Genomic DNA, 115563 nt, shown 5'->3' with positions numbered 1-115563 from the left:
GACACCTGTCCCTCAGTGGCCTCCCCAGCACACTCACTCGACAGGCACCACACACACACAGGTTTTTGTCTCAGCTACTTAACTGTTCTCAAAAGAAGGTCTAGAGGTCTCTGTGCACATGATTGCAGCCTGCTTTCCAAAATGGACCACGTGTGTCTCCAGCCGATTAACCTCAGGGTTATCTGTAGACAATCCTGTTTTAAGTATTATTTTGTAATTAGTTTTGGTTTGGTTTTTTGTTCTGTTTTTAATAGATCAGTTATTTCATTAGGTTTTTCAAAAGAAATTTAGAACTTCATTTTGTGAGGATAAAGCCCGTTTGCAAGAGCAAACACAGAGCGGAGGTAGCCCTGGAGCTGAGTAACAGCTTTGACTTTTGGCAGAATTTGCGAGTTCACGGTTTTCCGATCAACCTCGCCTCTCTCTGTAATCTCATATTTCTCCTTCTCGGTGTTGAAGATCTCTACCTCCTGACGTCTGGGCTTACGCAACTTCTGCTTCTTGAATTGAGCATCAGTGAGATGCTTGTAATTAGTTTTGTAAGTGAAGAACAAAGGAGAGAAATTGGTGTCTCTGCAGCTAAGCATGGGGTGAAGGGCAATGAAACTTTGTGCAGTTAAAGTTTTGGGGGCCAGAGAGTCAGCTCGCCTTGCGTCCTTGTCTCCTAGCACAGCCTCCCCACCCCCCAGCACCCCTCCACAAATCCTTGTTTTCATCACAGAAGGAGGAATAAAAGGCTAGCTGTGAACTCTTGAAGAATGTGGTCATTTCTTAGACCCCTGGCACTTCCCCATCACCCCCACTACCTAGATTGTAGACTTGGGACACTAACATCCTTTCTATCCCTCGGACACTGAAGATGTTTAATGCAGCTTTTAGCTGCAACATGTACAACTAGGTGACATCATATGGCACAAAAAATAATAATAATACATTTTACAGCATGAGATGAAACAAAAGTTTGGGAAAGATGTGCTTTATCATAAAATTGCCTTCAGTGCCAATGATGCCTCTGCCTCAGTACGCCAGTTGGCTAGAAACTTTCAGGTTCAGTCACTTCTGAAAAGCACTATTTCAGGGTGCTGCTGCTGACTGGGGAAGCCGTGTGACTACAGAAGTCAGTGTAAATGAGCCCCACTTTCAGTAGGCTCAGACTCACCCTAATTCTGGTCACCGAAACTAAAGAGTATGAGATGTCGTATCATAGCAGAACCAAAAAGCAAACTGGAAGCCAGAGCACTGTGGGTGAGCGTCTGTCCTCCCCCAGTGGGACCAGCGCGAGAAACCCACATCCTGACACATGCCACCTCTCAGACAAGTACGTGCAAAACTGGGCTTAAGAAGACAGATTTAGGAGTAGAAAGGCTCTCTGAACAAAAATAACAGTAACCGCCTTCCTCCCAAAAAAGCCTGCAAAAACAAACCCCAAGAAACAGAGTTTGGAGTAACCAGAGTCAGATTTACATAAAGACAAAAAGAAACCCCCTCAGATGACATGTAACGCCAAGTCACAGACACTTAACCACCCTAAGATGATGCTAAGCCCATCGTGACAATTAAAACAACTAATGAAATCCCTCATGTATTTATGTTTGGGTTGCACAGCTAAAGTTTTTTCATGCCTTGATACTAGAAAGTATCAATTTTTTTCAACTTAATAGGTTACATTATTTAACTACCCTTATAGAAGCTCTTGGCATGTCAAAATGATCCCCAAGGAAAGTTATCCTGGGAAACAACAAAACCAAAAGATCCTTACTCTGAGGTACAAAACTGTTTCAGTGTCTAAAGAGAGTTGTCATTGATTTGATAAGCAAGTATTTTCCTCAGGAACAATTAGATAACTTGAACATAAGACAGTGATAAAGGGGTGTTTATTAATTAATACTATGTTTAAACTATACAAACTTAGCCAGAGTTACACAATTTTTCATGAATTGCAAAAGCATCGAAGTAGACAGATTTCCCTCAGGAGTAGATTCTGGACCTAAGTCACCATCACCACCACCACCACTATCCTCAATCACCATCACCACCACCATCACTATCCTCAATCACCATCACCACCATCACTACCATCACCACCACCATCACTATCATCAATCACCACCACCATCATCACCACCATCACTACCACCATCACCACCACCATCACTGTCATCAATCACCACCACCACCATCACCACCACCATCATTTTCCTTCTCACATTTATTAAGCCATTACTATGTTCCAGTCACTCACAGCAATTCTACCTGGTAGACATTGTTATGGCTGTTATACAGATGAAGAAACAGGCTTAATGTGGTAAAATGACTTAATTTACATAGCCAGTAGGTGGCACTTCATTCTCATTTCCACACTCAGTTCATTCCCATCCAATTCCCACACCTACTCTGACCAACCAGGCCATCTCTGGTGTCCTCTGTCTTTTGAAGAGCTCAGATATTCTTCAACCTACATGTCTCTCATCAACCAGCAGAAGTTATCCCAGGTGGCAATAGGAACCCAGAGGTGAGGAAGAGAAGAGTCCTCAGGTTGCCAAACAATTAGATTCACAGACAGTTGGATCCTGCTTATGTAATGTAGCCAAAAAAACAAACAAACAAAACCAAAACCCTGACCACTGATGCTCAAGGGAGCTTCCCTGATTGCAGCGCTCCATAGACATTGTCACACATGGATGGCAGGGGGTAACACATCCTCAGGACAATGGGAGTTCCTCATTGGGAACTCTCCTAGACTCTGCCCCATGCATCTTTTCCTTTGGCTGATCTTAGTGTGGACCCTTCCCTGTAATGAATGAGTAAAGTAGCCTTCCATGAGTTCTGAGAGTCCTTTAAAAAATTATTGAACCTGGGTGTGGTTTTGGGAATCCACTCCCCCCAAACTTGAAGTTGGTGTCAGAAGTGAGGATAGTCTTGGGACCTGTGCCCTCATACTCACAGTTCAGCCAGCTCTGGGAGCCAGTTGTACCCATAATCTTCTTGGGAGACAGAGATAAGGACCCAGGCACCAAATGACAACCCAGGGCCACCTTGACCCCCAATTCGTTATGGAGCTGCCTGTGACCAAAGCCCTTTTCTCAGGGGAACAGATGCCCCCTGAGGATCAATAGGCCATTACTCTCTGTGCTTGGTCTAGAAAGAGACCCAAATAAGACCCCCTTGTGCACTCCTTAGTCAGGAAGGACGCAGGGAAAGAAACCATGGGCCATGGACTGGGCCCGGGAGCACGCCATGCGCATTTCTCACCCTGATTTCCTGAAACACCCTGTGTCCATGCCTTCTTAAGAAAGCAGCCTGATTTTTACGTGCTTATAGTAGAGAGAAGAGAAAAATCAAAATAACACTTTGTTGCTTCTATTCTTCAATTTCTCAAGGCAGCGCCACACTCCACCTTCCTAGGCTCTCACCCTGAGAGCGCCAGCATGGGCCAGGGGTCGGAACTACAGGGTTACTGTGCTGAGTGACACTTTCAGCATCACAGGCTGAGACTCGAGGCTCTCACTGCTTCAAGGAAGGTCCACTTTCCCTCTTAGCCTGCTTTTCTACGTTCTAAGTGTTTGATGTCCAGAGAGCAGGCTAGCAGCTACCGCCCACCTCACTAGCACCGCCCCCACCTGCCCCCCGCCACCCCCGCACTTAGAAGGGTCAGGGAACAGGCCTCTTAGTCAGGCTTCATACTCAACTCTGGGAAGAAATGATGGGCTTCTCCTAGGGGCCGTCCTTCTTCCTTCCCATCGTGGTTGGAAAGATCTTGATCCAGTCAGTCTGCGTGCTGCTCCTGGCCCCGAGGCCACCCTAGCAGCTAAGCCGTGCACAGACGACAGAGTCCATAAGCCGTGAGTGCAGTGCAGCCCTGGGCAAGGAGCAGGGCCACCTCTGCACCTGCTGCATGACCACGTGTGGGCCGAGGCAGGTCACCAGAACCGGGGCTCCCATGGGGCCTGGGGCTAACGGGCTCTGCCCGACTCTCCTGGGGGAAGACTTTTAAAGGAGGATATTAGAACTCAGAAGGCCTTTGAAACACGTCTGTCCTCATCCGCACTGCCAGCCATGTTGTGCTGATCTATCTCCCCCGAGGGTCACTGGGGTTCCTGAGGGGCATTCCCAGTCCCTTGGAGGGTATGGAGGCAAAGAAGAGCTGGAGAACCCCTGAGGACTGTCATTCAAGGTAGTGAGCACAGAGTCCATGCTCCCAGTGGCCCCCCAGTGCCTCTCTGGCCGAGACTGGCACCGAGCAGGGCATTCAACTTTCATCCACAGATTTATTCTTCAAGAAAATGAGTAACACTGCCAGGATCACAAAGAAAACATGCAGCAAAGCCCGGACTGGACACCGTCTGTTTGTCCCCAAAGACCTTCCCCCACGCAGCTTAGAATATGTGTATTGTCGTTTGGTTTAATTAAGCCAGGCAAGCATCTTCTTTCCCGTATGCTTTTCTGGGAGAACAGCCAGGCCGAGTCTAATAAAGCAGAGTACTTCCACATTTCTACCAAGCTGATTTAGCTGGTTTCCATTGTCATTTAATGGCCTCCTAGTCAAACACCTTCATCAACATGGCCTAGTCAGCAATGTCCCAAGAGGCATCTGGGAGCAGGACAGCCACCACTATCTCCTCAGCCAGCGAGAGCAGCTGATGGCAGCTCAGATTTCTGACTTCTAGGCAGACAGACTAAGGAGGTTGGTGGCAGCCCAGGTGTTCTTTGGACCTCCGCCAACTCCTGCTCGTCTCCAGGAACACAGCCCGGCCCCTGGGAATGACTTCTAGACATCTCAATTGTCCAGTGTGGGATGTTCAGCCACCCCCCATAACCCTAGGGCAAGAATCCCTCCCTTACCAATGAGGTAAGTAAGAGGCTATCAAAACAATGAAGGCAATCGGATTGCAGTAGATGGGGTGGTGGGGAGAAGAGCAGGGAGGAGGAAGTGTCATAAAAGCCGTTTTGGGCTTCAGCACCTGCATAGTGTTGGGGCCACGCACTCCATGGGGAAGCTGAAAAAGAAACAGTTAAGAAGGAAATCACGGGCCGCCTGGAAAACAGTATGGAGGTGCCTCAAAAAATGAAAAATAGAACTACTGTATGATCCAGCAATTCCACTTCTGGGTACTTAACCAAAGAAAATGAAAACACTAACTCAAAAAGGTTCATGCACTCCCATGCACATTGCAGCGTTATTTACAATTGCCAAGATCGGGAAACAATGGAAGTGTCCATCGATAGATGAATGGATAGAGAAGACGTGGTGTGTACATATACAATGAAATGTTACTCCACCATAGAAAGGAAATATTACCATTTGTAACATCGATGGATCTCAAGGGCATTATGCTAAGTGAAATAAGTCAGACAGAGAAAAGACAAGCCCAGTATGATCTACTGATATGTGGAATCTTAAAATTCCTAGATACAGAGAACAGATTTCTGGGTGATAGAGGTAGGGGGTGGATGGCGAGAGAAATGAGGTCAGAGGGTACAAAGTTCGAGTAATAAAATAATAAGTCATGGAGATACAATGTGCAGCATGGTGACTACAGCTAATAATACTGTCGTGTATATTTCAAAGTTACTAAGAGAGTAAATCTCAGAAGTTCTCATCACACAAAAAACTGTAACTCTGTGTGGTGATAGATGTTAAATGAACTTATTGGGGTGATCGTTTCACTATATATACAGCATCGAATCATGATTTTGTTCCCATGAAACCAGTATAATGTTTTATGTCAATTTTGAACAAAAGAGCTCTCTGGCACATGCTGGCTTTGCAGCACATACTCCACTCCCTGATGGAAATATGCACCACCTGCCTGATGGGAGCCTAGGCAGGGTCAGCAAGCTTTTTCTGCCAAGGGTCAGATAGCAACTATTTTAGGTTCTGTGGGCATACAGCCTCTGTCGCAACTACTGAACTGGGCCCTTGGAGAGCAGAAACCACCATAAACAATATGTCAATCAGTGAGCTCCAATATTACTATAGAAACAGGAAGTGTCTGGGTTCGAACTAGTGGGCTGCAGGCAACTGGCCTAGAGCTCATGGGCAGTCACGGCTGAATACCTAAATCGGTTCAACAACCTCTAGCTGGCATTTAAAGCCAGGGGCTACTGAGATGGCCCAGGCAAGGGTGCAAAAAGAAGAAAAAACTGCCTTCTAGCCTTCAGGGGTCAGGCAGAGGAGGGACTGGTAACGGCAGGGTGGCCAGCAGGTGGTAGAGTGCTGGAGAGTGAGCGTGAGGAAGAGGGCTATGGAAAATGTGGCCCAGCGCCCACTCGGAAAAGCCAGTGGGGAACGAGTTTCGGCCGGCAGGACCCACGCCCACGGACAGGTTCTCCCGTGGGGAATCAGGCCTGCATTGTACCCAGGCTGCTATGAGACTTGGTCTTGCTAAAACTCCCTCACCCTGGATTGAGGCAGCAAATGTTTACTGAGTATCTATCTTTAACTTCCTAAAATCTGAGCTAGACCTCCCAAGTATGGAGCATAACCAGTTTCAACCACTTCTCCCTTTACATTGCAAATGTCCTTCTTTGATGTATTTAGCAACATCCTCTCCTTTGTTGTCTGTAAAAGATAACCACCCAAAACAAACCTATGCATAGTAAATGAGGACCATCCTTGATGTAAGGTGCCTAGAAAAACAATAACAGCCTGTCCAGGCAGGGGTCCCCAGCTCCCTCTCTTGGGCTCTCTCTAGCCCTCTCGCCCTGTCACTTAGAGAGTGGCCACGCCTTCCCTTATGCCGTCCCTTTTTCTCCACAGGATTTCTGTAGTCCGTGTGTATTTGTCTATTGCCGCCCCAACACAGGATCCTGCGGGCCGGGATCCGCGTCAGAGGGCCCGGCGGGGTGCAGAGTTTAGGAAGCACGCACTCCTCAGCTCCCAGTGTTTCTGACTCAGCAGCCAGGGTGCTGTTGCAGGTTGAGTGTGTTCCTAAAGAGATATGTTGAAGTCCTAATCTAAGTCCCTCGTGAATGTGACTTCATTTGGAAATAGGTTCTTTGCACATGTAATTAAGACAAGTTCATACTGGGTTAGAGTGAGCACTAATTCTTATACAAAGAGAAAAGGTGGGCACAAACACACAGAGGGACGATGGCCCCATGGTGACGAAGGCAGACAGAGGCTGCCAAGAGCCAAGGGATGCTGGCAACCACCAGGAGCTGGGAGAGGTGAGGAAGGACCCTCCCTGGGGCCTTCAGAGGGAGCGTGGCTCTGCCCACGCCTGGATTCGGGCTTCTGGCCTCCAGAACCATGAGGGAGTACAAGTGTTTCCGTGGTTTGAAGCCATCCGAGTTTGAAGTGATTTGTTATAGCAATCACTGGAAACCAGCACAGGTGAGCCCTGAGCAGGTGTATTCCTGACGTTTTCCAGGTTGCTCAGGCAGGGGAAACACTGGCACCCTGAGAACCAGAGGTCTCTGTACCTGCAGAGGTTCATCTGTTGGCTTGAGGAGATTATGAAAGTTGCCACATTATCTCAAGGGCCTGAGTCCAGGACTTAAAATCAGAGTGTAGAATTAGAGAAACACAGGCTGGCGCTGGGGATGGGATGGGATGGGATGGTGGGCCCAGTGCCTGCACAGCAGTGGGAGGGAAAGAGGGAGGGTTGCTTTGCCACCCCCAACCTATTACCTCTCACCGCTCAAAGAGCATCATCACCCACTTCAACCAAGGGAGGAGGAGGAGAGGGGAGGCCCCTTCCTGTGGGGTTGGCCAGGAAGGAGGTCAAGTCTGCACCTTTCAACAAGCCCTCAGGACAGTTAGCAGATGAAAGTTGGTCCCTTCTGGGGTCAGCCCAGGGACAGGGGGTGAAAAGACAGTGGGAGGACTGCAGGCCCCAATCCAAGGGACTCCTTTGCCCAAGAGTGAGGACATTTTGCAACCTTTTGCACTGCCGGGTGACAACCTCCCCACCACAATCCAGGTCCCTTGAAACTTCCTGTTTCTGGTGACCCGGAGTGTGGCCCTACCCAGCTTCCCAGCTAGACTTGTGGTAGTAATAAAGCCCCTTTTCCACTAAGTTAATGAAAAGTTGAAATCATATCCTTACAGCTAACTGACTTCTTGATTTTCTTCTTTTTTAAGTGTTTTTGAAGTACCAAGAGAGACTTGAGTTCCAGTGTTCTATTTTATTATTTTATTTTATTTTATTTTAGCCAGGAAAACATCAGGGAGAGCAGTGATCCCTGAGACCTGTGATCTGGTGACTTTGCTGCAGGGACAGTGTGACCCTGGGCGGGATGGGATGCTGCAGGCAGCTGACAACTTACCTGAACAATTTGCACATCAGTGTGTGTTTTGTCAGCAGACTGGAGGTTGCCAGGCCACTTTCAGTGTCCCCACTGCTGGAAGCTAGCCCAATCACCATCAAGGGAGATAGCAGGAATGACCTGCCAGGAGCCAGTGACCGTGTGAAGAGCCGCAGTGAGGGGCAAGGGCTCCTGCAGAAGTCCTCAGGGTGACGTTCTTGGTCACATGATTGCCCAAGGGCAGACATTGTCTAGAGGCCCTCAGAGTGGAGGTGCCCCCAGGGCACAATTTAGGCCTCCCCCACCACACTCCTAGCTTCCATGGTAGGGAACTTGGAGTTTCAAGGTTGTGCAGTGTCAGTCAGGAAAATAAAGGAGACGGACCACCTTTGCCCTCCCCCACTCACTTTTCAGGTCCCAGTTCTCAGACATTTTGAACACGTCTATCCCTTGTATGTTACCTTCCTATTTACCAGCATTTCCACCCATCACATACACACATCCTTTGCTCTTTCACAAACAACAGGTACAAATAATCTCCAATAGCAATCTTGACCTGGAACAAAGTTTTATTTAAAATTTTACGTTTTATCTAGGACCTTCCTTAATGGTAATTATAATTTTTGATAAGTAGCATTATGATTTTTAATGCCTCAGACTTCAGATGCATAAGTAGAATTTTCCAAATAAATAGCTGTTTGTTTTCTGTCCCATCAAATAAAACCTAAATGATGAATTGTGCATGAATATAATTTTTAGAGCTACAAAGAGAAAAACAAAGTTCCTATAAATCAGAAGAAAATATAGAAGAAAAATTTGTTAATTTGGGGGTAGGAAAAAAGTCCTAAAAAAACACAAACTGCAAATATTTCTTAAAAATACTTTGACAAGGTTGACCAAATCATAATTTCAAACTTTTATATGAGATACCTGAAAAAGAAGTGGTAAAATGGGAGAAAATAAACACAATATTTGTCATAGAATGATGATACAACATTTGTAGCAAACTCTACAAATTAGTAAAAATGACACCAAAAAATAAAAGAAAAAAAGAAAAATTGAGAAACAGATATAAATTTGAAATTTTTATGGCAGGACATGTGAAAAGATGCTCAACTTTGCCAATGATTGGGAAAATACACATTAAAATGGGAGAGTTATTTAGCTCTCAGGTGGCGAACATTAGGAAGTCTGATGAACAGCGTGCTACTGCAGGGGCGAAATGACCTCCTTCGTCCGTGGCCTTCAGGCAAGTCCTCGGCAGCCTTTGAAAAGGTCGACAGAGCAGTGACTATTGAAATTAAACTGTCTTTCCTTCTACATGGCAAACCTCACTTTTGCACTCCTGTCTTAGAAAAAGAGTCAGTTGTGTATACAAATAGGTAAGTTTGAGGCTCTTCATTACTTGTAAGAGGTAAGAACCAAAAACACTGTAGTAGTCCAACGTGAAGCAACGGTCAAATGAAGCTTGGTGCTCCTCTACCGAGGACTACTACGCAGCAATCAGCAAGACCGACGGCCTAACTCATGCTCTCCCCAGCACGAGTGAAAGCAACCATACTTACAACAGGGCCTCGTTGATACGACACCTGAAGGGAAGAAACCATTAAAAATGTATTTCTAGGAGGATGCACAAGTAATTGGTCCCAGGGACTGCGCCTGGGGAGGGTAAGTCACTTTTCCCTTCAGACCTTATTATAGTGTTTGGTTGATTTATCCTGTGTTTGAGCATTATTATTTTAGCTGTTAAGAGAAGATAGTATTAATTTTTTAATTCTTTAAAAAGCTTTCCAGAGACAAGTTTTAAGTAAAGAAACTAAAGAACAACATTTGCATTGTACCGTCTCAGTAAAAGAATCCTCATAAAAAACAGAAGTACATTTTTGTTCCAACGGATGCATGTAAACACTTGGAACCAGGACGGGAGGCCGCCTGTCACCAGTGTGTACGTCTGAGAAGAGCCGGGCGGCAGAACGATTACTGGAATGTGTGAGAAAGTATTCATCGATAACTGGAAACATTTTTAAAATGTTACCTTTGGAAAATAAAGTGAAACTGTGTCAGAAGAAAGTGCATGTTTATTTCAATCAAAATAAGTAACATTAAAAAGATTGGCATATTTCATTGTTTCATTTTCTAATTTATACACTTAGTTTTATTCAAATATCACATTATTGTAGCATAAGAATGTTTATTTCACAAATGACTTTTAAGTTTATAGCCACAATTTCCCCACATGTTTACATGATCACCTCTTTTTCTCTACACTTTCTAAACATTAAGTACAGAATTTGTTAGAAGTTAAAAAAAGAAACCCATGTTCTTTCTGCTGAATAATATATCATTTTTCACTGAAAGATTATTAACCTTTTGGATATCAAAAACTGAAGCCGCTGGGGTCACATTTATTGGTAGGACCCAAAATAGCCCTGAGGTCTAAATAGGAAAATACCTCTTAGAAACTAAACAAAAAAACTCTCACTTTGAAATAAAGCATTATGATATTTACAGAATTGTATCTGGACTAACATTTTTACGATTTCCAGAAACCTGCCAGATTTTCAGAAATGACAATGAAAATAGCTTTACGTTCAGAAAACAGAGCTTAGATCACTGGAAGCCGGGTACCCCATGCAGACATGTGTTCACAGACACCCGACAAACGCCAGGCAGGATGATTCGAATGAAGAGAATTTTAATGAGATTAGCTCTTTCTGTTTATTTGAATGCGGCGTATTATTCAAATTCCATAGGAGGTTCCAAAGGCTCGCAGGGCTGCTGGTGGCGTTTATGGGTGTACAGCTTCCTTGTATGGTTTTCATCAAACTTGACGTAGCTGCGTGGTTCCAAACCAGCTTCCAGAACTTCTGCTCCCAAACTAGTGTTAAAGTGCTTCCATGCGAGTCCCCAGAACTTCGCCAACATCAGGTCAACAACTGCCAAGCTCCACCCTGGAGGGCGGCCTCAGTTTGGTTTCCCTTCTACATTGTCCTTAAAAAATATATAAAGGTGTCACATCATGATGAAACAATTTCTTCCCAAACTCAAACTATGTTATTACCTTTGATTAGAGTGTCTGACACTTAGGCAGACTTGGGAAAATCTTAGCACCTCTTAAGGGTAGATTCTATGGTTAACCTGATGCCAATCTTCAGGGGAGTTGGCCCCCAGCCAGCAGCCATGGCTGAATGCCTAGCAGGGCTCTCCCGGCAGAGTCCTCTCTGGCCTGGGGCCTCACCAGCTCAAGGATGTTCCTCAAGGGCAGAGAGACCCAGACCTGGCTACAGGACCTCACCAAGGGGCTCTGATATTAGTCACCCAGGCAAACACCACTCTCAAGAAAAAGGCCTGCATGACAACATGCTGGCTGTGTCATGTCACATTGGCCGGAGTGCTCACAGCAGCCTTGGGCTTGCAGTCCTCCTGAATACACACCATCTAAGCAAGTCACACCTGGCATTCGCTGGGAGCCACAGTGAAGGCACAGCAGCAGTCACCTTTGTGAGCAGAAAGCCAGGTCTCGTTTCAGGTCTTGAGTGGGCACGTGCGTGGGCACTCACCCTTACCACACACTGTCCACTTTGACACAGCTGGCGGCTGAGGGCCGCCATCACGCTGCAGGAGCCACGCCTTCCACACAGGTCTCATTTCAGGCTGGCACAGAGAAAGGGAGTTGTGTATGCAGCTCTGGCATTCGCCTGAGCCACTCAAAAATTAGTTCATCGATCCAGGTAGTGGTCGGGCTTTCTACTTCTTTCAAAAATCCTCCAGAGGTAGATCTTCAGCCACTCATTTTAAATGTTAATGAAGGAATGTGAATTCAAGGGCACAGAAGTGAGCAGCTGACTGAAGAGTTACACACAGGAGCCCAAAACAAGTTCTAGGTGCATCGGGGTGCGCGATCGAGAAGAGAGGAGTCTGCGTTTCAGGAAGAACCGTTGTTGTTAGTGCCTTGTGGCCGACAGCAGCGCAGCTGTGACGATTTTCTGCCCAAGTCCAGCTGTTGTCATAATTGTGACTTTGTTGTTCAATAAGGAGTGATTTTGCTCCACCTTCGTCCGTTCCTTCCCCTGGAGACCCTGGCCCTCCCAGCAGCTGCCCGGATGCGACGGGGCTAAGGCGAGCGGGCTGCAGGGGAAACCGAGGCCTGGGCCCAGGGGAACAGGCCCTGAGGGTTTCTGTGTGCAGAGTATCCACAGCTGGGCACAGAATCCGAACAGCTCCCCGCCACGGAACAGAAAGGGTCCTGAGCACTTGCCCAATACTGTAAACAAGACAAAGTGCTAGCATTTTATCACATAAAGGACTGGTTGTGACTCGGCGCTTCCAATAGTTTGTGATAAATCTTAATTCTGTCGGGAACAACCATACAGTATTAGAATGGAAAAATGAGCACGCATGAATCTCCAGGTGAGCCCGGAGGAAAAAATAACACCTGACTAACAGCAGGGCTGTAACTCCTTTCACAGAGCAAGCTTAGCAAAATTATGAAAAGATGGTCTTCTCTCTTCGTGTAGTGTGGACAGGGGAAACACAGTGCCCTTGCCAGAGGCGGCAAAAGACAAATCACAGCTCCTTCTTAGCCTTGGCTCATTTATTTACCTCTCAGGGATGCTTTTCTTCACAACTTGTCACCCATGCTTCTTCCGTGGGGACAGCAGGCTTCGCATCCTCTGGAAGACCAGGGTCTGGCCCCACCTCATGGGTTCAGTTTCACAGACAACGGCCTCGTCTCCACTCACACCGGACTTCCAGAGCCCTGGCCACGCACTGACAGCAGGAGAAAGTGGGCAGAGGCAGCCTGGAAGGGGCCTTCTGTACCCACAAGTCCCATTTTCCAGCTGACATCATGAAATCTATCCTTTTCTGCAAAGTGAGCCCCAAGTCTTAGGGGGGCCTGCAGTGGAGATGACAAAGGTATTGCAGTTTCCCATCCTCCTATTCCTGAGGTGGCTCATGCAGCCTATCGGGAGGACAGTCAGGAAAGCCAAGGTCCATTATGTCATGTGCCGCGTTTCCCTAGTGTAGCCCAAGACAGGACACCCAGGTCATTCCAGACGGGCTCTCCCAGTCTTCCCTCCTCCTTCCCAGCACTGAGCTTGGCGCTGGTCTGGCCTCGGCGCACGTGATCCACACGAGCACGTAGAGAACTGAGTCATTTCACACCACGCACTCCAGCATCAGATGGAAGGGCGGGACAAGCAGCGAATAGCCCACCTCGGTGATCACAAAGACCACTATCCCCAGAGGGGGCGAATTTTTAAAAATAAATACAAAGGTTCCCATCCACAAGAGGCAACTGAGAGGTACTGAAGCGACTCCGCATCCACCCCAGAGCCATTTCGGCTGCCAGGGTCCCTGGTGTCCGATAACCAAGAAATCTCAACTGAGGGGCGATTCCCAGACGTCTCCCTCCGAAATAGCAGCACTGATGTGGTCTTAGAAACAGTTCTTTCATCTAGTTTAATCATAATTCACACAAACACTAAAAAATATTAAAATATACTTCAACTTTCTCCTAACTACGTTTATATATAAATCCCTGAGAAGGTACCTGTCAACTTGAAATTTACTATTTATAGTTAATCAACATCAGGAGTACATGCAGACACCACACCCTCCGCTCTCTGTACATGGGGTTTGGGGTGTTGTCATCTGTCAGGAGAGAAACGTAGGACTCCCTGCCCAAAGGGTGGGGCGGGGGGGGGGACTAAATTCTAAAGCAACTGCACAGACGCTGGAGAATCTGCTCTTCATTTACTATGGGGTGTTTGGAGGTCACAACATGATCATTCAACAGGGACACCGTGTGCCTCTCATTCTGGCCTTGCTTTTCTGACCTTTTTAGACCTCAGAGTAGTAGGGCTAGGGATAAGCTAGGCACTTAGCCAAATCTGAAGAAAATGGGCAGAGGAAGAAAAGGCAAATGAGGAAAAAAAGAGGAGGCAGAGCGGGTAGCAGAGAAAAAATGTGACAAGGCCAGGAAAACATATGAAAATCAGAAGGGGCCCATCAGTGCCCCTGCCCCGATGGACACTGGAGGACAGGAGCAGGGAATGACCCTGAGTGAGACGAGGCAGCCAGCCATTCAAAGCAACAAAAATACATAAACACAAAAAAGTGGCCTTAAACAAAATGCCAGATAGGACCAGCAGGGAGACTGCTGATGCTTTCACCTTGGGGACCAGCCCTCATCTCATCCAAGGGGACTTGGCCAATCCTACTCGTAGCCACCAGAATCACCTGCAGCCAACTACTACCAGCGATGCCCAAAGGAGGTCCAGACCTCTGTGCCATTCTTCTTGTGCCTTTCTGGGACGAGGGAGGAACTCACTACAATCTGGGTTTAAAAGCTGAATTATCACCACAACTATTTCCCACCAGTTCAGGTGCACTATGCGATATTGAGGGTTTGGGGGAGGTAATATGAGACCCCTGATGGCCCATTGACTGATGGTGCTGAGTGGGAAGGGACAGAGAGAGGCCAGTGCCCCTCACACTCACAGCATGAGACATCCAGGCATGGGCCCCAGAGTAGCAGGGAGCACAGTTTGACCTGCAAATCCGGGATTATTATGAAGGCCTTCTAAATCCGTCTGTAATGTTTTAAATCTAGAGCTTCCAGGCAGGATACTATTTAAATAAAGTGCTGTCAGTAGTGCATATGTGACATACTCTACAACCCACATGGCCAGTAGAATTTTTCAGTGCTTTATAGATTCAGGGAAAAGAAGTATGGACAGGAAACTCCCATTGAGAGCTAGGGGCCCAGGGCAAATCAGCTCCATGCTCTGCCAAAGTCCCCACACCTTGGAAACCCCACAAAGTCAGCGTGAGGATAACCTGAACCTCGGGACAGTTATCAAAGGAAAAATAAAAGTCCGCACCAGCAAATCTTTGGAACTGCGTCTGGAGGAGGGAGCCACCCGGCCCACTCGAGGACAGTTTGCTAAAACAAGTCTGCTCACAGTCAACGCTCATCCCTGTTCCTCTACAAGTTACTGCTCTCCACTTCCGTGGTTTTCAGGCTGGGTCCCTTATTCTTTTTGTATTGTTTCATATTTTAAGAACATCTGAATTCAATTTATCAAAGAGCACATGACTTAATTTTGTATTCCTAATAATAACTTACTAGATTTGTCCCCATTTTGTTAAGAAATGTTTCCTCTTAGTCTGTTCTTGAATATGGCAAAGATTTAGTATCCAGCTTATCTAAAATCCCTTGCTTAAAATGAGTTTAGTTCTAGCAATAAATACATTTCTCTATGCACCATTTCATGCTTTGGCAATAGCTTTTTCTTCATTATTATTAGCGTATAAATAAGAGAGCTTGAAAAATAAGATACAAGGCAATCTGATTCCTGTCTTGCGTGATCGTTTTGCTGTAGAAATGCCTCCATCAAATAGAAACAAACATTTGGCATCACTTAATGAAATTAACAAGAACATACAGGGCTATGTGTACCCAGAATGAAATGGGGAGATCAAAAACAAAGAGCAAAATGGGGGAGAATTTCACAAATTCCGTGTGGAATCATAGTGATATCACAAATAATTATTGCTAGAAACAGTCTTCACAAAAATGCATTAAAACTGTCTTAAATACAAACAGTCCCACCACTAGTAAAATGCTGCAAATTTTATCGTGATTTAAAATACAAAATTATACAGAAAATGCCCTTTGATAAATTGATTTGAAAATTTTTTCTTGAGGTTCTCAATGTAGACTCTTAGGCAAATTGCCCACTAGGTATATTGATTGCTAGGGGAACTGGTTCTAGGCAAAGCAATTTGTGCTGTGCCACCTCACTCTCAGATGCAGCCTGAACAAACATGGACAGCTTTGTGGCCCCGCAGAGGATACTGTCCTGGAGGGCCCTGAGCAGCGAGGGTGGGTGGGAGGCGCACCCTTGCTAGCGCTGAGCCACGCAGCCTCCCCACTGCCCCCTATCGGGGCTCTGGGTGGCGCTGCATCCAGACTCAGCTCCCCTCACGTCCTTTTCCTCCAGGGCACCACCCGCCTTTCCTTCTCTGCTGCTGCCACCCGCTGTTTCTCTGCCTCTTCCGCCTTCCTCCTTTCCTCTTTGGCCTCCTTGTACCGCCATTTGGGGAGCTGCAGGTGGGAGCTGTCCTTGGTGCTGCCCTTCACGGGCACCCGCTCGGGCTGGAAGGTGGGCGCTGGCGCCTTGGTGATGCGCACCCTGGGGATGACCATGCCCGGCCGCATGCTGCTCCTCCTCAGCAGCTGTAGGGGTAGGAGACTGGCCTTCCGTGGGGCACCTGGCTGCTGCAGAGACCGGAGGCTGGCTCTCTGGGCCGCCTCTCTGGAGACGCCCCCAGCGTGGGAGGTCCGGATTCGCTCCTCGGTGCCCCCTGCCTTGTCCCTCTCCTGGGCATATGTGTCCAGGGCCCCAGGAGCCTCCAGGATTTCTTGCACTGCTAGCCGCCGTTTTCCCACACAGGGGGGGTTCTCGGGGCACACAGTCTGGCAGGCGATCACCACAGCTGGACTGTAGAGACTTGTGGTCATCCTGACCATGTGGTCCAGTACCCCTCCATCCTCCAGGCCCTGGCGTGAGCGGGGGCTTAGCGTGGACCGCACAAACTTGGTGAGCCTCTGCAAGCAGTTTTTGGAGTCTGCAGACTTCGAAGACCCCTCGAGGGGCAGTGGCAGCTCTGGTTTGTACCTTTCCCCAAACTGCTCCGGGAAGGGTCGCTCCAGCAGCCTCTGGATGAGGCGCACTGCCTCCACCCGCCCCGTGTACGTAGCCCACTCCTGAGGCGACATCCCGCGGCGGGGGTCCCTGGCGTGGACATCTGCCCCTGAAAAACACAAAACACGACCTGTTATGAGTGGAGGCAACAAGGGCTTTTCTCTTCCACAGGCAAGAAAAAAAAATCACTGGAATGAAAACAAAGGTCAAACTTCCAAATAACAGAATCTACCCCTAGCCAGGTGGATGAACCTGCCTCTGACCCGCACCTGCTGCGTTTCCTACTATAACACAACCGCACCTTTAAGTGCACCATTTAATGGTTTGTTTTCCCAAATGAAACCCCCTGAAGTCAGCACCTCAGTCCTGGAATTTTTAAAGAAATGAGATTTCGTGGCTTTTCATCCATGGGGAGATGATGACAACAAAGGTGCTATGTGAACACAGGGCTGATGCTGCTAGAAGGTTCTAAACCTTCTAACAGTAACAGTTGCTTGCATTCATTCATCACCTCACCTTTCCCTCACAGACTCTGTGAGGATGGCTATGGTTGTTACGTTACAGAAACGTGAGGCTGTTCACTCCTCCCGTACAGAGGCCACATCTCACTTGTTTTTGCATCCTGAACACAGGACATCCTGGCTGGTAGGAGGCATGCATTCAGTACAGGTTTGTTACAGAATGGATGGTAGTCACAGTGGGCGGGGGACCTGCCTCGCAGCTGGTGAGAGAGCAAGTCTCCTGACCCTCAGCCCCATGCTTCTCCCCCCCACCCCCCACAGGGCAGTCCTTCCTTGGGGATAGTTTTCTGTGTCAGCCTGGCCAGGCTCTAGTTCAGGGATTTAATCAAACACAAATCTAGGTGTGCTGTGAAGGTATTTGGTAGATGTGGTTAACATCCATGAGCAGCTGACTTGAAGTCAGGGAGACTACCTGAAATAATGTGGGTGGGCCTTGTTCAATCAGGTGAAGGTCTTAGAAACAAAAGCTGAACTTTCTGGAGAAGAGGGACTTTGGCTTCAAGACTTCAGCATCAGCTCCTACACAAGTGTCTAGCCCGTTGGCCTGCCTACAGATGTCGAGCTTGTCAGCTTCCCAAACCACATAAGCCAATTTCCTAAAACAAATCTCTTAATAAAATAAATGTCTTAATATATATCACCCATTGGTTCCATTTTCCTGGAGAACACTGACTCCTACATCTTCATAGCCTCACTTACACTAGTCACTTCCTTAATAAATCTCCCCCATCCCACTCACTGCCCCCTCCTAATATTTTATAAATTTCAGCTTGGTAGTAAAATAAGAATTAATAAGGAATTGCTGTTCAATTCATCTTGGTCCAATCTCAGCCCCATATACAGTTAAAAATCATCCAGGATTTCAAGCCCCATTAGTCATGTTTCCACTGGCAGCGATGTGGAGAAGTGGGGCAATTATCCAGTCTGCGAGCTCCCTGGGACCAGGCCAGGCAGAGGCTTCTATCCCACACAGACCCAGGCGTCTGACCTGTGGGCACTGGTCAGGAGGTGCTGAAATGAGAGCAGCAGGGGACCCCGGCAGCCCCCACTGGCCCACGACCCAGGCAGATCCTGCTCACCTGATTTCACCTGGTAATGCCTTAATTCTGTGACACATTAAAGAATAGCCATATTAGAAGAGTGGTAATTATTTAGAACTGGAAATCAGGATGGAACTCATTAGCTAGAGTACAATTTATAAACGGACTGAAATGAAAGGGGGCAGTAAAAATGTCATTGCAAAAAATAGATGACACATTAAACATTAATTAATTGCATGTCACTTAAAAAAAAGGAACAAACTGCAAAATTAAAATCTTAATGAACACTGCTTGAAAGAGACATTTTTCAAATGCTAATGGAGAACTGAAGGAGCAGCTGTCCAGAGCGGGGCTCACCTCTTCCTGTTCCTCCTGTCCCTTTTCAAGATGATCTTGGAACACACAAACATCCTAAAGAACAAAGGCCTTCTAACTGTAACACGGCCCAAGAATCGTATTCATGTTACAAGTCAGGGATTCGCTTCCTGAAGGAATTACTATGAAGGGTAATATTAATGGCCTGGTTGTGGTGACTAAGTCATGAGAGACAAGTTCTGATGATTCACACTACCCGTACAGGGTGGGGCAAAAGCAGGTTTACAGTTGTGGGTATGAGAAACACAGTGTATTCTTGTGTTATTATTTATCATATTATTTTTCCATACAAACAAATGCAAACCTACTTTGCCCCACCCCATATAGCTTTTAGAGAATATGGAAAACTTCCAAAACACTACTGTATCCATCTTCTCCCCGTGAGGCTATTGGCATCCTCACCTCCCACCCAACGCTGTTTCACCCAGGGCGCCAGCCATGCAGACGAGAGTTGGGATCCGGCCAGTGGGTCCATTTGCTGCCGTGCTGAGTACTGTGAGTTGTCTACACAAAATCCTCTATTTTATTCAAGGGAACTACGTACTCAGTTCTAGGCAATGCACCATGAATGGTCTAGCCCAGGGTTTTGCAATCTTGGCACCATTGATTGACATTTTCGGCCAGATTGTTTTGTTGTGCAGGTGGTCCTGTGCATTGCAGGACTTTTAACAGCATCTCTGATCTCTACCCACTAGCTGCCAGTAGCATTCCACCAGTTGTGAAAACCAAAAATGTCCCAGACCTTGACAAATGCAATCCTGTTCCCCATTGGAGCCCCGAAGAGAAGGCTGTTGCATCCTGCTGAGAGGGACAAATACGGCGGGGGCTGCTGCTTCCTGTCTGAAGCATGAATCTGCAGCCTGGAGCTGTGATGACCATCTTGCAATCATCAGGTGACCAGTAACCAAGCCAAGGGTGGGGCGGGGCACGAAGTGGACAAGAGGAAGGAACCTGAGTCTGTGATGTCCTCATGGCCCAGGAGCTCTGCATGATGACTGCCTACCTCAAAACTTCTAGTGAGGTCTGAAAAACACATGACATCTTCCTTAAACCACCATCAAGCCAGGATCGCTGTTCCTCATGGCAGAAAGCACTCTAAACAGGTCCTAAAGGAAAACAAGCTACCTTCCCTCACTCATTCTCAGGCTGCTTTTCCCAGGGAGTCTTGGCCAGGTCCATGGAAACAGCTGCAGACAAGCAGAGCCTGAGATGCATCACTTCCTTCCCTGTTTCCCCACCAGCCCCCATCCCCATGTTATCTGTCCTTTGAAGCCCAGTTGTATCTCCCTCCTGCCCAGAAGCCTTTCTGGTCACATGGGACACTGTGGACCAGTCTCTGCAGACCTCCTCCTGTGCCCCCTCTGGCCTATATCTTGGGCACTTGGGATACAATCAGTATGACAAGTCAGGACACAGGGTCACAGGGTTACCCCGGATGGGCATCAGGCCACCTATACTCCACCCCACTGCACAAAGGGGAACTGCCACTGGTTTAACATGCCCAGGAGCCCCCAGCCCTAAAGGACCCAAGTTGGAGGATAAATACCCCAGCTGCCCTGGAGCACCTCCACCAGTAATTCCTGAGATGTCTTGTACTAGTCTTTTCGAGGTTCCAGGAAGGGCTAACTGCCCACAGGAATCACCAGCTCATCAGCACAATTCCTGTCATCCTGGTCTCACTTCCTTATCCTTCGCACCACTTCCCAAGATCATCTTCCAGAAAAACTGCTTGCCCTCAACTCCTTGCCTCAGGGTGTGCTTTCATGGGTACCCACGCTAAGACACTGCCCTACATGATACAGAACGCCTAGTTTTTAGCCCTTTTTCTGCTTAACAACTTGAAACTATTCCAGCTGGACAAATTCTTCATTCACAGGAAATTCATGTTTTCCTTATAAACAGAAAGAAAGCTTTGAGTGGTATCATACTCTTTGGCTGTCCATGAGCACACAGTCAGGGTTAGCCTGGGACAGAATGGCCACACGGTCAATACCGTGCGTGCTCCCTGTTCCTCAGTAAACAAGCCTCCCACACCTACTACTTTTCTGTGTGGAACCACAAATGACTTCGCAGTTTTTTGTTTGCTTGGCTTTGCTCCCCAGGTGCTGCGGCAATTGCATCACACCCCGGGTGGAAGGCCAGCTCTCGCAAGCACGTCCGGAACCGGCCAGCCTCCACCAGGTTCTGTCTGTCTTCAGAGATGATCGCGTCCTCCACACAGCTTCCCCAAGCCACTTATTTAAATAGACCTGTCACTTTGCGGCATTAATATTCATTCCATTGAGTTAACAAGGGTTCTACAGCCTTCCTTGTGATTCTCATCAGCAGAGCCAACAGTATTCCTTGGGAAGCCAAAAGCCAAAGAACCACTAAATCAGCTTTTCAGAAGCTGGTTATATTTATAGTAAAATCCAAAGTCCTGATAATTCTAACATGACTTTGTTCTGCCTGACAAGGGAAGATAGGAGCTGTTATGTACCTGTAGGTTCTCAACTATTGGGAAAGGCAAACAGTTTAGGGGGCAACCAGTTCAATGATTCATCACTTCTAAGAGGAAATGGTTCTTATTGAATCTAATGAAATTGCAACTCGGAGACTCAAACTCAGGAGCAGAAACACACGCAGTTACAGGAGAATTCCGCACTTGACAAAATGAGAAGGAGATACACACCTTTACCCCGACCATTAATATGTAGTAATGCTAATGAGCACCTTTTGCTTTTGAAGGAACCACAGGATGACCATCCTGGGTTGGCCCGCAAGGTGCCTTCCGCGGCTGCACAGAAATGCCAATCCAAAAGAAATACTCGGGCATTCGTACCTTTAAACGCTTTAACTTTTCTTAATATGGATAAGACAAAAATGCTTGTGCAATTTTTTAAAATATCTTAACAACTATCTTATTGCTGTCCACCAAACCCTGGGAAGACATTCAAGCACATTTTTTCCTTTTATAACATACATACACGTCTACTATAAAAGGAAAATGACACTCGCTTTCCTGGGAGAAAGAACCATAAACTAACATAGTAGTAACAGTAGAAAATGAAAATATTCTAGAAGTTAGACACTACAACCAAAGCCTTAACAGGGTGGGGCAAAAGCTCCCTGAAAAAGATGTCAGGTTTTTATTTTAAGGAGGAATATAGGACAAGATGAAAAGAAGAAAGTATACAAGAGGGAAAAAATTCTCTTTCCACATTTTCCCTCTTTTCACATTTACACTAGTGACATCAGTGGTTCTCGTTGGGGAGCAACTATACTCCCAGGGGACACCCGACAAAGTCTGGAGACAATTTTGGTTGTCGAACCTGGAGGATGCTACAGTCACCTGCTGTCAGAGGCCAGGGATGGGCTAAGCACCCATCTATTCCCAGGACAGCCCCCAACCACAAAGAATTACATGGCCCCAAAAGTCAGTAGTGCCAAGATTGAGGAAGCCTGAGTTAATGCTTATTGCCTTTGATAAGAAGGCTTAAGTATCTCAGCACAAGGATACTTTTCAAAGGGAAAAATAGACCATATTTTTGCATTCATTTAACAGACAATTATTGAACACATAAATTCACCAAAAACAATAACAGCAATAATAACCAAAGCTGACTGAAGGCTTCCTTCATCCCAAGCACAAGTCCAAGGGCTTTCTACATGTGAACCCGTTCCGTCCCCATCATGTCTTCCTGCAGTAGCCCCTGTCATTTGCCCCATTTTATGGAAGGGGAAACTGAGGCTCAGAACATACAGTTCAGGGATGAGCACAGTCAAGGCCTGTACCAGGCAGAGTCTAGACTTTGGTGGGGCTGGGCTCACAGCAGAGGACACAGGAAAAGGAGAGCACATAACACCTAATGCCCAGTTTGTTATCCAAATAGCTGAGTGTGGGGGGGGGGGGACATTCAGCAAGGAACACACTGCCTGTGAGCAGTCCCCCTCCCAAGAGACCGAAAAGGGTTTTCTGGAATCCTGTGAACACATAGCCAGTGCCTGCAACGTCCACCAGACCCAGAGGAAAGTAGAAAAGCAACAGAACCTGGGCATTTGCCAGAGCAGCTGGAAGGCAACCAACCTACAGACAAAAGGATTTGTGATTCCAATTACTTCATTGGGAAAAATGCACAGACGTGACTGACACCATGCATTTTGGGTTGAAAGAGTAAATTACTAAAGATCTACACTCAGCTGTAACTAGATCCAGAGCAAAAGCAGGCGAAGCTTCCTGCCAACGCAGAAGCATCATAACCTCCATTTAATCAGGACTGGCATCTCTCCCCCACCCTAGGACCAGCAGGGCGTAAACTGTTGTCTCACTTTCGAAACTGTCAGTGAGTCCAAAGCACAGTCAGTGGGATTAATTTTAAGTATGATCTTTCTCATTTCCAAGAAAGTTTTCATCTTTGAAACCTCTGTCTTCCTTTACTGAGTTTATTTTCCTTACACTATCCTCTGAAACACTCGGGTTAAAGCAGGGGGGGAAAAAAAAACCTAAAACAAATTGTGAATCCTATACCCCATCTCATCACAGGGAAACAACAGGCAGGCTCAGCCTGGAAGACACTTATGGCGGCCAGCATGGAGACGGTCAAGTCACGGACAAGGAGGTGAGACTGGGAAACCTTGCGGACCCCAGGAGACTAGGGACACGACAACTAGGGCCCTGGAACAGAAAAGGGATGTTAATGGAAGAACTGGTGAAATCTGATGAAGTCTGGAGTTTACTGAATAAAGCGTACCCACGTCAGCCTCTCAGGACGATGTTAACAGGGGGGACCAGGGAGGCCTGTGTGGGAGCTCTGTCCTATCTTCGTCACCTTACCACGCATCCGAAATGGCTCCGAAATAAATGTGGTCTAAACAGCACTACTGGCCTAGGGTGACGGCTGGGAGAACTTTGTCACTGTCCTCAGGACACGACGATGGGAGGGTAAATGCCGCCTCTCTGGGAACTCATGGCACCATGTGGGACTGGCTGAACCCAGGGCCAAGAACAAAACAAAATAAGTTAAAATAATGAAATTAAATAATCAACAGCAGCATCTCACACTGATTGAGATGTTAGAGGCTCACCCTGTGCTGGACCCTGGGTGCGTACTTCACACACATTTTCTCAATTCATTCTCAAAATAACCCAACGAGACTGCTGACGATGATTGCAGCTCCATTTTAGAGTCAGGGAAAGAGCTAGAGATTCGTCACATGGAATTTAGCACAGTAATTTAGTTCATTAAATCTGAGTAGCTCTTGAGAATTTACCAAGTGTTGTCATATTTCATCCTCAGGGCGGTGAGAAAGAAGTCACCGCTCCCATTTCAAAGATGGACATAGGGAGGCTCAGAGACGGAAGTGCTTCCTCTAAGATGATGATGTCATAAAGGGCAAGGGGTTGATCCAAAGCTATAGACTGAGACCATTCCATTCTGTGACACATCATAGAAAAGGTAGCTGCCACACATCACATCACTTCGCGACTCCAACCACCAGCAAGGGGGGACCTAGGATGACAACTGGGCTGATGCCACCATCCCTGTGCCCACCTTCAATAGGACAGACTAGCCGCTCAGAGCCAAGACCAGAATGCACATTTCACAAGAAGAACACGGGCAGGACTAGGCTAAGGGGCAATGGAAGAGCTCATCAGGGAGCAAGGAAGGGCAACTAATACCGTGACCTTTGACTCCACCCTGAAGTTGGCTGCCTTTGTTCTGTTTGTTTCACCTTAAATGATGATAGCCATATACCTCAAAGAAACTGATCTTTGTTGCAACCTCTAGTCTTAGTTTCCACAGGACTGATTCATCCCTTCAACACATACTCCTCAAGGAAGCAAAATCCACATTTCCCAGGTCCCCAGGACCACACAGGACGGGGGAGACATACCTGCTAGCATCAGGGCTCGGATGCACTCCGTTCGGCCCTGCATGGCAGCTTTCATCAGGGCCGTGAACCCAAACACATTCCTCCTTTCAAGGTCAAGTCCAGGGAAGTAGTTCAACAAGTAGTTGGTGATGGTGGCGTGCCCTGCAAAGAGATTTGCACATGTGAATAGACCACACTCCACAGAGTGCTCTTTCCAGTGAGTCGTCCTGGAGGGAGAGAAGCTTGGCAGCGTTGACCTCCCAGGCCAGCCCATGTGCAGGGTGGGAGTTTGCCTCTGAGACCACAAGAAAGAATTCTCATAGAGTCCAGGGAACAGGACGATATTGGGCGCCACCCTGGCCACAGAGGTGCTATCTCTGTGGGTTCATACTTGTTCCCTTTGCCAACCCACTTTGGAGCTCAGCTGTCCTGTCACACTGTTAAGGAGGGGACATGAGCAGCCAGCATGCTGCGGGATGGCATGTGGAAGTGCTGAGCCAGCCTCAGCAGACACTTCTGGTCAGGGGAAGGTCCTGGATGCTGTCAGCTCCCAGCAGGAGACACCAGCGCACAGATGCAAAACCGAAAAACGAGCCTCTGGGCCATTTCCCAGGGCTCCCAGGCTCCGGGAAGAAGAAAGTCATCAGTACAGCAAGAGGATATGCCAGTGCACACTGCCACCCTCTGTTACTGCTCAAAAGTGTCTGCCTCTCTGTCTCTCGTGCACACATGTGCATGCGAGCACACGCAGAGAGACACACAGAAGCATACATGCACATACACATATGGTAACACAGGCCACGTTGCTACCAAGATCCTCAGCCAGAAGCCCCAACAGGTAAGAATACTCTTTTGAGAATATAGATTTCTCCCCTTTATCGTCTTGCACTTCCAAGAGACCTGGCTTTCTGCTGTTCTTACCCTCCTTAGGTGGGTGAAAACAGAGAGCATCGTATGAAAAGCAGTATTCCCAGGGCTCTCCAGGCTCTGCCCCCTGCCCTCCCAGAAAACCAAAATGCAGTGGGAGCGTCCCTCAAACAGTGCTACCTGTGCCACAGAGACAGGCTTTGGGTCAAATGTCCATGCAGCCTAATGCCCACCAGCCGTACTTCTGACGTCAGTGTGGGAAATGACACGCCGCCCTCCCCCAAGTCAGTGCCCTCAGGCAGCGCGCCAGCCTTGGCACTGGTGACGCTTGGGCCAGATTATCCTCAGTGGCAGGGCTGTTCATGCACAGTATGCCCCTTGTCTCCACCCGCTAGACGCTGGCAGCAACCACACCCTCCTCCCCCTCAGGGTGTGAGAACCAAAAATGTTTCCAGACATTGCGAAATGCCCCCTGTAGATGCAAAATCGCCCGGTTGAGAAGCACCACCCTAGAGGCTCAGCCTGCATTGTTTCAGGACCAACCACACCAAGGTGGAAGATGGCTTCCTCTGCTCCTCACCTTCACCCTTCACCCTGCCCCTCACCCCACAGGCGCCCCTCTCAGCTGCCATCTCCACCCTGGCCCTGCTGGTGATGGCTAACATACTCTGGGGCGTACGAGCAGACTGCAGTAGCCCAGGTGTGGGGCTTCGAGGGCATTTCAGCTCACTCTCTGGCCTTAACAGGGCACCGCTCCCACCCCCCAGGGAAGCCTCTGCACCAGGGCGAAGCCAGGACCCATGAGGCTCCTCCCCAGCTGATTTCAGGAAGGGCAATGAGTGAGATTTGGGATGTGGCAAGAGGGAAGGCCTCCTCCGGGGGATGGGCAGCCTGGGGACACAGGCACTTCTCTCAAGGCTCACCCAATTGCCCTGCAGGAGAGAAGGCCTCAGCCAGTGCCACTCAACACTACCTCAGCCACGGGGGCACACGGTGGGGGCTGCTCTCCCATCCTGCTGCCACCACCCCACCCCTGCCTCAGATGGAGGCTGGGACCCAGTGTCCTTCCTCAAGGGCTGATGCCCAAAACAGTATCAACTCCTCATCAACTTCCAAGTTAAAAAAAAACAAGCAACAAAAATTAGAGTGCAGACTCTTCTAGAAGCATCGTTCTCTGCTTATTGTTGATCTCAGCCCACTTTCTGAACTCACTGCAAAAATTAAGTGATGAAACATACAGCTTTTCTGGGAGGGAGACACTAATACAACTGTGTTGTGGGTTAGCCAGCCCGAAACAGATGGGTGCCGCCCTCCAGCTCTGTGACTCACAGGTTCCCACCAGCATCTGACACTTTTTGACTCATTTCAGCCACTCGGCCCTCCACTGTCAGTCACAGGGGAGGGGGAATGCTGGCAGTCAGGTGCCCAAAGCAGCCGAATTGCTGTAAACTGGGACAGGGGTCCTTTGGTCTCAGGTTTGTCATCTGGTTACACGCTCTGTGGCACCTGTCAGTTGGAGTTAGCCAGGGTCCTAGGGAAACGGACTGCAATTCATTCAGAGCCATTTCTTTGACGGCGTGAAAGAGTGTATCTGTCGCAATTTTCAGCACGATGTCCTTTGCACTGATCTCTTCCAAACACTTTGAACAAGCGAGGAGAGGAAAAATCGAAAATCCACAAAGCAAATAGCCCATGATACAGGTCTGTTCTGCATATTATGTTGGGCTCAGAAAACCAACACTGGGCCAACCCATGCTGACCACAGGTGTGAGCTTTCACCACCCATGAAATCACTCCTGGCTCCCCTCTGTCTTTCCCAGAATAGCAGAATAATCCTCTTATCGCACAGATGACCTCATTCAAAGAAGTCAGGGTGGACCTGATGCTTCCAAGAATGTGTCGATATTATTAACCGTTCTTCTTAAACACCATGACAGTTAAACAAAGGGAGCTTTCCTTTTCTTTAGTGAGAAAGGAAAATAGACAGACAGACAAAGAGACAGAACACAGCCTTCCTTGCACACCAAAACCCAGCCCTGCACTATACTGACGTCTAGTCTGAGTGCAGTCCAACTTAGGCCTTATAGAACAGCATTTCCCAAAGTCCTCAGAGGAAGCACTTTTAAAAGGTGGGCCTCACCACACAGGCCCCAAGAACCCCTTGCCCCCATGATCCTTACCCTGCCTAAGAGAAAGACGCAAGTGACCCAAGAAGTAAGTCCATGTGAAACAGCTCCAGTGGGTGAGTAAACAGTGCAGACAGAGGGAGTTAGCTGAGAACACCCAAGGTCAAGTCCCTAGTCTGCCACTTAAAATGTGGGTGGCCCTGGGAAGGTGAGTCAACTTCACCGAGTCCCTGTTTCTGCATCTGGAAAATGGGAGATAACATCAACCTCACAACTGTGAAAATTACAGCGGTAATGTGTTGTACAAAAAGTGCTTGATATAACAGACACATTTCTGGGCAGAAAAGTCCCCAGTGACTGATGCAGGGACCCCACTGTCAAGGAGGTAGAACACAACACACCCCTTAGCTTGTGGGTTCCCTCCAGAGGGCAGAATGGGAAAGGGAGGGGGGAGAGAACTGCACAATAGAGAAACCTGACAGACACAGCCTCAGCCACGTGATCACGGTCAACACCAACAGTGACAAGTCACACCGATAACATGTACTGACAAACAGTCTTTGTTTGACCAAACTTTAGTCAGGCTCTTGAACCTTTTAGGCCCAACTGTGTGTCTCCTTGTAACATCTATTGATAGTTTTAGCAAAAACCCCCCACCTTTGACACCTGATGAAGCTCCTCTTCCCCCACCAACCCCAGGTGATGACTGGTCACCATGGCCTGTCTTAAGCAACAACCCCTGTCAAGGTGCTTAGGTTAGAATCTCTCACACCCCTGATGCTTCCTCTAAATTTTTTCCCCACTGACTTTCACCCTGCTCCTTGGCTGTAAGCCTCTACTTTCCTTTGTTGTACTTGAATTTGAACCCAATCTCTCTTTTCCCATTGCAAAACCCAGTGCAGTGGCCCCTACACCTACAAGATGATCCTGAATAGGATCTGCCTTACCATCTGTAACAAGTGGCATTCAATATTTTATTCTCTAGCAGTACCCTCGATACAATATAGTGAGAACAGCTCTATCCTCTGTGGGCCTTCTCCCCAAAATGCATACAGCTCGTCTCATCATGAGAAAAACACCAGACAAATCCCGATCGAGAGACATTCTACTAACTACCTGACAAGAACGCCCCAAACTGTCGAAGCCATAAAGTCTGAGAACCTTCAGAGCCAAGAGAAACCTCAGGGGTCGTGACAATTAAGTATAGTGTGTAATCCTACACGGGATCCTGAAACGAACAAACAAACAAAAACATTAGGAAAACGGGAAGGAAGTTGGGATAAAGAATGAACTTGAGTTAATAATAAAATGCATCAATATTGATTCATTCATTTGTCAAATATGCCATACTAATTAATGTCAGACCCTCACAGCAGGGGAAACCAGGTACGGGGTACACGAGAATTCTCTGTATAATCTTTGTAGTTTTTCTGTAAGTCTAAACTATTCTAAAGTCAAAGCTTACTTTACAGAAGGGAGAGCCTAGCATAAGGCTACCTGACAAGAGGACAAGGTAGGGGTGATGACTCTCGGCTACCCGACATGGCTCCCCTCCACGCTGCCCCCAAGCCTTACTGATAATGGGCGGAGCTCACCGGGAGGCTGTGATGGGCATACAATGGACCAAAGATAGTGGCTGGGTCCCTGGGAGGTCAGGAGGATGGGAAGAAGTGGTTGACTCAGAACGCTCCTCTAGTGGTGAATAGAGAGACCTTGGTTGTTGTTTGGCCGAGCCACGTAACAGAAAAAGAAAAGCCACAGATGACGCCTGGTCTACCACAGCCCTGGTCCCTGGCTCCACTGTGGACGGCCAATGGTGTCTTTGCTGAAAGTGTTTGGCGTAGAAGCCCATGGTACCCAAGCTTGACCAGATCCTCAAACAGGCTCAACAACACCACTGGGTTTTCCCTTGACTCTCCCCTAATCCCCATGTGGGAAATTTTAAACTTCCCCACTCTTAAGTCACCAACCTCAGAGCAAACCCCTTTCCCAGGGGAATGACACACATTTTATTCAAAGAGGGAACAGAAACCATAAGAAGGGAACTCCCTCAATTTCCCCCATCACACCGCCAACACCCCATGTCCACAAGCAGTCTCTCCTTCCCTCCTGTTGAAAAGGGAGGGCGATGCTTCCCCTAAACATTCCAATGTCCCCTCCCCTCTAGGCCTTGTGCTACCAATTACCTCTTCTTTCTCTTCAACCTCTCCTTCCTTGCAAATCCATCAGATTGCATTCATGGCCCCAATTCTTCACCTTGCTCTCTTCCATGTGACTTCAAAATTTTTCTGTCAAGAACCTGGACATTTGCCAGTGTGACGCAAGCAGAATCTGAAAGCGCACTTACTTGTCTGGACTCCCTGTCACGCTTGTGCCTCAGCCATCTCCCTAAGAAGAACATGCTGAAACTAACTTGACAGTGTCCGGAAGAGAACGAGAAATGCTTGGAGCAAAGCTGCCCCAGGTAAAGTCCCCAAGCACACCCTAGAACAGGGCCCAGCTCCCAGCAGACACGCAGCAAAGGCAGTCAAGATCTGCAGATCCCCAGCCCGCACACAGGCACACGGGCAATAACTTGTTATGCAGCAATATGCTGACGTGCATGCTTAAGGGTCTACCACTATATATATATATATATGACTGTCTTAGTCCATTCAGGCTGCTATTACAGACACCATAGACTGGGTGGCTTAAACAACAAATATTTCTCACAGTTCTGGGGGCTGGGAAGTCCATGCCAGCCGATTCAGCGAGGGTCCGCTTCCTGGTTCATAAATGGCCATCTTCTTGCTTGTCTTCACATGGCAAAAAGGGTGCTCTTACAAGGGCAGTGATTCTATTTAGGAGGGCTCCACCCTCATGACATAATCACCTCCTGATACTGTGGCTTGAGGATTTGGATAGAGCAGGTGAATTTGCAGGGAGGCATAGACATCCAGTCTGTCACAATGACCAACGGCAATCCCTGTGGACCTGTCTCTGCATTCCAGCCGCCGCCATCAATCACTTGACTCCTTTTCAGGCTAACTCCCAGAGTCATCTCTCTCAGTCTCACCACCTACACTCCCCTGCTTCTCCGGAAACGCCTTCCAACAGTCTCCAGGGACTGTCTTGTAGCAAAGTCTAGTGGTTACTAGTCAGCCCTCATGTTACTTGACATCCCCACAGCGTTTACCACGTGTGTCTTCCATCCTTTTTAAACTCTCTTTCCGTGGATATCCTGAAAGCTGACCCATCCAGTTTTCCTCCTGTCTCCCTGGCCACTCGTCCTCAATATTCTTCATGAGCAACCTTGTGCTCTCCTTCCTGCAATGCTGCGGTTTCTCAGACACAGGACCAAGCCACTTCTCCCCCCGTATACCCTCTCTCCTCTCTTGGTGGTCCTGTCTACTCTCATGGATCCAGACCACTTACCTCCATCTCAGTCTCTCCTCCTGGGTTTCTTGCCTACATGTCTGTCTGCTGGCTATTTCATCTTAGGCATCCCAGAAACTCAACATGTGCTTCTTCCAAACCCTCTCCTTTCTCCCATGTTCCTCATTCAGTGATGAATGCCACCAACTACCTAGGTGCCCAAGCCAGAAATCTGGGCTTTTTCTTCAGCCCGCTACCCACACTTTCCCCATCTAAGCCATCATGGAGTTTTGCCAACCCCACCTGTTAAATGTCTTCTAAACCTGTCCTGTTTCTCCACTTCTACCCTTGATCTGGGCCACCACAGCCCACCTGGGGTGCAACCCCTCTCCCAACTGTTCCCCTGATCCCACTGCTGCCCCTCCGTCCATTCTCCATGCCACCTGCATGATAACTTAAAGAAGAAACGCTTGACCAATACAACTACCACTTAAAACCCTCAATGGTTTCCACTCTTTAGATGACATCTCTACACTTGAATGAGCTAGCTCCTTTTTATCCGGCCCTCCTTTCTGAAGGGTAGTAGGGCATGCCACCCAAAAACATGCCACTTTGGCATAAGGATGGTTTTGACCTGAAGGCAACTGAAAAAAAGCGGATGCGAGAAAAGCTGCCTGCCCTCCCCCATCTGTCTAAAAGCAGGACAGAAATGTTTTGCGTTCCCCAGGTCTAATGAGACATAAACAGCACACAGCCCTATGTAAGTGTAAAGTACACAGCATAGTGATCTGACTTCACGTGGTGTGAAATGGTCACCACAGTAAGTGAGCATCCATCACGTCATATGGGCACAAGAAGGGGGGGAAGGAACGCTTGTTTCCAGACGCCACCGGCCTGGACACGCACCAGAGTGAGCTCCGTAACAAACTTTGCTAACCAGCCCAGTCTCCCATTAGTTCCCCTTCCCATGGTTTGCTGCCCTTGGAAAACTAATACTGCTTTCCTTTGTCCCGAAATTTCTCCACAAATTTATTGTTCTTTGGTGAAAATGCTACATAAGCTGAAGCTCTAAGCCACCTCCTTGAGTTACTCATTTTTCCCTGAGGACCTCCCCTGTATACATGTTGATAAAGGCCTGATTCGCTCTGGTCAATCTGTCTTTTATTACAGGTCTCAGTTGAGAACTCAGAAGGGGAGAGGAAAAATTTTTTTCTCCCTTAAATCCCTTCTTCACCCTCAGATCTTACACCAATACCCTCTTACTCTTCCATGCAGTCACTCAACTCTCCTTTTAGTTCACCCGTGTGCCGTTCTTTCTCTAGTCTGGTGGCCTTTGCACACGCTAGCCTCTCGGCCTGGAATATTCTTCCTTCCCTTCTACCCAGCTACCCGATAAGCCACGCCTTCAGATGCAAGTCCTTGCCTGGTCCCCCACACACGCATTAGGCAACTGAACCGTGATGTCACACGTCCCGCATTCCTGTGTGGCCACCACGGCCCTCAGGACGCTGCTCATGAGCCCAAACCTTCCCATTCACTGCAAGTTCGCTAAATATTTAGTAAGTAAAAAGGCTGGAGGACTCCTACTTCTCCCTTGGAAAAAGCACATATACCATCAAGGTTGCTAATTTTCAACCCACATTATCTGAGATTAAATGGCCATCAAAATGATTAATTATTGATTAATCAAACATTTTATTAAGTACCAGTTATGGGCTAAGAATCTTGTTTACTGTTTTATTCAAGAAAAGGAAATAGACAATAAACCTACATGGCTCAAAAATGAAAAAAAATTTACAGAATTTGCGTGGTCTGAAGACTTGATTGGTTTGATGCCAGGTACTCAAAGTGTAGTTTTCCAAACCAGGCCAGTAGAGGGAAGTGTTGACTTTGGAAATGTCACATCCCGCAGGCCCACGAGAGAACAGACTGTCCCCACCGGGAGGAGGGAGGAAGCAGGGGGGGCCTCTCAGACAGGCCTTCCCCCTGCTCTGTGGGGTAGGCAGGTGGGAACAGGGTGAGCTACCACGCTCTGCTCATCCCTGCCTGGCCAGTGGGCAGCGGGTGGCATTGCAGGGGTCAGTCAGAAAGGCTCTGAAAACCAGAGTTTACAGGGAAAGGCAAGGAAAGGCCAGGGACTTACCAAGTTCTAGTTTCTTAAGTGACAGCATAGAAACCAAGGAAAACATTTCAAAAAAGCCAAAAAGCACAGTGAAGTCAGGCTGAAATGTATGATCACGGGTGGTGATGATCAACAAGACAGGTAGAATGGAGAAACAATTAATCCTGCCTTCTGGCCACATCATACGTGCTGCTCTGAAGTGAAACCCTCCCCAAATCCAGGCAGTCTGAGCCCACCCCTGGCCACCCCTGGGAACCTCGCTGCCACTGGGTGCCCAGCAGCAGGACCTGAATAATGCCAAGCTGGCTGGCTCTCAGTGCATTTCCTTCAGACTTTTAAAAATAAGTTCAAGAAAAAAAATAAAATAAGTTCAAGAAATAACAAGTGTCAAGGATGCACCAACGATTACTTACACCCAACTGACTTGATATCAACACCGGTTCAAAAGGAGCCTGTCTGCGCTCTCCCTGCACCACACCCCTGCCATTTGTTAGAGAGGTACAGAAAACAGAGAAGGTAAACACATCACTCCACCCCTGGGACCTAATGTCCATTTCTTTGGTTATCTTATTTTGTACTTTATTTTTGTTAGGGGAGGTATGGAAGAAATGGAAATCACTGGCTAAATGAGATTTGGGGATTATTGGAGGATTTCTTGTCATGCGTTCTCTCCACTGTAAGGCCTGATACAGAGTTGGCTGTATCTTTATTGTGCGTTAAGTAGCCAAGGAGTTTAGACTTTGTAGAGAACGCACGGCACTGCATTTGCACCCTAATTTATTCTTGCAAATGCTGAGTCCTGTGGAAAGCCAGGACTGCCAACTGTCAGACATGCAACACAGTTGCAACAGCAAACAGCAGTAATGTGTGGTTGGCTTTAAAGTTTTCCTTAACCACACAGATGCTGCTGGGGCCAGTGTGGACTGGAACCGGTCAGTTGAGGTCATTCCACCTCTTTTACCAGACACTGGTTTTGGCTCAGGCCAAGTGATGTGACCTGGCCATGAGAAGAAAATGAAACTGCTGGAAGCTTCTGGAAATGTTTTCCCATCTTAGAGAACAAAACACAACAAGGATTTGCTCCTCCTTCTCCAGGCCTTTGTTGTGTGGCCACAGGAAGCCATGGTGCTTGGAGCTGCCAAGGGCTTTCTTGGGATCATGAGGGAAAAAGGTCAAGAGCATTTCTGAGAAGCTGGCCGCAGGTCCTGACGTCACGGAGCCGCCCAATGAAGCAACCCTCCAACTATCGCCTTCAGAAGTGTCATGGTACAAGAGAAGGCAGTTTCCTCATTGCTGAGGCCGTTTCACTGGGTACTCAGTACACTGCACCCAAGCTGTCAGACAGATCCCAGGCTCCAGGGAGAATCGGGCAAACACCTGCAAACAGTAAGAAAGTCTGTTTGGGACCTGCAAACACTGAAAAGTGATCGAGTCCACAGGTGGCAGGAGTGCCCTCAGGGACTCAGTGGAAAGTATGAATTGGTACAGCTTTTTCTAAAGGCCACTTGGCAATGGCCACGTAAATGTGCACATTTAAAATGTGCATGCCCTATGATGAAGCAACTGAGTTCTAAGAATCTACTGAGCAATACTTTGCTCTCCTTCTCTGCCCTGCTCATACAGGGAAGATGACCTCCAAAACCTGCCTGGTCCCTTAGCCCTAAAATCTCCAGTGTGGCTCAGCAGGGGACCCAGGTGGAGGGAAGGGAGCAGGATACTTACCCCAGGGTACTTACTCACCACCCACCTCCTACCCAAGGGGCCTGCTCACTCAGATGTCTTATGGCTTCTGAGAGGCAGCCCTCTTCCAGGATAACTCGCTCCAGGGTCTTGCCCCTTAACTCTGCCCCCCCAATAGTCCCCCAATCAGCTCCTCAGTTGAGCCATCTGAGCTCCACCTGTTCCCAGCCAGGACCCTGCCAGATACATCCTCCTCCGAAATGCACCCCCCAGCCACAAAGGACTTCCTCTTCCCTGTGTGCACTAGACAGGAAGCTGGGGAGGCAGGAGTAGGTGTGCTTTTGTTCACCGTAGTAGACCCAGCACTTAACATGAAACTGCTAAGTAATTATTTGTTTTCTAGAAGGACCTGCTATGGAATGGATGAGCCACCATTTACTGAACTGTCTCAGAGTTACTGGACACAGGGACACAGCCGCGAACACACAGTCACATTCAGGAATGTGTCCTGTAAGAACAAGGTAAATGCCGTGAGTGTTGGTCAACATACAAAGACACAGATCTTAAGTAAGAAAAGTTAAAATCACAATCACTACAGTAGGAGCCTCTTTGTATAAACAGAAGTGGAAGCACACCCTCCTGTCTGAAAGGGTAAATAGCTGGAACTTGCTGAGTTTGGGAGAGGAGGAATTTGGGAGAATGAAGAGGGGTCTTTTTAAAAAATAATAATATTTCTGTAATGAAATTTTTACCGTAAGCATGTATTACTAGACTTATTTGGGAATTAAGAAATCATCAAATAAGTAAAACTGGTCCACAGAATTGGATTAAATCACCTGATTATCACTCTTTGGTAAAACAGTACATGAAAACCCAAAACACGGCCTCAGTTGCTTTCCTTTATTCTCACTTTGATTTAGTGATGGCTCTGGGTCCCTGACATCTAAGGTGGGTCTGTGACTCCCCTGGCTTTAGTGCCCGCCAACAGGCTCCCCCAGAGACTATTTAAAATGAGAAACTCTAGGGAGGGGTCCCCAGACCAGCAGCATCAGGGTCCCCTGAGCACTCGATGAAATGCTCCCCTCTCCCAGGCACTACCCACCAAGACCGCCTACTTGCTGCCCAAGCATTTCAATGACCTGAGCAAAATGGAGCCCATCCTTCAGCTCCTTCCCTTCGCAGTCAGTGCCACACCCAGTCCCAAGGGCTGAGAGCCGGGCCAGACCCCCGTGCCTGCCACTGCGCACGTCACAACCGCCCAGACCTGAGCTTTTGGTCTCTCCGCTATGGTGCCTTCGGTACCTCTGAAACCACCCCCAGGCCCGCCAGGATCATCTGGTGCCAGACCTCACACCCCGCTTCACACCACTCAAGTGCACTCCCTCACATTTGACCTACACCCTTGATGAGCCGGCCCCTGCATCCTCAGGGGCCACTTCTCATCTGTCCTAGACACAAGCAGTCCTACCACCTCACTAACTTGCGCCAGTCCTAAGACTCACCAGGTTCCCTCCTGGCCCTGTGGCTTTGGGATGCAGTGGCCGGGCCAGCCTGCCTCTGACTTCCTCGCCACCCAGCTCAAGGACCCACACTTCTTTCACAAACCACCTAAACCACCAGGCTAGATGGGGTGTTCTCACCCCGCGGCGCCGAGGGCACCCTCCATCAGAGCTCCCGCAGACGGCTATTTAACTGAAGAATTGCTCAAGGGCAGAACTGCCCATGACTCCTACACCACTGTCCCTGGCCCGGTTCCTGGCATCACAGTGGGAGGCAATGAAATATGGGCCAATGGTCACTAACCGCCTCAGGAAATCCATTCACATTTCTGCAGCTCAGGCCGCTGTGCACCCAGGCTTTTCAAACCTGGCTAGCTGCACCTCTGTGGAGGTAAAGCTTCACACCTTGAAACCTGATGAAGGGAACGTGTGTTAGCACAGCCCCACCCCTGTAAGTTGGGTCCTTTCTCCACCTTACGCGTCCTGGTTGAAAGGCAGGATGTGCACAGGCTGCTTCTTGCTACAGGTAGTGAAATTGCTAGACGCTGGCCTTTCCACCCTCCCTGGGCTCCCTGCTCCATCACCCACGCTGGCTCGGACACAGGAGCTGGTGATGCAAGATGGGACAGGCAGGTCTCTCTCCGGGGACAGCAGTAGATGTTTACTTTCCATAATCAGCACACAGTGTGGTTTGCCGCATTTTCTCCAGCTTCTCAGCCCTGACCGAGTCGGATTCCCAACAACTCCTGACAGTGAGGTGCTCATGCCTGTTCTGAGCTCAGCCAGCAACAGCTTCTTTGCAACTGAGAACCTGAGTGATGCGATGGGTGTCATCTTGGAAGCCAAGAATTTTGGAAGTGGTCAGTTACCAAACCAGTTAATACCACGGTTACAAATGAAGTGTCGCCCTGAAGTGACAAGCATAGCTGCCGTCTCAAGAACTGTCTGCATGCAGTTCTGGAAGAGGAGAGCCACAGTGTACTCAGCAATGTCGGCGTAAGTACGCCTCTTGAGATGACACCTGGGCGGAAGGACACTTACTCAGATGCACATCACCTGAGTATCTCACAAATAGTCCCACCTTGTTACACTGACACTCCAGCAAGTAGCTCCTGGCAAAATGCAAGGTGACCTTGTAAATATGCCTACTTTTTTACGTTAACTATCACTAGCACGATTATGTCTCTTCTGCTAGTGAGCTCACCAGCATCTTTCTGTTCCCACGTCTCCAACTGGGGTGGGTGCAAAGCTCCAGGTGAAGTGACGATGAGGCAGCACTTGCGGTGCAGTTTTGGAGTTAGATCTGCCCAGTTCTGTGTTCCACGCTGTGGGTAACCCTGCACTGTTCCAAATGCACAGAAACTGTGCACACACACTCACTGACCTTTTCTGGTACTTCTTAGCAGTAGAACAGGATTTCTGCTCAATTTCCGTGTTTACAGTAATGTCACAAGCTGAGGTTGTGCGCACCCCCCACCCCGTTCCTCCCCGCCCCCCCCATACCAGGGCAGCTGCTCTCCAGCCTGGGCTTTGGGGGAGAAGGAAAATCCGGGCCTTACCAGCTTGTGCAGCTGTGATCAGTGCCGTGTTCCCCTCGTTGTCCTGCCAGTTGACATCAACGTGGGGACACTCTGCTAAGACCACCACAGTATCCACAAAGCCGTGGTAGCAGGCGACAATAAGGCCGGTCTAGAAATAAAGAGGCAAGTGGGTCAGAGGAGCAGATCCCAAGCATCACCACTGCAGAGCCAAGACCACCCCCGGTCCCCCAGGGGCTGGGCCAGGTCTCTCAGCTGGCAGTTTAGAGCAAACCAGCGGTCTATTCATTCTCAAATATTCCGTGGGCTACACTTGTAAGTGCCTGGAAACACCAGAGGACCAAGATCCTTGCCTGCATGGGACTTGCCTCCTCGGGGGAGGGGGTTGGATATACACTGTAGACCTAACCTGTGAGTGATAGGTATTAGAAAGTACACTAGGCCAAGGGAGGTGGCTGCGTGCAGGGGAGGGGCAGCTCGGTCTTAAATGGAGTGCTGGGGTGGGCCCACGGGGGTCGGGGACACTGAAAAGATGAGGAGTGAAGAAACAAGCCCAGGGGACATGGAGGGAAAGGTCCAGGCAGAGGACATGCCTGGCCCTCCCAGAGACCAGCCAGGAGGCCTGCAGAGCAGAAGCAAGCAAGGAGGAAGTCAAGGGAGTTACAGGTCTGGGGAGGCCACAACAGGAGCGCTGGGGTTTGTACAGTGTAATAGGAGCATTCTGGGCAGTCAGGGCCAATTGTCTGCATGACTCGGGCTGCTGGGTGGAAAACAGACCCTAGGAGACCAGGGTGGAAGCAGGTAGACCAGCTTGGGGGTGTAGGAGACAAGTTGGGGGGTGCAGTATAATAAAAAGTATTTGGTCTTTGTCCCCAGTCCTGGCACTGAGCTCCTCAATCCCTCAGAATTCACTGTTTTTATATGCTAATAAGATGACTCATGGTGGGGGGGTGCTACAGGGTGGGGGTTAGTCTCTAGAATACCTACCACATGATTAGAGGGTTAGATCTTTCAGCCCCACCCCCCCATCTTCCCTCAGGGAGGACAGAGGGCCTGGAGATTAAGTCAATCACCAATGGCCAATGATTTAAGAAAGCAAATCATGTCCACTTAGTGAAAGCTCTATAAAAACCTCTAGTGGAAATTTTAGGCTGCCCACAGAGGCTTACATGATTAAAATCATCACCTTTACCCTAGCTTCTGGGGTCTGTTCTAAAAGTCTGACGTGCCGTGGGTCAGCGATTTTCAACCTTTTTTATCTCATGGCACACGTAAACCAGTTACCAAAATTCTGCGGCAAACCAAAAAATTTATATTTTTTGCCGTTGTGACAAAAAAAAATACGTACAATTTTGACTCATTCACACTGGAAGGTTATGGCTGTGTGGGCTATTGTCATTTTTTTTATTTGACAATTTAAGGGAAAAGAGGTCAGCGACCCTGACTAAATGGTCAGTTATTGCATGTTTTAAAAATTCCTGTGGCGCACCAGTGTGCTGCAGCACAGCAGCTGAAAATCCCTGCCATGTTCAAAACTAGTGTTTAGTCACAGTTCCAATTCTCTGTTTTAACTGGTGCGTGTTGGTGCCCCCAACAGAAAGGCGGAAGAAGGGGTGCAATCTTTGGCAACCCCCTGCCTGTGGTCTCCCTAGAAAAACTGTAACCAAAGACTTATCACAAAGGCAATTATTGTCCACTCACTGCATCCACAGAAGCCCACTTGCAGATGGCTCCCTTGCTGAAACCACAAATAGTTTTTCCTTAAATGATAGGCACAGTGTACATAAAAATAAAATATTATTATTAAAAGTATATAATAAGCTACCTACAAATGACAGCCCCTACTAGAGGTCAGCTAGAGATTCTAGGCTCTGAAAACACAATCCCAGCCCTGACCGGTGTGGCTCAATTGTTTGGGTGTTGCCCGTGAAGGGAAAGGTCACCAGTTCAATTCCCGTCAGGGCACAGGCCTGGGCTGCAGGTTTGGTCCTGGTCAGGACACATAGGAGAGAGAGCTGATCGATGTTTCTCCCTCCCATTGTTGATTCTCTCCCTCTCTTTCTCCTTCCCTTCCCCTCTCTCTAAAAATAAATAAATTAAATCTTAAACATACACACACAGACACAAGCCCAATTTTTAAAGTCTATACACCATAGAAAAGTCAGAGTAACACCACCAAAAAATAAATAATAATAATAATATTAGTAATAATATTAGTAAGTTGAGGTGATTCTACTTAAAACATGTTTGTACTTCAAAAAACAAAAATAAAAACCAAAACCTCATTCCTTGTAGGAAGGATGCTACAGCACCAAGATTCTTATAATATCATTTAGTATATGAACAAATTGAAGGGGTGGGGGAGGAATAAAAGTGATCATCCTCTTTTGTTAAGTGGGTTACCATATTCAGAGTAATATCCTCTGTAAAATGAATGGGAACAGAGGGTGGGTGTGATGGTTAATTTTATGTGTCATAGTTTTAAGTGTACCCAGATATTTGGTTAAACATTATTCTAGATGTTTCTGTGAAGGTACTTTTGAGATGAGATTAACACTTAAATCAGTAGATGTTGAGTAAAGCAGATTGTTCTCCATGATGTGGATGAACCTCATCCAATCAGTTGAAGACCTGAATAGAACAGAGTGAGAAGGAATTCTGCCTTTGGACTTGAATCGTAACTCTTTCCTAGGTGTCCAGCCTGCCAGCCCACCCTGAGGATTTGGGACTTGCTGAGCCTCCACGATTGCAGGAATCAATTCCTTAAAATAAATCTGTGGCTGTGTATATCTACAGATATCTATGAATATATATAGTTATTTAGAAACAAACACACACACACATTTTATCAGTTCTGTTTCTCTGGAGACCCCTGATTAATACAGGGCAGGTGTGGAAGGAACACTCCGGAAGAACTATTTTCATTTTTTACACTCTATGTTTCTGTACAGTTAGAATTCTTTAAAAAGAGGCTTTATTTATAAGGAACTTACATGATTTTAATTCACAATGAAGAACGAGTAAGCAAACATGATGTTTACATTAATAATGTTCTCATTAGGAAATACAGTTTTATAACAACCATGTGAACCACTGTGAAGAGGGGAGGAGGGGCGTCAGGCAGAAGAAACGGAAGCTGACAAACAGCCAAGGGAAGAAGCAACACAAACCCACAGGCAGATGGCACAATAATGGAGTAATTAATCCCGATCATCCAGAAGGAAGAGGATATTACTCATGTTGAAATGTGAGAAAAAATTCCATCATCCATAATAAAAGTTTTTTTAAGTTCAGAACCAAGAGAGTAAACTCCAGTTGGTTGAAAATCCATTTCTATGAAACATCTTCCCCCATGCTAATACCACGGACAGGGATGGGGGCTGGTTGTGTGGCTTTATGGAAGAATTTAATAAGTCTGGTCTGCCAGAGATGCCCTTCCTCCCACCCCACAGCCTTCACGTACAGTCTGCCTGGCACACGTCAGATCTTCCTGCGAGTCTGGGTTCAAGCCCCCTTCCCACCCAGTGTCCGATGCTCTCATTGGGCTGCCTTGCACACACCACTCCTCACCGGAAGATGAGCACATCTTCTTCACTTTGCTTCCCCAGTGTCTGGCATCTACAAGTTTTGCTGAGTGAATGAAATGTCCCTGAAATGTTTCAGTACCACCCACTTCTCACAGTCTCACAGTACTCAACTTACTCTAAACTGAGGAGCTGACACAAGGTGACGTGAGCTTTGAGCTTGTTATCTGATTTGCACACTCAAGTTTGGAAATTATCTAAGGTCCCAGGGAAACCTCAAAGAGGAGAGCTGCCTTTCATGTGGTTAAGTATCACTCTAGGCTGGTGCTGCCAGATCTAGAGCTGGAAAATACAGATGAGAAAGCAACAGCCAAAAGCAAAGAAAATGAAAGTGGGCTCATGAATTTGACCCTGGGGAGTGTTGGAGGGGGGGCGGTAATAAGGGGACTAAATGGTAATGGCAAAAAATATTGAAAAGATTACATTTAAAAATAAATAAATAAAAGGCAATTAAAAAAAAAGAATTCAACCCCAAGGAATTCATTTCAGGGACATCAAAAGTATGTCAGGAGATCTATATAAAGATCTGTAATTGCAAAAGCCTGAGAACAACCCAAATAGACATCGGAATGATGACTGGCTAACAGCGTGGGTGGGACCCTATGTCATCCCCAACAGGAATGAGGCTGGAATGCAGGTGTTGATGTGAAAAGAGCTTTGTGAGATACTCAGTAAAAAAAATATATAATAATAATAACAATAATAATACCACCACAGGTCGGGGTGTGACATGATATGACCTCTTTTTGTGTGAACTTCTAAAATGTGTGCATGGCTCCTGCAATGGCTGTGTTCATAAAAGAGCTTTTACTTTTCTAAAGGGAGATGAGAAATTTTAACTGGCTACCTTCCAGGCTCCTAAGAGAGGATGTTTTAAGGGCTTATTTTGTATTTTGGATCCAGCTCAATGTCCTTCCAAGGCACATACCTTTTCTCATTATATCAATAAAGTTATTTTGGCAATGGAGTTACAGGTGATATTTATATTTTTATTCATGTTTTCTGCTTCAAATAAAGAGAGGGCTAATAAATTGTTTTAAATTAAGAAAAAAACATTACAAAAGATAAAATGTGTAAAATATATCAGGAGAATTCTTACAGAGGCAGGGCTCACCTAGAGAACTTTGGATAAGTAGATAAATTCAAGGTTGTCATAATTCAGAACGACTTCACTTTAGGCTAAATTGTGCCTAAAATGTGAATGTTATTATCACTGCAAACCTCTTGTTAGGATTTGTCATTTTAGACTGTTGTTTTAGGAAACTACTTTGTTCAACTAGTCTCTCTTCAAACCCAATGTGTGCGCGTGTGTGTGTGTGTGTGTGTGAGGTGTGTCTAAATTTCCCAGCACTAGCAGTGGTTTCCACACAGCCATCCCACAAGCACTCAGTGAGAGAAAACCACACCTGTTTGACAAGCGACCTGAAGGCAGCAACTGTCAACAATGACGGCATGTTCCCCTCACCATTTATTCACTTCATCTATCTGAAGTGAGGCCTGGAATTTGTACCATGGGTAGACAATGCGCAACAGAGAACTTTAAAGAGAAAAAGCGCAATGGAACAGAACCCCCTCCCCATGAGGAAGGGCCTGTGTAGGGTGTGCCATATGGCAAGGAGCTCAGTAAGGGTCTTCCCACCACAGACTCGGGCCCTGCAGCCCGGTCAAGCCCTCAGATCGCGCAGCCCCACCGACATCTGAGGGCAGCATCCTGAGAGACCCTGAGTCAGAACTGCCTGGCCAAGCTGCCCCCGAGTTCCTGAGCCAGAAACTGGGAGAATAAAGGCAGCGTTAGGTAATACAAACAATGAGTCGTAAGGACGGAAGACCATTGATAACACCCAATCACAATCTTCTGAAATCCACACATATCAACAAATTATGTTTCTGTCTTGATAACTGGATCCTCAGATTAGGGTTGAGTATATGCTTCTATAAAGAAATATGCAATGCAATAAAATGTTCTGGCACTTCATTAATCATCAAACATTGTGATCTGCTAGAAAATATGCCAGGCACAGTGAGATATAATTAATGCCACAAACAGCTAAGGAAATTTCCCCTTTCACCTTAAACCAGGACTCACTGTACTCTCAGAAGGCATGAGACCAATGCTCTTTTTTTTCTTTTTTCAATAATCTTTTCTTGAAGTTAGAAAAAAAAAGTTAAAGAACATGTTTTACTATACAACCTTATATGTGATCAAACGAGAGTAAAAAAGAGGCATATGAAGAATTTTAGTCATGAGAAAAGGCTTAATTACAACAAAATGAAGACATATACATACTTTAATAAACAAGTTTATAAAATTATCTATCAACAATGCATAAAAAGAAACCTAGGAAGAGGTGCATGATTTCAGTAATGGTTGATTCTGAATGATGTCATAGGTGACTTCTTTTTACTTTTCTGGAGTAAAAAGTCCCATTTTTTTCTTCTTATGAATACTTACTTCTATTTAATAATCATAAATTTTTTAAATTTTAAGGAGAAAAAGGTCAGATACAGCTTCCCAGTCTCTTGCCTGACCCATAGGCCCCAAGCCCGTAGTTTGGGAGGGAACAGGACACACGAGATGACGCTGGGTCTATCCTTTCCCGGAGTTGGGGAGGGGACGGATTTCACAACCAAGTGTGCAACCAATGAATGAAAAACAAATCGGGCCTCTCCAAATCTATGGATTATAACCAGCTTTGTGAATTCCTTGCAGAAACACTCTGTAAAGTTTCAAGAAAGGCATCCAAGCTGCTCATTACGTCAGCATCCAAGGTTGAACCCTTGTTGGATGCCCAAGCCCACCCTGCCAAGGGTCTCCCACTCCAGAGCTCCCACCCAGCTGGTCTGCTATGGGCTCTCAGGCACAGCTGTTCCTCCATCTCAGTCAAACTCTACAACTGTCTTCAGGGCAATTTTTTCACGAATCTTGGGTCTGTGAGGCACAACTGCTGGTTTGTGTCATGTGGTGTGGCATAATGTTGTACCATCCACCCAGTGGGTGGAGACTGGACATCCTGGCTAATTATTCCCCCAGATAATCTCATTATTGTGTTCCGATTGGTTCAGTTTGATTCTGGCCACTCAAAGTGGGGTCCAGGTGCCAGAAGTCCATTGTCTGGGAACATGTTAGGAATGCAGAAGCTGAGGCCCCAGGCCACACCTGGACAGTTGGATTCTGCATTTTTGCCAGCCCCGGCTGGTCTATAGGACATAAAGTGTGGGACACGCCAACTAGCAGGGTGGGCTGCCAGGTTTACAGTGACAATCAGTGGCCATCTCTGCACCTGGGCACCTCAGTCTCTCCTCAGAGATGCTAGAAACAGAGCTCAGCTTGCTTTTCCTGTTAATTTCTGCTTTCACTAGTTTTTCTTTCAATGGGGAGGTGCATGTCCTTTTTCTTGGCACGCCCAGGCCTGATCCTTCACCTTGAGTCGTAGCTGGCCCCACTGGGAGGGGTCACAGGGACCAGGTGAGATCACCAGACTTTGTGGTTTGTATCTGCCTTACAGATTTAGGAATATTAGCCTATACTGCACGTGACAAAACAAACCCAATGGAAAGAGGTTCCTGGGCCAAGAGAGTCACACAGCTTTCAGAACCCTGTCTTCACCAACCAGTAAGTATTCATCATCATCCAACTGGTACCGATGGTCAACAAGTACCTGAACTAGGCATTGAGAAGAAAAGGAAACCTTTGAAATCAGACAGTCCCTCCCCTTAGGACACTCAGTCTGGGGGAAGGAGACAGGGACGTAAACAAGACAAGCAGCCATTCCCCAGGAGGCTAGGGAAGGTGTGGACTGGAAACTGGTCCAGTCTGGGGGTGGGGCTGGCAATGACCAGCTGAGTCTCATTAGCCAAACCTTACACAGGAGTCCCAGTGGTGCCAGGGAGGATGGGGACAGCGTTCCAAACATCAGATGAGCTCGTGAGAAGGCTGGGAGCTGGCACATGGGGAAGTGGGTTCACCCGGCTGCTCACAGAGGAAAGGGACAAGTCGTGCAGTTAGGAAGGGTTGGCACCGAGGGGCTAAGGAGCCTGGACTGTGTCTGAAGCTGGGAGAGAACCACCGAGGGTCTTTAAGTGATGCATTGTGATCAAGGTTTCCTTCTAAAAACCTGCTTCTCGGATGTAAGTTCAGGTGAAAGGGGAGGGCCTTGCCAGCTTCTTCTTTCTATTTCCAAAATAGTCATTAAATATTGGGAACCCCCGCGCACACCCCACCCCGGCCCTATCTTAACTGATTTGGCAGCTCCTTTGTGATCTCAGATGAAAACCGAAACCGACATCTGTCTGTGACTCATAGCCGTCAGGGTGGATGGCTTCAACAAAACATTCTGGGCTTCGCAATGTCCGTTCTCCAGGTACTCATTAATGTCTTCTAACTTGATTTTTTTTCATGTAAAAATTTAAATTATAACCTTTTCCAAATGTGAAGGTTCTTGATATTATTAGTCATCAGATAAAAGCAAATTAAACCCACACTGACATACCACCACACACCCACCAGAAAGACTAAAATTAAAAAGACTGACAATGCCTATCGATGGTGAGGGTGTGGAAGTTGTGTGCGCCCAGCAGGCGGGCGTGTGAAATGGAACCGCCACACTGGAAAACCGTCAGCTTCTCATCGAGTTCAGCCCATGCCTATCTGTGACCCAGCGATTCCACTCTCAGGTTATATTCTGGGAGAAAGAAAAGTCTCTATCCACCGAAAGATGAGTACAAGAATGTTGAGGGCGGCTTTAGTCATAACAGCCGAAAGTTACAAACCTCCACATACTAGGGGAGAGACTGGGTAAGCACGCTCTGCTCAACTCAAACTTAGGAACGTCAGCAGCCAAGCACTGAGTCCCGACACAGGGAACCACACTGACAGACCTCAAACACGGTACATCGATCAGGGTGAGCCAGGCCCGAAGAGTGTGTGCTGTGTGATTCCATTTCATGAAATCCAAGGACAAGCAAAGTTACTCCACAGCGAATTCAAAAAAGTGAACAGGATTACTGGAATGGGGTGTGAGAGAACTTTCCAGGTAATAGAAACACCATATGTCTTATCTGGGGGATATTTATATGTATATATTCACTTGTCAGAATTCATTGAGCCAGGCTCGAAGACTTATGTATTTCACCAAGTGTAAATTACATCTCATTGCAGTACTGCGAGCATAAAAAACAGTTTAGCCAAAGACGTACAAATGACCAATAAGCATATGGAAAGATGCTCAACATCGTCAGTCAAGAGGGAAACCCAAATCTGAACCACAATGACAAAGAAGCCACTTCACACCTACTTGGATGTTTGTTTTTAAAGAAAAAAAAAAAGGAAGAAATTGAAGTGCTGGCGAGGAAGTAGAGAAACTGGAACCCTTGTGCATTGCTGGTGGGAATGTACAATGGTGCAGCCACTGGGGAAAACTGTTTGGTGGCTCCTCAAAAAGAAAGCTAAACATCAAATTACCGTATGACCCAGCAATCCTGCTAGTAGCACATGGCCAAAGAATCGGAAGCAGGGACTCACCCATGTTCGCAGCACCGTTATCCCTAACAGACAAAAGGTAGAAACAACTGAAGTGTCCCTCAGCAGGTAAATGGATAAACAAAATGGGGTGCATGCATACAGTGGACTATTATTCCTTTAAATTAAAGAGTGACATTCTGACACATGAACCTTGAAGACATTCAGCTCAGTGAGGAAGGCAGACACAAAACGACAAATACTGTATGATCCCACCTACGTGACAAATCTGGAATAAGCAGACGCATGAAGACAGAAAGTAGATGAGAGGTCACTGTGACTAAGGGGAGGAAGGAATGGGAAGTTATTGCTTAGCGGTTACAGGTTGTGTAGGGTGATGAAACAGATTTAGAACGAGACAGCAGTGACCTTCGTACAACACTGTGAATGTAATACACACCACTGCATTATAGAGTGGTTGCAATGGTTACAATGGGAAATTTTGTTATGTGAATTCTACCACATTTAAAACATTTCATAATGGAATATGCCAACAGCCATTCAGTACTACACCTTAAATGGATAGATTATATGACATCAGAATTATACCTCAAAAAAGCTGTTAAAAATGAGAAAAAAAGCAACTTAGTGATACACACAGAACATGAATAAATCTCAAAACCATTACATCACATGCAAGAAGTCAGGTCCCGAGCACTGTGTGACTCCACCGAAGTCCCAATGCTGGCCAGACTGAGCCGCGGGGACAGAAATCTGAGCAGCTGCTGCCTGTGGTGGGCGGGGACTCTGCAGAACGGAGTAAGAGCAGCCTCACCATGGAGATGAGATGCTCTGTTTCCTTCCTGAGCAGGACGATTGCACAGGTGCATGGATTTCTCAAAAATCACCCAGCTGTTTGTTTAGAATTTGTTTGCTTTCCGGTATGTAAATTATGCTGCAATAAACTACTATTAAATAAACTGTGGTTGAAGAGTAGCAAGGCATCGATAGTGCTGTGAGGGTGCTGGGGACAGAGCAGGGCCAGAGGTGGGAAACCAGCCAGAAGGCTCCGATCAGAGGCAGGGCAAAATGTCCAGTTGGGGTGCAGGGATGAACCCAGAAAGATGGCATCACAGGCAGTGAAGAGCCTTTAAAGATGAGTTTCATCTCTGAAAGCCGCTCAGGGCCTTCCCTTGGCACACTCTGCCCCCAGAACCCTCTTCTGAGAAGGATCCCCTCCACTCAGGTGTCTCAGCCACAAGCCTCTCTCCCTCACCTACCCACTAACTGCCTGTTGTGGGTTGAACTGTGTCCCCTCCAAAAAGATATGTCCAAGTCCTAATCTCTGGTACTTATGAAACTGACCTCATTTGGAAACAGTCTTTGCAGATATAATAAGTTGAGGATCTTGAGATGAGGTCATCTTGGAGATCTGAGACACAGACACACAGGAGGAGGAGGCCATATACAGATAGAGGCAGAGACTGGAGTGATGCAGCCACAAGCCAAGGACACCTGGGGCCACCAGAGGCTGGAAGAGGCAGGAAGAATCCTTACCTGGGGCCCTCAGAGAGAGACAAATCTGCTGTCACCTTGATTTTGAATTTCTAGCCTTCAGATATGCAAGAGGATAAATTTCTGTTGTTTAAGTCATCACATTTGTACTAATTTGTCACATCAGCCTTGGAAACTAACATATCCACATGCCAGCACCACGCTCACCCCATGTCCTCCAAGTGTCTCCACCACCTGACCTTCTCCCTCCTCTCCTGCCCAGGACGCTACCCTTGAGTCTGGCCCTCACTCACTTGCAACAGCAGCAACAGGCCCCTATCAGCTCACCTGCCTGCTGGTCTGACTCCCCTCTGTCCTCCACACACTCCCTCATGATCAAAAATGTCCGTTCCTGCAACTCCCTAGTTAGTCTCAGGAAGAAAAGCCCAGAGCTGCCCTCCACCCCCCACCTCATCCGCAGCCTCAGTGGACACCTTGCCATTGACACCTGTTGTGCCAGCAGCAGGCATTGCTTGATGCGTTTGCAAAAATAAGATCCAACCGTGCCGTGCACTGCCATACTCAAAATGCCTGCTAATTTGCTTACCTTTTACTCCTCCAGCCATCCACAGCCTCGACTTTTAATAAATGGAAAAATCTAGCTGACTAGGGAAATGAACAGAATGAATACTCCACCAACAGATCCCTGCAATGCAAACGTTGTTCCTTCAAAATAACTAAATGAAAATGCAAAAGAAACAAACCATCTGGGCAATTAACACCATCAAAGAGCCTCCACATTTGCAACAGAGAGCACGCATCCATCAGTCCCCTAAGCTTTCTGTTCTCTAAAACACTGGTTTTGAACAAGGCCTATGAGCATTCAGTCCACTCACCTATCCCAAGCCTCTAATTCTCAATTAAAGAGATTTCTACATGCACAAAAAGTGTTTACATACAGGAAGATGTTCCATGGCACATACTACACTACAAGTCATGGGCGAATGAACAGCTACTGCTCTGTGCTGCCTCTAACTCATTCTAGTCTCATATACGTTATTTAGGGAGAATGTGTCTCTTGGTCTTTCCAACACCAACAGCATGTAAGCCGATCAAACGCTCCAAACTTCCATCTGCAAAATTGTGTTTCTGTTGTTGTTTTAATAAGACTGTATTTTTCAGAGTAGGTTTAGGTTCACAGAAAAAAAAATTGAACAAAAAGTATAGCAATTTCCCTGCATGCAAAGTGTTAATATGTGCAATGATGTCCAGAGCCAAGTAAGGCCTACACTACCTTCGAGTTTCAACAGTAGAGCTGTAAGAGCTAAGACCAGTCTTTTCTTAAAACCAAAAAGAGCATAATGGGCTAACAGCTAAAGTTTTACACACACAAATAAAGGAAAATATAGAGTGCATATATGCCATAATATTTAAAAATGTGTTACTGCAGAGAAAAAGGTAGGCCTAGCATGCTGATTCTTCAATTAGCATTTGTTACACTGTGATCATAATATAAATGTTACATGTTTTCAACTGTTAGACTCAACAGATAAAGTCCAGATGTACATACACATAATCACAGAACTCAAGGTCTTCCCTCTCTCTCTCTTTCTCTCTCCCTCACCCCCTCCCACCCCCACGCTCCTCCAGCTTCAGCTGTGTGGCCCTAGGCATGTCGTGTACTTTCCAGAATCTGTTGAGTAATAGACCCAGTTTTTTGATCATTGTTGCCGAGGTATGTCTTGTGATCACAATAAGAACCATAAGGGCAGGTACGCCCACAACGCTGGCTGTGTCAGGGGCCAGCACAGGCAGTACAGGCCCAGGCGAGTGCCCCAGGCGCTTCTAGTTGCTAGTGTCACTACTGCTGAGCTGAGAACTGAGAACTGCGTGGAACAAGAAGGCACTGCAACAACAGATGTGAGAAATTAATGGCGTACGTAGAATTATTTAAATGCCAACAGTAATGTTGAAGATCAGTGTAAATATATAACCAAAATTTTTAAATGGATAAAACACAGAAAAATTAAAGAAGAAAAGCAAAGAATCAACAAATATACATGAAATGTATATAACCTCACTAAGTAAGTAAAGTAGTGAAAATTAAAATATTAATGAGACACCATATACTTAATGAGAAAAAGGTTATATTTTGACAGTCACAGAAGATGGATTACTCAATTACTGGTGTTGGACAAACGCCCTCACCATGTGGGAGAAAACAAGGTTGGATCTTTACCTCACATCTTATGCCAAAATGAGTTGTTAAACACACAGCCACGAAAACACTGGAAGAAAATTTAAATGATTATTTCCATAAACTTGGCTTTTAAAAAGCATTTTGAAGCCCGAGAGCAATGCTACAAACTATACAGGAAAAGATAAATCTGACAATCCAAAAATCTATCCCTTAGAAAAACAATAGTATAAACAAAGTAAAAAGACTGAAAGCAGCTTTCACTTTCAGCTATGAAAAAACTAGCTTCAATCACATCTACTCCTCCACTGAGAACAAGTAAGATGAGTGACTTCTTATAAATCTATTTGGAGGCACCACACTTCCAAGAAAACCAGGACTTGCAGGCCCAATATACAAGAAAGAAGGTAAAAGCCCCGAGATGAGCCTCTAGTCTCATCACTTTCCTCCTTGCGGTATTTGCTGATTCATAAGCTAAAAATCTGGGGAAGCAAGCAGAGCACAGCAGACAAAGGTCAGAGGTGTTAGGCAGAGTCTATCACAGTCTCAGGGTTAAGGAGGAAAAATTGAGGTTCATGACCTGCTAAGGATGACAGGCCTATTAACCACGCCACATTTTCTGGAGGAAACTCCTATGAATAAGGCAGAAATAGACCAAACTTTACAGAGACTACAGCCTACCTACTATCATCTGCCCCACCGTCTGCCAGAGGCAAATTAAATCCTCTCTGGAAGAAGATACCCACCTGGAGCTACTTCAATTTTTCATATAAAATGTCTAGCACTCAAAAAAAGTTACCAGACACATCAGGAGGTGGGACCAAAAGAAAAACAGGCAACAGAAAACATCTCCAGAAGATACAGATACTGCAGTTATCAGACTTCACAATAACTTTGATTAATATGTAACAGAAAATAATGATAAATGGAGAATTTTGACCGAGAACTGGAATCTGTAAGAAAGAATCAAATAAAAATTTTAGAAATAAAATATGTAAAAACTGAAATTAAGAATTTAAAAAGGAGTTAAGAAGCAGACTAGGATAAAGTGAGAATTGATGAACTGGAAGATGGGTTAACTAAAAATGTACAGGCAGGAAAAAATGATGGAAAAGACAGGGAAGCAAACATGGAAGGTGAATGGAGCACAGTGAAAAGGACCTAACATTTGTGAATTTGGTGTCACAGGATGGGAAAAAGGAGAGAATAGAACAAAACAATATTTGAAAAGATAGTGTCAGAGAATTTTCCCAACCTGACAAAAGATATGAAGACATAAATTCAAGAAATTCTACAAACCCCAAATAAGATTTTTTTAAAAATGCACACTAGAAAAAGAATGTTGAAAATATGCTAGATAAAGAGTAGTATCATTAGCATATTCCAAACATTCTTAAACCTCAAGAAGAAAATACAGACTAATCAAAATAATGGCCAAAGGATATGAAGAAAATTTTTTTAAAAAAGAGAAAATCTAAATGGTTCATAAACCTGTTGTATGAAACATGTAATCTGAAACATCATTAATCGAAGTCACATGTATGAAAGTGAGGTATTTTTTTAGCCTTGAGTAAGAAAACATTAAACAGAGTGAAAATAACTAGCATTGGCAAAGTGTAGTCGGAAAAGCTCTCTAACACCTTGCTAGTGAGCATATGTAGGTTCACTCTTTCTAGAGGGTTATTTGTTACGTGTTATGTCAGGCAGGATAAGTTAGTTCGTGCAGCAGTAACAAGCAATCCACAAAGGCTTTTGACAAACATCTACTTGCTCACATGACACGTGCACTCGGGTGGGCTGCAGGTCTTTTCCGTGTTGTTTTCCCTCTAGAACTCAGGTTGATAGCTGAACCTCCTCCTGGAACATTGTGAATCTCACAGCAGAAGGAAAGGAGAGTTTGGCAAACCACATGCTGGGGCTTGAAACTGACAGCCGCAGTTATACAAATCACTTCTCATACTGCACTTGCCAGAGAAAGTAGCATGGCCAAGCGTGACCCTGCAGAGAAAAAGCCTACTCCTGCTCCAGGGAGAAGCAGAATTTGTTTGTGCAAACAACAGGACCCACCACATGGATCCAAACTCAAGACCCAACAATTTCCTAATAATTAGATCAATGGGCAGGGATAGATGGAAATTGTTCCGTTACCCATAAACTAGAAATAATCTCAGTGCCTACCAAGAAGTCATAGGTAAATAAATGAAAGTATCCAGAAAATAAAATGTATTACAGTAATTAAAATAATGATGTGTAGTTGTTGATATACAAAGATGTCCTCAATAAGTTGTGAAGGAAAAAAGCAAATTACATGTACCATATTACATTAAATGACTCTGATGTTATACCTAAAAAAATTATCTCTAAATAAAACAGGTGATTTTTATCTTAGGTATTTTACCTTTCTATACTACCTGAGTATTTTGCTGTATGTATGGTTGACTTTTAATGTTTCAAAGACCAACAGAGCCATTTTAATATTCTCAATAAGTAAAATGTACAGCATGACGAGGATATGGCGAAACAGGCAATTTCCATAGACTACTGATGGAAGGAGAAATTAGTACAATCTTCCTGAAAAGCAAGATGGCCTTTAAAAGACTCACATTCTTAAACTCAATAATATGCCTTCTAGGAATTAATCTAAAAGGGAATGTTCCAATAAACTAGGACACCCACTCATCAGGGCATTATGTCTATAGCAAAATTTCAAAAACAACCAAAATGTCCAACAAATGATTAAATAAATGATGATACATGCAGAAATGGGTTTTTAAAATCAAGATTTCTAAATATAAATGAGCTCAAAATAGCTTATAAGAGAAAAAAAAGACAGAATCCAAACTCTTACTTACAGGATAAACTTTAGAAATAGGTACACTGAGAGATCACATCGAATGTTAACTTTATTATCTCCAGTAGTGTATAGTGTAGGTCTCTAATTTTTATTTTCTTCTACTTGATTCTTTTCTTTTTCTTTCTTTGCTTTTCTTTCTTTCTTTCTTTCTTTTTTTGACAAGTCAAGGCCACATGAGGCCATTTTATTGCAGTTAAATACCTTTCTCTCTATTTTTGTCCAATTTTCCATAAAAGAGCATACACATAAATATTTCTATTGGAAGCAAGAAAAAACATCTAATAACTGTTACTGTTCAATGTCAAAGGTAAAAGAGTAGGGGTGGTGTGATAATTCAGGGAAAATCAAGCTCTCTCCAGAACGATCTTCAAAAACCACTAAGATCAGAGACATTCTGCTTCAATGAAAACTTCAAATGCCCAATTTCATTGCCTCTTGAAATTCAGTAAAAAAAGATTTTCCCAGCCTCTTCACAGAGCACATACTGCTGCTCAGCCAGGAAACACATGAATAACGTCCTGATAATGGAAAGGCATCTTGAAAGGCCCACATTTGCACTGCTGTTAAGTTAAAAGCTAAGAAGCAAATGAGTAATGACCTGGAACATGTAAATGTATTGGAAAAGGGCCACATTTGCACTGGAAAGGTCTTTCCCCAGTTGAATCTCCTGACTACAGGAGACTAGTAACAATTTCCTAAATTATGAATTAAGATAATGCACAGGAAAGATTATACATGAAAAGACTGAAGATGAGGACCATTCTGTTGGCCTGAATATAGTTATGAACTACGTGGAAAAGAGAAGAGTATCACACACACACACACACACTCACACACACTCACACTCTGAGCTACAGGCCCCCACGCACACTGTATTTTTAGTGAATCAGACTCAACGGTGATTTCCAACCAGGTAAAGAGACACAGGCGTCAGGGCTGTGACACCAGTGCCAGCCCTTTCTTTCTCCCTCACAGAGGACAGCATTTTTGTATTTCTTAATGTCACGTGCTAAAAAGAAAGGAATACTACTCAACGTGGCACAGAGCATAGCTGATGAAGAAACTCTGAAGACCCACAATTCAGGGTCTCTATCACAGACTATATTGCCATCTGTGAGTTCCTTGAGGGCAGAGCCTCAGAGCTTGTCCCCCAGTGCTTCTCCCTCAGGAGCCTGGCAGAGAAGCCATCATTAAGGATCTGGGAAGCGTGACTGATGGGGGCATCTGCTCCAGGTGAGGAAGGAGGGAAGGGGCTCTAGCAGGGAGGTTCAGAGGTATAGTCCTGTATCTAACCCTAGAACCACAGTTCTGATTTATTCATGCCCCACGTGGTACCCTCAACACCACGTAGAAAACCACCAAACATCACAGGCTAGCACCTCCTCTTCCTCGGGGACACCCCAAACACCTATTAGGCAGGCCGCTTGCTGGTCAGCCGGGCTACAGAGGCTGACAGAAGAAGCCACAAGCTCCTCAGGAAGTGCTTTCTAGTTCTAGGGCTTTCTCTCCGGGTTTCCTTTCACAAAGGCAAAGCCTTGTGCTCCACAGACCTACATAATCACGTTCTTAAATTTCCTGTGTCAAATGGAAATGACCACTCAGGCTTGAAGTCAGACCTAAAAAACTGGTGCTTAAGGACACTAGAAGAACAACCCAGATACGGATTTGTCAACCAAAGACAATGTTTGTGAACCTCACTTCCCAACACTCAATGCATCCACAAAATAGTTGACGGTTCAGTTATACAAATATTGAAAAGGTTAATCCAATGAAGTAAAAGTGACAGATGAGGAAGCTCATCAGACACTCTGGCCTCAGCCTTGGCTGATGTAGCTCAGTGGATTGAGCCCAGGCCTCTGAACGAAAGGGTTGCTGGTTTGATTCCCAGTCTAGAGCACATGCCTGGGTTGTAGGCCAGGTCCCCAATAAGGGGCAAGTGAAAAGCAACCACACATTGATGTTTCTCTCCCTCTCTTTCTCCCTCACTTCCCCTCTGTCTAAAAATAAAATATATTTTTAAAAACTTTAAAAAAAAAAAAGAACCTCTGGCCTTAAACACCTATTCCCTTGAAAGAGCACCAAATTTCAAAACATTACTAAAACTTGCACTTCTGAGTGGAATTAGGTCTTTTTTCTTCCCTTCTTACTCTCGTTGTCCAAGTCTTCTTTCTTTAAGTTCCTGCCAGCTCCCTCCCTTCATTCTGCTCTAGCCCCTCTGGCCTCCTAGTTGTTCCAGAACATCCCAGGCACTCCCACCTCATGGTCCTTTGTCCTTACTGCTTCCTCTGGACCGCTCTTCCCCCAGACAGCTGTGCCACAAGGCAACACTTTCACTTCCTCTGAGTCTTCACACTAAGGCTCCCCTCAACAAGGAGGGGGATGTCATCAGCCCATTACTGACAACGCCTGCTTGGCCTGCTTTACCTTTTCTCCTCCGCACGGAACACTCCTCCACTTGCTAAGCACTTCACATGTGTCCTAATGGTCTTATTTACTGTTTCTCTCCCCCAAAAGCCCGTGAACTCCATCCGAGTAGGAATTTCTGTCTTGTACAGTGCCAGTGCGTGGTGCGGGACACAGATATTCAACAAGTATGCATATTTGCTAAATAAATGAACCCATTAAACTGACAGCACAGCAACTTTATGCAGAATCAAGAAGCATGTTTACTGAGGGAAAAATCTTGCTTTGCAAATCTACATATAAGATGTACTACTAATTTTTAATTGAAAATATTTATTTTCTATTGTTAATGTTCTAGATGCTCGCTTGCTTCCTATTATTATAAAGAGTGAATTTTAATAACCATTGCTTTTTACATGTTGATTGTACTATGTGTTCAGTTACTAGGGACTATCATTTGGCTTCTACCTATGAATATAAATGGGACAAGTTTTGCAACTTTCTTTAAAATTCCATGTAATAAGCTTGTTTTTATTATACTAATAAAACATGTGAAGATATTTTTAAAAAGGAAGCATGTTTAATGCAAATCGTTTTGTGGTATTTCTTTTTAAAGGAAGAATTGCAGTATTCGCTTGAGTGTTACTAGTTGATATAACTCCCTTCGCAATCAAAAACGTATGCACAGTTTTGGGTAGACTGTGCCTTGCTCTGTCTTGCTAGGCATGAAATGGGTCACCTCTGACTCCTCGTCAGCTTCATTATCAATTAAACTTCCACTGAGCACATGGTGGTGGCCTCCACGTGTCCCCGGCACCAGATAAAAGGGGAGTGATAATCATGAAAGGCAAACTGTGTGAAACATGGAGAGAATGTGTCATGCCTCCTGAGGCTAACCTCATACCACATTTTTAAATGCACAGCTTGTCCTATTATGAGTATTTTCCCAGAGGAAAATATAGTCAAATGTTAAAATTCTAACAACAAATACTCCAAATGAGAAGTGTTGACTGTGCTGGGAACTCTATTAAGGGCTTTTCTCATTTTATGGAATAGGAGCACCTCAGAGGGGCTGGCAGCTACAATTTCCTACTAAGCTGCATATTCTTCAACTTTAAAAAAACACCTGACAAGACATGGCGCTGGCCAGGGTGGTGGAGATCCACTACTGATGAACCAGCACATGATTTTTAGCCTCGGAGGTTGTGCAGATCACAACCTGGGTCCAGGTAGTCCCAGGGATGGGCTGAGCCTGGCAGCACCCAGTGGGGTATCCCAAAGGGGCTGAGAATTTACATACTTCATGGAACCATCACCCTGGCCTTCAAGTTTCAACGTGGAGTCATTGTTGCTGTGGATTCTCAGGCAAGAGCAGGTGCCTACCTTGCCTCCCAGACAGTAAAGAAGGTAATAGACATCAGACCCTACCTACTGGGTACCATAGCTGAGGACGCAGCAGACTGTAGCTTCTGGGAATGGCTATTGGCTCAGCAACACCAAATCTGTGAGCTTCGAAACAAGGAATACATCTCAGTAGCAGCTGCCTCCAAGCTGCTTGGCAACATAGTATATCAGTATAAAGGCACGGGGCTGTCCGTGGGCCTCATGATCTGTGGTTGGGGTAAGAGAGGCATCTACTACGTAGACAGTGAAAACTGAATCTCAGGGGCCACCTTCTGTGTAGATTCTGGCTCTGTGTATGCACATGGGGTCATGGGTCAGGGTTACTCCTATGACCTACGGGAGGAGAGGCCTATGATCTGGCCTGCCAAGCCATCTACCAAGACACCTGGTACTCAGGAGGTGCAGTCAACCACCACCATGTCTGTGAGGGTGGCTGGATCCCGAGTCTCCAGTGATAAAGTAGCCAATTACTTGATAAATTCGGTGGATCTACCCCCTGAAGGAGGGTGGATCTAGCTGTGGTGTTTCTTGGGATGACTGTTGTTGATAATATGGGAACAGTTCCCCATTCTATAGCGGAGGGGTCCCCAATTGTATTGATTGTTTTTTTAAGCTGTGGTGCATTGACCTCTATGTGCTACCAGTTGTTAATGAGCTGCTGCAAAGGAAATGATTTGTTTTGCTTTCTTGGATGTTAACATCACTCAAAATAAAATAAAAATAAAATACTTGACAAAACTTTTAGTAAGAAGTGGCAGAAGAGAGCAACCAGGCATGCCAAACGCTAGATCCTTGTAGAACCTCAGGAATTTCTCCATGTGAAAAAGCACTCACATCCACAACTCAAATAATTGTGCTGACTTTACTCTCTGTTTCAGTGATTTTTCAATCAGGGAGTGATTTTTCCCCTTCACACACCAAGGGGGCATTTGGCAATGTTTGGAGACACTTTTGGTTTTTGCAAGGGGGGCCAGAGTAGGCAGATGTGCTACTGGCATCTATAGGGTAGAGACCAGGGATGCCGCTCGGCATCCTACAATGCACAGAACAGATCCCCACAACAAAGAATTATGCAGCCAGCAGCTGTCAGTGTTGCCAAGGTCGAGAAGTCTCAACACAATAAAGGCCGTCAGTGAGAAGCCTGCAGCTGACATCACAACCAGCGAGGAAACGCTGCAAACCTCTTCTCTAGCAGCTGGAACACAGCAAGGATGCTCACGCTCACCATTTCCAGTCAACAGTACTAGAAGTACTAGTCAGAGAAATCAAGCAAGAAAAAGAAGTAAAAGACATCCAAATCGAAAAGGGAGTACGTAAAATTATCTGTTTACAGATGACGTAATCTTATATAGAGAAAGCCCTAAAGACTCCATTAAAAGAAAAAAAAAAACTCTTAGAACTAATAAACAAGCTCAGTGAAGTTGCAGAGTACAAAATCAACATGCAAAATCGGTTCCCTTTCTTAACACCAACCAAGCTCTAGCCACAAAGGAATTCAAGAAAATAATCCCACTTATGATAGCATCAAAAAATAAATAAAATACTTAGGAATAAATTTAACCAAGAAAGTAAAGATTTTTACACTGAAAACTATAAAAATTGATGAAAGAAGTTGAAAAAGGCACAAATAAATGGAAAAATATCTTGAATTCTGTCCAATTGTGAATTGGAAGAATTAATATTGTTAAAGTGCCTGGGCTCTCCTAAGCATACACTGATTCAATACAACCCCTTATCAAAATTCTAATGGCTCTTTCCACACGAATAGAAAAAGCAGTTCTAAAATTTGTATGTAACCACAAAAGACCCCCAAATAGCCAAAACCATCTTGAGAAAGAAGAATTGAGTTGAGGACATCACGATTTGTCACTGCAAATGATATTTCAAAGCTATAGTACTCAAAACAGGGTAGCACTGACAAAAAGAACTTTATGGCTCACAGATCAGTGGAACAGGAGAGACAGCCCAGAAATAAACCTAAGCATGTATGGTCAGCTAATTTTAGACAAAGTCGTCAGGAATACACAATGGGGAAACGATAGTATCTTCATTAAATGGTATTGTGAAAACTATATATCCATATGCAAAAGAATGAAATTGGACCTGTGTTTTACACCATCCACAAAAGTCAACTCAAAATTATTAAAGACTTAAATGTAAGACCTAAAACTGTATTTTTAAGTATTTTTAAAATCAAGAGTATATAACTAGCAGCAAGAAACAGTATCCCAATTTTACCCAACAAGCTCCTGTGTGCAACAAGCTCTACTAGACTGAAGAGGATATAAACAGTGATGCTAAGGATCTTTGCTCATGGAGTTTACCAAGTTTAGAGAGAGAGAATATCAAATAGTCATTATAAAATGAAACAGAAGGAAAGGAGTTTCCTAAACAAGTTGCAAGTGGGAGTTCAAAGTCAGGGAAGCCATCCAAAGAAAAAGGGAACGGGAGAAGTCCGTGGGGAAGGTGACATCTGAGATGGACTCGCAGCAGAGAGAGGGGGTAGGAATGCGTTCCAGGGCGAATACGGATCTTCCAAGGCTATGAGAGCCCAGCTTCTGCAACACAAAGGGACACAGTGGAACATCCGGTATCCACTCCCACAATAGTGCGGGCCTAGAAAGAAGAGTTTGCAAAGATGATACTGTTGTAATACAAGCCACACATATGAAAATAATTCAGAAGTGGTAGCAGAACAGAATGGAAAGTATCCAGACACAAGAAACCAGAGAAAAAGTACAGCATTTGTTTAAATGACACATCTCAAAGCTCCAAATTAAAGAGGCAGTGAGACCCCAATGAAAAGTGATGGGCCATCACCAGGGACTGTGCAATGCGTGGAAAGTGACTGGATGGAGGAGGTGAGGGAGGCTGGGCTGACTCCAGGGTTGCAAATAGGGGCAACTAGAGGCGTGGAGGCAACCAGAGTCAGCTGTAGGGTTTGCAGCCCCTGTATGGTTTGCAGCCCCTGTGCAAAATGAGAATGCAGGACCCCCAGTTCAAAATCATTAACGTCTAGGCAGCAACAGCAGAGCATCTCACCAATGACTGGGCACTTTTAGGTACAGGGCGCAGGGACTGCACAGGTCGCACCGTCACAGAGCTGCCCTTGGAGGCAACAGAAACAATGCCACAAAGTGTGTGTGAAGGGGCATTGAGTTGTGCTACTAACGTGTAATGTACGACATGCCAGAAGGTTAGCAGGAGAAATCCCGTACTCGACCTCAAATGCAGGTTCAGGAAAGAGGTCCCAAGCCAAGAGCTGGCATCAGCTGTACAAGCTGAGGGGGGCTCTGCCAACAGGTAATGTTCCCAAGGGAATGTGTGAATCAAGGTTCTCCAGGGAGACAGAAACAGCAGGAGATACAGACATACACCTTCACTAGGTATTTCCCAAGCTCCCTGCCAGAGAGCCAATCAAGGGCAAAACCAGTCAGGCCCTGCTCTCAACACAGCTACTCATCACAACCCCCCCAAAAATACACAGACAGGAGAAGGAACAGAGTGAGGGGTCAAACAAGCTGGAGAACATCGACCTCCACCTTCTCCTCAAAGCAGAAAGCCAGGACTCCCTAGGAGGAAGAGAAAACCTCCAAGGCTGAGCTGAACCATTAATCAGAAGATGTAAATGTAATCCATGGCAGGTTCTCGATGGTGAGCTGCACTGGACCCCCTGGAGGGTGTGTTGCACAGAGAGCTGACCCTGGGCTTTCGGATTTGAGGTCTGAGGTGAATTCCCAGGTGCCCAAGTAGAGATGAATAAGAGGACCACGGGGCCCAGCACTCAAAGCGCAATGGGTCAGGCTTGGGCCTTTGCACACTTTTCGAAAACTTAATTCCTTATCATACATGGTAACTTATAGGAAATTTCTAGTAAGACACTGGAAAGTAGAACTGTCATGTGTGACATTCGTTGTCTGGCACATCGCTGGCGCTTCCGGGGTGACGTGAATGTTGCATTTATTCACATACTGAGTAAAATGTCAAGAGAGGTTGACATGAAGTTACAAAGATTGAGTTCTTGCATAAAAATCCTGTTATAAATAGTGTAAAGAAAGAAAGTAGAGTCGGGGTTGCTCAGAGCTGGAGGGGCTGGGGGTAGGGGGAACCGCTGAAGACTACAAGGCTTCTTTCTGGGGCCACGAAAATGTTCTAAAACTGTTCTGATCTTTGCATGTAGCTGTGAATATGCTAAAAAAAACCCCACTGAACTGTGCACTTTAAATGGGTGAATTGTGTGGTATGTAAATTATATATCAAAACAGCTGTTTTTAAAACATTCATTTTTCTTTACTTTCCCTTTCAAATTATTTCCTTTTACTTTGCATTTGGTGCATTTCCTATCACTTAGAACTTTAAAGCCTTAAATTAGCTTTCTTTAAAAATATTTTTTCTATTTCTGCACATCCTATGACTACTTCGATTATTTAATTATAGTCATTTAAACATTTTTTTGAATCAAAGAAGAGTATACTTCCGTATTTTTAGAGATGGAGATCATCTATAGGTGAACCCATCCAATTTTCCAAGTAGAGATCTTGGGATATTCTTTTTAATCCTCTCCCAAGGATATGTTCATTGATTTTAGGGAGAGAGGAAGAGAGAGAAACGTGGATGTGGGAGAGACACATCAATCAGTTGCTTCTCCTACGCAACCCAACCGCTTATCAAACCCACAACCTAGGTATTGCTATGTGCCCTGACCAGGAATCAAACCCCCAACCTTTTGTGGACAGGACAATGCTACAACCAACTGAGCCGCCGCTAGGGCAATCTTGGGATCTTTTGAGAGAAAATCACGCTCATGTAGTTCTATTCAAATACTGAAAAATTATATGACTCTTCTGCAACTGGAAAGATGTTTCAAATACATAATTTAATTATTCCTTCAGCATTTGATATTGTTTTGCTACAGACAGAATGTCTGTGTGCCCTCCCAAAATGCACATGTTGAAATTCTGACTCCCAGTGTGATGTTGTTAGGAGGTGGGGCCTTTCAGGGTGTTTGGGTCATGGAGATGGAGGCCCATCATGGGAATACTTTTCCTTTCACTTTGCATTTGGGGCATTTCCCATCACTTAGAGTTTAAAAGCTTAAAATGCTTCTGCCATGTAAAGACACAGAGAAGATGACCATCAGTGAACCAGGAAGCCGGCTCTCACCAGACAATGCATCTGCCAGCACCCTTATCTTAAACTTCTCGACCTCAGATCTATGAGAAATAGATGTCTGATGTTTACAAGCCACCCAGTGTATGGTATTCTGTCAGAGCCGTCTGAAAGGACTGAAATATCTTTTAACAGCAAACATTCAGGAATATCCATTCCTGGGTGGGGGGAGCCTTTTTCCTTTTTACAAAGACATTTCCTAAAGTACTCATGTTATTGATAAGGAAACACAGTCTCCATGAATTCACTAAAAACTCTTATGTTGAAATCAAGCCCTGACCAGGTGGCTCAGTTTGTTGGGCATCATCCTGCAAGGTGAAAGGTCACCAGTTCGATTCCTGGTCAGGACACATGCCTGGGTTGCAGGTTTGGTCCCCATCAGGGCGCACGAGAAAAGCAACCAATCAATGCTTCTCTCTCACATCAATGTTTCTCTCCCTCTCTTTCTCCCTCCCATCCCCACTCTCTAAAAATAAATAAATAAAATGCTGAAAGAAAGAAGGAAGAATAGAAAAGAAGAAAAGAAAAAAAATCAAGCCATTTGCAAACTGGTAGATCAACTTGCCAGATGCAAACAAAAGTTTGATTTTTTTTAGTTATTTTCATTGAATTAACATTAGGAAATTTTTTAAGTTAATAGTATCTTAAGTATTTCTGGATCCAATAAAATTATTAGTAGAGTTACTGTAACTCACTGCCTTTAACAAATGAGATAAGGTTTTTTTTAATTAACTCAACACACTTGTGCCTCATTCTAAACCAACCCAATGGATTTAGATTTGTTTACACCAAAGAAAAATTTAATGATTTCTATTAAAGACAAATTTTCCACAGCTTCCCTGGTGCATTTTAAGTAACCGAATTTTTTTTAGAGGATTGTGTTTATTCCTCTTTTTGTGTACAGCAGTGGAGACTTAACCCCCTACTCCTGACCCTGCCTCCATGGGCCCTCCCTGATCAAGCGGTCCCCCATCCCCAAACCCTCCCCACCCAATGTGTCTGTCCTCTGTCTGCCTGATGGCTCTCTTGTGTGATAAGAATCCACACGAAGCAACAAAGGCAAATGCTTCTCTCCCAGGGCACATGTCCCCAGATGGTACAAATTAATAGCTTTGCTCCAAAGCTGGGTTTCCAGACTCTGCTAAAGGAGGAATTCTGTGGTCTATGTGTCTTTTGGCTTCACTGATATGACACTTTGTGTGTGGTCCCAACATAGAAATGACCTTCATAGGTAGGTTGACCAACTACCCTGGTTTGCACAGGCGTTTCCCAGGATACAGGACTCTCAGTTCTGGGCAGGCTGGAATGAGTTGATGTCCCTATAAGGCTAATACACGCCTGTGGAAAAAGCCTCTCCATCCATGACAGCACATGGAGAGTAAGCCTGGGGGCCTCAGAGGTGGCCTGTTGCAGCCCAGTCTTCATCAAAGGAGGATGTGTGGGTGACAAGACATGACAGCCACTTGTTCCCCTGCTCCATGGTGCCTCTTTTATGCCCTTTTACTGAGGATGAAACAGGTCCCCCAGCCACCTAGGTCCTCTGAAGCACACTGGTGAGAGCAGGGAGATCGGTCTCCAGGTAACAAAAGGACTCCACGATGCAGAAACTGAGCTGCGGAGTCCCTTCAGCCAAGTCCTACTGCACCCCGGTGCTGCTGCAAACAGACTTCATTCCCAGAAGCCCTCCCATTATCTAACACCAACGAAAAAAGCCCAACTCACAGCGCCAGCAGAACTGACTCAGGAGCCCTGTCACCACCACTATTTTTAGCACACGACTCTGGCCCCTCGGGTTTAGAAATACAAAAGCTGGAAGGGCTACAAGGAAGACATACAGACCGATGTTCCTGATAAGCGGGGAGAGCCAGGCCCTTTGGAATGCCTGGCTGGACAATGTCAAGAAACAGAAACAAAAAGTTGGGGAACTCATTGCACTGCTTATTTATAGCAGAGCAAGTGACCGAATCAGTCCCTGAGAGCCCCAGGGTGGACAAGGGCTCCGACTCCAGGGATCATTGCAGTACATTTTACCCACAGAAAATATTGAAGAAAGAAATAAGGTTTGTAAGAAAAAAGGCTTGTGACGATCCCTGGCCTGAGGGCCACCCTTTGCCTCCTTGAAATGCTCTCCCTCCTCATCATTCAAGAGTCTGGATCTTTCCCATTCCCCTCCGAGCCGCAGACTGCTTCCATTCCTCAGGCAGCATCCTGGCCTCCACCCACCATTCTCAAAGGTGCTCCCACAGATGCCAAGATGTGGCCCCAGCACCCATCTCTGCCCCTTCTCACCTCTCCTCACTCCCTGGCTTCATTTGCATGCACAGCACCCACACCCACGTTCACTATAGTCTGAACACGTAACATGAGAGCTAACCTCTTACCACATTTGTACGGTTACAAAGGGGTCCCTCCCAAGTAGACATGATATTTTCTTGATGGCTCCTCTTTGGTTAAACATTGGCTTCTGCCTTTTCCCTTGACTGGAAAGGAAGATCATCTTGAGATTAATTCACCCACAGACACAACAGCCCCATTCACTGAGCGCCTCTGCTGTGGCATGCACTGTATATAAGTTTCTAATTTATTCTGCCTGGACCTCTGTGAGGTATTGTTACCCTCATAATAAGCATCCCCATTTTCTAGATGGGAATTTAGAGGAAACTAAAGATCATGTGACTTGTCCAGGATCATATAACCAACCTAAGCCTGCCTGCCATCTTGGGCACCAAACCTGTTCTCTATTCCAAGAAATGTTCTGGAGCCCTTCAAACAAGTGTATAAGCCTATCACCTCAAAACTGCATTAAGGGCTGATTCTGGTCAGTCTGTCTAGGGAGGGGCCTGGGACCCTGCATTTGGGAAACGCTTTTAGGTGATGCTTAGCAGCAATGGCCCCAACAGCCCATATTCCCAGTGCATCCCAGCCTCACATATTAACCGGGTCTGATCCTGCTTTAGTTTCCAAAAGGGGATCTACTCACAAAGGTAGGGATGCAGATAAAAGGTAATACATGCCTTCTTTTCATTGTTTTCCAGTATTTTATTGTGGTAAAATACATATAACATACAATTTACTATCTTAACTACTTTTAAGAGTTGCCTTCCTTCATTTTTATTAAACTTCTGATTTCAAAATAGTGAGGGACCCACAGGAAGTTGCCCCTTCCTCCATCCTCCCCAACACCAACCTCTTGCATAATTAGCAGCGCAAGAGCACGGCCAGGAGGTGGACATTGCTACAACCCGCAGAGCTCGTTCAGATGTTACCTCATACACGCACGTATGTGTCTGTGTCTGGGGTGCCGTGCCATCTCAACCCAGGTGTAGCTCCCTGTAACCACAACCACGATCTAGATGCAAGGCTGTTCCATCACCACAAGTCCCCCCCCCTTCCTGCTATCCTGTTAGAGTGACTGACCCCCACTCCTCTCCCCAAAGCCCTAACCCAGGCAATTTCTAATCTGTTCTCCACCTCTACGTAAATGGAATCACACAGTACAGAATCCTTTGAGATGGACTTTTTTCACTCAGCCTAATTCTCCTAACTTTTTCTTTTAATTTTTTTTAAGACTTTTTCAACCTAACTTTTTTTTAAACCAACTTCATGTACTGTCCCTTGTCTCAGAAAATGTACTACCACAAATTTATTTAATGCCCTTTACTGGGCAGCCCCCATGATCACGGCTCCCACCCCTTCATCAGCCTCCCTCCCCACCTCCCGCCTGTGCCTCTCAGCTGCACTGTCCCTCGCCAGGGGTGATTTCTCCCTCAAGACTTAAATCTCAGAAACAGAAGCCAGGGACAACCGCACTATTCCCCATCCCATCACATGCCTACTTGGGATCGGGACATTCACAGCTGACATAAACATGCCTTTGGAAGCATTTGTTTTTATGTTACTTTGAAATTACTCTCAAATCCCACCACTCCAATCCAATTTTCCTGCTAACCCAATAGTCACTTGGGATTTCACATTTACTCGATTTAGCAGAAGTAAATAAAAGCCACCTTCAACTGTCTTTCAAATTCAGAAACACCATTTAAAAATATTACCCCTTTCAAATTCTTTTCTGTATAGACACACTGAATAACATCAAATATTCTTAAAATTCTACCACATGTTACAATCTGACCTCACCACCCACGTGCACACATACCCCATACATTCCACCAGGTGGTCTACAGGAACTACCTCCCAATCATCTTGAATAAACATATTTTCTTTGTTTACATATTTTAATAACTTCTCTAAATCCTTATTTCTTTTAATTAAAGGAAATTACATATTGTTTTTACGTATGTAACTGTTTTGACTTAATTTGGAGAAATCACAGAAGATTACACAGTTAAGATGTAGAATCACTGGCCCAGTAGGCTGTAAAGCCAGTCTCGAGAGATATCAAAGAAGTATCACACAGACCATACTCTCTGAATTATGTTTAAAAATTATTTTAATAGAGCTTAAAAATATATTTTTTAAAATCTTTTACATAATTCTAAATAACTTCTAGGTAAAAAGAGGAAGTCATAATGTAAATTAGAACAGAATGTTAATAAAATACTATGTATCAAAACTTGTGGGAAAAACAAAAGTGATACTTTGAGAAGAAATTATAGGCAAAATTAACCTGAAAGAAAAAACAATAAAAAGAAAACCAAAAATTGATGACATAGTGAAGAAACAGATCCAAAGCAAAAGCTGAATAAAATAAATATTTTTGACAATATTTGTCACAAAAAGGAAACAGCACAATTGCAAAAATATAGAAAAACACCCTGGCTGGTGTGGCTCAGTGGATTGAATGTCAGCCTGTGAACGAAATGGTAAGAGGTTAGATTCCCAGTCTAGGGCACATGCCTGGATTGCAGACCAGGTCCCCAGTAGGGGGCGAAGCAACCACACATTGATGTTTCTCTCCCTCTCTTTCTCCTTCCCTTCCCCTCTCTAAAAATAAATAAATAAAATCTTTTTAAAGATCTTAACAAAAAGAAAAAGAGGATATAACACAATTACAGCAGAGCTTAAAAAGAGAACTATAAAATGTCATAGACTTATTAACCTTTAGAACTTAGAAAAAATGGGACAGTTTCCTAGAAAAGTAAAGATTACCATAACAGATTCAGGAAGAAAGGGAAAAGCTAAGCAATCCTGTAACTATTAAGAAGCTACTGACCTCAGGCTCTGCTAGGAGGCCTTGAATTTTAGTGATTTACAATTAGTTAAATAATACTTACAGCTTTTCTGGTAGTATAGCCGTATCTACCAGAAGTTGTCATTCAAAATAGTTTTGAATAATAGCCTGCATAGTATATTGATATGAATGTTAGATGAATAAATGGGATTCCAAAAAAGTTCATGTACCCTATTATTATTTTAGATTTTTGTAACATCTTTCCCATTCCTTTACAAGTATAGGATGGAAAAGAAATCGGGTGTTCAAAATCACCCCAACCACCCCACTAAATTCCTAGCTGGCCCATTTCTCAGGTGCAGCCAAGAGGCAAAGGCGGAAAGCTCAGAAGCCCCTTGGAGACCCATGCTGGTTTAAAGGAGCATCACAAGCAGCTTCAGGGGTATTCTAGAACCTGGCTCTCCAATATTCTAGATGCCCTGTTTTCTCCGCCCCACCTTCGTCAACCACAAAATGATGGAGACCAATAACCCTAAAATCCCTTCTAGCTCCAAATCCAGTGACGGTGTTCCTAAACTTCATTTACACAAACACATAAAAAGCAGCATGTAATGGAGCCCTTTCCATCAAAATTGAAGCAGGCCTTCGGGAGCCGATGCTTATCAATGCTGGATGGCTAGGACAGGAAGGATCTTCGTACCCCCTACTGGGGTACCTATCTAAAATTTTCCTTTATAAAAATAAATTTAAAATAAGTAACTAAACACTTATGGTTACTGAATAACATCCTATACAAACAAAAGCAAATTCACACTTAAGAGGGTCAGCTTGCTTCAGCAGAAGTGACATTGAACTTCACGGGCTCTAGTTGCTGCCTTGGAACCCTGCTCTGCCATGGAGAATGAGCCCAGGCCAGCCTGCTGGAGGGTGAGAGACCACATGCAGCAGTCACCCCAGCCAAGCCCTTCTCAGTCCTGCCATCCGCACAGGACCCCAGCTGAATGCAAGGCCAGGATCCGCTGAGCTGGGCCACCCTTAGCAAAATGTTTGCTGCTGTATACATTCGTGAGGTTTCAGTTATCTGTTAGGCAGCATCGCTGTGGCCATAGGTAACTAGTACACTTATATGAAATCGCATGGGAATCTTGTTATGATAAAATAATGAATGTAGATTATACATTTGTCCAAATCCATGGAATGTACACCAAGAAGGAACCACAATGCAAACTATGGACTTTGAGCGATGATGATGTGTCAATGTATTGTAGATTCATTGATTGTAACAAATGTACCACTCTGAGGGAATGTTGATAATGGGAGAGGCTGTGCATGCATGCAGGTGGGCATATATGGGAAATCTCTGTACTTTCCCCTCAATTTTTCTGTGAACCTAAAACTGCTCTAGAAAAATTAAGTCCCTTAAAAAAAAAAAAAAAAGACTTGGGCCTTTCCATTGTTATTAGGCCCAGAGCACCCCAGCCACAGTCAGTGGAGGAAGAAGAGGCTGACATCTGTCAGCCTGCCCATCACAAGCCCAGGTTTTTCCAGGCTCACTTCAGCTGACACACTTCTCTGCACCAGCCCCTTGGGCCCCAGTCTCCCTCCCCACCCCCTTTCCTTGTGCTTGATGGCCCGCAACATACGTATGGAAGCATGAGGCCAGAACGACTTTCTGTACTAACTGTGCTCATGCAGGCCATCAGTGCTGAGGCCTGGAAAATGCAGAAGGGCTGGGTATGAACTCCAAACAACTTGCTTCTCATTTTAGGGAGAGGCGAGTCCAAAGTTTATACATCTTCCGTAACCTTCAAAAAACCACCACTGACAACAAAACTTTTCATGTATCTGTCAAGATAAAGGTCCCAATCAGAACCACACATCATTAAAACATGGAAGCCCCTCAAGCATAAGTGGAGATACCCTCTCATACTGGGTACGTGGTAGACTTCGCTGGCCGACAGAGCGAATGGGTGGAAGGACCTTTGAAGAATTTCCTGGAGGCCCTGGAATTTAAACATGCCTGAGAAGAATTACGTACATCAAGAAAGGAGTGCAATATTTTAAGTTTAGTATAATTGGGCTTAAAATTTGGTTCAAGAGCTGTCTGACATTCCAGCTGCCCTCTAAACAGTGAAGACAGCACAAACACTTCCTTCGGCTGCAGTGCCGTCCCCAGAGCTGTCACCGCCCTAAGGGAGAACCTCCAGACATAGTAAGTGGAAGAGAAGAATTAAGAAAAAGAATTATGACAGCTTTCACTGTCCCTAATTCAGAGGGAACAAAAAAAAAACAAGCCTAAAAGACAGCGAGAGCACACTTGAACTGCTACTGGCGAATTATTTGACACATATTTACATGTTGCATATTACACTATGCAATCCTTTTGGAGCAATCAACATTTTAGAAGAAAAATTGTGTGCTGAGCCACAGCTAATATTCTAGCAATCTCAGGACCAGGAAAGAACGTATTTTCTTAAACAAAACACATCTGATCCTTAGTTACGCAAACCCATGAAACATCTGTCAGCTCAGGCAGGGCCCCCCTCTTAACTGACCAGACACCAGCAGCTCCAGAAAATACAGCTCAGAAAAGCTGTCAAACTTTTAGAGACATTTTTCTTCCAGGAAGCTTGCTGTGGGCTGCACCTGTGAGCTGTTCCTTCTGTAGTTGATGCAATTAACTATCCTTCTTCTCCACCAAAGCTCTACGGCAGGGGTGTCCTACCTTTTCGGCATCTCTGGGCCAACGGAAGAGTTGTCTTGGACCACACATTATTAAATACACAAACACTAATGAAAACAAAACAAAACAAAAAATCTCGTAATGCTTTAAGTAAATTTACAGTTTTGTGCTGGGCCGACTTCACAGCCATCCTGGGCCGCACGCGGCCTGCGAGTCTCAGGTTGGACACCCCTGCTCTAGGGCTTTCTGTGAGGTTTTTACTGCCACTAATCATGGTAACGTGCAGACCACCCAAAGGGCTCTTGTGTCAGGGCTTTTGCACCGGCCACTCCCTGTTCCTAGATGCTCTCCCCCAGATATTTTCTCTATGTCTTTGCTCAAATGCCACCCTCAACCCCTGAACTCCTAGATGGCCCTTCCCCAGCTCCAGGTGCTGCTGCCTTAGACAGGGTAGGAGGAAAGACCTCCCTAAGAAGGTGCCCCTAAGAACCTGCAGGCAGTGAATGAGTGAGTTTTGTGGTCCCAAGGTTGGACAACAGCATGCTGAAACCAGTTTGTTCCCCAATTTCCTAGTTCTCACCCAGCAACCCCAGGTAAGCTACTCATCAGCCTCTCCAGCTTAAGCTCCTGCCACACCCCAACCAACCACACTGCACCTGCCTGCCACTGGGAACCAAAGGCACAGGGTCCCACCAGCACCCAAGCAAAAAAAAAAGAACCTATCTTCTGTCAGCTGTGGGCTCCTGTGCAAAAGCACTTGCATTCCCGATTTGTGCTTTGCTGAGACTGCAGATGTCCCTGAGAACCTGGGAAATGTGACAATCAGGTGAGACCGCTGCTTCTCCACACAGCACAGACCAAGGGGCACTTGGCCTCTGTGGTCACTCTGTGAATTTTCCCTTCACATGCTTAATGGGTTGTGTTCAGTCCTCAAGTCTTTGCAAGCCAAGTTTTTCTTTCCTTTTCAAAATGTTCCTTGCCATCTCTGAGTATTGGCACAACTAACCCACAGATACCCTGTGCATCTCTGCCCACCCCCACCCCGCCTGCCCACGGAGGGGGACAGCGGGGAGCGGCCAGAGAGTGCAGTGGGACTGGCTCAGGGCAGTGGCCCTGGGGACACTAAGTCGGAGATGACGCTGGTGGTTGCCGCTCGCTGGCCCGTTGCCGCACGGGCCACCCGACGAAGCGGGGCGTGAGGTGGGGAGGATAAGCAGGAGATCTGGGAAGAAACTCTGAACCTGGGTGGCCCGACGGCTCTCGGGTGTGGAAGAGAAAGTGCAGGAGGGGCAGCAGCGAGGGGCTGAGGAGGGGGGGCTGTAAAGGAGAGCAGTTGGAGAGCTGGGAGGAAGGTGTTGTCCCTTACAGGTGAGGAGGGTAATCGTGAGAGCGGACTCAAGTTGACGAATCCCAACGAGAGGCTTCCAACCCTGATCCAGCACGAGCCCCAGGAAGGATTCAGGGATCAGAGGGCCCGGGGTCGGGAAACCAGGAGACGCTGTGAGGACAGGGGACTCGCTGAGTCTCCGGCGGGGTTGTGACCTCAGACAATCAAACTCGCCCCGCCCCCAGCCCAAAGAGCGAGAAAAAGGCGCTTTTCGCAGCAGAAAAGTCTCCGCGGGACCTAGGCAAAGTCAGGATTCGCGTGGTGCGGGGAATGGGAGGGATCGCGGAGGAGACCCGAACTCTGCGGGGACGCCTGCTTACCCGGCCATTAGGGTCGGTCTCCTGCACCTCCTCCACGCGCGGTCCCCGCCGCACCAGTGCCTTCAGTAGTCCCACGTCGTTGGTGCAGGCGGCGCTCAGGATGGTCGCCGCCTCCGGGACGCCCTCTAGGACTCCCTGCGGGATGCTCTCTGCGCTCCGGTCGCTGTACTCCTCCTCGCTTAGGGTAGGGTAGAAGGAGTCGTCCGAGGCGATGCTGCGGGTGTCCGGCAGATGCGAGAAGTCCTCGTACTCCTCATAGTCCGTGGGGTCTTCCTTGGCCTTCGTTTCCTGAGGTGGGGACGGAGGCTGCGGAGACACGCAGCGCGCCCCGCTGCCCTCCGGCCCGGGCCCCGCCAACAGCACCATGCGGTCAGCCGGGGCGCGGGCCGGGGGGCCAGGGCGGGAGCCCGGAGACAGGAACTCTGGAAGCCTACCGAGGTCACTGCCCCCTGTCCCCGGCGATTCCAGAAAAGAAGAGCTCTGCGCGCTCCAGGATGGCTAAACGGGCAACTGGCTGCAGCGCGTGGCAGACTAAAGTAACTAGATGCTGGAGAGAACCCCTCAAGGGTGGGAGGAGCCGCCGCTCCAGCCAATGGCAGCAGCTGGCGCAGGCGGGGACAGTGGGGAGGCGGGTGCAGGCCTGTGCCCCCGGTTCCCAGCCCCACTAATCCTTATCGACAAAGTTAAGAACCAAGCAGAGGCTTCTCTGCACCGCAGGGACAGTGCAACCGGCTGTTTTGCCCCGGAGCTGAGAAATGCACGCGCAGACCTAGAAGCAGTAACTGAAGAACCTGAATGCCAGTGTCACGGGTGGCAAGCAGCCCCTCCCTCCCTCCCCTCCAGCAGCCACTGGGATGAGGACAAAGGTGGAGTCTAGGGACATGTCCAGCAGACCCGGCGTTGCACGTCAAGAACATTGAAACCCTAGGGGCCCCGCACGCCCTTGGTGTCTTGTCTCCAGCAGAGCGTGGGAGACTTTCTCAGCGGAGGCATCGAACCCATTTGTCTCCTCCCCAGGAGTCTAGGCTCCGGGGCCATCCCCACTCAGGGTTTAAGATTGGGGAATCCCAGGGGGGAACACTGGACTGACGATAAGTCGTTGTGGGGAAAGTGAAGTCCATTGTGGGGGGCTGGGGTCCAGGGCTGCACTGGGGACAGTGCAGCTCTGAACTGAGAACTCCTAGCTGCCGCGGAGAGGTCCCAACTTGGAAGAGAAGATCCGCAGACCCTCCCGCCTCAGGTCACTCAGAACCCGGGCCAACTGTGGCTTGCACATTGCTCCTAAAAGTGACTCCCGCCAAGTGTTCACAAGCCTCAGGGGGAACGTTTGGGTGGGAAGAGTCTGCTCAAGGCCAGAGCCATGAAAGGTTCCCCTCCCCCCATCCCTGCCCAGTGTCACTGTGCCTGGGACTGGAAGTGGAGAGGGATTACCAGAGGAGGCTGGGACAGGGTGCTAACTCCTCCACTGGCTGCCAAATACGCTGAGCAGAGCCAGGCGGAAGGTGATGGCCTTGGTCCCACCCCAGCGCACTCCTCCCTCGCACAGGATCTTAGCCTCTCTGGTCTGTCGGATGCTAAGGGTGAGGAATTGCTCCAGGAGCCCCTGACCTCCATCGCAGATCTTCGTGGAAAGGCTGGGCATGCAGGCTCGTTAGTGAGGACACACCCCGAGCCTGGACAGGGGGTGCTGCCTCTTTGACAGGAAACTTTTGCAGGTGGGGACCACGAGGTGATCACAGAGGAAACCACTCCCCTCTCTGTCCCTTCTCCCTCCTTTCCTTCCTTTTTTCCCCACCACTCTTGATATCCTGCTCACCAGTTGCCAAACCTCGGGGCACAAAGGTGAAAAAAACGGGTGGGTGTACCAAGTGGGGGCAAACCTGGGTGGGCAAGCTGAGGGCCACAGAGGAAACCGCGGTCACGAATACCCCAGGGCGGGGTAGGGAAGCAAGGAGTAAACTAGGAGGCCTCTTGGGCATTACTCAGCTGCGCTGGGATGGCCCTCCCATGGTGGCCCCCCAGAGCCTGACCTCCGCAGAGCCCCGGAGGACAGCGATTTCTGGTGAAGGCAAGTCTACATGCCTGAGCGCACCCTGAGCTGGAAGTGACCTCAGAAGCCCTGGCTTCCTCCTCTACTCGGGGCTTTCTTTCCAAAGCCAAAAATAGCCCAAACCATGGTTTGCTTTTTATACTTTTTTCTATTACTGGCCATATTTACATAAATTCCCACTGGGAATTTCCCCCCTTTCAAGGTTGACTGTTGTTCTGGTGTTTCCAGAGACTTAAGTGAAGTCAGGGGATTTACAAGTTGAAAAGCTCCCCTTCCACAGCAAAGTTGGGTTTGCTAGCCCACCTGACCCCCAGCCAGATACTGCTCTGTGCCTCTGTGTGGTATTAAAGTGAGTACCTCAGGGGGCAGTGACAGGGTCCCCAGTGGATGGGGCGAGGGGTCCTTTGGGCAGCTGCAGCCCTGGAGTGAAACACTGGCCAGCCTGTCGGGCCTGATCACCCAGTCACTAAGGCACAGAATTCAGGCTCTGTCTTCAGAATGCACCACTTCCTCTTTTTCTTCGTAGAAAGTTGAGTCCAAATAGCACTCAAGAGGTTTTCCCTTTACAAGCAAACTTCTGCAACAGACCTTTCCAAATAAGAGCTAGTGGTTTGTGAGCGATGCAACTCCAAACCCAAGCTGATCATTCTCCTCACTTAGAAATGTGCCCGGTGACAACCCTTCACACACTGCCCAGCACCTGGTAACACCAGAAGTTCCAGAGGCCTCAAAGTTCACACCTCGGGCCACCTTCTCAACCACACTAGGTATTTTTACCACAAAAACAATTGATTTTCACCATTGCTAAAAGAACACAAAATTAGGCATAGGTAGTAAAGTCCACATCTATTTATTATGTGTACAAAATCTACATAAGGGGAGAAAGTAGTTTACCAGAATTGCCAAAATACTCAGCATAACTTTAAAATCAATAACATTTTGAAAAATTGTATTTTATTCAAGAATTTTTCATTTCAATGAACTATTTTAATTTATGATTTTTTAAAGTCAATTACAATTAAGGTAAATCAATTACACAATTTGTTGATTTAGTTGAAAAATTTGTCCTTGAGCCATTAAAAAAATTAACTACTTCAGTGATATTTCCGGAGCAGGCCACATAACTGCACTACCTGCAACAGCAGGAGCTTTCAAAATTGCAGGCCATGTGTTCGAGGGCTGAAAAGGGAACACCCCTGGAGTGGTGCTCAACCAAATTTCGTTTGGAAAGAGAAGTTGGGGGAGGGGTTCCTATTGGTGGAACAAACCCAAGCCCACCCCACCATTCATAAGATATTAGGGTCCCACCACCAGGGCTAGAGTGACTTTAAACCTTTGCTCATTGTTTGGCATTTAGCACACCACACATGTTAACTTCCATTACTATTAAAATTAAAGTATCTATGGCCCTGATAATGTAAACTGCTTTGCAGAAGCTGCTTCTCCAAATTTGTTGCCCTATTTGCAGAGAGAACTAGCCCTTATGAATGAAAAAATGCCTTTTTTTTTCCCTGCACGGAAGGCAGTGTGGCTTAGGCTAAAGAGCAGACTGGTCAGCAGACAGATTTCCAGCTATGGCTCTACCACTGTTGCGCTACAACCGTAATAGTGATGTCTGTTACTACAGGTTTACCAGTGTTTCCCTGATCAATCACCTATTCTCTTTTTTTCCCCACAATTTTTAAAGAACCCTTTTATTTGGAGATAATGAGACATGCCCCTTGTGCCTTGCACACTGCTTCTCTGGCACTAACACCTGCAGAACCAGAGCCACGGACACCATCAGGGGCAATTTGCCTTTTTCGAGATCAGAACCACACAGCAAACACTCTGATGTGTTACAGTTAATGATATAAAATATGCAGGAACCAACTGTTTTATATCCTTTAAAGGCTAATTTCCCTCAACCTCCCTCACTTAGCCCAAACACTGGGCTAAACTAACAGGTGAGTGATAGATACATTTGCTGCTGCAGAATGGAACAATGGTAAACTTCACCCTCTTCATGTTGTTTGGAGTATCCTGATTAAAATGAATGTTTCAGAGAATTTGCACATCAACAATTCAGGAGGCTGCTGCTTTGATGGACCATACAACCTCCTATGAAACCACAGCCATGCCCTGGCTGGCATGGCTCAGTGGATTGAGCACCAGACTGTGAACTGAGGGGTTGCTGGTTCAATTCCCAATCTGGGGACATGCTTGCATTGCAGGCTGGATCCCCTAGTTAGGGGCACTCAAGAAGCAACCTGTCACAAGTTGATGGTTTTCTCCTTCTCTTTCTCCCTCCCTTCCCCTCTCTCTAAAAAATAAAATCTTTGAAAACACACACACACACACACACAGCCACATCCCCATGAGTTGGGATGCTCCATGGTGCATGGAGGGCCTTGCAGGTGGCAGACACACTGCCCCCAGGGGTCCTGGCTGGCACTGGCACTGATGCTGAGGCAGATGCCCAATCACCTACTCTTGATATTTAGGGTATTTCCAGCATTTTCTTACTGTACACACTGTCCGGGTATTTCTAAATGCATCCTTGTTCAGGTATCCTAAGAATCACCCGTATCAAGTGTCCTGAACTTTTTTAACCCCAGCATTTTCTTTATTGCTATATTCCAATGGTAACCCAAAGTCTAGATGATGAAGAACACCCCCCAAAAAATATGTAAAAACTGTTCTAAGGGAAAGAGACATGAATCAATGGAGAGCCATACCACTGACGTCCCATTTTCTCGCTCCCACTTTGCCTCAGAAGTAATCTTCAAGGATGGAGTTTGGAGGAGCTCATTACCTTCTGAGGTTTGCAGCAGGCTCCTCCAGCTCTCTTGGTCGTTATGAGAGAAATTAGAAGTGAGTGGGGGATGGGACATCTCTTAGTGACCCATTTTTTAATTAATAATAAAAACAGTTTTAAGTAAAACAAAAGTATTTGGCTTGGAGGTTTTGCAAACTTTCCTGAGTTGACTCCAAAAAGTGGAAGTAACCTAGAGTATCCTGAAGTCAATCTACAAAATTGCGAGCCAGTTTGCCTTTCTGATCTGCTTAGAAATACAAGGACAAGTCTCTGTGTGTATTTTTGGATCTCCCCATTAAAGAGGTTACCAGCTCTTTGGTCCTAACTCCATTCAATTGACAGAAACTAGATCACTTCCAGTGTAATCTGGATGGATGTAACCATTTAAGAACCTCATTTTCTTTTAGGGAGGATTTCTGCCCTCATGGTTTAATATTTGGAAGGAGAATATGAATCTGTGCACCTAACTGCCAATTCTTCTGCCTTCTTCCTGTTTTTGACATTAGTTAGCAATAATGAGTTATAACTAGAGAATTCATGTTTACTCCAAGGACAAAACATCTTGGGTCCTCATCTGAATAAAGGTGGTTGGGGGTTCTGGCCAAGATGGAGGCGTAGGTAGATACACTTCACTTCCTCGCACAACCAAAAGAAGGATAACAACCAATTGAGAAACAAAAAACAATCAGAACTGCCATAAAATCAAACTGCATGGAAGTCTAACAACCAAGAAGTTAAAGAAGAAACATTCATCCAGACCAGTAGGAGCAGTAGAGATGGGAAGCTGTGGTGGAGAAGACATGGGGCAAGGTGGCGGCCGGCAGATTGAGTGGACCAGGCAGCAGCTGGCAGATGAGACTTCCCACATTCATATCAGGATAAGCCAGGAGGAACAGCTAGGGAGTGAGAGGGACCGCACAACCCAGGGTTCCAGCACAAGCAACTAAAGTCTCAAAACCTCTGGCTGTAAAAATCTGTGGGGATTGTGGCAGCAGGAGAAACTCCTAGTCTCATAGGGGAGAGACCCACAGGATCCTAGAATGTACACAAGCACACCCACCCAGAAATCTGCACCTGAAAGGGAACGATCCGCTTTTGGGAAGCCAGGGAAGAGATGGATAGTGGGGTGAGAGCCAAACAATCTAGCAAGCAGCATTGTTCCCTCTCCAACCCCTCCCCCCATACAGCACCACAACGCAGAGACATGGGTGGTCCCACCCTGACCAATACCTATGCCTCCGCCCCTTACAACATAACAGGCATGCTGAGAAAAAAAAAAAAAAAAAAAGAACATATGTATATATGGCCTAAATGAAAGAACAGATCAAAATTCCAGAAAAAGAACTAAGCGATGAGGAGATAGAGAACCTATCAGTTGCAGAGTTCAAAACACTGGTAATAGGATGCTCACAGAATTCATTGAACTCAGTTGCAAAATGAAGAAAGAAATGAAGGATATACAAAGTGAAATAAAGCAAAATATACAGGGAACCAACAGTGAAGGGAAAGAAACCAGGACTCAAATCAACAATTTGGAACAAAAGGAAGAAATAAACATCCAACAGAACAGAATGAAGAAACAAGAGTTCAAAAAAACAAGGAGAGGCTGAGGAACCTCCAGGACAACTTTAAACGTTCCAACATCCTAATCATAGGGGTGCCAGAAGGAGAAGAGGAAAAGCAAGAAATTGAGAACTTATGTGAAAAATAATGAAGGAAAACTTCCCCAATCTAATGAAGGAAATAGACTTCCAGAAAGTCCAGGGAGCTCAGAAAGTCCCAAAGAAATTGGACCCAAGGAAGAACACACCAAGGCATATCAGAATTACATTACCCAAGATTCAAGATAAGGAGACAATCTTAAAAGCAGCAAGAGAAAAGGAGACAGTTACCTACAAAGGCTTTCCCATGAGACTATGAGCTGATTTCTCAAAGGAAAACCAGGCAAGAAGGCGCTGGAAAGAAATATTCCAAGTCATGAAAGTCAAAGACCTACATCCAAAATTATTCTATCCAGCCAAGCTCTCATTTAGAATGGAAGGGCAGATAAAGAGCTTCCCAGATAAGGTCAAGTTGAAGGAGTTCATCATTACGAAGCCCTTATGATATGAAATAATAAAGGGACTTATCTAAGAAAAAGAAGATCAAAAACTATGAACAGTAAAATGACAACAAACTCACAACTATCAACAACTGAACCTAAAACAAACACACACACACAAACTAAGCAAACAACTAGAACAGGAACAGATGAACAGAAATAGAAATGGAGGGTTATCAGTGAGGAGGGGAGGGGAGGGGGGAAAAAGGGGGAAAAGGTGTGTGGAATAAGGAAGCATAAACAGTAAGTACAAAATAGACAAGGGGTGGTTAAGAATAGTATAGGAAATGGAGAAGCCAAAGAACTTACATGTACAACCCATGTACACAAAATAAGGGGGGCAGGGAATGTTGGAGGGAGGGGTGTAAAGGGCAGAGGAGGAAAAAGGGGAGAAAAAGTGGGAGGACTGTAATAGCATAATCAATAAAATATACTTTAAAAAAGAATAAAGTTGGTTGGATTTTTCAGGCCAGTTTAGGAAATCATGTGTAATGTGGCAAACTACTGAAAGACCCGCTCAACAGGAAGCTGCTTCATGACCTTGGTCTCCCACCCCAAGAACAGAGCACCCTTTTTCCCCATCACTGCCCCTTTGTTCACAGCCTTATAGTAATTCTTATTGCCCTGTTTTCAAATAACTTTTTGCAAAGGTATCTTTCTTCTTATAACCTCAAAGTTCACCAAATATGAGGACAAAGTCTTATTAAAGTTTCTTAATCCCCAGCATCTCAGAGGGTGGCTCATCATCTTGGTTGATCCTGAACAAATCCCTGTTAAAAGAAAGAGAAGGCGTATCCCGCTGGACCAAGCCTCAGCTGCCTTTCAGAACTTCTAGTTCATATAAGATCAAGCACAGAGCAGGAACCTGAACTTTCTTCAGCTGCTTACACACAGAACCCCAAGGGACACCCAGATTTCTACACCAGCTAGTGACCATCAGTGGTTCCCTCCTGTGTGGTGTGTAACCAGCACATTCAGACTGCTGGGGGCATGACCCCAGGAGACTCTGGGGCCCACTCAGTGCTGGTGGTGCTGCTTCCAGAGGCAATTCTTGTGAGACAGGAGGGGTGGGCATCACCCATGGCTCTGAGCCCAGACCCACGTGTGCTTAGTCCTTCTCCCAGCAGCCCCAGCAGCTGCGAGCTTCTTGTCCTCTCCCCACCCCTGCAATGTGGGCATCTGCTGTGCTGCACCTACCATCATGTGCTTCTTCCAGGCCCCACAGCGGCCTTCTCAAGTCTTCTCCCACTCCCTTCAAGCTCAACCCACCACCCTCCTCAAAAGCCCTCCCGTCCTGATCTACTGCCTCTGAGCATGCTGGACTCCCCCTCCCAGCCCCTCATTGAGTGTTATTGTCATCCTGACTTCTGTTATGTCTCAGACTCCAGTGGGAGAGGCCCCTCCTCAACAGGTACACCCGGAGCCCTCCTCCCTGGGGACTCAGGGTCCTCACGGCATCATCTGGCACTTGTCTTCTGATATGAGCAACACCACTAAGATCTTCACTTTAAAGCAGAGTCTGCTTGCCCCCCAAAACCTCCTCCATCTCCCTGCACCCCAACTTGCCCTCACAGCAGAACCATCTGCAAGAAAGATCTCCTTCAACAACTCCATTTTTCATCCTTCATTTACTCACGTTTAAAAATATATGGGTTTTTTTTTTGAAAGTTACAAAAGTAGTACATACTCCCACAACCACCAAGGCTGTACAGTGAGACGGCCAGGTCTCCCCTCCCTGTTTTCCACGTTACTCTTTGAATCACTGTCATCTGCTTCTCCATATCCTGCCCGCTGCCTCTTCAAGGGTCTATGGAGGTTTCTTTTCTATTAAATTCAATGGCCATCCTAAGCTCTGACCCAAATTCTCTGCCTGAACAGTGACTGTCTACAGGAGACACAGACGCAGTCACTAGGACTCACTCTGGCCACCCATATTGTAGTCACCCAGCTCTCCAGTGCAGATCTGGGTGGGGCAATCTGCCCCCAACCCACAGTCCATACCCTACAGCCCTGCGGCTCCAGGAAAGGAAGGAGATGGGATTTCTGCCCACACAGGGGCGAGGCTGAAGGTCCATGAACTAGACCATGAATTTCAAGAGCAGAGACCATTCTGGGCTGTATGCTACCACAGCACACAGTCCAGACTAGCTCGAGAAAGATTCCTGAGTAAATCAGTGAAGGAGATAGCTGAACAATCCCAGATTTCTCATGATTCTGTCTCTAAAGCACCCTGCCCATCCTACTCAACCTGGAAGTAATTGGTTCATAAGTCCTGACGACCAGCTCAACCCTAAAACAGAGTTTTTTGGGAACTCTATCCACCCCTTCACAACCTAGACTGAGATTGAGACAACAGTTACTCTTTTCGCTGGCATATTTTTCACACTTGAATATGACTGCCTCTGGTTCCAATTCACCAGAACATTTTGGCATTTATGTTTGGACCAAAAATACCCCAGATGCACAATCAATGTTTCAATATGCACATTTTATCACAGACCTCCTCCACAGATTCCTCCCCCACTCCCACCCCCAGTGACTCATGCCCACGTTCTCTGCAGTGGCAGCTGGCTTCTGAGTCCCCCTCACCAGTCTGCGAGGAGGCTTCAGGCATCATCTCCCCTTTGAGACTTGGCTTCTGGCTCCTTCTTCAGGACAGACCTCTTCCCCTCCCATCCTTCACGGACATTCTCCTTCACGGTATTTTTGAATTAAGTACTGATTTCCTGGAGGGATAGAAAAGCATTTCAGCATGGCCCTGCTCTGAAAGGCTGGCAATTACTCTCAATGATGAGCTGCCTGTGCCTGCTCATCAGTGTCCCATGAGAGCCACCAACCACCAGGACTACAGACCACGCAAACTGGTAGGCTTGAGCCATGTCACTGAAGACAGTAGGACTGTCAATAAAGTCCTCAGATTTGGACAGTGACACAGAAAGAACACCTCTGCTGACTGCAGCAGCTGACCAGAGTCTTTATGACCCTAAACACGAGGCATAAGGGGTGGACCGTGGCTGCTGTTGCTAGCTGGTTGAATGTGTTGGCAGTAGAACCAGAAAAATGTGTAAAGGTCAGTATTTCAACTCGTTTCAACTCTCATTCAAGCCTAATAATGTATGTGCATCAGGGTGCTGGAGTGCAATCAAGGTTACACGAGTCTTTGTTGTCTTGTCACCATGGGCCCTAAGAAGAAGGGTTTATCTGATGTAAACCCTGAGGACGAATTTATCTGCTGAGGACTCCTGATGGTCAACCAAAGGCTGAAATTTCATAGTAAGAGTCTCGTGGCCATTTACTGACAAGGGCTCTTCACACATTCCCAACGGCAGGAAGAGCCGCAGACGGAGCTCCCGGCTGCCCTGCACTCTGCCCTGCTGTTCGTCCCCACCTGAGTCGGCCAGGGCAGTGAAGTCCTGGTTTTGTCTTTCTCCCAACAACCCAAGGTCTGCCCTGTACAATCAAAACTGCGCTATTTATAGACCTCATTTTTATGAAAAGGACCTAATTGGAAACTGAGTGGGAACTTTCACTCCACAAGGTGGCCTCCCCTTTGTCTCGGGAGAAACAGTTCAAGTTGCTACCTGAGTCTGTGGCTCCAGGCTGTAGCTCCATACGCTTTAGTGTCGAACTGGCTTGAATAAGTCCCACACCAAGAGGACTGAGGATCACAGCCGTTCGACTTACAATATTCCCTAGTTCTCTATGACACACAGTTGTTCCCTGCTTACCATGTCACTCACCACTCTCTCTTTGAGCCTCAGATTCTTGGGCCCAAAGAACCCTTCTTTAGGTTTGTAGCTGCACAAGAACTTCAATTCTTTCACATGACTTTTTCCTTAATTCAAGCTGGCTTTGTCCAGGCACAGCACCATGACTTGCAGCACGTCCACTCCCTGAATCATTAGGCCCTTAGGACATCAGCTTCCCGTCAGAGTCAAACCGTCTTAAGAATGAAGCCTCAGGTCTGTGATCAAAGGGTCAGAGTTTCAGTCAAACTAAGGATAACATCGCAACCTCGGTTGCATTTCAGCCCCAGACCCATGAAAGTGGAATGATCTTGTGACCAAACCCTCAGGTAACTAGGCAAAAGGACAGCACAGGTGATAGCAGAACCTGAAACTGATCGACTACTCCCTACCCTAGTGCCCACCTCTCAGCAGAGCCCACGACCCCACCTCCTTTAGCAACCATAGCTGATGGTTTTTCCTGTATACAAACTGCCCCTGTACAGGCCACCAAGGAGTCAAGTCTGAAAGCACTAGCTTACCTGTGTCTCTAGGCTTGGTGCCACTGCCTTATATACACCTCTACTTTCTTTGCTACAAACTCCTCTTCTTGTTTTATTGGGCTTTGATGCATGCAGGCAAAGGGACCTCTTCAGACCGGTGGCAGATTGTCAGAGGGATGAGACCCAATCATTCTCCCTCTGGCCCAGATCATCAACCCTTGGAAGATTTCCAAACTGTATCAGTCTATTTTTTAAGAGGTTTCCCCTAAGTCCCCCCAAAATTTCTCAAAATGAACTTAACTTCTCTTTTTCCCAACCAGGCCTCTTAGGGCTCTTTGCTTCGGTCATTCTCTCAGCACCTCCTTACCTACCTCCCATCCTTATTTCTCAGGTTTTCCAGGCTCCAGGGTGCCCTCATTGGGACACTGTTAATCAGGCATCCATTTAATTTCACCCCATGATCTAGGATCATTCTTAGCAGCAGAAAATACGACTATATCCCTATGCCATAAAATCCCAAGTGCCCTACCCTCATCCAGTGCACTAGTGCACAGAGCTCTCAAATAAAGCACGGTTGTGTCTCTGGAAGGACTTCCGGTAATGTTTACTTGCCACTTATAGCCCTTATGGTCACCTGGGAACATTTACCACACAACAGTAGCAAGCACTAAAGGGCAAAGTAAGATGTTGATGTAAATGACTCTTGAAATAGAGATGGTAGAATCCTACACATCTGGCACTTTCCTGTGAATTTGGAAAAGATTGCCTTCATTTTGTTCTACCTGAAGGTGGTTCTGATAGCTTCCTGGACCACATATTGCCTACTAAAGAAGCAGACTCTTGGTGGATCTATGTGCGTCTTGGCCTTGCTCCTAAGCTTTGCCAAATCCCCCAACCCTACATCCCCTTCTTTTATCACCCAGCGTCACAGCCTCATTTCTGCTTTCCTTCCCTTCCTTGGGGTAATTTAATGAGGTCTCATCTAAATTCCTCTCTGCCTCCAGGCCTTACCCCTGACCTCCCATCATCCACAAGGAGCTAACCTCTCCTCTGAGGTCATGCCTACAACCCCATTTCTGGGCATGATTATCCAGGCTACTGAGTACTGCCCCAGAAAGTTGTGCTTGCTAAAAATAAACAACAACCACCAAAAAAAAAAACCCTTCCTAAATATATAGGTGTGGTCTCCACACTGGGGGTTTCCTTGACCCAGGCAGAAATTCTGGCACCTGTTTCTTGTTCTTGCCATTCTAGGCACTCACCACGTGCACCTTCTTCCACCTCACTTAGTCTTAGCAGGCAACCTGACTCCATTGTCAGTGGTCCCCAGCGATCTTCTGTCTGTGTCCATCCTCCCCCCACCATCTCATCTCTCATCTTACCCCTGGCCTTCTCCACACGGAGGGCTCCTGAGTCAAGCTCTAAGGGGACAGCCCCAGAGCACCCTGGATGATGTTGCTTGGAGGTCCTTTGTTTAAAAGATTTTAAAAGCTCAGCTCTTTTTAGCTTCAGTAAGATAAAACTTCTCTAGGGTTAATTATCCCTCACTAGGGATGGCAACATCGGCCTTAAACAGTTGTAAGAGAAGATTGCAAAAAACAACATGTGGGAAAAGTTCAGCATGGAACCTGTAATTGAATAAGCACTTGATCAATATTAGCTATTATTATTAATTAGTGCTCATCAAATGTTTCTGGAAGGAAAGTTAAACCTAGAGCCCCAGCTCTCTCCCTACCCCAGAAATTCCTTTAATTTCTGTATCTGGAGGCCCCTCCCCACAAATAGCATCCTGGGAACCCTCTGTACTAGAACTCACCCCCCTCTCCAACCACCCACTGTGAATGAATTCCTGCCTCCACCCACCCAGTGGTATGAGGAGGGAGGGGCCCCTCTGCCTTCAGATCCTCTGGAGCTCTGGAATTCCAGACTGTTCTGGTACTCATAGTTCAGGCATTTCTTGTTGGCTCTGTTGCTTCATTACTCATTGTTGTTTACCCCAAACCTCCCTTGGCCAGGCCACCAACTGGGAAATGCCTACCCTGCGTGGCCCTCAGACTTCTTACTAAACATTTTAACCCTAAAGGTGATATTGATGATGAAGAATGTGCCCAGAAGGTCCCAATCTCCAACAAATGCCCTTCTGGGGAAGGGATTCCCTTTCTGGGGTATCCCCAGAAATCCCCTTCTTTAGGGGACTTACTAACCCTAACCCCCACCAGCTCCCACCTTCATACCTATTCACAGGAAACATGGACTTTTCTTGGCAAGTAGAAGAGTGTTTGTTTCAACTACTGTTTAAACTTTTTATGTTTTCACTTCTCTGTAAAGATGGGAAGGGTAATAGTGCCTTCTTCATAGTTTGGTTAATGAGGATTAAATGAACTAACTTCTGACCCATAATAAGCATTGTGTAAGTGTTAGAATGGGCATTGCTGTTGTTGTTCTTTAGAAAGCATCCTGATGGGTGAGCTGTGGTCCTCCTTTGCTCTGTGTAGGCTGTAATTATACCTGATTCCTGAACAAAGTACCAGTCCCTGACACGTAGGTGTCATTCTGGGAAGATTAAAGAGTGAAACGGTGAAAGACAATAAAGAGACTAGGCAGGGATGTCATCATCATACTTTTCAAGCCTCCAGTGCTACTAGGTGCCACCAAGTTGAGGCACTAGTGGACCCATCTCCAGCCATCTCCAGGATGCCCAGGGCCCACTGCCCAGCCTGCCAGCCACTGTGGCAGCAATGTTGCCTTCCTTCAGCAGGTGACACAACTCTTTAACACAACCTCTACTCGCCCTTCCACACCTGGGACCTTCCCCAGCTGTGTAGTGCAGCACTGTCCCCTCCCATCTGCCTGCCTTCTTCCCTGTGGCCTGGGACAGGAGCGCAGGGATAACAAACATTAAAAAATCTTCTAGAACTTTATGGACTTCTGCAACTGCAGGCCTAGAATTGCCAGCTCCCTTCCATCATGACTGGAGGAAACCCCACTGAATTCCTACCTTGGGCAATTAGTGGGTCAAGTTGGTCTCCCACAGCCTTCCTCTACCCCCTGCCAATCCCTTCCTGAGACAGGCCTAATCTTTCCTGCAAGAGGTGCTGCTGCCCATCCCTCAAGATGGAAGAGCCACTTGAGGAATGACCATGGACATTCCCTGGTCTCAAGTGAGTATTTCTATCCTTCAAACCTTCTAGATCCGAAGTCCATATACCTGACTTCAACTCCTTTTAGGTGAATGCCATGAAATGTTGAAAAAACTAACATAAAAAGGCTCCTCAGTCAGAACCAGTTCTTCTGGTTGTCCTTGGAAGTTGACACATGATTCCCCACCAATCCAAGGGATTCCTCCAGACCTTCTCCCATAGTTTAATGAGATAGTATTATGCATGCAAACTTCTTACTAGCTCTTTCTACTTAATAACATGTTGTAGATATTTTTACATGCTTAACTGTGTCCCCTTAAAACTTGTATGTTGCAAGCCTAACCCCCAGTGCCTCAAAATGTGATCTTATTTGGAAGCAGATTTATTGTAGATGTAAATAGTTATAATGAAGTCATTCAGGAGTAGGTTGGACCTTCATTCATTATGACTGTCTTTTTAAGAGAGGAAGAGAGATGCACAAGGAGAAGGCCACATGAAGACAGAGGAAGAGATTAAAATGATGCTGTAAGCCACCACCACAAGCTGGAAGAGGCCTGGAAGGATCCTCCCCTAGAGGTTTCAGAGACAGCATGGCACTGGGACACCTTGATTTCAGACTTCCAGCCTCTAGAACTGGAAGAGAATATGATTCTGTTGTTTGAAGCTACTTGGTTTGTGGTGCTTTGTCACAACAGCCCCAGCAAACTAACACACATGTTAACAAATACAAACCTACATCCTCCTTAGTGGTTGTCTAACACTGAATTGTATAATCACACCATGATTTATTTAAACAACCCACTGTTAATGAGCCCTTAATTTCCACAGGTACCCTCTCTAGACCAAAGTGCAGTGCACAACAATATAGAGAGAGAGTTGTGTGCATCTGTACATGTATGTGCACATCCATATATATGGGTATATATCTGGGCCCAACTCTCTCTTTATATCCTTGTACTTATTACTAAAAGTGAAATTAGTTACATACTTTTCAAGGCTTTTGAAAATTTAGACCAATTCATCAAAAATGGAAATGTAAAAATTTATAAACAAAAAATATTTTAACCAAATAAATTGCCTATTTCCAAAAAATAAGCAATTTAAGAATAAAAATACATCTTTTATCTTAGAACATCCCCAATTTATAAAAGCTGACTTTTGAGCTATCTACATGTTTCTGTGCCATAGGAAGCAATTTATTTTATTTATTTTAATTTTTTATTTACTCTTTAGTGTATTTTTTACTTCTGGCCAAGAGAGAGGCATAGGTAGATATACTTTGCCTCCTCACACAACCAAAAGAAAGACAACAACAAATTTAAAAACAAAAGAATAACCAGAACTGCCAGAAAAATCAAACTGTACAGAAGTCTGACAACCAAGAAGTTGAAGAAGAAACATTCATCCAGACCGGTAGGACCGGTGGAGACTAGCACCTGGGGTGGAGAAGGCTTGAAGCAAGGTGGCGGCTGGCAGAGCAGTCAGTCCCATATTTGCGGGCAAATAACCAGGAAGAAGAACTGGGGATTGAGACACACTGAACAACCCAGGGTTCCAGTGTGGGGAAATAAAGCTTCAAAACCTCTAGCTGAAAAAAACCTGTTGAGGATGAGGCAGTGAGAGAAACTCCCAGCCTCACAGGAGAGTTTGTGGGAGAGACCTACAGGATCCTAGAACACACACAAATCCACACACCTGGGAATCAGCACCATAAGGGCCCAATTTGCTTGTGGAAAGTGGAGGAAGAGACCGAAAGCTGGCCGAGAGCTGAGCAAGCGGCATTGTTCCCTCTCGGATCTCTCCTCCAGTACAGCGCCACAACGCAGCTCTGTGGGTTACCCCACCCTCGGACAACTGTAATAGCACAGTCAATAAAATATGTTAAGAAATAGAGTAAAAAAGATTCTCTTTTAAATGAGTGGGAATAGCTGTCTGGTTCCTTCTTTCATTGAATAAAATCCTTAATATGAAATCATTTAAAAATCTGTGTGAGACTCATGATTTTCCTTTTTTAAAAAAATATACCTTTTAACAGTAAACAGGGAGGGGAAAAATGCACAAGGGAATTCCCTTCACCTTCCATCAGCCTTGGGCCAGCCCCAAGCAAAACACTGAAGTGTCAAAGCTGTCCTGAGCAAGCTCTGCTTCCACTTATCTCCTGCCTCGAACTCTCAGGAGAGGTCAGGGCTCTGTCCTTCACCCTGAATGGTTGGCCCTCACGTGGGTCCTGAGCGCCTGATTCAAATGCTTCCTCCTGAATCCAACCCATCTTTCCCCACCCAAAGACCCAACGTCCTCTTGGTTCCCATGTGAGCTACAGTTGGGAGTAACTATCTCCCTTCCCCACCAAACACCCCAACTATCTCCTTCATTTGAAAAAGACAGTGCTTGCTGACCCACTTTAACCACTCACTATTCAGTATAATTCCCAGTAATGTAATTGAAATTCTGTTTCTCCTTTTCCCAGTTTCTTCCTCTTTTACCTCTGAATTCACATAGGGTCTAATCTCTAAGAAAAAAATAATTACAGGGAAGGGAGATACAAGGGGACTAAATGGTAATGGAAAAAATACACTAAAGATTTTTAAAAATATATATTTTATTGATTATGCTATTACAGTTGTCCCATCTTTTTCTCCCCTTTATTCCCCTCTGCCCTGTACCCACCCCATCATTCTGCCACCTTATTTCATGTCTATGGGTCATACATATAAGTTCTTTGACTTCTCCATTTCCCATACTAATCTTAGCCTCCTCCTGTCTATTTTGTACTTACCATTTATGCTTCTTATTCTCTGTACTTTCCCCCCATTCTTCCCTCTCCCCTTCTTTGCTGATAATTCTCCATGTGACCTCTATTTCTGTTCATCTGCTCCTGTTCTAGTTGTTTGTTGGTTCATTGTTATTTTTGCTTTTTTAGGTTCAGTGATTGATAGTTGTGAGTTTGGTGTCATTTTACTGTTCATATTTTTTATCTTCTTTTTCTTAGATAAGTCCCTTTATTATTTCATATAATAAGGGCTTCGTAAGATGAACTCCTTCAACTTGACCTTATCTGGGAAGCTCTTTATCTGCCCTTCCATTCTAAATGAGAGCTTTGCTGAATAGAGGAATCTTGGATGTAGGTCCTTGCCTTTCATGACTTGGAATACTTCTTTCCAGCCCCTTATTGCCTATAAGGTTGCTTTTGAGAAATCAGCTCATAGTCTCATGGGAAAGCCTTTGTAGGTAACTGTCTCCTTTTCTCTTGCTGCTTTTAAGATTGTCTCCTTATCTTGAATCTTGGGTAATGTAATTATGATGTGTCTTGGTGTGTGCTTCCTTAGGTCCAACTTCTTTGGGACTCTCTGAGCTTCCTGGACTTCCTGGAAGTCTATTTCCTTTGCCAGATTAGGGAAGTTCTCCTTCATTGTGTTTTCAAATAAGTTCTCAATTTCTTGCTCTTCCTCTCGTCGTTCTGGCACCCCTGTGATATAGATGTTAGAACGTTTAAAGTTGTCCTGGAGGTTCCTCAGCCTCTCCTCATTTTTCTGAGTTCTTGTTTCTTCATTCTGTTCTGTTGGGTGTTTATTTCTTCCTTCTGCTCCAAACCATTGATTTGATTCCCTGTTTCCTTCCCATCACTGTTGATTCCCTTTATTTCACTTTTCATAGCTTTCACTTTTTCCTCTATTTTTCGACCATACTCAACCATTTCCATGAGCATCCTGATTACCAGTGTTTTGAACCCTGCATCTGATAGGTTGGCTATCTCTTCATCGTTGTGTCATGGTGCTGTATGTGGGGGAGGGAACAATGAGGGAACAATGCCACTTGCTCAGCTCTCAGCCAGCTTTCTGTCACCTCCCCCACTTTCCACAAGCAAATTAGGCCCTTATGGTGCTGATTCCCAGGTGGGTGAGTTTGTGTTTGTTCTAGGACCTCAACCCCCACAGGTTTTTTTCAGCCAGAGGTTTTGAAGCTTTATTTCCCTGCACTGGAAACGTGGGCTGTTCAGTCTGTCTCACTCCTCAGTTCTTCTTCCCGGTTATCTGCACACAAATGTGGGGCCGACTGCTCCACCAGCCATGCATTGTCTCTGCCCTGGCTACTAGTCTCCACCAGTCCTACAGGTCTAGATGAATGTTTCTTCTTTAACTCCTTGGTTGTCAGACTTCCATACAGGTCGATTTTCTGGCAGTTCTGGTTATTCTTTTGTTTTTAAATTTGTTGTTGTCCTTCTTTTGGTTGTGCGAGGAGGCAAAGTGTATCTACCTATGCCTCCATCTTGGCCAGAATAAATGAGAATCTTAAGAGCAGACACATTTAGAAATCAAGGATGTTGAAATGAATGTGCAAATGAAGGCAACACTGGTTTTTCCTGGTGACAGTAAGAAAAGTCAATTGAATCTCTTCTGAACAGGACAGAAATTGCATGTCTATAAACAAGAACTGGTTTGCATTGCTATCAGTACTGTACTGGTTTGGAGAGTGTCACCAAAAATTCATGTCCACCTGGGGATGGGACCTTGTTAGGAACTAGGGTCTTTGCAGATGTGATCAAGTTAAGATGATGTCATCCTGGATAAGGATGGGCCCTAAGGCCATTATGACTGCAATCCCTACAAGAAAAGGGAAATTTGGACAGAGACACAGAGGCAGAGATTGGGCAAATGTGTCTTTGAGGCTAGGAACATAACTTTACCTGCAACCACCAGAAGCTGAAGGAGATGGGGAAGGATTGTCTCCTAGAGGCTTCAAAAAGAGTACGTTTCTGTTGACATCTTGATTTCAGACAGCCTCCAATACCGAGAGACAATAAATTTCTGTTGTTCTGAGCCACTTAATTTGTGGCACTTAGTAACCGCAGCCCTAAAAAACCAAAACCGTTACCTATAACTTACTGAGATAGAAAGAGCTCAAAGACAATGAAAGGCTAGAATCAGACAACTAGGTTTTGCTGAAGGTAAACAATGCAAAGCACAGACTTTTGCTTCATCGCATTAGACTGTCCTACCTCCATCATTCAGATTTAAGGATGGGCTGGTTTCGTCTATGCAAGTTTGTATGTGTTATGTGTCATTTCGTCATTCAATGAGCCCCCATTTATAACATTTTGTTTAATGGGGACATGATTCTGACACACAGCATTCAATTTTATTTTTTAAAAATATTTATTTGTAGAGAGAGGGAAGGGAGGGAGAAAGACAAGGAGAGAAACATCCATGGTGAGAGAGAAACATCAATTAGTTGCCTCTCCCATGTGCCCCACTAGAGACCTGCCTGCAACCCAGGCAGGTGCCCTAAGTGGAAATCGAACCAGTGACCTTTTGTTTTGTGGGACAGTGCCCAAACAACAGAGCCACACCGGTCACGGTGACAGAAAGCATTTTAATACACATTTTCATTCATCACCTGAGGACTGCCTATTTTAATATTTTGGTTTTACATTCAAGAAAATCAGCATAAATGAGATTTACAAAATAACTCTTGCTTCTCTGAGAGTCATTGCTAGGTAATTTCATGTTAAGCACTTTTTTTATGACTGTGTTTGGAGCTAGACCTTTTATATTTTAAAATTTTATTTATTTATTTATTTTCAGAGAGAAGAGAAGAGAGGGAGAAAGTGAGGGAGAGAAACATCAATGTGTGAGACATACATCAGTCAGTTGCCCCTTGCACACCCCCAGCTGGGGAGCTGGCCTGCAACCCAGGCATGTGCCTTGACCAGGAATTGAACCTGGGACTCAGTACACAGGCCAGCTCTCAGTCCACTGAGCCACACCAGCCAGGGAATTAAGCACTTCTTATGGAAGTATTTGGTGGGAGAGGATGTCAGAATACAGATGGCAGGTGTGTATAATTTGGTGAAATGCCTGCACCTTTTCCTTCCTCTCTTCCGCCCCCAGGTGCATTACCTTTGCCTGTCCGCATCCTAAGCTCCAAGGGCCCACCTGCTGCCTCTGTAACTCGTTTCCTGAGCCTAGGAAGCCCAGCTGGCTCACTTCCGTTACCTCTGTCTCATTCTAAAGTAAATTTTATCTTATAATTTTTTTAATATGTAAATAGACATCAGGTTCCATCTTCTGTCTGTATAGGTTAGTATTTGTCCTTGACCCTGTATGGGTGGCATTAAACTGTTGTCAAGAAAAGATGATTTAAGTCTTCCCAGATACCAGGACATGAAATGTGTTGGGGTTCGGCCAAAGACACAATACTTGGAAATCAAAGGTGGCCTCGGCCTTCTAAGTGCCAGGCACACCTGAGCGTCCGCACCAGCCACCACCGCCTTCATCATTCTGCAAGTGCCAGACCAAGGGTGCGTGTCAGAACCTTTCATTTTACTTACCTTGGTTTTCGTTTCGGGTAGTTAAAAATGGCATCAAAATTTTTTGACAAAGTCACATATGGATTCATGCCAAAAAGATAGTTTTTTTTCCAGGATATTGGAGTTCCAAAAATGTTGTGGAAACATGACAGAAATCTTGATTTAAATGATATTTTAGTCAAAATATTTTAAGAGCACTTTTCATATGTTTATATATTTGTTTTTTCCTGCAGAGGAGAATTCTCTGTGGTAGATAGGATTGGACAGAATGTCAAGAATTTACAAAGTGCTGAAGGTTTTCTCCGATTCAGCTTTTTTCATCAGCATGATTGAACACTAGCAACAAAAGCCAACCTTTCATGGAGGAGAAACTCGTGCAAAAATGTGCATTCTGCCAGCTGCCAAAGTTCCCTTTGGGGAAGAATCTAAGAAAAAAAAATAAGTCAGGTTGTTGTTAAACCCAGGCCAATTGTTCAATCAAAAAATGATTAGACGAAGTAGCTTAGGACATCAAATTTCAAGTTTTGCAAAAAAAAAATTTTGATTTAACACCACTCTTTTTTTCTATGACTTATGACAAATAAACCAATCAAGGAAATTGAGTCTAATAATCTGACTAAGCACAAGGGCGCAAGACACTGGCGGAGAGAAATGTGGGTTCCTCAGTTCTCAGAGATTGTCGTGAAAGCTGATGACAGGGAAGAAGCCGTGTGAAAATTCTTCAAAGTAAATTGGCCAAATAGGAGAAAGTATTAATGGGATTGAGTCCTGTGCTGCTCCAAAAGCATTGGGCTTTGCAGATACTGAGCGAAAAATCAAAGGAAAATACTCATTTCTGGAACTCACTTTGCCATGCCTCATCAGCAGTACCTTTCCAAAGGCTGCCTGAGAATTGACAAGAAAAGCCTCAACTCAGGGGAATCAATTACAGGGAAGGCTATGCATGGACCCCCAGGTGACTTCACTTAGCTCTGCATGAAGATCTGAGCGCTGATAGAAGGTTCTGCTGCCCTGAGGCTTGTTGATTGGCAAAGGGAAATAAACATTTTTACCTGTGGCAAGAGCCAGGCATCTCATTTTTGGAAACTAGAAAAAAGATACAGCAGTAAACTTCTTTAAATGATCTCTTTCGGCAAAGTCTACCATATTCAACAAATTTACATTTGAAAGTTTAAATATAAACTCCCCTTATTAAAACATTCAGAGTCCAAGTAAGCCACGGATGCTGGGAATCCTGGCTACCATTGTCTTTTTATACATTTTTTAAAATTAAAACTCTCAAAGACAAGGTTCTTGAAAAGAAATGTGTACGCAGTGTATGTATAGGCTGAATTTAGGAACTATTTTCTAGATGTCATGGCTGAAAAATCTCATTTCAGAGCTTATCAAGAAATTCCTTTTCCCCTAATATTCAATATATGCCAAGAAAACATCTCTAAAAAGAAATTTACAGTTCAGTCTTTGGCCAAAGAGACTTCCAGGAAATCATGCAGAAGTTCTTGCGGAAGGGCCTGCTGAGCATAGCTGTTGATGCTTACCCCCTCCGCCGGGTAAGCAGGTTCTTCATTTGGGTGCACACCCTCTGCCCTGGGGAAGCAGTGTTGGAGGTGGAGGTGATTCCACCTCCAGGTCCAGTGGCAGGGCTGCAGTGGACTTCTGCTCATAAGCACAGCACAGGGTCCTGGTCACATCATTGGTCCAGGATATTATGATGGAAGCTGGCCAATCACATGACCCTCAGACTTCTCAGAGAATGCAGACAAGCCCACTCCTTCTGGTTGTGAAGGAGGAAGTAGTAGATGGCTTTGACTTCTGCAGGTTCGCAAGGGGAACAGGCCTCGGGATAAAACTCTCCATACAAAAGGTAGGCACAGCCAGGGTCCCTACATCTCGTAACTGAGTCATTGCACCAAGCTTCTGGGGAATCTGCCCACCTCCAGACATCCGTCATGGGAGCCACTGAATGCCCTGTGTCATTGAAGTTGGATTTCTAATTACTGGCCACAAGAGGAATCTTTGCCGAATCTGAATTTGGTGCCAGGAAGTGAGTATAGCAAGTCAAAAAACCCTAAAATGCTGACCTACCTGGAGAACAGCAAAGACAGTTTTAGCCCAGTTATGAAAATGGCAATTCTTGCCACATGCTTGCAAAATGGTTAATTAAGCCATTTGCAATCACATCTTAGAAAATAGGCCACATAGCCACCAAGGTAGCATTAGGGGACTTGGTAGGGAATGTCTGGAATGTGCTGGCCAATTTTTATAGTCTTTTATAAGGTTGTAAAAGAAAAAATAAAAATACAACAACCTGTGTCAAAGGTGGCCCAAGAGGAACCGGGCTCAATAACCCCTGTTAATATGACAATCTTAACTGACACAACTACTTCAGAGACTTTCCAGGTAAAATATCTCACCTTAAAACAAGGGAGAAAGCATTCTCATTGTTACCCCATGTTTACCCACATTTTTTTCCTCCCTGTGGACTTGGAAAACAAAACAGCCCAACAGTCCAGATATTGAAAGAGCTGTGGTGAGCTCCGCTGTGCCTCCTCTTTGCAAGGGACAGATGTAAACTTCAAGCTCACTCGGTGTTTCAATGAGCTGACATTTTTTTTATTGTTGTTCCATTACTGTTGTCCCAATTTTCCCCTGTTGCTCTCCCCTGCCCCGCCCCCCTTTACAGTCAGTTCCCACCCTGTTGGCCATGTCCATGAGTCATTCATACAAGTTCTTTAACTAGGCCCTTCCACTTCTTTTCTCCCTTATCTCCCTCCCCCCTCCCCTTCCGTCCCGGTCAATCTGTTCCTTCTTTCCATGCCTCTGGTTCTATTTTGCTTGTTTGTTTGTTTTGTTCATTAGGTTCCACTTATAAGTGAGATCATATAGTATTTGTCTTTTGCCGCCTGGCTTATTTCACTTAGCATAATGCTCTCCAGTTCCATCCATGCTGTCACAAAGGGTAGGAGCTCCTTCTTTCTTTCTGCTGCGTAGTATTCCATTGTGTAAATGTACCATAGTTTTGTGATCCACTCATTTACTGATGGACACTTAGGCTGTTTCCAACACTTGGCTACTGTAAATAGCACTGTTATGAACATTGGGGTGCACAGGTTCTTTTGAATTGGTGTTTCAGGATTCTTAGGGTATAATCCCAGCAGTGGAATTGCCAGGTGAAAAGGCAGTTCCATTTTTACTTTTCTGAGAAAATTCCATACTGTTTTCCACAGTGGCTGCACTAGTCTGCATTCCCACCAACAGTGCACTAGGGTTCCCTTTTCTCCACATCCTCGCCAGCACTTGTTGTTTGTTGATTTGGTTATGATGGCCATTCTGACCAGTGTGAAGTAGTATCTCATTGTGGTTTTAGTTTGCATCTCTCTGATGGCTAATGATGCTGAGCATCCTTTCATATGGCTATGGGCCCTCTGTATGTCCTCCTTGGAGAAGTGACAATTTTTTAAAATATTTTTAAATGTATCTTTAAAGATAAAAATATCATTTTCTTCTATTATACCACTATATTGATTTTTTATCATGTCATTTGTTTTGAAATTCCCAATAACATTAAAGAAAGACACATAATACTTTTCTCTCAAAATGGGGATAGATTTTGAAGTTTGAGAATATGCCACTGAAGAATCTGGAAGCTGCTGGGACATATTGTCAAAGGGAGTCCAACCAAAAATAATTGACAGACTATAGAACAATAATGTTTGACAGAGAAAGTAGGGAGAAATTTACTTTACAAAAAGAAATCACTTTAGCATTTATAGAACTTGTGTATTTTAAAAGGCAAGAGTAATTGAACTGATTTCCACTTATATCCTCCTTCCTGCCAAAGTTTTCAAAGCATGTTTTTTCTAATGAAGATAATGCCTGTACCTTGCCTTCCAGGAGCTCCAGGGAGCTCAAAGCATACTCCACATCTTACCTCATTAGTCTTGATTCTATCCCCAGATACTTTATGCACATTATCCTGCATTTGTGAAATGCTTGGAACTCAAAGTGGAAAATGACAATGATGCCAAATCCCCTGCAGCTGCTTTTTTTTTAAATGCTGTAGGTAAATACGTATATGGTGTATGAGTCTGGGCTCTTGCTTGCAAACAACAGAACTCCCACTGTGGCTACTTTAAGCAGGGAAAGGATTTATTAAAAGATATAGAATAGCTCACCAAAATGCCTGGAGAGCCAGAGATTCTGGTTCACAGCCTGGCCACTCCAAACCTCATTGCTACAGGGGGTTTTTAATAGCTTTTACTTTTAGAAAACTTCAGATTTATAGAAACACTGAGCAGACAGTGCAGAGAGTTGCTGTGTGTCCAGCGCCCAGTTTCCCCTGTTATTAATCTCTAATGTTAGTACAGTATATTCATTACAAGTAATGAACCAAAACAGATACATTTGTATTAACTTTATTCTCATGAAGTCCACAGATTATTCAGATTCCTTCAGTTTTCTGTTGAAAGATCCCATCCTGGCATCCACGTTGCATTTAGTTGTCATGTCTCCTCGGCTTCTCTTGGTTGTGACAGTTTCTCAGACTCTCCTTGTTTTTAAGGACCTTGACAGTTTTAAGGAAAATGTCAGGTATATTGTAGGATGCTCTTCAGTCAGAATTTGCCTGATTTTTTTCTCATGATGAGATGAGGACGATGGGTTTGGGGAGGAAGACCATAGAGGTAAATTCTATTCTCCTACATCCTATCAAGGGACCACATGATCAACATGACTTACGCTTGTTGATGTTGACCTCGACCGTTTGGCAGAGGTAGCATTTGCGAGATTTTCCCCACTGTAATGGTACTCGTCCCCATCCCTCTTTCCATCATGCACTACCGGTTTTTTACTTAGTCTGTTTCCAGGGTGGCAAATTAGAGAACTGCAGAGATAATGTGCCGTGGTCACTAACACAGTCTCAGGGTCTCCTGATGGTCCCCTGCTGCCTCCTTCCTATGCTTCTCCTGATGGAAGGTGGGCATCACATCTCCATCATCGTGCACCCTGCACAGGCCCCCGCACAGTGCCCTGCATGCAGCAGGCACTTGATAAACCTTTAAGGACTTTGACTAGAATTGGGTTTCACCTGATAGTTAATAACACCAAACATGGGATGCTGGCAGGTGGGTGAGGGTAACAGTTGTTGAAGGAGAGAGGGGCTTGGCTGGTGAACACCCATCCACAGGAGTGGCCAGGCCCTAGGGCTCTGATCTTGACCTTGTCCCATCCCGAATTTTTAAAACATACTTGGCAGATGCTGATTTAGTCACATGGGTTTGTTTGATTTTTCTCCAAATGGCAAAGGTTCTCCCAGGGCCTTCAAGTGAGGGGTGGAGTTTAATGTCACAGGAATGTTAGAGTGACAGAATTTCTTGGAAGTCCAAGACCATGATGTGTGTTGGGCCAGGCCTTGGCAAAGCTAGAACTGAATGTCCCATGGGTCTAAGTCATCGTGATCTGGACTCGGGAGGTTGTCTGCTGAAGACCAGACCACGTCTCTGTAGTGGTCCACAGCTCTGGCTGCCTTACCCTTTATCCCACGTCCTTGATCTTGGTCACCACATCTTCCTCCCACAGAACCCTGACAAGTCTGTAACCACCATCCATGGTCCCTGCTCTACCTGAAAATGATGTCTATGACTTTACCTTTTGCTCCTACCTGATAAATTCTAGAAACCAGGATTAGCCCAGTCCTCTCCTTATTGGCCAAGACCCCCTGTGACAGTCCCTTTCACAGGCTATTGTATAGATTTTTCTTAGATTGGGAGTCTAGCCACTCTTGGCCACTGGTTGGCCAACTTAGCTGAGGCCCAGAGGGCAGCCAGCAGGGTCTGGGAGTGGGACAATTCCGGAGACGGAGCAGTGGCATGCCTAGCAGCAGGGCTCTGGAGTCAACCCAAAGATATGGAAACAGGCTTGCCTAATTTGCAGCTGAAACGCAGCCAGGAAAAAATCCCCAAGTATTTTCCCCCAGGGAAAATCCCCCAAGATACCATTCCCCAGGGACATGATGAGGTCCTGCCTGCAAACACCTACCCCCCTTCACATCCCCCCTCTGTTCCTCTTGTGTAAAAGTTAAGCTCAGGTCAACCTGTTTCACTAGAAAAAGCTTTTATAAAATCAACCTATGCTAATTGTCAGCTGTGTCTTATTCCAGACTGTTGAGGGGGTGGGGGAACATGAAGCAATCCTAAAGCTAATGTTTACAGTGACTTCTTGGAAGTAGCGCAATACAGAAATTAATAAGTAATACCATTAATTAAATAACACACAGTGCAGTTATGGATTTGGGCTTCTCAGCACCACGTCTGAGCCCATGCCTCAGCCTCAGCCTTGTCACCCCTTCCCCGACAGAAGCCCCACAGCACAGTGTGGGCAGCGGGGGAGTGTCTATTTGTTCCTCTCCACCTTGCACAGCACGTTCTTCTGTCAAGTAATTTATTCCCGTCTTAGAACCGGGATCACTGTGGGTGCAGTTGATGGAGTCAGTGTGCCCACCTCCTGCTCCCTCCCCAGAGGAGAGAGGCCTGGAAAGTGCAGGAGAGCAGCCAACTCTCCCAAATCGGGAGGGGGACAGCTGAGCTCCTGACCCTGACCCAAGTGCCAACAGCCCTAACACTCACAATCTGTGGGGTCCCCTGTGTGCCAGCGCACGCACGTACACACACACACACACACACACAAGGCAGAGACCCTCTCACCCAGGGTCTTGTATGCAGGATCACAGGCAGTCACCAGGTGGATTAAGGCTTCCTTCTTCTTCACTGATCCTTCTGGAACATTCTCAGGCCCACCACCTAGTCTGAGCCCTTCTGTACCAGACTTCCAAGATGTGGGCTCTTCCCCTTTAACCCTTCCTTCCAACTCTTGAAATCATTGTTAAGTTCATTCGACAGTGGAGAATAAAAGGAAGCCTCAGAAGTTGGGGACAGATGTGGTCTATACCCCAGCTCTTCAGCCCACCCCATAGTTCCCTCCAATGTGGCCCAGCTCACAGCACTGGCTTTCTCTCCCCTCCCCTCCCTTCTTTTCCTCTCACACTCCCCTTACTTCCCCTTCCTCCCTCCCCTCACCATGCTGCTCCTGACAAACTTCCTGAGTCATAAGCATCTGAACACACTGTGTCTTTTCTTCTCCCCCCTCTGTCTGCCATTCCCTCCACCTGGAATTTTCTCCTTCTAGGCTTCGTCACCCAAAACTCAACCCTCTTCTCAGCCCAGCTCAGGACAGACATGGAGGGACAGGAAGAGGCTGAGCTCAGATTTGCAAAGGACTGTAGGACCTCTGGGAAGGACTACTGGGCAGGGGCAGGTGGGTGGGAGCCAGAGAGGTGTAGGAGAGTCTCGGGCCAGAATCCCACATGTGGGTGTCCTCACCACGAGCATCAGCTTTCTGAGGAGCCACAAACTGACCCCCAGGATATCTCAGGCTGGCCCCTCCTTGAGGGGATGGACTTGGCTTCACCTTACAACCAGCAACCCCCTCCCAGGCCTGGGGGCAGCAGGAATGGGGGACTAGGGTGTCCAGGAGGAGACTTTGACTAGACCAAAAAGAACTTCCCACTGGGACCGTTGTATGAGGCCACAGCAAACTCAGAATCAGAGGCTGTTTGCTTCCCTCTGCCTCTCCTGGAGCCCAGTGAGCTGTCACCCTACTGCTCTGATGAGGACGCATGAGCGAACTAAGAAAGGCTCAGAACAGGGCCGGGTGCAGAACAAGCCTCATTATGTAAGTGTTTGCTTTAAAAGGACAAGGAGGGGAGCATCAGCGGGGATGGGTGTGCCATGCCTTTCAGTTACAGTTTGGTGTGACATGTGGAATCTTTAATTAGCAGTAATGCAGCTCTCATCCCTTCTGGTCACCCGCATTCACCACGAGGCTGAGGGCCGTCCTCCGGGAAGGGAGCTGTTCAGTTACAGTGGCGGTTACTGGGATGGACGTGCCCACGTGGTGGTCATCAGGTCTGGGTTGACAATAGATGGCTCAGGCATTTGCTTGTTGTGGCCTGATGTAAATTTGGAAGTGGGCTTCAGTGGTTTTGTTCTGTTTTAATAATACCAGTTACAGGGAGGCCCTGCAAAACACATTTCAGCAAACTGAAATGAATTCACAATTATTTAAGATCATCACCAGGTTATGACAAATTATCAAACATGGCAACTCTCCCAGCTGAAAGCTCGATAAGCTGAGAAGTCATAATATTTAAAATATTATGACTAAGTTTGCTTGCCTTAAAGCCTGGAAAATAAAATTAAAATAAAACCGTGTTTGGGTATAAATAATAAACAACAAAACACACACACACGAGGGGAAGGACAGGCGCACTGAGAAGGCGGCACAGGGGAGATGGGGAAGCACAGAGCGGGCACCAACGGGGCGAACCCCGCCCACCTCCTGCTCCGGGGAGGAAGCGGGACTTGGGAGGGGGCTCCGATGGGGCAGAAAACAGAGCCAGGGTGTGAGGACTGGGAAAGAGAAGACCACCCTCCAACAGGGCATAATTATATAGGAAATGATGGAGCTGTTCTATGTCTTGATTGTGATTGTGATTACATTATTGTACACATTTGTCAAAAATCATAGACCAGTATATGACATAAATTATATAACACTATACATTCTATTACATAATTATTACATTATATTTTATATAAAATGATACTATGTAATTATACCATTTATGATACTATATTATACTATCATAATTCTGTAAAGAGTAACTGTAAATCGAACTTCACTGAACTGACTTAGAAAAAGAAGACATTAGAAGCTGCGGGTGGGTCATCACAGGGTGGCACCTTTTCTGAGAGCCAAACATTAGGCTTGGTTCCTGCCCTGGTTCTGTGGCTTCCAGTCCCCACCTGGAGGGGACACTTCCAGGCCTGTGTCAGAGAGGAAGAAGCAGCCTCCCGTCTCCACCTGGCCAGGGGCGGGGCTGCCCTGAGGCTGCGCTTCCATCACAGTGAGGTCTGTGCATTAAGAGGCTCCCTGAGCCCCAAGTCCCTGCTGTACTTATGACTAACCCTCAAGGATCTGTCACCAAACCTGTGCCTCTGCTTCCCTCCTCACTCAGTCTTTGTTCCTCCTGCCCTGAGGGCTTTTCAAAATTTCTCTCCGTAGCTACACAGCAGAAATTATGGCCCCAAAGAACTTCCTGGAATCTGTCACAATGAAAACCTGTGACTGAGCTTAACAGGGGCGTGGTTTGGCTTACGTGCTAATTGTCTCATGATGGGGCAGAAAAATAAATTCCAGGTGAATCTCAAAAATAAGAAGCAAAAAACCCCCAAATGACTACATATTTTCTGCCACCAAAGAGGAGCTGAAATTGGTTCACTCAAGGCTGTGGATTCTATATAACTTGCTCACTTTGGAGCTGAGAAAACCACGCATTTTCTCTTAGGGGTGTGTGCACCCATGAGTGTGGACATGCGCATGCGTGTTCACACAGCTGCCTTACTTGCTGACTTGCTCTCTAGTGGATACAGACAAGAAAGTCAGTAAAGTTCCTTTTCCTAACCAGCCTCCACACTCTGAATTTCTGCAACATGGAGCTGCCTCCTCTTCAGATTTTGGCTTTGAGCAAAGTAAGGATGGATTCAGGATGCCTCCCAGGCCTGGTGTTGAGAGAGGCACAGATTCCCTGCACGTCCTGAGCAAGAACTTAGGGTGATTTCCACAGGCCTCTGCAGCATAACCCAAGGGATCCCAGGAAGGCCTCCCAACCCACAGGTTCTCCACAGGCTGGGCTCAGGTTCCAATGTGAGCTCCTGATGCTCAGGTTCTCCCTGCACCGCCTTTCTGAAATGCAGACACTCCTGGAGGGGAAGTCTGACTCACACAGGCCCTTGGGCTAGTAACCCGCTCCACACACCCCCTCTCTCACAGCTGGCCCCTCACTGCAAAAGCCCTGGGGCCACGCCAAGGCCCGTCCCCTCCTCCCATCTCCTCTGAGTCCTAGACTGCTAGAAGGATGGGGTACATCTCTTTATAGCACTAACTCTGCTTCTCCAAACAGGTCTGTGTCTCAGCTGTCCCCTGCACATCCCAAGCTCGAGCTCGGACAGGAGCACTAGGGAAGGGGTGGGAGAGGAAGCAGGGAAAGAGGATTCACAAAAGAGGAAATGGGTGAGCAAAGCAGACAGATTCCACTGACTTCATCATTTCTGTGTAGGAAGAGTTTCTAAAATGGCTTACTTTAAAAAAACTAAACAGATCCCAAAGCCTTTGCTTTTTATAGAACATCAGTCCCTGGTTCCAAATTAGCAACCCTTAATCTTCCACCGGTCTAGTTCTGAAGTGACTATTAAGCTGCTGGGTTAGGACTTGATGTCAATTCCTGGATCATCCCTGACAAGCTGGGCCGAGGGAGTGGAAGACAAGAGGACGGGGGTGTTAGCAAGAACGGCCACTGAGCCGGGAGAGGCGGGCGCAAGGGAGAAAGGCCGAGTCCCAGGAGGACAGCCGTGGGGCCCGGGCACTGCCAGCCTGGGCCCTTCCTCCCACTGTTCCAGGGAAAGACCTGCCAAGTTAGCAGTTTGCATCTCACGTTTAGGCTCTGTTTCTCTCTCTTTCTCCCTCCTTTGTGCAGTGAGTTGAGGGGATCACCTCAGATCCAGGTGCCCTGCCACGTTGGTTAGGAAGGATTCATTTTCCATGCAAATCGGAAGGTTTGTGAAGAAACGAAAATGTTCTCAGAAGGACTGGTTCCTTTTGAGGCTGTGAGGAAGAATCTGTTCCATGTTCTTCCCTGACTTCCGGGGATTTGTGACCATCTTTGATGTTCCCCAGCATGTGGACCCTTCACCCCAAACTCTACCTGCATCTTCACATGACAATCTCCCTGTGCGCAGGTCAGTGTCCAAATGTCCCTTTTTTGTAAGGACATCAGTCTTACAGGGTGAGAGGTCAACCCTGCCCCAGTAGGACCTCATCTGAATTAAGGACATCTCCAGAAACTCCATTTCCAAATAAACTCATGTTCTGGAGGTAGTTACGGGGGGTTAAGACTTCAATGTATGAATTTGGGGGAGACACAGCTCAACCCATAACATGGAGCAATCTAGTCTTATTTCTCCTGATGCTCCTCTGGGGCACGCCATTTGAGATGACAACATAAGATGACGCCCATTTAGACTTGCTTGGCTCTTATGTGTCCACCAACTGTCCTACAAACACCCTAAATCCATTCACTTGGCCACAGTACAGCTTGTAGGATTTTTTTTTTTTTTGGTAGAAATGAAGCTAATTAAAAAGACGGGGTCATGGATATTTATATGCAGTATATGAGACTCTGGCCTTTGGCCATTCCCCTCATATTTGCAGTGAGAAAGACTGGGGCGGAACCGTCCTTGTGTGACTCCTCGTGTGACTTAATCACACTTCTGCTGTCGCCTCTCAAGGGGAGAGGAGGGTTCAACAGATGGCCCTTCAGTCTGCTTCTCATGAACACAGCATTAGTTTAATCAGGATGAAAATTTCACATCTATTAATGTCTCTTTCAGCCATTCCTAATTCACAGCCTCCCTAAATATTCCAGAGAGCGACACAGCAATTTCTGTAAATGAGTACATCAAGGAGAAATTCAGGAGCCTCTAAAGTTGTGAATCTTGCCCCTTGCTCTCCAAAACTGCTTCTATGGTTGAGACTGGGCTCTTCTCTGATAGATTCAATCAGGAAATTGTGACTTAAGTCTAGTCATGCAGGAGGCCTAGGGTTGGGTCTGCGGGAGACATTTGCTGTGTGCCTTTGGGCAAATGATCAACCTCTCTGAGACTCGTGTTCAAAATATGTAAAAGAGAGAGAATAAGACCTCCCTTATCAAAGTGGATGTGGGAATTAAATGAAGTGACACAAGTGGGGTCACTCGTGCAGCGTGGGCACAGAGCAGGCACGTGCTAAACACCAGGTTCCTTTCTCCCCTCTGCTGAGTAGGGTCTTAATAAACATCCAATCCCCTCCTCCACCACCCATGAGGAGATTGTGGCCTCCCAGCCCATGAGTTATTTGCAAATTTAAACTATTAATATACAATTGCTTTAGTGCATTTTACATGAGAAACTAAAAATTGTTAGTTATTGATTCCAGAATTTTCTGAAGACAAGAATTATCTGCCTCAAAGTTCCATCATGATTCTTCCTAATCGGACAGCATGCCACACAGCTGCTTGCCAAGTGCTTGTTAAATAAAGGAATGTCCTGTGTGTTAGGTCAAGCTCTGTCTGCTGCTAAGAGCAGACAGCCTGACTGCCATAGCAAACAGTCTTGGGGTTCCTGTGTGCCAACAAGTCCAGAAGTCTGGGATTTCTGGCCTGCTTCCATGGCTGGACACTGCCATCAGGGCTCCAGGATCATCCCTGTTCTTGTCAGGTTGGCTCTTCAGCCTCAGGCTTCTTTCCTCTTAGTTTCAAAAGGGCTGCTGCAGCTCCAAACATCATGTTTATCTTCAAAGACAGCAAGAAGAGGGAGAAAAGGAGGCCATGGCCACATCTGTGCCTTTTATCAGGAAAGCTAAAGGTTTTTACAGTAGTTAGGTGGCTTCTGCTTTCATTCAGTGGGCCTCCAGCTACAAGGGTTGAATGGTGGGTCTCTGCTAATTAGGCAGAGGGGAGAGGTAGATGTTCAGTGGGTTGCTAATGGGTCTGCCATAGAAACACAGAGTGACCTGAATACAGCCACTTAGGAGATAGGCTGGTAAAATAGTCTAATTTAGTGTCTTGCGAAAGTGGGAAATAGACATCAAACACACAAAAAATATCTATTACTTTCTAAAGCAAAGACATTTTTACAAAATGGTCTGATATCTTTTGGGGGATATTACCTTAATAATTCTGGCATATATTTGTTTATGAAATAGTACCTGTGAAAATAAATGAGTTCAACTGGCTTTTTTTTTTAATGTCCAGATTTACCCATTTAAGTAAAGGTTGTCATGGCTACCTTGAGAAAAAATACTTTCAAATAATCCAGCTGCCTTTGCCCAAGATATCTATGTGGTGCTTACAAAATTCAGGTCAATATTCACATATAAAAACCCGTTTGATTGCTCTAAAGGCAGCTCTCATTTTTCACCTAAAACTGCCTTGTTTATCCAAATTTGATCACTCACCTTGCTCTCCTTGATCACTCAGCTCTGAATGACTCAGCTTTTCCTAGAATTCAAATCAACCCTGAGTTTGAAGGTGTTTTATTATTTTTTTAATGGAATATACTCAAAACAATTTGCCACAAGGTCTGAAAACAGTTTGTTAGTCACACTGAAATATGCATCTTGCCTCACAAGGTGACTCCTTGGGGGCCTAGGCTTCCTGGAGGCGGTGAGGGATCGTTGCATAACCAGGATGCTTCCTCAGTCTGAGGGAGGAGGCTCCCTGGGTCTGCCCAAGGCTGGCCCTGCAGGGGAGGCCCGCATTCCCTCAGGAGAAGCAGTTGGAGGGTGTATCAGTGCCTTGAGGCTCAAAATGATTCCCAAATAAATCCTGAAAGAAGTGAGCGTCCTTGTCAGCAGGCTGAGTCCTGCCAGACGCCAAGGTGGAAAACGATGAGTAAACTCCTTCACCGCACAAGCAATGGGGCTGGGCAGCACGGTCCACCTGCTGTTGGGAGCTGCCAGCGTGTGGGGCCCATGACCAGGGAAGGTCAGCCACGGTAGCACTCCCGGGGGGCCACGTCCGCACTCTGGTGCTGTTTCCAGGTACACGAAGTTTCTTCTGTTGTTCCACAGGCACCTTCTGAGACCATCAGAGCTCTTGGCCCGCATGTGCAGACCTGCCAATAATGATGGCGAGACGGTGAGGGTGGCAGTGGCCGGCCAGGACAGGCAGGTGTAGTTGCTAAGCAAGGCCAGCAACATTCCTCTGTCCCTTGTTCTGGTCTTTTTCCTCATTTTTGTAAAAATCCGGGTAGTGAGCAAGCATGAGCCTTGCTTGGGTGCGTTGGAAGTCACAGCTGCTCCTGGCTTGGAGACTCAAATTAGAAAGATTTTAATTAGTCTTCATGCTGCCAGTGCCTCTTATTCAGTTACTTATTCACTCTCATCCCACATTTATTAAGTACCCACTATGTGCCAACCACTAGGGCAAAGATGCTTAACCAGTTGGGAACCAAAGGGATTGTAACGTACATCTCCTTTTTGGCTGAGCTAGAAAGTGCGACTAGGGACCTTTTTGGAAACAGCATCAAACTCCTGCCTTTAACAAAGGCAGATGATACCTCCAGGTTGGGAGCCCAGTACATAATTACCACAAGCAGCACTTCCATCAAAGGATTTTCAAAGTCTTTAAAACTATTAATAACAGCCCCCGGGTTCAGCGGTTTGCATGCCTGAATAACACTTGCTTGGCGTCCAGAGCAGTCAGTCATGAGCAGGTGTTAAAGGGACCCCAGTTACAAGCGAATGTTGTGATTAATAACCAGGACAGTGAAACCAGCTCACTCACCCGGGAAGAGAGAGGCCAAGAGAAAATTTAACCTGAGAACTGAGTTGCATGCCCATGTATATTCATGTAAAGAGAATTGAATTCCGCCCTCCTTCTTCCAAGAGATGGAGGGGGTTCTCCTGGCATGAGTGGAGAACCTGGAAGCCACCATGCCCTTGGGAACCATCCTGGTTTTCCTGCCTTTGCTTCATCCTGTGCCTTCTCCATGCCTCCTCCACCCACTGCCAGAGACCCCTGCAAGGTGGACGTTTGGCCACAATCCCTCCTGCCCCAGCCTCGCTCCAATCCCTTCCTGATAAGCTTTAGGGGACATCCCTGACACATAGCTTGCCCTACACAGCTCTTTATGGTCTAAACCTGCTCACTTCCTCAAGGGAATCTCACCCTCCTCTGCACACTCACACTCACATACATACCACTAAAACAACACCAAACACCGGCCCAGGCCAGGCTCTCTTCCTCTCCAACTTCTTCACCTGCTTCTGTCCCACCTGACTTCATTCTCAAGTCCTCCAGCCTGCCTTTCCCTAGAAACCCTCCAGGTCCTCCCAGTCAAAAACACAGCATCTTCCTTTATGTCCCAAGTTCCCAACACACAGACAGTGGGAGACACTACCCTGTCTTTCTTCCCCGCTGAGGCACTGCGACAAAGTAATAGGATTGCTTTCCAAGTATGAGTGCCCTCTAGATTTGAATTAAATCCTCTGTGATTGGGCAGAGGCCTGTGAAAATTAGAAATGATCAAAACAACGTGGAGTGCTCCAGTGAGCCAGGTGTTATTCATACATTAGCACACTTAATCCTCATAACAACTCACTCAGGTGGGTACTATTATCTCCACTACAGAGATGAAGAGCTGAGTGGCACAGAGAGGTTAAGTAACTTTCCTGAGGTCACAGAGCTGGTAGTGGAAACTGGATTGAAATCCAGGCATCTCTAGAGCCTAGTCTCTTAACCAGATCCTGGAGGGTCTTGCCTTATCAAGAGTCCCCCTCCCCAGGCCTGCATCACCCAACAAACATCGTGACACTGGGTATGCCCTGCCGTTCCAGTTATCCATGCTGGCTAACAGCAATCCCATCTTAATGGTGTCAGACGAGAACCACTTATCATGCCCAGGGATTCTGTGGGTCAGGAGTTTGAGCAGAGCAGAGTGGAGATGGTTTGAAGCCTCAGCTGGGAAGACATGAACAGCTTAGACTGGGGTCATCTGGAGACTTTTATACTCTCAGCACCTGTGCTGGGATGGCTTGGAAGCCGTGTTCCGCCGCCTGGGGAGCCCCTACCTGCACATGGCTTGGGCTTCTGCCAGCATGGCAGCTGGGATCTGAACGGGAGCATCCTGAGAGGAAGCATTTCAAGAGAACCAGGCAGAAGCTTCAGACCTGCTCTGACCTAGCCTCAGAAGTCACACAGCCTCACTTCTGCCACATGCTCTTAGTCACAAGTGAGCCACAGGCAGCCCAGTTTCCAGGGGATGGAGAAGGGATTTCACTTCAAGATGAGGGAGTGACAAGGTCAGATTGCAGAAGAGCATGAGGGAAGGGAGGGAGCATGGTGTCCCTCTTTGGAGAACACAACCTGTCCCACACCTGCCCAGTCCAATTATAGTTTCACTCTCAGGTCCCCAGGCATTCATTTCTCACTTCTATTATCCACGGAAAACCACCACGGATGGGAAACACATGAGCACTTTCCAGTGGGTCCCAATCAGAGAAGGCCCAGCTGCTCCTGACAGTGGCCTCCTTTTCATGCTGTCCTAGAGTCTTTCCCGGTAGCTGGATGGTAGGAGACACCAATGCCACTGCCTTTCACCAACTCTGCATTTCTGACCCAAGTCCATTCTCCAATCGCCATTGCTTGGGAAGCTGGCTGAGAACATGGGCTCCAGGACTGCCCCCCCCCCACGCAGTCCAGTTGAATTGGCCTGAGGTGGGCAGCACTGGTATTTTTCACAGGTCCCCAGGGATTGTGCCTCTGAGTCTGAGGACAGCTGTACCAGATGAAGACCTTTGTGAGTGCTGGGCTACACTACCTTCCATCTCGAAGAGCAAGGCAGGTGAGTGATGATTTCACTGGCTCCTGGATGCAATGTGCTCTTTCTAAGGAATTTGGTCAGCCAGGCTGTCCCTCCCCCATTGACCAAGGACAAGTAGCTGTTTGTGTTGGGGAAAAAATGCACATTTAACTTATTTAGATACTAGGTTCATTTGTGGTGGCGAGTAGGAGATTGGCCAAGATGCTGAATCATTATGTGGTTGTAATTCTTTATAATAACTGAAGAAAAGGGGTCAGAGCATTTCCCAAGGACTATTTACCTTCAAATGACCCCCCAGAAGGGGACAGAAGGAAGCTCCCTCTAAGTGCCTTTTCCTGGCCTTTGGCAGTGTGGGCAGGGCAATCTGTCCTCACAGAGGGTGCTCAAAATGTGTTTGGCAGCACCCCCTTTTTTAATGAGAATGCACAAAAACTTAAGGTAGTACATTTAAATATTTAAGATATTCCTAAAACGCCAACTGGATGGACCAATCTTTTTTTCCAGTTTGGAGCAAAACTCACAAATGCCAAGTTGAAGCAATTTTTTAAAAGATTGTATTTATTTATTTTTAGAGAGAGGGAAAGGAGGGGAGAGCGAGAGGAACAGTGATATGGGAGAGATACATTGATCAGTTGCCTCTCACACGCCCTCAAGAGGGGACCTGGCCCACAACCCAGGCATGTGCCCTGACTGGGAACCGCGAACAGGCAACCTTTCGGTTCACAGGCCGACACTCAACCCACCAAGCCACACCAGCCAGGGCTGAAGCAATTTATTTATAACTCAGCAATAAACCATAATGAGAGAAGACCACTGAACAAGAAGGAATGGGGCCATAACTCATGTGTACTCATAACACATCACATTGTTGCAAAACTAGTAGCTTTTTGCCCAGCCAGATAAGATACCCTCAGTGTTTTCTTAGAGTTGCTGCCTGTGGGTGACTCAACTTATGTTCCAGGAGAAGATCAAGGAGTTGTGTCTTCAAGTAACTAGGCAGGCCACCTCAGCTTTGACCAATAGTCTCAGCTTTCCCTGGCTGTGTGGCCTTGGGCAACTTACGTCACCCCTTATCTGTAAAGGAGGAGACTGCCAGGATACTGATCCCTGAATTCCTGTGAGGGTCACCTGTTAATGTCGGTGAAATTAACTCCCTGGTTGCCTGTGCTTTTGGTGTCATATCTAAGAAAACATGGCCAAATTCAATATCATGAAGGTTTTCCCATGTTTTCTTCCAAACGTTTCATAGTGTTAGCCCTTACAGTTAGATCTTTGATCCAGTCTAAGTTAATTTTTGTATGGGCAAGGGTCAAAATGTAGTCCTTCGTATGTGACTATTCATTTGCTTCCACACCATTTGTTGAAAACACATTCTTTCTCCCATTGAATGCTCTTGAAAATCAGTTGGCACAGACACATGGGTTTATTTCTAGGCTCTCAATTCTATTCTACTGATCTACATGTTTATCCTATGCAAGAACCACGCTATATTCATTACTGGTCTTTACTGTATGTTTTGAAATAGGAGAGTGTGAGTCCTCCTATTCTGATCTTTTTCAGGATTATTTTGACTATTCTGGATCAGTTATTTATTTTTCTATTTTTTTATATTTTAATCCTCACCCAAGGATATGTTTTTTTTAATTATTATTTTAAAGGGAGAAGGAGAGAGAGAGAGACAGACAGACAGAGAGAAAAAAGACATCGATGTGAGAAAGAAACATCAATCATTTGCTACCCGTATGTGCCCTTGCCAGGGACTGAACCCACAACCTACGTACGTGCCCTGACCAGGGATCAAATTCCCAACCCTTTGGTACATGGAACAGTGCTCCAACCCACTGAGTGACCTGGCCAGGGCAGCTGTTTATTTTTTGATGCAAAACAAATGCTGGGACTTTCTTTGAATAGTGAGTATATGTCTAATTGTTCAGTTATTTTACTTTTTAATGGTTTGATTGGTATTTGTGTCTATGATTGTACTCATCGGTTTATACATATAATTATCTTTGGGGGGATAGATAGATGATAGATAGATAGATAGATAGATAGATAGATAGATAGATAGATAGATAGAATATATAAGTTTCTTCTGGACTGTGAAACAGAGATGTGCATACATGGAGGGGGTTCACAGGACTGGAGGATGCTTGGACCCAAGCTGCTTGCCTGGCTGAGCTAGTAATGAGTAACAGAGGTCTAGGGAAGCCCTGTGGCTTTGACTCCAGTTACGTAAGTTAACCAGAATGCACAAGTCCCAGAGATTCCAAAAGGCAATCAACCCTAAAATTTGCCCTCCAGGGACCTTCACCCTCCCTGCCCCCTTTTGTCCAGGCCTCATGCTTCCCTGACACTTATTCCAGGTGGGTGGACCCCCTCCGAAGGGGATTATAACTCTGATATCCTGGTTTGCCTGTAGCTATTTGAACCCTTGTTTCTCAGAGCTGTCATTCAAACCTGGAAGAAGTTGGGCTGGGCAAGAGTGTGGATGGTCTGGACCTCAGGGCTGGGCAGCAGCCAGCAGAATTAAAGAGGGTCTACTCTTCATCATTTCCTTTTACGTGTTGTAGGGCCTACATCTCTCAGTTTTGGTGATTTGCTAGAATGATTGACAAGACACCACAGTGAGTTGTACTCAGAGCTAAGATTTATGACAGCAAGAGACGCAGCAAAAGTGGTGGGAAAACACAGTATCAACACAATGCAGAGTGGCCCAGCACAGGCTCCTCGGCCGCGCCCCCTCTCTGAGCCCACTCAGACGAGCTTTTTTCTGGCAGAGAACCACAGGGTCATGTGTGGAAGGCCTCTGCCCAGGGAAACTCATACAAGTCTCAGGGGCCAGGGTGTTTATGGAGAGCTGGTCATGTAGACACTTCCTGCCATCCATCAGCCGTGGCAACCAAAACTCAAGTCCCCAACAATGGAACCAGATGCACATTCTCAGTCTTGCCGTTTGTGCTGAGCCACACTGGCAAGCCGTTAGGGCACGGTCCGTTGCCCAGGTGTACACAACAAAATCACTGACATCACAAACCTTCCTGGAGCCACACACCCAGGGGGTGGCCAGGGGCTGGTCATGCCTCCAGGATTCCTTGGAGACAGGCAAGGAGAAAGCAACCAGACCTTGACACATATCTAACATTGCCTAAGTGGTTATCGGCCTATAGCTGCAGAAGCATCTGGATGGCTCGGAGAGCCCCAGAAAACCATTGACTGCCCATTGGGCTTCACCGCTGTGGCCCTGGTCAGTGCAAAATGGGAAGATAACACAAAAACAAACAAACACAAACGTGGCCTGGTTTCAAATCTGTACTTTGTGTGTGTCCTTAAGAAAGTTATGTCACCTCTCCAAGCTTACAGTCTTATGTATCCCAAGGGAATGTTTGTGAAATTACTATGTTACATGACATGCTGTATAAGTTCTTACCCTTACTAATTGTCACATTTGTCCAGCATCTGTCTTTTCTGCTGGTCCCTCACATCTGAGAGGATCTGGAAATCCATAATCCCCACTGCAGACTGATTCAGGAATCAGTACCAAACCCTCTGAGGCCATTTGCTGACCTTCTTTGAGGGTTTATCTCTGCTAAACTTACCCTACTTGGCACTTTCTACTTGCCCAAAAAATCTTTATTTCTTCTCGGAATAATCTGTAAATTCATTAATAAATGGGTCATACATTATGGTATTGAAAACTATTTATTGGCTGGGGGTCATTTATTCAGCAAATATTTATGGAGCATTTCCAGTAATAATGAGAATTAATGTTCAACAAGTATTATTGGATGCATATCTGTGCAAGGCACTGTGTGTGAGCAAGACCAGGCAGACAGCTAAGGACAGATGCAGGGGTCCTTCTGTAGGGACGGCCATCTGTCTGCTAAGTAGGGTGACCAACACTCCTGGTTTGCCTGGGACTGAGGGGTTCCTGATATTTTCAGTGCTAAACTTGGGGAAATCCTGGACAAACTAGACAGGTTGGTCACAGACAACTGGTCACCCGATTCCTAAGAAAGTTCCTAAACAATGAACTTTACAGTTAATTGCTCAATTGAATTGTTGTCAGTGCTGTGAGGGAAAAATACAGGGTGCTTTGGGACTTCTAACAGAGGGTCGTATACTCAGCCACAAGACCCCGCCCAAGCTACTGTTTCTCATACCCTCATAGAACCACCATTGGGGGAGATGCTGCCTTCTAGAGTCACCAGAGCTGAGAACCCCAAGGTCTGCTGCTACTGGAACCTAAGCCTTAATGTGCTGAAGCTGGGTGGTAATCTAAAACAACGGCACCCCAGGTCTCTCCCCTGAGGCCACTGCCACCTGGGGTGCTGCTCTGACTCCCACTGCAGCAGGGTAAGGTCGCATGGGACCGCACCCCACCACCAGAAGTGGAGGCCCCTCCCATGGTGGGTGTCTTGCTGCTCTCTATTCTATAGACTCATGGATGTTTCGTTGATGTTCCACTGGTGGAGAAGTTCAGGACCAGGTTTTTGTGCCAGGCTCTCTTCCCTGGGAGCCCTCCCGCCCCCGCCGTCCTGACCACTCTGCCAGGCCCGGTGGACACAGCCTCACAGGGGTGAGTGTGAGCTGGGTGTGAGCCGTGTCTAACCACCACCCACTTCCCACCCTCACCCTCTTCACATGCCCCAGTCCTGGATGCTTTATACTTTTCCATATTTTACAAATTTTCCATAAATGGACTCCTATGTTTTATAGTCAGGAAAGAAATTATTTTAAATGAAACAATAGATTCTTATTTTGCCAAAGTCTGCAGCAGTTGCCTATTTCTATCCCCAGTGTGCTGCAGCCAGAGAGTAGGAGCAACATTGTTGTCCAACCATTCATTCTGTCTTGAATTATTTATTGTTTTTAAGATAAGCTGAGATATGAAAATTAAGATCAACTTGGGAAATAAAATCTGGACTTCATTTATTTTTTCAATTTTTCCATTTGGGGCTGTGTTCTAGCTGACTTTCCTGGACTCAGGCCATGCTGTGCCGAGCAATCTGCTCACAGCTGTGAGAGCCCCCGTGCCCTGCTTACACCAGCTTTTCCTCCTTAATCCCCGAGTTTAGGATGGCAAACACGGCTGTTCTGATTTCATTAGGCCAGCAGACTGTTTTTGCAAATCACCTAGACAGTCTCTTCAAGGTGCCTGTTCAAATGAATGTCATTCAACATGTTTGAAATGACCCATAAGGAAGAAACTGTGATTGGGTTCTGGTCTACCAAGTTCCATACATGGAGTATAAAGGCAGGAAAGGCCCTGAGAAAACGTGTGATGATGCTGATGTATCTCTTAGAACTCTTCTCTTTCATTCATTCAATAATCACACAAGATGCAAGTGTGCCCGGCCTTTTGCCACCAGTTGGAGATGCAGAGAGGATGAGATACGGTGTTCATATCAGTGAAAGTGTGGGATTGAATGTAAAAGAAACCTAGGGGAAGGCTCATAGCATCCAGGAAAGATATATGGGCGTAGCTAGGCCTCCCACGCACCTGGGACTAAGCTGAACTCTCTCCAGGGTTAGTCTCAGCCCGAGTTCACTCTCCTACCCCAGGCCAAGCTCTTCCACCAGCTAGGACTCTGGGTGCTCCCCACCTGAGGGCAACTGATACCTGCTGCTCCCTCCCAGGGAAGGGCTCTGATTGGACCAGTTAGGGTCAAGTGTCCAATTCTGACCAATGAGGGGTGGTCACATGGGAGGGGTCTGTAAGATCCTGGTAACTCACATTGGTAGCTCATGGTTATGATAGAAAGAAGGCGTGTTTCTCAAAGAGTGGATATTATCCTCAGTAGACAAAAGCCAATGCCCACCACAGTCCTGCTCCAGCAACTTCCCCACCCACAAAATGGGGGGCGGGGGGCAGGAGGAGGAGCAAAGTTCCACAAGCAGAAGGTCCTCTGTTAACCGGAAGTGTGCGTACCTCTCTTTACCACGTTCCGTTGGCTTTTAACAGCCCAGCTGAGTAATGAAGATAGAAATGAGGAACTGCTCCCAAGAGGGGCCTAGGGAAGTGGGGGATTCTAGTTTATAGGGAGGTTTGGTGTGTGTGAGAGGGGTGGGGCAGGGGACTAAAGACCCTTTTATCCTGGTCAAGGGCCAGTCTTTTCTTTGGAATATGCAGGACTTGAACTCCTTCAAGCAATCCTGCCTAGGAGGATTAACCCTGCTGAGTTAACCCTCTATGGCACTGGCGGGGGGGGGGGGGGGGGGGGGGGGGGGGGGGGGGGACGGGTAAAATTCAAACAAGTCTGTAGCTTAGTTAATAGTTTTGTACCAAGGTTGATTTCCTGAGTTTGAGTATTGTGCTATAGATATGCAAATTGATTGTATTACGTGAAGCCGGTAACGGAAATGTAAACTCCCACCAGAGGGTAGATGAGGCTGAGGCAACGGGCACAGCCAGGATGGAGATATTACCCCAGTGAGCCCACAG

At 46.1% G+C, this 115563-nt stretch overlaps 1 protein-coding gene and 1 pseudogene across 1 annotated transcript; one reads left to right on the top strand and one right to left on the bottom strand.

Annotated features, from left to right (window-relative positions):
- Positions 1–8856: 8856 nt before the first annotated feature.
- On the bottom strand, positions 8857–72545 carry ANKRD33B (ankyrin repeat domain 33B). Its single transcript, XM_024578589.4, has 4 exons — positions 72024–72545; positions 37961–38090; positions 24775–24915; positions 8857–17073 (listed from the first exon to the last, which is right to left on the bottom strand). Exons 1-4 carry the CDS (start codon positions 72387–72389, stop codon positions 16241–16243), a joined length of 1470 nt encoding a protein of 489 aa, XP_024434357.2. The 5' UTR covers positions 72390–72545; the 3' UTR covers positions 8857–16240.
- Positions 57066–57788, top strand: LOC112320912 (proteasome subunit beta type-5 pseudogene; annotated as a pseudogene).
- Positions 72546–115563: the final 43018 nt, after the last annotated feature.

The sequence above is a fragment of the Desmodus rotundus genome, chromosome 1, assembly GCF_022682495.2.
Source record: "Desmodus rotundus isolate HL8 chromosome 1, HLdesRot8A.1, whole genome shotgun sequence".
NCBI lineage: Eukaryota > Metazoa > Chordata > Mammalia > Chiroptera > Phyllostomidae > Desmodus > Desmodus rotundus.
The sequence above is the reverse complement of the archived record's forward strand: the minus strand, read 5'-3'. Positions and strand labels throughout refer to the sequence as shown.

Bases quoted from the DNA above. Each gene is read 5' to 3' on its own strand.
- ANKRD33B (XM_024578589.4), bottom strand. From the start codon at position 72,389: ATGGTGCTGTTGGCGGGGCCCGGGCCGGAGGGCAGCGGGGCGCGCTGC. The intron at 38,091-72,023 runs GTAAGCAGGCGT...CTTTATTTCTAG, and splicing joins AGACCGACCCTAATGGCCGG to ACCGGCCTTATTGTCGCCTG. The intron at 17,074-24,774 runs GTATGTCTCCCC...TGTGTTTTTCAG, and splicing joins CCGAGCCCTGATGCTAGCAG to GGGCAGATGTCCACGCCAGG.